At 40.6% G+C, this 144,179-nt stretch overlaps 1 protein-coding gene and 2 long non-coding RNA genes across 9 annotated transcripts; 1 reads left to right on the forward strand and 2 right to left on the reverse strand.

Moving 5' to 3' along the window:
* The first annotated feature begins 2,236 nt into the window (after nt 1-2,236).
* LOC119530870 lies at nt 2,237-48,017 on the forward strand. Its single transcript, XR_005216154.1, has 5 exons — nt 2,237-2,457; nt 3,072-3,198; nt 31,910-31,981; nt 45,395-45,534; nt 47,803-48,017. It is a non-coding gene; the product is annotated as an uncharacterized LOC119530870 (long non-coding RNA).
* Nucleotides 20,745-21,611, reverse strand: LOC119530877. Its single transcript, XR_005216155.1, has 3 exons — nt 21,530-21,611; nt 21,257-21,354; nt 20,745-20,762 (listed from the first exon to the last, which is right to left on the reverse strand). It is a non-coding gene; the product is annotated as an uncharacterized LOC119530877 (long non-coding RNA).
* Nucleotides 34,530-87,432, reverse strand: KCNJ15 (potassium inwardly rectifying channel subfamily J member 15). Of its 7 annotated transcripts, none has more exons than XM_037831571.1 (5): nt 87,376-87,432; nt 81,641-81,837; nt 40,285-40,389; nt 39,007-39,049; nt 34,530-38,086 (listed from the first exon to the last, which is right to left on the reverse strand). In XM_037831571.1, the coding sequence occupies exon 5, from the start codon at nt 38,064-38,066 to the stop codon at nt 36,939-36,941; it is 1,128 nt and encodes a 375-aa protein (XP_037687499.1). In that variant the 5' UTR covers nt 38,067-38,086; nt 39,007-39,049; nt 40,285-40,389; nt 81,641-81,837; nt 87,376-87,432; the 3' UTR covers nt 34,530-36,938. The 7 variants fall into 7 exon arrangements, with proteins under 7 accessions (XP_037687499.1, XP_037687503.1, XP_037687502.1 ...); XM_037831575.1 differs by lacking the exon at nt 87,376-87,432 and adding an exon at nt 82,000-82,018 and having other exon boundaries at nt 81,641-81,784; XM_037831574.1 differs by lacking the exon at nt 87,376-87,432 and adding an exon at nt 81,996-82,013 and having other exon boundaries at nt 81,641-81,784.
* Nucleotides 87,433-144,179: the final 56,747 nt, after the last annotated feature.

Raw genomic sequence — 144,179 nt, forward strand, 5'->3', positions numbered from 1 at the left:
GCTTTTATAAAACGGGGATTTATTTCGCTACACAGTTACAGTCTTAAGGCCACAAAGCGTCCAAGGCAACACATCAGCAATCGGGTACCCTCACCGGAGGATGGCCAATGGCCTCCGGAAAACCTCTGTTAGCTAGGAAGGCAGCTGGCATCTGCTCCAAAGCTCCGGCCTCAAAACGGCTTTCTCCCAGGACGTTCCTCTCTAGCAAGCTTGCTTCTCTTCAAAACATCACTCCCAGCTGCACTCTCTTTTCTCTCTTTGAGTCAGCTCATTTATATAGCTCCACCAATCAAGGCCCACCCCGAATGGGTGGGGCCACACCTCCATGGGAACATCTCATCAAAATTATCTCCCACAGCTGGGTGGGGCACACTCCAAGCAAATCCAACCAGCACCAAAACTTCTGCCCCACACAAGACTACAAAGATAATGGCATTTGGGGGACACAATACACTCAAACCGGCACAGGGAGTTTGGGGGCTAAATGTCCTGTGCTGGCCAAAATGGCCCAAATTTCTGGGCCTTTATATACCCTCCTCCATTCAACATTGGTTGTGGGCTTCCTTGGTCAGGAATCTCTGCAACTGAGGCCACCCCAGAGGGGCTGATAGCACTCTCAGCAGCTGGGGCAATGAGTCTTTCATTGAAGGGGAACCTGGGCACCGTTGTGTCCACCACACTAGTCCTGGCTTCTTGCTTTCTCTGCCTGATTTCTGATTCTTTCCATTCTCCCACCCTCTCCCCTGACCATCAGTGATCAGTCTGGACACAGTTTCTGGAAAAAGTCTCTAGGGTCAAGTGGTCTGATGGTCCAGGGATGGGTTGTGTGTCTCGGTGTGCAGGATTCTTGATATAGGGTAATTGCCATTACTTAAGGACCTAAGTAATTAAAAACAAATAAAGAGCAAAGGTAAAAGGACCTTGCTTGTCCTTTTCCATTAGAGTTTTATTTTGCAACCTCCTGTTCCTATGCCTATACGAAGTCTACAAAACTGAAAGAGTGTATATAATGCATAGCCTTACAAAGTGCCCAACAGTGACAGGACCAAGATCCCATGCACCTTGTCTCTGTTCAGCACCTTGTTCTTCTCAAAGGGCTTCCACATATGCTTGATTTCTCACAACAGCCGATATCCCCACCCCCTTGAGTGGGTGGAGAGGACATGGAGTGGTCAGTATCACGTTTCAGGCCATGGTGCCAACACATGACACAGCCAGGAACAAAACATGTGTCTGTCTATGCTGAGGTCTTTCTACTCTTCTGGTCTGTAGAGAGAGGGAAGTCAATCTGTGTGAGAATACTCTTCCACTTGATGGTTTAAATTTTGTGCAAATATGTTCAGCTATTTTAATGGAAAATTCAATTATTCAGGCTGGGAAACTTGAGACAATTTGCTTTCCTTTTGGAGTCGAAGGGCAAGGAGTCCAGTTTTTGCCACATTGCTCCAGCGAACCTCAAGAAAGTCAGAAAGTGAGGCACCATAAGATGTGAGCAAACAGTTCAGTGGATGTTTATTTAACTTATCATAATCATCATCATAATTACTATTCAACTTTTTGCCTCTCTAGAAAGATGGGCTGTAGTTTCAGTTGAGTGAACACTGAAGTTGGTTCTTCTATCGAACCTACTTTCTCCTCTCCTGCAAGCCCAAACTCAAAGGATGTCTATAAATCCCCACCACAGCCTAAGGTTTTCAGATAGTCTGAAAATTATTTCAATGGGATCAGAGATTGATATTAATTTTCCACGTGTAGAAACAAACTCACATCAGCTCAGCAACCTGGCAACTCCCTTGACTTGGGGCTGCTCTTTTTTGTCCCTTTCTTTTATTTCCTGTTAGCAGGCTCTTAGTCTCTCTTGGCATTAAGAGTTAGTCACTTTGCTGTGGGACCTGCTCCACTGGATACCACTCAACCAAAGTGACCCCATGACGGGTTCAGCATAAACATGTTCCCTTGTGAGTCAAGCATCTGCGATAAGTGAACAAACACTGTACTGAAACACATGGAACTTGGTATTAAGAACTATCACCAGCTCCTTGGCTTCCCCGTAGCCCAGGGCGGGCTGTGTTGTGTAGTGCATGCCTGGTCCAACATTTTATCAACACTCAACAACCAAGTAAACACTTGACTCATTTACTTTTTCCTGGCTTCGATCTACTTGATAACAGAGGAAATGTTCTAGGGGGAGAGGGCGATGGCAGTGTCAGCAGAAATCACTGTCTGGAATCAGCAGTGACTGAACTCATGCTCACCAGAGCTCACTTTCACTGCTGGGCCATTTTCATGGATGGGAAAGGGCATTTCTCACCCAGTTCAACTGTGGCCTACTTCACCATGTAAAGTTGCAGCATCTGACTTTGCTGAAGAGGAGGAGGAAACTTTTGGATTATTGATAATGTGAGAAAGCCTGAGCAGAAGGATTGCTTTTCAGTCCAAGTTACTGAGACTGTGAAGGTAAAGGGAATGATTCTTTAGTCTGCATGCAGTATCTGCCAATTTTTGAATGCCTTCCTTCCTCTAGTCTAGGATAATGCTTTGGAGGCATTTATGAGATCAACATAAATTTCTTAAAGAAATGCAAGGCCAGAACTCTTTAGTTATTATATGATTATAAATGTTTGATGATTATTAAAGTTTGGCAACAGTGAGTCCCATGAGTATTAGAGTAGGCAGCCTGGTGCTTTGGAGACTTATAAACCCTAAACTGTGCTCCTATTTTAGGATCATCTTTGGGAAGCAGGAGGGTTGAGGTGGGAAAAATGAGAGAGAGTTAGAGAAAATGGTCGTGGAGGGAATTTCCCCTCCCTATCATGTCAGGAACTCCTGAGCTGAGCCTTTTCATATATTCCTTATTCCACTTAGGGATCAACTGGGGAAGTAAGATAATAGAGGATATCCAACCCATATCATATGGGCAGGTATGACAGAGTGAAGTGGTTAATGAGTAACATCTTTGGAGACAGGGTAAATGATCTGATATTGTCTGCTCTTAGGGATATTATGAATCTGGGGAGTAAATCAGGGAGACAAACTTGGATTGAATATAATTTTATCCTTTTATGAACTAGTAGAAACAGATTTACCTGCCAGAATGTGGAATTTTGCAATCCTTCTGTCTACTTGAGAATGACTAAAGAGGGCCGTCGATTAGAAGCATTGAAGAGTATGGAATGCATGGAATCAAAGGGACAACAGGTAAGTGGATGATGCCAATCTTCATGTCTTGTTTGGGTGGTTCTGAAGTCCTGCAAGGAAATCTTCCCAAGCACTGGGAAGTTGAAGTGAAAGCTGTTATAATCAAGGGATTCCTGTGTTTAGTGTAGTGGAAAGTCTGATAAATGCCTTTTCAAATCAGATTGACCATCTTTCCGTAAGTATTTGTTTAGCACTTAACTGTGTGCCTGGAATGATCTGGGTATTCGGATAAAACAATGATTAAGAGAGGGATAGTCCCTGCTCTTATTGAGCTAAAGCATTGCTCCATGGACAGCAGTTTGTTGAAGACATGTCTATCACGACAAAGATGTGCATTTTTATGGAAACTTACCATGCTTCAAACATTTTGGTGAAGAACACATGAGAGCTGAGAGTACTTAACTATTTTTGCATGTCCTCAAGGGTCAAGATACAGGGGCAAAGACTCCAGCATCAGAAGTGTCCTCTGAGGCATTCTGTCCTCCCTCAGGTGGAAACTCTCAACTTTACCATCTCAGGAGAATGGGACATCCTGGTGCAGCAGGGCCTGTTGGTGACCTCACCGCTCTGCCTAGCCTGGAGTTTGCTGTCTTTGGCACTTGATCCTCTCGCTGAAGTTTTGATGATCACGAGGCACTTTTCCTCAGAGGCTGAAACAGCGTTGTTGGTCAGTGAGCAGTGGGCTGGTGGCCCATTGGCAAGAACACTGACTGTGACTCAAAGTTACCGAACGTGGACAGGGGAAACCCTCCTTTATGAAAACCGATGAGGGTCCTTGGGGAAAATGACTGGGGACTTGTGGTGGGGAATCTGCAATTCTGGGCAAAAATAAACCTGGAAGGGAAGCAAAGGAGTAACTGCCAGGAACTAGGTCTGCTGGGAACTTCTGGGGAAAGGGCCAGCAGAGCACCTGGTCAGGAAGCCAAGGACACTGCAGCCTCCGTGCCTTGAGGGTTCTGTAGCCTGGGCAAGAAGGTGTGTAATTACATACCACCCCTCCCCCTCCAAACTAAGACAAGTTATCTGACATCCCTACTTATTCTTATGAAGACAACAGATCAGCATATTAGAATTTAGGATCTACCCAGAATATCATGACTTTAGGGCTGTCATGATGAGGGGATTCCTTGCCAACCCTCATGTTTCTGTCCATTAGATGTTATGGTCTCCTATTTGCCTTACTTGTTTTTCCTAGTTCTAAATTGTTTGAAAGCATGGGCAAGTTTGAGAGATATTATTTTTCCCATTGATTTTGACACTTCACTGCTCACATACACCTTATGAGAATGATGAAAAAATCTCTTCATCCCTTTGTATGTTTGTGAGTTAGTATTTAAACTCTTTCATCATAAGATTTAAGAAGTTTATTTCTTGGTAACAAATAAGAAAAATGTACAATATTCTATAAGAAGAAATAAGATGGAGATGGACTACAATTAGAATAAATGTTACATGATTTGATAAAATAGGTTTTAGCTATGGTATTGAATAAAAACAGAAACACTAAAAGGAATCTCATCAAAGTTTTATCAATTCATTTTATAAAATGTATTTTGAAAATTTGGGTATTCCCCCAAAACTTCCATTTACATTGATGAGAACTAATAATGCTAACTTAAAGTGGTTTGCCATTTATACATTCCGAGTATCACAATAAACATCCAAATATGCTGCTTTTGACACAAGCTTCACCATTAACAGATATATCTATCAGATAGGGAAAGACAGTAAGCCCTATGAGTTAATGGGCATTGATTAATCATACATTGTCTTCTTAAACCAATGTTTTACTCTATCCTTTTGGTACCATTGATGTATTTCAACTGAGGGCAATGAGGGGTACTACTCTTATAAAGTGAAGAAAGGACTATTTTTGATGCCGACTCACCTTCAGACAGATGAATTTTAGGAAAAACTACTGACTTAATACAGGTACTTTGAAAACAGACTCTCTGAGAACTGAATGAAGAAGTTTATTGGGGTGGGCTCTTCAGAGATGCATCTGTAAGGAGGAGGGCAGAATTGGGAGAGGGAAAAACTGGTCCATAATGTCATGCAACTGAGGCCTCAGTTGATTCCACAGGAACTCCATAGCTGGGGTGATCCTTCAGCATTGTCCCAAATTAAAGAAAAAGGGCCAAATATATATACCATTGGTGACAGTCATTGCCTGGGAGGGTGCATAGCCTTGGGTGAGGCTGTTCTCTGTGACGGCACTTCCCAATGATCAGTGCAGCTGTGAGCTGTCAGCAGTCAACACTCCCCTCAGCCTGGAGATGGGCACATCTGCTCCAAGAGGAATCTAGTTGGAGCTCATTCATATCATTACAGTCCACCTTTGCACTGTGCAGATTCACTTGCTTCTTATGGTATGTTTGCTATGCCTGCAAAGAACTTCTCCAGGATTCCTTTTAGTCTTGTTCACAGGGGAAAATTATAAGGAGCTTGTTTTGATTTGGTAAAGATGACAAATGCAATATACCAGATATGGACTACCTTTTAACTATGGGGATTTATTAGCTTACAGCTTACAATTCTAATGCCTTGAAAACGTTCACATTAAGGCATCAACAGGATGATACCTTCTCTGAAGACTGGTTACCGGTGAGCTTGGTCTCCTCTCATATAGCAAGGCACATGGTGATGTCTGCTGGTCCTACTCTCCCAGGGTTCATTGCTTCTAGCTTCTGGATTCAGTGGTTTCCTTTCAGCATCTCTGTAGCTTTTTCTGTGAACTTCTCTTAATTTAATCTTGTAGCTTCTGCATGTGCTTTTTTCCTCTTTAAATGACTCCAGTAAAAGGATTAAGACCCACCTTGAATAAGGTGTGTCACATCTCGATTGAAACAACCTAACCAAAAGGTCCCACCCACAATAGGTCTGCACCCACAGATTAAAAGACTAAAAGAACATGACCTTTTCTGGGGTACATACAACCTCCAAACTACCACAGAACTTTAATAGAAGAACTACCACTGCTGCAGTTGATCTTGAAGATGTAACTGATACTTGTCACCCCCCCCCCCCTTTCATCTTCTGGTCTAGATTCCCTTACCCTCAGTTAGCATCTTTTCTGGGGTAGGCAGCTGGCCTGGTGGGAAGATCCAGACCCTCGCCTCTAAGGTGTCTAATCCCCCATCTACCACCCACTTCTTGGGCCATAGCAGCTGTACTTCTACAATTATCACTGGAACTGGGTTCAGGGGCACCAAGAGATGCCCCAGTGTGTCACCCAAGTGCCAAAAATATTCCTTTGTATACCCATCGTGTAGCTGCAGCACTACCAGCTCCTGAAGACCAGGTCCCTTCCCCCGACCAGTAGGTTGACCCCTCCCTTGCCTGCTGGGATCTTAGTACAAGGAGCTTGATGTAACCACAGGGCAGCATTAGCTTAGATTTCAGTAAGACTCTTGATGTGTCCCTGTGGAAGTGTTTCCACTCCAGGATCTCTAAACCCCCAAACCCTAAGTTTGCAGAGGCATGAAACACAAATTCCCTAATGGGTCACTAGGAGTGATGGTGACAAGGGTCACGTCTACTTTTAACTCTTTGTTCCCAGACCTATGTATTGTACCTATTGGGGATACATCGTCATATGGTTTAGAGTATACCATATTCTGCATATTTCCGTCTTTGCAGCATATTATCTGTAATCTAGTGCCTCAGCTGCATCCCTAAGAGATCATTCCATTACTTGTCAGGCAAGTGATTTCTGGGTGAGTGACAAATATGATAGGGCCAGTGGTTCTCATTGCCACCCTTTTAGGACCAGTGGACCCCACTGCCTTGGTTTGAAGTCCTCTGTTGGTAGATCAAACATTCCGTAAGTCCTTTGATAGTGGTACTGGCTGAGGCCAAGTGATCGGGAAAGGCAAACCCATTCGTAGAATATATGTCTATGTATATCTTCTAGGAGGGAAAGGATCCAAAGTAGTCAACTACCACCAAATGACTGGTTGGTCATTTCAAGGAATGGTCCATGTTGGGGAGTCACTGTTGGTTTCTGTTACTGACAGATTGGATGTGCAGTAGCAGCAGTAGTTAGATCAGCCTTGGCAAGTACAAACCCGTGCTGCCGGGCCCATGTGTAGCCCTTCCTTCCCTGCCACCATGGCTACTCTCTCAGAAGTTATGTGACTGATGATCAATTAGCTGAGTCATTCCATGCTCATGGCTTAGGTCCTTTTCCATGGTGGTTGCTTTCTGGTGGGCATCAACATGCCTTACAGATATCTTCACATTCTGTGCCCACTCCCACATGTATATCCACATGCCTCATTCCCAGGCCTCCTTATCTCTCAGTCTTCCAGTTGTTTCTCTTCTTGCCCATGACTGGCTAACTAGACCATTCCTCACTGCCCCGTTCAGTCCTCATTGCATATACTTCTTTGTACTTTCCTTTTGTTTTATAATCCTATAAAAGTGTTACAATATTTTTAACTCACAGAGACTACAAAAATAGCCTGTGGGCCAGATTTGGCCCCATAATTTGCCAACCACTGGTTTAGATGGTCAAGATCCTTGAGGGTTGCATTATGACAGAGGGCAGAGAGTCAATATTGGCCCAGGGGAAGATTGCAAATGCATCATTTGTCAGCCCCACATGAATTTGAACTACTCCTGATCTTCCTCATTGATCAGGATGGAAAAGAACATGCTCTCCAGATCATACCGTGTTCTGAATGCTACTGCAATCTCTCTAGCAAAGATGCTACATCTGGCAAAGTTGCTACAATGAGGCTATCACTTGCTTAAGTTTGTGGTAATCCATTATCATCACCATGGTCTGTATGGTTTTTGTAGGGAACAGACTGATGAATTAAATGGGGATATGACAGTGATATACTGCTCCTGATTTCTGTAAATTTTTGATGGTGGCACAAAGCTCTGCCATGTCCTTGAGAATGCATTTTTTTTTTTTTTTTCAGTTTACTAGTTTAGCCAGGGTGAGAGGTGGGGAAAAATATCAGAGGCTTCTATTTGGCTTTCTCCACTAACTCCTGCCCTACATGTCAGGGAACCAATGTAAGAATTCCATAACTATCACATATGTCATGACTATTATACATTCAGGGATTATGGAAATGACCTTTAAGTGGTTCGTGGACCCAGTGAATCCACCACAAGCAAGCCAACCTGGGCCAAGACTCCATTTATTACCTGGCCCATGTATGTTCCCAGGTATTGTGCCAGTTTGGATATATTATGTCCCTCAAAATGCCATGTTCTTTAACGAAATCTTGTGAGGGCAGGCATATTAGTGTTGATCAGGTTGGAATCTTTGGATAAGGTTGTTTCCATGGAGATGTGACCCACCCAACTGTGGGTAATACCTTTGATTACATTATTTCCATGGAGGTGTGGCCCTACCCATTCAGCGTGGGTCTTGATTAGTTTACTGGAGCCCTATAAGTGCTCAGATGGAAGGAACTTAGTGCTGCAGCTGAGAGAGACATTTTGAAGATGGCCATTGAAAGTAGACTTTTGCTACTCAAGAGTTTGCCTTGGAGAAACTAAGAGAATACTTCCAGATGCCTAGAGAGAAATGACCTGGGAGAAAGCCATTTTGAAACATAACCTGGGAGCAAAGGAAGAAGACACCAGCCATGTGCCTTCTGAGCTAAAGAGGTGTTCCAGACACCACTGGCCATCCTTCAGTGAAAGTACCCTATTGCTGATGGACATTTTATGGCCTTAAGACTATAACTTTGTAACCAAATAAATGCCCTTAAAAAAGCCAGTCCACTTTCGGTGTTTTGCATAATGGCAGCATTAGCAAACCGTAACAGGTATCAATGTCAATTTGGACCCTGTGTCTGTCCAACAATCCTCCAAAGGTCTGGGTGTTCCCCTATTCCTAATGCCTAGTTACTGAAGTTAACGGCTGTCAGTCCCAGAGTCCCCAGAGGGACTGAACCCAATTGCCCATGGCAGTCACACACTCACTAATGCACCTCTGTTGGCTTCCTCTCATTCCCTGTCTGACTTCCCTACTCACTTCCTGGATCATCTTCCAATCAACTACATGTGCAGGAATGCCTGTCTCAAGATCTGCTTTTGAGTGGAACCCAAATACATGCTAATTCCTCTAAAAAGTTGGAAGCGTTTAATAGAGGCAATGCCAGCATTGGCTAATACAGCCTGTGTTAAAGCATTTGCTGTAGAATAAGCGTCCCTTACTGTCCTGATGTACTGCCGCTGCTGGGTACTTGTTTTCCCCAAGGAGAGTTTCCGCTCTTCTGCAGGAAGGAAATTAAGGTAGGGTGTGTCCGTGTCTCTCCAACCCTGTACTCTCTCCTGCCTGGGGAACGTGGAAGTACTTATCTAAATTGAGGAGTTTGGGGAAAGGGGTTGAGGGTAGCAGAGATTCTTATTTATCCACCCCCCCCCCAAAAAAAAAAATTCATTGCCTATTTTCTGGATGTCTCTTAGGTGCTGTTTAACCAGCTAGTGGGAGAAGAAGTTAGCTCACTTCCAATGGGAGCCCTTTATGTGGCATGTGGGGTGAGGGGTGAGTGTGAGGGCACTGATACCCACACCAGGTAAAAATCCTAAAAGGCTCACATAGGCATAGGGGCGACTACTTACTCTCACAGCCACCAGAGATGTTTTTTTCTGTCTTTGGAAAAGTAAACCAATCCACACCTCCACTCTAGCAGCTCTGGGAAGGAGGCATAACCCAGATGAGTGTGACGAGAGTGAGTGTGTGAGTGTGCAGGAAAGCTTGGAGAATTGGGCTTGGGAACTCCTTTGGGCTATCCTGGCTTCAAGGAGCAGGTGAGTATGCATAACGGGTAAGGGCAGGTCACATCCCTTTGTCTTCCTGCAGGTGTCCTGAGCATCTAGAAGGAACCCAATTCCCATGCATCCTGTAAAAGAGCAAGAGCCTTAGGATCTGCTCCGGGCCCACTTGGCAAAGCAGTGGGCCTCCTGGGAGGGGCTCAGTCTCACCTGGAGACATCTCTTCTCCAAAAACCACTAACACGCCCTGCCCAGGACCTGTACCTTCCTGTCGGGATTAGGGGTGTTTGTGGAGGCCTGTAGCCATGAATCAGTCCATCTACCCAGGTGCAGACCAATGCAAATCATTTATCTTTTCTTTTTCTTTTAATAGCTCTATGAGCTGTAATTCACATACCTTGCAAATCACTCACTTAAATGCAATGGCTATTATATTCAGAGTTGTGCATCCATCACCAAAAGCAATTTTAGAACAATGTTCATTACCCCCAAAAGAAACCCCAATCCCTTTAGCCATTACCCCCTTATTTCTTAATCCACACACCCCTAGCCCTAGGCAAACACTAGTCTATTTTTTTCTCTATATAGATTTGCCTGTTCTATACATTTCATATAAACGGGATACATTTATATGAATAAATATTTATTTTTCCTTCACTAAAAATTGTATTTCAAGACCCCATTCCACCAACAGCCTCCATCTTTCCTGAAAGGTCTATTCCTCACCCTCTGGCTCTCTCAAGGTTCTGGGGATTCAAGGGGGTCATAGAACTGCAGGGTGGGGTGCGGTGGGGGTTGACTCTTTGGTCACCATCCATCCACACAGGTTACAGTCCCTTATTTTGGGCACTGGGGCCTTCAGATCTGAGGTTCTCAGCTGCTTCTCAGGCCCACTTGGGGTGCAGATATTGTTCTGAGGTCCCTAAAAGGACCAGGCAGCCTCTGTCCCTCTGGGTCCTGCTGACCCATCTCCCCCATCTCCCCACAGACCAAGGGGATGTCTCCCTGACCTGGGAGAAAATCCTTGATACTTCTGCTTTGTGTCCAAGACATTTTGTTTATAGCCTAAGCCCTTCTCTTCTACCCACCCTTCAAATCCTCTAAAATCTCCCAGGGACCTGGGCTTCTGTAATACCAAAGCCTGATGATTTCTGCCCTCCATTCCCCTATATCCCACCTGGAGGCCGTTAGATGGAGCTCACTGCCTCTTTCATAAGGAAAGGGAAAGGGCGGTCAAAAGGGGAGCAGACATCTCTAGCATCCTGACACGTGGCTTCTCAAACTCCCCATGACTGGAGGATGCCTTTCCTCCTCCCCCTCGAGCTCTAGGGTGAGACCATCCATGGGAACCACACACAGGAAGTGCTGTGGGAGTCTGGCTGCCCACTCCACCTGTTGGTCAGAAAGCAGGAGACATGAGCACACACACTGGTTTGGATTTGGGAGAGATCAAATGGGGACCAAGTCTACCAGCCTCCCTGAGCTCCTGGGAGTGGCTGGGATTTATGACCCCTCATGAGTATAGATTGAAAGCTGAGCATCTGCCCAGACCCCAGCAGCTGGGCTACACATGGGGGTCACAGGTCTTTTTTTTTTTCCACTGGCTCAACCCTTACCCACTATTACAGGATGTCCTCCAGGCACCTGCATCCCTCCCAGCTCTTCCTTGATGTCCTCGGTTTGGGCTCTGTGCCCATTTATAAGAGCTGTCCTCATTGTAGGTTGCTGAGTGCTCCTTCTTTCTTTGCTCCCTGCTCTGGGCTCACCCAGGGCACTTCCTGCCCCGGACACTGGCACAGCCACCACCACAGCTGGCCCGTTAGAGGAACTGCTGCTGCTGGTGGTATCTGCCGACCACGGAGAAGGGGCCACCATCCTGGCCGAGGGTGCTGGCGTCCAGGGGTGGGGGCTCTGCCTCCCATGGCCACAGCAGGCTCTGACCCTCCATTTGCCTCGGGGCACCGTTCCCAGTGCAGTGGGGAGAATCGTCTCCTCCCCGGGGCTTTGTGCTCCACTGGGCCCGCTGCTCCCTTGCCTTCCTGAATCCGCAGACCCTTCTAAATTCCTTACAGCCGCCCCCTCCAGGCAAAGGAGCCGGCTCTGGGAGAAGGAGGACGGTGTGCGGAGGAGACTATGGACAGGGTGGGACTCTAGGTGGCCGTTTCCTGTGCTCACATCATATTTCTATCAGGAGTCACCAGGGCAGGCGCCCCAGGGCCAGGCGGGTTCTGTGAGGTGGGGATGTGGACCCAATGCGGCTGAGGTGAGGCGGAAGGGAAGCCCCCCCTGCAGGCGGCTGTTGATCCCCACCCCTGTTTCCAGGCCCAAGGCTACCAGGGCTTCCACCGTCCAGACTTTCATGGGCGCTGACTCCATTTTTAAATGTTGCCTCAAAACATTTTAGAAAATATACGTATGCTCCCATCTGCCTTAGGACAGACAGATGGCTTCAATGGGGATATCTGTATTCTTAGGCACCCACAGATGGCTTTAGGGTTTCCATAAATCTCTAAAGGACACATGCACCAGAGAAATGGAATATTTTCTGGGGAGGGTCTCTATAGGCTACATCAGCGTTCTGAGAGCACCAAAATGCATCTTATGAGATGCTTCTCATAAGAGTCACCCATGCAAACCTCCAAACAACTCTATGAAAAAGCATTATTACAGCGAAGTCTTCCTTCCTTCCTTCCTCCCTTCCTTCCTCCCTTCCTCCATCTCTTCCTTCCTTCCTTCCCTCCTTCTTCTTTCCCTTCCTTCCTTCCTTTCTCTCTCTCTCTCTCCCGCCCCCACCCCCACCCCCCTTTCTTTCTTTTTCTTTTTTTCTAGAAGGTTTCTTGGGCCTGTGTGCAAAAGCTCCTGCAAACCTTGCCTTCCCATTGGGTCTTACCTCATGTGCTTGTAGTTTAAGTCCAGGCTCCTGGCTGCCTGGGGTGTTCCTAATGTGAGCAGGGAGGGCCCTGGAGTGACCAGTGCAGTCTACACCTTCCATCTGTGCTTCTTACACTCAGCCATTTACACCCCCAGGCACACGGCTGACCACCGAGGCCACCTGAAAAAGGGGACCATAGGCACAGCTTCCTGGGACATCAATTTTTCGTGAAGTTCTGGGCAATCATTATTTTCATATTTAATATAAAATACACATGGGATACTAGGAAGTGGAATGGGAAATTCTCCTGAGTTATTAAGATAAACAAAAGACTTCAAAGACACTCCATGCTACTTTGGGAGTTGCTTCAGGCTCTCCCCCAGATCCCAGGCTGTCTGTTCACCCTCCTCTGCAGCTAGAGGTACTTCAGTAGAAAGTTCTACAAAGCACCGCCACACATAGCACCAAGGGCCTTGCAAAATATCACTTCCTCCCTGTGGTTGACCTAGTCATAGGGAGCTGGACTTACAACGAGACAGGTGTCTGGAGACAATGCGGGGCGATATGAGGTTTAGTTCAATGTGGGTGCAGGGGTTCATGCACTCTAGGCCTCTTAGCAGGATATTGGTCTCCAGAATGATCTGTGTTACGTGGCAGCCAAGGCCAAGTGGACCCTGGTAAGGACTTGCCCACTGAGGCTGAGCTGGAAAGCTGGTCTTCTCGGTGGCCTTTGGCCTATGGGCCCCCAAACCTTTGTACTTGCCAATTTCTCCGCCTTGTTGCTATCCTAACCAAGTCCTGAGCCAAAGTATGTTCAATGCTAAACACATCATCTAAAACACATTCTCAATTCTATATGGAAAACACCGTCCTAGAAGAGCACGCTGCCCACGATTTGCATATGGAGATATCTCTAAGTATAGGAAACTCTATAACTGGGGGTTGCCTGCCAAGTGTATTTAAAATCAGAGAACCGAAGATGGCTGACATCAGCTCATAGATCGTGCAGCACAGACCCACAGGTTCATGGGGTGGCAGGGAACAAGGTCAGAGATTAAAGTAATACACTGTCTTTTAACCAGGAGCCCTACTTTTCAGAGCAACCTGCCTGCCAGCCAAGAATCAGGCTTGGGCTGATATTTCTCTGAGACCCTTTTCTAGAAGTCAAAACAGGCTGGCCTCTGGTTCCACTGCTTCCTGGCTGTGTGGGCGAAGGGAATAATTCTATTACCTTCTCTAAGCCTCACTTCCTGCATCTGTCAAATGGGATCATATAAATAAGAATAGCAGTAACACTATTAATACTGTGAGAATTAATTAAACAGATGCATGTAAATCACTTACTCCACTTCCTAGTATACCCAGCATGTTAAAAGTGACCTTGATGGTAAGGTTGATGGAGGCAAAGAAGTAAGGAAGGAAAAGTATGCAGCACGGGTGACCCCCTCTGTTCTGTCACCTCTGGGGTCACACTAGTGCCTGCGTGAGGTATGTGTGAATGGGGTAGAGCCAAGGAGAGGCTTCAGTTGGGGAAAGGATTAAAAAAATAAATAGTGGTTCTTGCCCTCAGGGAACTCGGTTATTGAAGGGGAAGAAACGTGTTTTGAACAAGGAGTGACAATGGCATTGGGCATATTCTAAAATAGATTGCAGAAGGCACAAAGGGAGGCTGGAAGAGGAAACTGACTACACAGCTTGAATCTAAAAAGGTGAAATTTAGAAGGACAAAGAGTGCAAGGCCAGGGCTGGGGAGCAAAGGTGAGTGGGGAGCCAGGCGGAGGGAGGGCAGTGAGAAGGGTGCGAGAGGTGCCGTGACGTGCCAGGCTGGCATTTGAGTGGACCGAGCTCATGGCAGGTTCTGGGCTTCTTCACAGGTGGCAGGGATGCGAATGGGCCGCTGGGCACGGGCTGTTGGCGGAGGTGCCGGCAGGGTGGCGGACTGGGCAGGGCAGGCTGTGAGTGGGTGGGAGGGCCTGGATGCAGTGCTGGGGCAAAGGGACTGATTGCTTCTGGTACCAGGGGCCGACAAAGCACAGATCAGCCTGGGGACCACGGTCTTGCCAGGAACGAACCCCTGCGCCCCACTTGGAACTGAGCCCCCATATTATCCCACATTGCCTCCAAATATCTGCTCATTATTAGTCCAGCTCCCTGTAATATAACAAAACCAGGGGCTGTTGAGAGTGACCTCATGATTGACAGTGGCTGTCCTCAGACCTAGAGACACTGGATGCGAGCTGTGGGGTCAGAGCAGTATTAGGGTTTGATGGCAACGCTGCTGGGGTGTGAGGATGGCCCCACTCCAGGAACGACAGCCCACAAGTCTAGTGAGACGGTCTTCTAGCCCCAGCCCAGCCTTCGGACAACTGCAGCCCCAGCCAACACCGTGATTGCACTTCAGGAGAAACTCTGAGTCGGAACTACCTACCTAACTCATTCCCAGATTCCTGACCCTAAAATCTGAGAGAATGAATGCTTGCTCTTTTAAAATCTACTCATGATGGGTATTTGTTATGCAGCAATAGATAATTAATACAAGGCCCTATTATATTTCAAAAATTTCTAAGAACCTTGCCTAAAAGTATCAGTTTTAATTCTGTCTGGCCATCTAATGATAGGTGAAGTCAACAGCTTAGGTTAGTTACTTAGACTAGCTGCTGTGATAGACACCCTCTCCCCCTTCCCCAAATCTGTGTCTTAGCAAAATAAAGGTTCTCCTTGTGAGATGTCCAGTGCATCTCAGCCATCGGATCAGAGTGTCCTCCACGGGCACTGAGGGAATGGAAGGGAAGGAATGGAGGGAGCATCTACCTGGGGTGGAAAGTGGTACAACATCACTTTTGCTCCCATCCTTTCGGCCAGAAACCATCAAATCTCCCAAATGTAGCTACAAAGGAGGCTGAGAAATGAAGAGGAGTCCAAGGATATTTGATGATGCCACTGTCACAGCCATGCAGCCATGTTTGGGCTGTTTCTAATCTTAAAGCGAGAACGCACATGGTTTTATAGAGATATGCAATCTGTGTCTGCTCTTCCTGCACCAGCCTGGAGATTAAAATGAGGATATATTAACCATAATATTTCTTCTGTCTCTGGATTTTGTCCATAACTGTTACTATAAGATACATAGCTCTCTGTGGAAAGTGCCCACCACAAATTGTTGCTCTGGGAATTCCCAAGGGAGGTCTCCCAGGCACCTGAGACAAACTTTATAGATAGCGCACGGAGTCTTCTGTTTCCTTCTTTTCTCCTGTTGGGCAGCACCTATCACTCCACTCTCGGCCAATGCCTTTATGACCAGAAGGCAGCCTGTCAGGGCCTCCACAAATAACGTGTTTCCAGCCCAGTGCAAACACACTGTCTTGCGTGAAATGGGGAAGACCTTTCTCTCCCCTTTGTATCTTTCTTGGTCCCCTGGAACCTAGGGCTGAGCTTTTTAAGACTCACACTTGAGTCTGTGCTCTGAGCCTTCCATTCTCTGAAACAAAGGCAACATTGGGTGCTCCTCTCACTCTCCTCCCAGCCCCCAGCCACCTTCTGTGGCACATTTCTTCCACCTCCTCATTTTCTTGCCTTTGGTCATGCATCCCCTCCTAGCATTCTGTAAGCATCTCCTTTATCCCATATCTTATCAGGAGAAGAGATACATGGAGAATGGTTGTTGGATGGTGCAAGGATGCTATAGTTCTGCTATACTCTATGGATACCACTCTGTTTAGGAATGCACTGACTAATAATTAGAGGTGAGAAAACATGAAGCTGTTTAAAGACATTTTGTATTTTTCCAGCCTTTCCCAAGCCTATCCTTATTGAACTTATCCACCTTTTTCCCTCAATTTTTGAGCGATTTTCAAATACATTCATTTAGCACATTGTGGCTGTGTACCAAAGATACGTGGATTCTAGGGCACAGAACTCCCCTAGAGCGTGAACTTTCACCTGAACCCACATTCTGATGTACACATTTTCCAAACTTGCACATTGTTTCCTTTTCCTAAGTAAAAAGTTTGAAAGAAGTTATGAGATCTTCTCATTATTCCAGGATTAAACCTTTTGATAAGGGAAGTGTAAAGAAGTTGAAATATGCAGATCAAATTTCCTTGAAAACAAATGAAGCCTCATATAAATGAGGGAAAACATGCTTTGCAAAACCACGGTTTTGGTTTTTCTGAATCAAAAGCACTTGAAAAAAATAGTTTGAGACATTCAGCAATTTCAAACTGTGGCTGGGCTCACCATCCCTAATTTCAAGGGAAATTAAATCCATCTGTTTCTCATTCATTTACACTCTACTCACCAAAATGTTATTCTGTAAGAGCAATGGGACGTCCAGGAAGCTGTACAGGCTGTTTTTTTAAGCCATATTGTTCTCAACTGAGAAGTAGGTTTGGTCACTGTGTTCAACCCGCAAAGTCCTAATGGATTCTCAACTCACTGGGTTAGTCTCATAGGTAAGTGAGGGCTTTGAGAGGTCAACGTGTCCAGTCTTCTGCCTCAGGGAAGAATCATATTTAGATTCCTTGTTACTACAATTTATTTCTATCTTCATTGCTTCTCTCTTCTTAAGATCAACAACCCACTCCTTCAGGAAATTCCTCCTCATTGCTCCCCAAAAAGGCTCAAGTACTGTACTAGACACTGTTAACACATCTTCCAGATCTATTGGGATCCATTTTACCAGACCTTAGTGCCCATCCCCCCAATTCTGCAAGTTTTTCTGCTAGTGGCTTACCCTTGGGCCCTGGAGCTGTCTTATTTCAGCCTGGGAGAGGAATCAGACGTCCTTCTGAAGGGTGGATGATGAACTCAGGGTATCAGCTCTCTCTGTGGAGACCAACTGGATGGAAATGTTTGACAGGTCTGCAGGAGGGAATGTCAGAGGGAACTTCTTATCTTACTTAGAACCATGTGCCTTAGTTTAAATGAGTTTCCTCAAGTTGCAAGGATATTTGAACCATGCTTCTTTCCCCTGATAGTGAGATCAGAAGAGCAATCCAAGTTCCAAGAAGTCCACAGCATGGCTCCTTCATAGCCATGAGTTCTCTGATAAGAGGAGACACTAGGGGAAAGCTTGGGGCTGGTTCTGCTCAAACATGTCTCCACTAGTGGAAGAAGGGAGGGGAATGGAAAGACAGTTAACATCCTTGGAAAACAGCCCAAAGAGCCAGGACTGCTGATCCTGGGTCAATTGGCAAAGGGTGCCATGTTTCCAGGGGAGCATGCAAATAGCCAGCCATTGTCTCCTAGATAAAGCCTGGCACATGGCAAGTGTTCAATAAATATTTGATGTTGAAGCAATAAAACTGCCATAAAGTGTGGCAAAGAGCAAGATCTTTGGATGAGCATCAGTAGATCTAAGTTTTGTGCCTGGACCTGTCACACTCAGTTGTTAATAATTCCTCTGAGCAGAGCCATAGAGCATAGTGGTTAAGAGTGTGGGATGCTTAAATTTGAATCCATCCTTTCTGATTGTCAGCTGGGAGACCTTGAGCAAGTCCTTTGAACATTTTGTGAAAACTTTAAAAAATTTGTTCTTAAAAAGAAACTATTAAGAAAATGAAAAGGCATACCACTGAATTGGAGAAAAAAAATATTTATCTGACAAAAAACTTGCATCCAGAATATATAAAGAACTCCTACACCTCAATAATAAGACAAAAACCCAATTAAAATGTGGGCAGAAGATCGAAACAGAGCTTTCTCAAAAGAAGATATGTGAAAGGCAAACAAACATATGAAGAAATGATCAACTCCATTATTCATTGGAGAAATGGAAAATTAAAGCCACAATAAAATACCACTACAAACCCATTAAAGTGACTAAAATTAATTATTAGTGAGTATGTGGAGAAAATAGAACTCTCATGTGCCACTAGAGGAAATATAACAAGATACAATCACCGTGTGAAACTATTTGTCAGTTTCTTAAAAAGTTAATCATGTACCTACCATGGAACCTAGCCATTCTTTCTTAAACATGTCCGCAACATTCAAAGACTTGCACATCATTGCTCATAGAAGATTTATTCATAATAGTAAAAAAATCTGGAAACAGCTTAAATGTTCATCAAGAGGTGAAGAGATAAACAAACCATGGTCTATGCGTACAATGGAGTAACACTTGGCAATTAATTTTCTGCTGATGAAACTTTTTCAATTGTCACACTATCTTTATTACCGTACGTTTATAGTAAGTACTGAAATCAGGTGGTGTGATTCTCCAAGTTTGTTCCTTTAAAAAAGAGTTGGCTATTCTGGATGTTTCGTATTTCCACATCAGTTTTAGAGTCTATTTGAAAATCTATTTCTCCTAGATAATCTGCTGGAATTTTGACTGAGATTGTAAAATCTATCATTGATTTGGGAAAATTGACATCTTAACCATATTGAGTGTTCCACGCTATGAACATGGTGAAACTCTACAAAGATTTAGATCTTTAATATCTCTTTGAAATATTTTGTAGTTTTCCACTATAGGTCTTACACATATTTTGTTAAATGTATTTGCCAGTAGTTTTGAAGCTATTGTAAATAGTATTTTATTTTTTGAAGTTATTGTGGATAAAATATTTAGCTATTATTTTCCAAATTTTGCTGCTGGTCCTTAGAAATACAATTAATTTTGTTTATTTATCTTATATAATATGACCTTATTAACTCATTAGTTCTAGTAGTTTGTTCTGGGAATTTCATATCCATCCTTAACTTTTCACAATCTACTTAGAGTTAATATTGTGCCAATTCACATAAAATGTGAACATCTTGCAAATGTGTAGGTCCATTTATTACTCCACCATCCTTTATGGTATAATGTGTGTGTATATAGTATCCACATACATTATAACCCTCACTAGACACTGTTATAGTTATAAATATAGTCATATGTGTTTAAGACATTGTTCCACTGTTTCCTGGACTCCATGGCTTCTGAGCAGAAGTCTGTGGTCATTAGAATTATTGCTCACTGTATGTAACATATTGTTTTTATCTGGCTCTTTTCAAAGTTTTCTCTTTAATTTTGCTTTTTAGCAGTTTGACTTGGATATTTCTAAGCATGGTTTTCTTCATACACGTCATGTTTGCAGCTCTCTGAGCTTTTGGAATCTGTAAATTTATGTCTTTCACCAAATGAGAGAAGTTTTCTGACATTTTTTCTACATTTTTTAGACCCCATTTTTCTTTCTCTGTCTCCTCTATTTCTGGGACTCCATTTGCCTATAATTTGACAATAACCCACAGGTCCCTAGACTTTGTTAATTTTTTTCAATCTTTCTTCTCTGTCTTCTTCAATTTGGAAAATTCTGCTGATTTATATTCAAGTTCACTTGCCCTTTCCTTCTCCTCCATTCTGCCATTCAATCCACCCAGTAAAATTTTTATTCAGATATTTTATTTTTCAGTTCTAAAATATAAATTTGGTTCCCTTTAATATATTCTCTTTGGTAACATGTCTTATTTTTCATTCATTACTGTTGTGTTTTCTTTACCTTACTGAGCAGAGTTTTAATAGCTGCTTTAAAATCTTTGTCTAATAGTTTCAACATCTAGGTCATCCAAGGGTTGGCTTGGTTGATGGTCTTTGCCCTTTAGGTTGTGTCACATTTTTCTGGTTCTCATATGTCATTTAATTTTGGATTATATCCTAGACATTGTCAAAGATATGCTGTAGAGACTTTAAGTTCTTTATCTTCTTAAGAGTGTGCTGATGTGTTTCTTTTAGCAGGCAGTTAACCTGGTTAGATGCTAATGTCAAACTTTTTCACAACTGTTGCAACATTTGTGGTGTCAGTTTGGATTCCTGCCATCTGCCCCATGTTTTTGTGGTTCTGGGTTCACCCATAGAATTGTCCAGAATTTGTGCACAGAATTTGAGATTCCTCTTCAGTCTCTCTCCTTTTTGCTATTTCTCCCACTCTCCAATAGCTCTGGTTGCCTTCGATGCCATCCCTTTCTTCCTTGGCCAGAAAAACAAAGGCTTTAATTGAGGTTTAGTTGACCAATGATACACCACGACCTGCTTAGTATTTTTTTTCCAGTATTTATAATTGTTATCCACAGAAGGGTCAGTTTATTACCAGAAGTGGAATTATTATTTGTGTACTTTCTATTTCATTGATTTCTGTCTTACTTTTAATATTTCCTCCCTTCCATTTATTTTGGGTTCAATTTATTCTTCTTTTTCTAACTTCGTAAGGAGGGAGGTTAGATCATTGATTTTAGAACTTTCTTCTCCAGAATAAATATCTAAGACTATACATTTCCCTTTAAGCAACTGTTACTGATCTTATCTTTATTTAAAACATTGATAGATTGCCTGTCATGGATTTTTTTTAAATTAATTTTTATTTTTAAAAATATTTCATTAAAATATTATCTTAATGACTGAGTTTTTTGGTCTCCCCTTACGTTTAACACTTAGGCAAATATCTCGCTGTCTCACCTCACCTTAGTCTTCTCATAAGAGTCCAGGTGTGTAGAAGGGTCACTTCCCAAATCTGGGGTTCATCACTCAGCACAGCCAGTAGACATCACACCAAACCAGGCTGAGGAGGAAAAGAGGGTTTATTTACAAGGGTGGGAGGACAAGGGAACATTTCCCAAATCAGCCTCCCCCAAGTGATTTTTTAATTGGCTTTTATACCCATCAGAGACAAAGAGAGATAATCATCTTAGTTAACAGGTAACAGAGGTCTGGAGAACTTCAGTAGTTTATCTTACCTCCTTCAGGATTTACATCTTGTGACACCTGGGAAGGTGCCTCCCAACCTAGGGAGACAGATGAAAGGCTTGTTAATGTCTGGGAGGTTTGGGGCAATAGACTAAAGCTTATTCAGGTCTGGCTGAATACTTTACATTTACATATTGCTCCTTTGTGAGACAAAGAGCTTCCATTATAGCCTGCTTCCAGCTTTGAAGGTTACATTTCAAGGTTACTTTACAATTTCCAGCTTGCTTACAGTTTTAAGATTATATTGAAAAAGTCACTGTTACAGGTGCACTTGACAAGGTGGGCCAGAGTCTGGGGAGCAGCCCAGTTGCAGGGCCTGGCTCCAGAAATGCAGCTGGGCCATGGTGGCATGTCATCCAGAGGCACAGTGAGCTGAGTCCTGAGGAGCAGCTGCTGTCAGGGCAGTCTCCCCAGAGATGGGCGCTGTGCATCAAGGGGTGTCAACAGAATGATCAGTATCCTGCCATACAGGAGAAAATAGACTTAGTCAAAAGATCTGCTCGTACAAAGCAGGCAGCAAACCAAGCAGGGGTTGGCCAGGCATGGGGTGAGGGCATCCCAGACAAAGAGAGAAACATAAACAAGGCCCAGAGGCTGGAGAGAAGTGGGGACCTTCATAGAATTGCAAATAGTTCAGGATGTTTGAAGATAAAGTGTGAGGGAAAGAGGATGACAAGAGAAAAAGTCAAGGAGAGTCCTTAATCCAGTGTTAAGACACTTGGCCTTTCTCTGAAAGTGTCAGGTTTTGAGTGAGGGAATGATATGAGCAGATTTCCATTTTAGAAAGACCACTTGGGGTGCATGTAGAGAATGGACTGGTTGGATTGGAGGAGAGAAAGACTAGGAGTGAGGGTGCTGGTTTAAAAGCCACCAGTGTAATAGCTTTTCCAGTGACCCAGGTGAGAAATAAGTCTGGTTTGAGCTAAAGAAAGGGAAATTGGAATGGAAGAGGAGAAATTAGACCTGAGAGCAACTTTAGAAATAACCTGGATAGGGATTAGTGGTTGATCAGAAACCAGGGTGAGGGGTAGGAGAAGACAAGTGTGGCTGTCAGGTTTTCAGATGGGAAGGGATGCCTTCAAGGGTGAGATGGTTTGGGGAGTAACAAAAGGTGTAAGAGCATTGTCCTCAGGAACAATGAGGTACCACTTGATTCAGCAAAAATGATGAAAGTGCAAGATACCATCCTTGTACTTGTGAAGTGGTGATGAAGACAGGCTCCTCCTGGGTGAAGCAAACTTCAGTTACTGGCATGCCAAAGGAAGGACTTTATCCTAAGATTTATAAGGAGACACAAAATGCCCCAAATATGGCAGAATTAAGGACTACATTTACACCTAGAAGTAAGTATATCCAAGTCTCTCAATGCTATTGGGAAATCAGCAAGGTCTTTGCAACAGCAGTTGGGAGAGGAAGCCTAGTATATGTTTACCTCGTAGAGACTACAACTAGCCTCTGATAATTTTAAAGTTGTGTTTTAAAAGTCTTCCAATGTAAGAAACAGTGGAGAGAATGCTCAAGGAAAGAATTCTTTGTTCTCTATACTGGGAATCAGAAGCCATCATGAAAAGAGTGTCTAAGCATCTTTGTACACTGATTTCTTTGCATCCTCAACCATCCACGATGGAACATCTGATAGCAGCCTGCTTTGTCTGTCCATCCTGCAGTTAGAGTAACTGAGGGGAAGACTTCGTATCATCCAATGTGAAGAATCTTCTGCTGGTTTCTTCCTATGAGGATACTTAGGGAGAAAGTTAAGAATAGACAAGCTGGCAATCAAGTAGATAAGAAAGAAGACTATGGCTCTTTCAGGAGTCTGCTTTTACCTTCTTAGTAAAATGCATGTGTCAGATCAATATTCTTGTGAACTTGTCTTGGTAATCAGGTGACTGTTAAAGTATCTTGTTTGCCTGGGTAAATATTAAGGTAAGAGGCTACCTGCTTTACTGGACAATGGAGGACTACATGCCTATGACTGTAATTAAGTGCTTGCCTCCTGGCCTACAATCTTTGTACTGGGGAAATGAAGATGCTATGGGTCATTGGCTTCACACCAAGTTCACCTTGTCCCAGGTTCTCCTCACCAGGTTCCCCTTGCCCCAGGTCCTGCTCACCTTAAACCCTTCTTTCCAATGCTACACCAGGATTTCACCCAGCTTCATTCTTTTTTTGGCTAGCTGCTTTGTACCTGAGTTCAGCTTTACATTTTTGCCCTAGCCATAGGGTTTTTGCCTTGCTTCTCATCTTTGCTGATTCCTCCAAGGGACAGGATTTGGACTTACCAAGTCTGGGTCCCTGCTCCTGAGGCTTCACCCCATTGATCTCCATCTGTTGTTTGTTGTAAGCTCACCCACCAACTCATTCCCATTTTCCCCTCTCTTTATACATCTGTCAGTGAAATAGAGAGATATGAAAATGAGTCTTCCCTAATGCAAGGACCTATTCATTGAATCTCTCTCTGAGATTGGTTTCTAAGAACTCCTTTAACTCTCTTGCTCCATTTTTCTGGCTTTTTTGGTATCTGGTACTGTTCATTCTTGCTCTAGCCCTGGTCATTTCAACACTAGAGACTGCTGTGCTGGGGCTACTCACTTGCCCCACCTGGTCTCCTAACAGCTGTATTGGATTCCAGCTAGCTCCACTGATTATGATTATGTAGTAATTGCTTTTCCTCACAAAGCCCTCTTTGTCTCTCAGCTCAATCAGCCAAGACCTTAAAATGATGACCTATCATAGAGTTTCTCTGAAGAGCCTGGTATAATTCCTTACAAATCACTTAGAGCTCAGCAATCAATTTGAAGCTTACCTGCTCTATCAATGGTTAGCAGCCCTCTAGCAAAACCCTTTATTATTTGCATTGCTGCTCTTTATTATGAATTCAGCATGCACAGGTCAGGTCTGTGGTGACACAGCAACTCAACCATGATTTTGTTTTTACTTGATAAGAATAGTTGAATGCCAAGCAAATGCTGATTTGTTCCAAGAAGATCAACCACAAAATCCCTTAGGCTTCTTTGGCTGTACACTGTAATGGCTCATCTCGGGGCAGGAAAGAATGCTGGGGAAGAAGTTGGGATTTGGCTATGTAGCTTGGGACAAGTTACTTAACTTCTCCATGCCACAGTAATATCATCTGTAAAATAGAGATCCTAACAATGCTTACCAGTTTATGGAGACATGACATGAGGCTATTTGAATGAAACTAGGTACACATGCTTGCTCACCGTGACCTTCCCCTGGGATTTATTGATTCTGGTCACCTGTGTGTCTAGGCTTTGGCCAACAGTTGGTCCCTTCTTAGATAGGCAGCCAGGTTGTAGATTCTGTTTCCTTCTTGGTGAAGTCCTTTCTGGACTGATCACTTCATTTTTTCTCGACCTGGATACATATGCCATATGCTCAGACCCTGAATAACAGATTCCTTGCGACATGTTAGGACTTCATGAAATTCATACAGATTCCCAGCCTCATGCTTTCCCCGATGATCCATTCTACCACCACTTTAACCCTGATTTTGATCCATTTCACACAAAATCTGCTCCACAACAATATCCTCATGTTATAACTTAGGGAAGAGAATATTAGACCAGAAGAGAAAGACCTGATGCTGTAGCCAGCTTGTTAGGTCACACTGGAGAAGCACTAGACCACAATGAACTATAGTGTCTTTTGTGAAGCGAACATAAATAGAAGTCCTACCTTCTTCGCTGGGGATAAAATAAGCTATTAAGTATTTCAATTTGTTTGAAGGATTCAGAACTCTACAAATGTTGGTGTCATTATGATCTTTGCAAATCCAAGGTGTGACCAGATGTTTGGAGACTGGTGTCCGTGGGTGTGCATGATGCATATGCACATGGTTGTGCATATGTGTGCCCATGTGTGTGTGCAGGTGTGGCTTGTGTGAGCAGAAGAGGCATGCTGGAAATAGAACATGCTGCAAAGCATTTCAACATGTAGCAGGTCAGTCACCCCTGCATGCTGGGGGTGGGAGTAAAGAGATGAGCATTGCTTTGTATTGGTGTAAAACTGTGACTCTGCTGTTTGTAGCATAGAGTGAGTACTGCAACATAAGGAAAAAAAGAAAAAAGAAAAAAGGAAAAAAACCAGAACCTTTAATCACAATTTGGGCATGTTAAACACAGTTTGCATGGAGGTGAACTGTCAAGAGCAAGAGATTTTGGCATATTCAATAGAGGCCAGTGAGAACCTGAGATGGTGGCTAGGTGAGAAATGGTGAAAAAACACCTCCATGAAAAATACTAGATAAAAGCCAGAAAGTGATCCAGAACATCAGTTCCAACAATGCACCAGCCGGAGAAGCTCTACTAAATTCACAGGGACTGTGCATTTGGTGAAACTGGGAGTCTGCATTCTGAAACGAGTGAGTGAGCTGGTTGAAAGTCTGGCGTCCATGCTGGGGTGTGGCGAAACCATGGGTTGGCGTTTGGAGACGGACTAGTTCTTTTTTTAAAAAAAAAAACAAACCTGGGAGTAGCTGCAGATTTGGTGGCGAGAACTGCCCAATGAAGCACGGCAGGAGCGGGCCTTGCAAACGCCTCAATATCTGGCGTGGAAGATAGCCCATACCACACCCACTGCTAATTGTCTCAGAGCCAGGAGGGCAGAGGGGAGCCAAAAGGAGAAACAAACCATGCCCCTTGCAGCCATCTTCCCAGCGGGCTGGAGACGATCCTGCCCAGGCTGGAGCTATAGCCTAGAGCCAGGCCAAGGGTCCCAGTGTGACAGGGAGTGTTTCCCGCAACATACGCACATGCCATAATATCAGCCATGGACAGTGGCTTTTAGTGCACCCACAGCTAATTGTCTTGGACGTGGGAAGGCAGAGATGTGCAAAAAGGGGGAAATTAACATGCCCCATTCAGCCATCTTTACAGCTGGCTGGGAATGCCTCTGCATGGCCCGGTGGCCCAGGGCTTCCCTGGAGGGCTGGCGTGCACCTGTGACATGGCACAACCTTCCCTCAGCAGAGGTCCTGGAAGAGCATGGCTGAGAAGGGGGACCCACTTGGAAATCCCAGAGACCCTATGCCAATACCAAGGACTAGTGGGTCAGTGGCCAAGGCAATCTGTGGTGAGACTGAAATGAAGGTTTAGACTCTTGCAACAGCCTTAAATCTCCAGGAACACCTGGGAGGTTTGATTATTAAAGCTGCCCTTCCTCCCTAACCACTCAGACACACGCCCCACATTCAGGGCAGACAGCACCAACAACACACCCAAACTTGGTGCACCAATTGAACCCCACAAGAATCAAACCCCCACACACCACAAAGACAAAGTTGGGGAGAACTGACTTGAGGGGAATCGGTGACTCGAGGATGCCATCTGCTGGTTAGTTAGAGAAAGTGTATGCCACCAAGCTGTAGATCTGACAAATTAGAGAGCAGGATTTTTCATATCCTGAAAGAGCCCTATCAAGTAAAGCAAATGCCAAGAGTCCAAAAACAACAGAAAATTTTAAAGCATATGATAAAACCAGATGATGTGGAGAACCCAAACCCAAACACCGAAATCAAAAGATCAGAGGAGACACAGTACTTGGAGCAATTAATCAAAGAACTAAAGACAAACAACAAAAGCATGGCACAGGATATAAAGGACATGAAGAAGACCCTAGAAGAGCATAAAGAAGAACTTGCAAGAATAAATAAAAAAATAGATGATCTTATGGAAATAAAAGAAACTGTTGACCAAATTGAAAAGATTCTGGATACTCATAATACAAGATTAGAGGAAGTTGAACAATGACTCAGCCTCCTCAAGGACCACAGAATGGAAAATGAAAGAACAAAAGAAAGAATGGGGAAAGAAATAAAAAAAATCAAAATGGATCTCAGGAATATGATAGATACAATAAAATGTCCAAATTTAAGACTCATTCATGTCCCAGAAGGGGAAGAGAAGGGTAAAGGTCTAGAAAGAGTATTCAAAGAAATTGTCGGGGAAAACTTCCCCAACCTTCTACACAATATAAATACACAAAGCATAAATGCCCAGCGAACTCCAAATAGACTAAATCCAAATAAACCCACTCCAAGACATATTCTGATCAGACTGTCAAATACTGAAGAGAAGGAGCAAGTTCTGAAAGCAGCAAGAGAAAAGCAATTCACCACATACAAAGGAAACAACAAAAGACTAAGTAGTGACTACTCAGCGGCCACCATGGAGGTGAGAAGGCAGTGGCATGACATATTTAAAATTCTGAGAGAGAAAAATTTCCAACCAAGAATACTTTATCCAGCAAAACTCTCCTTCAAATTTGAGGGAGAACTTAAATTTTTCACAGACAAACAAATGCTGAGAGATTTTGCTAATAAAAGATCTGCCCTACTTCAGATACTAAAGGGAGCCCTACCAACAGAGAAACAAAGAAAGGAGAGAGAGATATAGAGAAATTTAACAGACATATATAGAACATTACATCCCAAATCACCAGGACACACATTCTTCTCTAGTGATCATGGATCTTTCTCCAGAATAGACCATAGGCTGGGACATAAAACAAGCCTCAATAAATTTAAAAAAATTGAATTTATTCAAAACACATTCTCTGACCACAATGTAATACAAATAGAAGTCAATAGCCATCAGAGACTTAGAAAATTCACAAATACCTGGAGGTTAAAAATGAGGGGGAGATGGAAACATTCCTGGATAATCAAAAGGTGAGGGACTTCATTACCAGTAGATCAGTCCTATAAGAAATGCTAAAGGGAATTGTGCAGGCTGAAAGGAAGGGACACTAAACAATTGACTGAAACCACATGAAGAAATAAAGATTTCCGGTGAAGATCACATGGTAAATATAAATACCAATACTACTGTATTTTTGATTTGTGAACTCCACTATTTACTTCCCACAGGATCTAAAATACATGAACTGTAATGATAAATCAGTGGTTTTCGACTCAATGTAAAATACGTAAGTTTTGATAAGAGCTACATAAAGGTGTAGGAATGGAAGAGTATAGGAAAGTTTATGTGTCCTATTGAAGTTAAGTTGGTATCAAAGAAAAACAGGATTGTCATAGATTAAAGATGTTAAATTTAAGCCTCACAGTAAACACAAAGAAAGTATCAGAGAATATGACCATAAAGATAAAAAGTAGAGTATGTGTTACGAGCAGTGGGGGAAGGGGCAATGGGGAGTTAAGAAATGAGTATAGGGCTCCTGTTTGGGGTGACAGGAAATTTCTAGTAATGGACGGTGGGAAGATGATGGCATTGCAACATTCTGAATGTGATTAATCCCACTAATGGAATGCTAGGGATGGTTTAGAAGGGGAAGATTTAGGCTGTATATATGCTTCCCCAATAGAAAAAAAAAAAAAAGACAGTCTAAATAGATAATGACAATTAAATGCCAAGGATGAACCTGGATGGGATCTGAGGATGGAGGAGAGGAGGCTCAAAGGGACACAGTTGGGACATAAGGAAAAAAAAGGAAATATAGAATGTAAGCTTTGTATCAATGTTAAATTTCTTGATCTTTGTAGCTGTGCTTAATGTGATTGCATAAATGAATGTTCTTGTTCATGGGAAGTGTATATGTGAATTACATTGTTTGTTCAAGGATGTGTGCAGCTTGCTCTCATATGTTCAGAAGACAGAGCAATAGATGATGGATGATAGATAGGGAGGGAGGGAGGGAGGGAAAGAAATGGTGGTGTGACAGGACGTTAAAGTTGGTGGATCGGGGTATTGGGGGAGGGGGGTCGGGGTATGCTGGAGTTCTATATATGGGGTTTGTATTGTTTTTGCAACTGCTCCTGTAAGTTTGAATTTATTTCAAAATAAAATAAAACAAAAAACATAGGGGCCAACCAAAAAAATACGGAAAGGAGTCTGTGGTACTGGCAAACACATATTGGGTCATTTAAATACTTAAATGTACTACAAGCTAAGAATTATCATGGACAGGTTGAATTCAAGCAAAGGTATAGACTGATTTGGAAACAAAATAACTTGACCAAGGTAAGAGTTTCTGGAGAAAACATGGACTTTTGCATAAACATTTTTGTCTAATGTTTTCAAGGGCAGGTGAAAAAAAATTAAGGATTTTGGAGGAAATTTGGCTTCCAGGATTCTGTGTTTCTAACCCAGAACCAAAGCTTCAGAGCTGCAGTGGCACGTTCCGGTACTCCCAGCCCCAAGGACATGGAGCAAGGAAGGCCACTCTGTCTTATGCCTCGGGCTTGGGTAGCTCTGTTCCCAACCAAGGCCACCCCAAAGGGCAAGCAGACCCTTCAGATACTGGGGTAAAAATAATACTGAGAAAATCTATGCAAATCAAAATGAATACAATGTGCCCCACTGACTAGATCATTTCTATGTTCCAGATTTCTGTGCACTTTCTACAAAACACACCTTTCGATTTTTACCCAAACACAGCATCCTCAAATTTGACCTCCTGCTATGTGACTTGTTAAATTCCAACTGTCACATTCTCACTCAGAGAACCAAGCCACGCCACTGCAGAGGAGGTTGAAGCGAATGGACCAAGACCCAAAGAGAAGTTTCTGAAAGGGTCAACCGGGGAATGTTTTGAGCCATGGCACCACCTTGTTATATGTGGTTTCCCTAGGAAACTGCTTTGAAGACGTCAGCTTTCCCTTGGATGCCTGGGTTTTAAATAGGTGTGTTGCTTTACAGTCACACCCATACCCAAGTCTCTGTCACTTATATAACAAGGTGTTTTCTTCCTTTTAATCCATCAAACTGAAAAAGCAATAGAATGCAAGAAGCCTTTAATAAGGCTTGAGGTGATGGAAGGATGTTGTTAAATAGTTAATCTTTGACCATGGACTAAGATGAAATGATGACTCTGTAGCAGGAGAGCCACAAGGCAAAAGAAAGGGATGAAGTGATTAGAAAGGGAGCAAAATACATTGCCTTCAGGTACTAATATAAAATAATATCTTAAGAGGTTTTTAGGAACTAGTCATCCCCAATTTTTGTGGTTACCTTCATTGGAAAAGGTTATTTAAAATGACTTTATCTCCAAGCTCTGTAAGGAAATATTAAACCCCTCTCCATCAGTGTGCTGCTGTAAGCTATAACACAATTACATTGCCAATGAAATGAAAAGGAACTCAGGATCATAAAATTAGCTTTTAGTGTTTCACAGGTTACAGCGATTCCATATATACAAAGAGAAAGGATATGGAGATACACGTGACCAGAAGAAACGGTTTGACAAATAGAGGTAGGAATTCGTATAACTTTAAAGTAAAGATTTAAAACTGATTGTTCATAGTGTGATTAGGCTCAGTGGCAACAGAGGGTAACCACATCTGTTAATCAGTTAGTGTGAGATGTCTAACATGCAATAAATAACAGTTCAACTTGAGAGACTCAGACACTATTCTGTGAAGCGGAGTCCAAGCGGAAGACTAGTTTAAAAATCAGTGGAAAGAAAGGATACTTATCTCGCAGCACAGTTAAGAGGGTAGTGCTATATATAGTAACACTGCAGTATGATCAAGATTTTGGTAGGTGCACACTGCCAGGATTGACAAATAGTGGGGCCGTGTGCTGGTGAAATCTGCATGTCATTTGGGATTTCAATCTCCATGATATTTCCATGAATTTCATGAAGTGGTATTTTGGAATGGGTCCTTCTGGAATGGATGTGACTGTTTACCAAAGCATTCTTTTTGTAACTTTCAATTCCATGACACCCCACAGAAATAATTCCTCAAAAACATCCAAGTTGGCTGTTATCCTGCCTCTCTCTCCTGACTGCTATTTAATGCTCCTTGTCAGCACACAAACACAGCTTCCTCTTGTGATCTGGAAGTTTGTTTTTGTAAAAAGTCCCTCATACAGTCATACTTCCTGTAATGATTTGATTTAATGCAACATCCTTCATCTTAAGACTTGATTGCAGATGAAAGAATATAGCTGAACTGCAGTGAATGAAAAAAATCTTCCTTTTGAACTCCCCTCCAATCACCTTCTTGGAATCACTTTACTTTTTCCACCGTTTAAGTCCATTTGCAATACAACTAACAATAACAGTAATAATAATATCGTAAGAGGTCACATTTCTTAGCTCAGAGTCAACAACTTCTGATGATTATTTTTTTGGGGAATGGGTGTTGAGTAATTATAGCAGACTTAATTTTGAGTGGGTTCTGTCTTTTATTTTTACTTAAATATTTTTGAGAGGTGAAATTGGATATTTTAAGGGGGTGGAAAAGCATGGATATTAGATAAGATTTGGCCTTGAATAAAGGTAAAATTTAGTTAAGTATCAGATCCTGTGGTGGGAGTTGCTAAACAAAGAAACCTTGGTCATAGACTTTTAGGATGGCCCTTTCATCTTTGGTTTTGCATCTCCAGGTGAAGAATACAACAAAGGAACTTCTTCATGAAGTGGGGTCGGAGGACAGGCTGCTCCGTTCTGCACAGAGGGTATCAAAGACTGGGACCCCAGGTTCTGCCCAAATTTGCTTTTGCTACTGGGAAAGCCAAAGAAATATCGTATTGGAATAGTCCTTTTCTCTACTACTCATTATGTGAATACAGTCACTTCCAAATGAAAGGACATCTGTTTGTTTTTCCTCTAGAGACAGCAATAATTTCTTTGAGATTATGTGAATACACTCTTGTAGGGTTGCCAGATATCGCAGGTTTAGGACACCCAGTTAAATTTTAATTATTTCTAATTGCCTATGCAATTTTTTAACTTACTGGAAAAAGCAGAACACAGGACTTTTAGAGTAGCTGAACAAAGTCCACACAGGACAAAGGACAAAATCAAATACAGGACATGTCCTGCATACCTGCTATGCCTGGCAACCTTAAACTCGCTGGTATTCAGAGTTATGTGGCTCCTACCTACATATGCGACATCTTGGGCTTTGGGAATCATATAATTATGTCATTTGACTTCCACATCTATTTCAGAATTTTATCAAAAATTGACTATCAACTGTCTTCTCTTATTCTTCTTTGCTTTGTTTTACACACCACCAAAATGCCAGTTGAAAAATGAAAATTCCTGTCATCAGTTTTTGGGAATGTTCATAAATTACTCATTTGGGTGGACTAATTCTCAAACCACCAAATTATTTGACTCAATAAAATGGTTAGCAAATAGGAAGACACAGGCAGCCAAGCACATAGTAAGTAGACAGGAAACTGAGCACAACAGAAGAACTGATCAAGGATGAAGATGAAGCAAAATGGCTGAAGCTTTGTTTCTGCCTTATATTTCTTTTTTATTTGAGTATTTAGTGGGAAAACTTTGGAAAAAAAAGTTGATGTTAACCTATCAATCTTTCTTAAAATGCTAGGAGAATTGTTTCTTCTAGGAAAACCGAGGAATACAATCCCACAGTCTGTTGCAGTATAAGACTGAATAACTAATTTTTCCACTACAAAGTTCTTTTCCGCTGGTAGAAATCCTTTTACACAAGAATCTTGTAGATTAAATATTAGCTTGACTTGTTAAAAAAAGCCTTCTCACTACCTTCCTTCCTCTGGAAGACGAGGATTTGTTTCAGATTCCTTTCTAAAAATATGCACAAAACAATGACAATGACAACAAAAAACAACAACGAGAGTTTACTGACAAACTACTAATGCCTCGAGAAGTTAAGCAACTCCGTAACTTCTTTATTCTTTAAAATACCAGCTTAGTTCTAATCATACAATTTCATTGCAAATCCTAACTCTGGAGACTCTAACAGTGCTCAGAAGCTCACTCCCTCTGAGAGTGGAAAACCACTCAATACTCCACACGTTGAGAGACTGGTTGGCAGGTCATTCTGATTAAAGATAAACCGAAGTGCTCGAAGGGTGAAATATATGTAGTTAATCCATCAGAAATGAAATGTTAAGCTTTAGACCCTCAAATGTAAGTCTCCCCAGGGGAAGAAAGTTAAGTACCTCTTGGACCTGTCCAGAATCAACTAATCAAATGCCGGATGTCGAATGTACACCACAGAACTTGGAAATGAAGACTTGAAATGCTAATATCTTTCATCAAAAATGAAAACTATTTTCAAATGTTTAACAGGCAAAGGAAAGTCTTGAAAGAATGAAAGCTGAGATTGAGGGACTGGGTGTCTTCATCACTCCACATAATGGTCAAATGTGTGGCCCTTTGACTGTAATGATGAGTATGGGTCCAAGCCCTGGGACGGCTGTCTATTGAGCCACCAATGGCAGGGTCTAGTGCTTCCTTTTCTCCTCCCTCCAGATGCTACCTACGACCTAAGGATCCAAGCAAGTGGGAAAGAATAACAGACGTGTCACTTTTTTGCATATCTTCATTTATATTTCCTTGATATCAAAATCACCATCAATTAAAATTGAAAATTTAATTCGAAGAAAAATCAAATAAAATAGTGTTTTAAAATTCATTTAATAACTGATCCACTAATGCATGGCATTTGTAAAAATTTTTATTTTTAATTTTAACCAGTTATTTTAGATTTCTGGAGACTCGACTCGATGCCGTAATTTCCCCATGATTGAAAAAGGATCCTATGCGTACCCCCCCACCCCCATCTCAAAGGTGGGTCCCTGTGAGGCTTAAGGAGTAGATCTTAGTAGTGCTCTCTGGGGCCATTGGCAACAAGGAACCAGGTAAGTACAGGATATTTATTCCCGAAATAGGACGGGGCTTTCAGATTACACTGGTTTGCTTCTGTTTACTTTGTGGTTTATCAAATGGAACACAGCTTTTTTGAATGGTCTCACTGAAAAGGCCTAATGCATTGGCAATGTTTCAAAATGCAAAATTCCTTTTAGGTCAAAATACTGCGTTAACTTCACTACTTCTTGGTTGGTTGTGGACCTGGGTGTTGATCAGGAATCTCTTTAAATAAGAAGATTGGACAAACATAATAAGTTTGCTACCTGAATCCTTTGTTAACATATCAACAAGAGAGTATTTGGTGTAAAGTAATAATAATTAAGCCTGCCTGGAAAATATTAAGATTCAAACCAGACACAACTTTAGAGCTATTTATTGAATATTACTTTATAATACAATTTGTTGAACTGTACACATATTGGTTTTTAAGACACTCTGCACATTTGGTTTTTGTGTAGTACAAAAGATCAGATGATCAAGTCTTCCAAACTTGGCTGAAACTTTAATATGCTAACTGAACATATAAAAAGATTTATGAATCTTATGGAACTACATTGTACCATATACAATGTAAGTAAGCAAGATTCGTAATCTTGATCACATTCAAATTAGCATCAATGTAAAGCTGTGAAAAGAATTTAGTAGTGCAACACAAAAGCTGTAAACCTGCCTAGGGCATTATTTTCCTTTTGATTATACCACAATAAAAATGTATAAAATAAGAAAAATAACTAAAAGGGGTAGTAACTAACTACACAAACATGTAATATTTTTAAAAATGAAGATCTAAAGCAAACTGTTATTAAACTATCAACAGAAAAAGGAAAAAGAAAAAAAACTCCTGAAAAATTAAAGACAAAATCCTACCTTTCATGAATTGAGATGATTCTTTAAACCTTTATAAATTTTACCCACCATTATTCTTACACCTGTATTCTATTAGTTAGTTCCAGGCTAGAGATTTTAGCCACATTTTCTGTTCAATAGATGGACATTTGGAAATCTGGTAATGTTTATAGCAAATATGGCCAGACTGGCTGCAATATATTTCATCTTTTCGCTGATAATCTGAATTCAGTTTACTTTCCCTATTATCTGAAGCCCAAAGTTCAAATTCTTATAGAACCAAACATACATGAGCATATTTTTCAAGGACTTGCTCCTTTAATTGCAAATGTCTTTCATCAACAATCCCCACAATTATGCTTGAAAAGGCTGTGTGTATGTGTGGCCTCATGTGCATGTTTGCATGTACGCACCACCTGCACAATCTCAGACACACACTCCTTGAGTGAACATGCAGATCATCCTGGTGTGAATGAAATGAGAATTCACATTTTGCATATTCAGCCAATACCAGCACATTTATTCTCAGCCCCAAAGAAATACAGCTCTCAAACCCCCACATTCATCCAGATGCAAAATGTTACCTCTGTAACACTGAAATGCATAAGGCTTATTTAAATGCTGATGTCCTCTCAGATGATCAAATTTTGATCTTGCTTCAAGGAGTCATCTTGGTAATGTACTGCATTCCTTCCCTTCATCTCCTCTTCTTCCTCACTGGTCCACCCCAACCTTATATACTTTATCATCTGAGCAAATTTCCTTTATGGTTACACAGCTTAATTTTGTTAGTTTATTTATGAATCGTCCGTGCTAATTATAATTAATGAGCCATTTATTTATCACACCTGAGATGTCCATTACTCTCAAGAGCTTTCGTTTACTCTTGGGATGTCAGTGAATAATTCCAAGAAGTTCCTTTGTGGACATGGCATTATAATAGACTGGGAATGATACGGCTGAATGGAATATTGGCCCATAATAATGATCTGAAGAGAAAAGGACAGCTGGAGGGCAGGTGGACATGGGATCTGCAGAGTCAGGCTTCACATGGCCTCAGAAAGTACCTTGGAAACCACTGTCCACAGCAGAGCTTCTCAAAGTTTAACGTGCATAGGAATCACTGAGGATCTTGTTAAAATACAGACTCTGATTCAGTCGGTCTAGGTAGGGCCAGAGCTTCTGCATTTCTAGTAAGCCCCCAGGTGCAGCTGGTACTAGTGGTCTGGGAACCACATTTTGTATAGAAAAGGGCAAGAAGGTCCCAAAGAAAAAAATAGTGTGAAGAGTAGCATTGGTTTCATTGATATATGTTTCCACATCTGTCAATTCCTAATTTAATCAACTGTACTCCGTACAATTCAGTCCAGTGAAGAATTATTTTCTTTGTGAACATAGAGTGACATGGAATTATTAGTTTTTGTGAGAATAGAGTTTCCCTGCCCCTTTTTAGGCATAACCAGGTAGCCATCATTATGTATAACATTTTCTCTGCTTGAAAAAAAGAGTCTAATTTCAGGTAATGATGTAAGTGAATACTGAATCACATTTCAACCCTTGGTCATAATGTCTTTAATTCTTGGATGAAATAAAAACCTTATGTTATAGATGATCATTTTGTACGGAAATGCATTTCCTTTTGATATCAGCTGTGTTAAATGTCTTCCATCCCATGCGACACAGTTCTTCTAAATGTACCCCCATTTTAGAAAAATCGAATTTTGGGAGCTTACTTCGGACGAAGCATTTTAAAGGAACCCCCTCAAACACAGAAATGCTTGTTAAGCCACTAGGTCAAAAGAAAAGATTGATTTCATAGGTCTTTGTGTTGGAATGAAACCACACATCATCTGCACAGCAGCCCTTGTGTTTGAGAGAGCTCCGGTGCAGGAACAGCCCACAGAGTCATCACCACCGTGATCAGACATTGCTCTGCTGTAACAAGAGTGTCCTCAGCTCTCTTTCTCTCTGATCCTCCTGCCTGTACTTCTCCTCAAGTTTCTGCTTTTCGGAATCTGCACAGTAAAAGGTGCAGTCCGGACTCTTCCGGATCTGCTCAAACTGACTGAAATCAGCCACGTACTTTCCATTTTTGGAGAGAGAAACCACAGGCACAAACTCAAAACCCCAGTAGATCTCCTCTGGGATATAAGATGTCCGGCTCTGGCACACAGCACTGGTGGACTCAACGGTGGCGTTGAGGAGAACCACCAGCTCAAACTCCTTTTCCTTCAGGTTCTGGGGCGTGAGATCACTCAGGGGGCTCGTCTCATCCAGCACGTGGTAGAAGGTCATGGGCAGAATGAGGAAGGGGCTCTCGGAAGAGGAGTCCACGTGGAACTTGACGGTGGCTTGGTTGAGGAGGATCTGCTCCCCCTCCTTGGTGACGTGGGTCTGCAGGAGCTTGCCGGAGAGCTGGCACTGAATCAGCAGACTCTTTCGCATGTTAGCCACCTGGATCACCAAGCACAGCTTCCCGTTCTGCTTGGTGATGACAGCACAGTGGCTGAACTTGATGGTCTCAGCTCGCTTTTTGGGTCTTGCAATTTTGGCCAGAAAGGTGCCCGTGATGAAGATTTCAATCAAGGTTGTGATAACCAGCTGAGCAACCAACAGGAAAATGGCGTGGGGGCACTCTTCAGTGATGGAGCGGACTCCATAGCCAATGGTTGTCTGGGACTCCAGGGAAAAGAGAAAGGCCCCCGTTAGAGAGTCCACTTTCATGATGCAGGGAGTGTGGTTTGAAGTGTGCCCTCTGGGTTCTAAATCCCCATGGATAAACGCGATGGCATAGTAGACCACTCCAAAAAGGAACCAGGTCATCACGAAGGTGGCAGCAAACAGGGTGAGCTTGTATCTCCACTTCATGTCGATGACTGTCGTCCACAAGTCTTGAAGATAGAGCAGGTAGATGCCGTCCACTTTGTCGATTCTCACGTTGCTGTGTCCGCTTTTGGACATGACACGGGGTCTGTTGGTCTTGAGCTCGGATCCGGGACTGTGTTTCACCAGAGGCGCCCCGGACATGTTGATGTGGATGGCGTCCATCGCCGTGCTCCGGAGGGCACCTAAGGAACCAGAAAGAAAGATGCTTCATTATGGCTGTGTGTTGGTGAAGCATCCAGAAAATAGTCATGGAATGTTCTGGGTGAAAAAAGAGGCAGGAGTGAAAGAACTCTGAAAGCGTGATTAATTCACTTGTACTTGAGGAAGGCAGTGGGATAGGGTTCAAATGCTGACTGCAAATTATTAGCTGGGTGATGTTGGGTAACTGACCTCAGCTCCCTAATCTGTAAGATGGGAATACAGTTGGCTTCTCAGGATTTTTTGACAATTAAATGAGATAATGGATATAAAGTGTCAAAATAAGCTCCATACTCCAAAAAAACAAAAACAATACTATGCTCCTCTTTGTGATAACATGCTGTCCTGCACATATTCTACATCGTGTTATTATGAATAATTACTCATATTCAAATACCTATCATGGATTTCCAATTCAACTGAGTGTGGGACCAGTACTGATATAACTAAAATCTACCATCCATAAGATAATTCTTGATATGATAATGGAAAATATTAATACAAACTATTGAAACTCAGGTAATATTAGTAAAAATTTTTAAAGAAGGATTTTTATATAGTATTCTCTATAATAGTAATGCATCTCCACCCTCTCCCACTCCAATGAATAGTTTAGAATCCATGACTTCTCACTCTTCATGACGTAGGAAATAAAACTAAGCTATCAAACAAACAAAAAATAAATTTATAGGGAGTAATTAAGTTTACTAACGGCTTTATAGTTATGCTAATTTTTCTTAGAAAAATGCTAGTAATATATCATTTTTGATGTAGCATTTCATGCACAAAAATTCTGTCTTACTTCTTTAGAACTAAAGATAACTATCAGGAGGAAATCTATTTGAACAAACACATGAAAAAGTATATATGTGCAAACATAGATTTTGTAGAAGCAAAGACTTACCTAGGAGACGTGCTGGGTTCCCACGCTCGGCCTCAGGAATGCTCTGTAACATTAACAGACGGGAACAAGCTGGCTACACAGCATGTTATAGTACCTGCCTGGTGACTTAGATAAATTGCCCCTACATTCCTTGAAAAAGATAATGTGAGTGATTACAGGGTAACCGTGGTTGGCATTTTTTCCCCACCTCTTTGGTATTTTAAGGATAGAAAAAATTCCTCCTTTTAAAAAGAAACAGGTATACAGTGGCCTATGATTCATGTAATAATCTTTACTGTCAGAAGTTTTAAAAGTAATCCCCATGGACAAATCTTTTCAAGATACAAAGGAAACTGAAAGTTTATCCATTGGAGGAGAACACCTGTTCAGGAGACAGTGAGCTGTTGGGTATTTTAACTTTCCTGTTACATTATTAAGATCCCGTCATTTACCAAATGCTCCATTGAAATAATGTTTTTTTCTTGGAAAGGAAAGTCATTTTTTTCATTTTTATTGCAAAGAGGGCCATATGTTACTGAGAATTCCTTTTACTCAGAGAAACCTAATTCCGCTTACATTGGGATCAATTTAGAAGAAAAATACAGGCTATAATTGGTGAACATGGGTCTTTACATATCCTCAGCAGCGCTCCTCAGTAACCAAGAGGAAAGTCACCGCCAAATGGGAGTCTGGAAACAAAACGCCCTGCTGGCACGCCCCAGTGCAGCAGCAGGCTCAGGGCACTGACACTGCCAGGGGCAGTTGCAGCCCAGGTACAAGTAACTGCATGCAATTCTTTAAAAAAAAAAAAAAGGGAAACTTCTAGGGGAAAGTGCATGCCATTCAATCAACTGAAATACAAACAGAGGCTGAAGTTCTCAAGTGTGAGTGAAACACAAGGGCCCTCGGCACAAGCGGAGCCCTAAACTCAACCCCCACCCCACCCCACCCCCACCTCCCCGCCAGATTCTGGAAACTTGGCTCTGTTTATAGGAAGGCAGTGCCATGAAACTTGTGCTTTAACCTCTCCTGCCAAGGGGCCACAGGCAGGGCAGGGGACAAGCTGGCCCTTTGGCTCTCTCTGCTGTGCTCTTGGGCTGCATTTCTGCGTGTCTGGGTTGTTCACACCAATGGTGCATTCTTTTAGGGACTGGTGCTCATAAATGGGGTAACAAGACCTGGGGCCTCTGGGGTCTGAGTTCAGCGCTCTCTGTGGTGGACAAGGCGCAAAGGGCACTGTTACCCTGCTCTGTCCTTCTCCCTCCCTCTCAGTGCCCTGCACCCTGAGCCCATGGCTACCTGGTCAGCACTCAGGAGGTCCAAGAGTTGTCTGTCTTCCTCAAGGCAGGTGCAACGTCCTTGCTCCCCTTCGCCCACCTGGCTACTATGGGTGTCAGCTACGGCCTGAAAGAGAGAGGGACACGGGGTGTTCACAGGTGTACAACCAGAGCCCCTCAGTGACACTGGCCCTTAGTGAGCCCCCAGGGCTGGGGCGTGGCATTCATCTTCCCATCCTTGATAATCTGGCTGGTGCACAGAATAGGGCAAAGGCCCAAGGAAAGTTTTCAGAATCAAACTGAACCCTCACCGCAGTCCTCACTACAGAATCACCACCCCTGGAGGGAGCACAACAGCAAACACCCTGGGAAGTGTAGGATACCCCACCCCCATGGAGGTCGCTGTGAATGGAGCCTCAAACCTGGGGGCAGGAAGGGGAAGTGCAGAGGAAGTAAACAGCGGGAACTGGAAGGGGACAGTTTGGAGTATTTTTACCGCCTGTGGAAATGCCTTCTTACTGTTGAGTCATAGAATGTTAGAGTGGAAGGGACTGTCAGAGCCGTCTCGTGGGACACCCGTTTAACCAAGGAGGAGACCTGATTGTTCAGAGAGCGTTGTCTTGGTCACACAGCTGGTTCACGGCAGAAAGCACCAGGTCCAAAGACTTTGAAAGCTAGACTAGTGTTCTTGTCAGTTCATCACAAGATCCCCCTTAGACCTCCAAAGTCTAATGAAACCTGCTTCAAATTCAAGAGGTTCTTATGCTTCTCACTTTTCTGAAATACTTCTCCCTAAGTTGTGAGTACATACACACATCTGTTTGTCTCTCTCTTACACATGCACACACTTCACACTTCTTTTCTGATCCACCAGTTATTTATAATAATCGCTTTTGTTGTCAATCTGCACAGTGTCTTCTAGACTGGATTCTCCCAGGGTGTTCATAGCACATTTGGCCAATTACCTCTTCGACACTGCTCTATTAAACCAGCTCTCCTGCTTTGCACCCATCAATCTTACCCGTTTATGCGTTACTATTTATGCTTCACTACATGTTCTAAAATCATCGTATTTTATTCTTCAACAGGCTTCATTCATGAAATTTACTTCATTGTTGGTTCACACACTTATTTCATATAATTTTATGTTACCACCTGGGATTTTTTTTCCTTAGTGATTCTACAATCCACTTGGCTTAACTTCTAAATTGACAATGGACTTTAATGATATCCCAATAGCTGAGGATGGAAAGAATGATAAAAGGATATTCTCTTCTGATACCCTCTTTCCCAACTCACAAATAAGCAAGATTCCATACAGACCTTTGGTAGTTGTCTTTACTCTCTAGATAGAACATTTGTTTCTCCAGTGTCATTACATTGTTTTAATCTGTGGGTTGGAATTGTAATCCTTAGAATGGAGACACCTCTATTGAAGTGAAGTCCTTGCAATTACTGAACAGAGGGGCCCATCTTACTCTCTACTACTTCGAGCTAATAACAGAGACATAGCGTGAAGTCACCTGGAGTTAGTGCTGCATGGCATTTGTTTTCTGGAGATAAAGGAAAGAAACACAATTTTGAAACAGAACTAAACTAGGCACATTTTAAAAGGAACTGAGCTATGTGAACAACTATACCTCCCAGTATCGGGGTCAAAACAGTGGGAATGGGGGAAATGGAAAGGAAGTTCCTGACACCACCCTTGGAGAGGAAGGAATTCTATCAAAGAAAATGGCTCTTCTGAGAGTGGGCGATCAAAGAAACCAAGCACGGTAAGCTGGAACACGCTGTTCTGGCAGGGAGAAAACTACCATAAGAGGCCAGAAAGCCAGTGACCTGTTGGAAGAAATATGTGTGCAAACAATAAGAAAGAATAGAGCCAGAAGGGTCCAAAGTGGGAAAAATTTGGATAAATGACAACTATAATTAAAAACAGATAACACTTATATAACACCATGTGCCAGGCACCATTTGAAGGGCTTTCCATACATGAACTCAGTTAACCCTCATATCAACTCCATGGAGTAAATACCATCCTTATCTCCATGATGAGGAAACTGAGGCACAGAGAGGTTAAGTGACTTGCCCAAGTTCCCAACAGCTGATAAGTAGCAGGAGCACACCTACAGAGCAAGGTCCTGAACCGCGAAGACAGAGGTGCTCAAACATTAGCTGCATCAAAAATGACCTAGAAGGCTCAGTATCTCTGATTGAGTACATCTGGCGTGGAGCCCAAAATTTGTATTTTTAACAAGTTGACAGGTGATGATGGTCCAGGAACACACTTTGTGAACCACTATGCTTTGACGTATAGCTGAATTGTATCAAAAGCTTTTCCCTTGGCAGAAGATCCTTATCCCCTCAATTCTAAATAACACTATTGCACACACACATTGAGAACATCCATTCATTAATTTTCAGGAATTTCCTATTTATACCATTCTTGTCAATAAATACCCAGCTACCCAAAGGCCCAAGCCTAAGTATCAATCTCTCTGAAGCAGCAATAGGATGAACTAATCAAAACTTAAATAAATCTAGTGACAAATATTAGCCAAAATTTAGTACAGAGAAATCTTTAATTCCCACAATGGACTTCCACCTATCACTTTTGCTACTAACCTCTGTTTACGTGGTGCCTTTTTCTAAGTCTCAAAAGTGGGTCCTTCAGGTAGCTTCAAGTAGATGCTTTGTTAGGGGAAAAAATAAATCAGGTCAAGAATGAGTCTCCCCCAGTCCCCCCATCCCCCAGTTAGTACAAAACTGAGCACTTCTAAAAACTTAGAGCTCTATTGAGTCAAACTTTGAAAGTTCTCAATTGGCCCATCCTGGGAGAACTTCAGTCTATGTCCACGGTGGGCTAAAATAGTAGATGCACCTGCTAAAAAATAGCTCACAGGAAAAATGAGAGGGCAGCAGATTCCCAAACTTGGAGTTTCTCATCCAGGCTTCAGGTGACCTCATTTCATGTAAACTTCAAAGGGGGTGGTAAGGTGAGGACAGTGATATCTGAATCAAATTGTAACTTTGGATTTCCAGACTAAAATTAGAATTTGGGGGAGGGTGTCCTGACTTTTAATCTCTGACAAAACATGACTTCCTGTTTGTAAGAAAAGTTGTTTTAAAAGGTTTCTTGGGTGTCAAACATTTCTAACAGTTTTTCAATGATCTCTTTGGCTATGCATCAGAAATACCTGGATTAAATTTCAGTTTAAGCATACCCAGGTTTAAATATTAAGTAGAAAAAAATGCCTGACAAGAATGTACTTGAGGTTCACTGAACTCAAATGGTTTAAAAATAATTGAAAATAAAACCAGTCAGGCTTAGCGATCCTTTCTTAGGATCCACACAAACACTTGCACTGGGACCTTGACTTTGGCTTTGGGCCATAGTCCTTTTTGCTCTTCGAAGCAGTCTAGGATTCATTTCATTGCTGGTCTGACTGATCTGACTCAATCTCTTGGCTTCATCAGTGCTAGATGGGGACACAGATAGCTTTGCCCAGGCGGCCTCAGAAATGGACATGTTCATTGAAAAAGAATGAGGTGGCCAACGTTGGCTGTCAGCAGATTCCAAAGGGCACTTCTTTGGTTTTTATCTGCTGGGTAATTTTTTCTTTCCTTCTGATATGCACCCCCAACCCTTTTTTTTAACCTCTTAAGCCATTGAGGACTGAGGATGGCTGGAAGGAATGATAGCTTCTTGGAGCTATGGAAGCAGTCATTTGCTCTCTATGAGAATCATAAGCATCTCAGGGAAATATATGTTGGGAATTGTTCCAGTTTGCTAAAGCTGCCGTTTTGCAAAATACCAGTAATGGATTGGCTTTTATAAAGGGGATTTACTTGGTCACAAATTTATAATTCTAAGGCTGTAAGTCTCCAAACTAAGGCCGTAAGTCTCCAAACTAAGGCATCGATAAGAGGATATCATCACTGAAGGAAGGCCGATGGCGTCCAGAACACCTCTGTTAGCTGGGAAGGCACATGGCTGGCATCTGCTGGTCCTTTGCTCCCGGGTTGCATTTCAAAATGACTTTCTCCAAAGTTTCTCTGGGCTTCTGTCTCTCTTAGCTTCTCTCAGCTCTCTGCTTGGTTTTCCTGGGGAGTTTTCTCTAAGCTTCTAGGGGGTCCTCTCTTAGCAACTCCAGGGTAAACTCTGGGCTTCTTCTCTTAGCTTAGCATCTCCAAACATCCTTCTGTTTGCATCTCCCAGCATCTCCAAGAGTCTGAGTCTGTGTTGGTCTTAGCTTCTCCCCAGGGTCAAACTCTGGATTACATATTTAGCTTCTCTCTGCAATGTCTCTCTCGGCTTCTCTGAGCTCCTTCTCTTCTTGAGCTCCCTTAAAGGACCCCAGTAATCTAATTACGACCCACCCAGAATGGATGGGATCACACCTCCATGGAAATGATCTAATCAAAAGTTCTCACCTACAGTTGGGTGGGGCACATCTCCATGGAAACAACCTAATCAAAATGTCCCACCCTAATCAAAAGATGAATAAGTCTGTCTCCACAAGATTGCATTAAAGAACACAGCTTTTGTGGGGGACATAATACAATCAAACCAGCCCAGGAATATTGCAGATTTGCAGCCTGATTTCCTCCCTCTAAAAGGTCTGTTTTGAAGACATGAACTTGGAGCCTTTTGGTAGACCTGTGGTAAATTTTGGTCTTTGTGATAGATTGTATGTTGCTCCCAGTTATTCACTGCACCCCTCTGCTGGGGTCACCCCTAAAGGACCCTGCCTCGGGCCATCCCTGTACTTCCTACGCCTTTGTAGCAGATGGGATCATGTGACCTACCCTGGCCAATGGAGTGTGAGTATCAGCAACTCACAGGACACCTGGCCAGAAGCCGGAGCCTCATTATTGCTTGGTTCTGCCCCTGCTCTTGGGCACATCTCAAGTCGGGGCCACTCCTTCTGGGGCATGGGGGAAGGAGACACTTGGAGCTGAGCTACAGTGCCACCACAGCCGACTTGCAACTGTTGTGCAAACCACTGAATTCTTGCAGTTGTTTTTTACTGAGGAAAAACCTACTAAAAGCCTGATGACAGGGTGGTCCTTACTACAGGTTTTTGTATTTTAGGATTATATGCCTGACCTAAAAGTTACTGTATTTACAGGAAAGACCATGAAAAGTCCTGAAATATCCAAATGTAAACTCCAAATGTTGGTCTGTGACTACTTGCTGACTAGGAACGGAAACCCAAATCAAACAAGATTCTAGAAAGATTTTCCAATCCTTAAGGACAATAGAGAAAAAGTGAGTAATTCCTCCCATTAAATTACTTCAAAACCAAAATTTAAATTTATCATGTAGAGACCAGTTCTCAGAGCAGGTTAGAAGGGCACCATATCCTATCACTCTCCTCCGTAGAGCAAGAAATCCCAGTTTCAGGACCCGGTAGCCTCACATTCTGCCAAGCTCTAGGCATACGAGCTGGCCCAGGGGTCATTACCGTAATATCGCTTGTAGCTTTCACCCGGAAGGGGATACTTAAAAGGGAACAGGCACTTTCCAAAGCAATTACAAACCCTATTTTATTTAATCATTCTCTTCACCTTGCGAAGAATATATTATTCTCTCCATTTTTCTAAATGAGGAAACTAAGCTTAGAGAGATTAAATAGTTTACACATGTTCATAAAGTTAATAAATGTAGGACCTGAATAGCAAGCCAGATCTGCCTGTCTCCACAGCTGTGCTCCTATCTAACCACTGTGCTACTCTATCACCAAAATTAACTTATGAAGGGCCTCTCTCTTGTGTGTGGTGCTGCGCAGCCTAAAAGAAGCTTCTGCTCAGTAAGCAGTTGGCATTCATTAGAATTGGTAGGCATTCACAGAATTAATAGCTACATTTGATTTATTGCTTGCCCTATGCCAGTCCTTATATAAGATGCTATATATTAATTTAATTCTCAAATAGATTCTGAAATAGGTACTACTACTGTTCCCATATTCCAGATGAGGAAATTGATACAAAAGCAAGGACTGTTTGATTTTCTAGTCCAATCATCTAATTTCTATAACAGTAGCTCTTTAACTTCAGAGAGTATCAGAATCTTGTGAGGGCTTGATAAAACACAAATGGCTGGGTCTACCCCAGAGTTTTCGATTCTGTAGGTCTGTGGTGGGGCCCAAGAATCTGCATTTCTAGCAAGCTCCCAGATGATGCTGGTGCCACCAGGGACCACGCTATGAGAACCACTGGTCTACAACATTTACCACTTAATGAATCATAGGAAATTAGCAAGTACATATATGCAGTGGCTTAAAAAAATCAACCTCATTATTTCAAACAAAGGAGTGGGCTCTATGGCAGGAGAAGGAAGAGAAAGTCAATAAATAGAGTTAAATGTACAAATATGGTAGCTGCCAGATGGAATTTTCAGTTAGCCGGGAAAAGTTTTCTAGGGAGTAGATGTTTAGGTTTAGGTGTATTCTTTGGGGAAAAAGATGAGAATTTCTGGAGGAGGAAATAAACTGAATGAAAATTGCTTGGCACTTTCTTCCTTGGATGTTGGGAATCATTATAGGATAGCTTTCAATGTGCTGACCGTAAATAACAGAGGACGGTGGTGACAGCCTAGATGATAGGGACAGAGGGCTAAAGCTGGGAAGATCTTGGCAATTCTCTCACTCAGCCTTCCCAAAGCATGTGGTACAGGTGATCAGGGGGATTTGTGGCCTAACAGTTTTGGAAAGCTTTGCCTACTGAACACCCAGACATCCCCATTGTCCCCACCTTTTGGAGATCCACTTTGCACTTGTGCACATTACAGCTTCTGAGAAGTTCTAAAGTAAAGGACTTTGCTTTGGCATTTATCTGACATTTGGGGACAACTTGAGGAATACTGATCCATTCTGAACTCCTCACTTTAAATCTAGGAGAAAAGAGGATTACAAAGGTTGAGCGATTTGTTCAGGGTCCCCAAGCCAGTGACAGAGTTAGGGCTGGGAGCAAGCTTTTGTGACTTTTAGCCCATTTTATGGGCATGTATCTCTCTTTGTTGCCATGAAATATGTTGAGATGAGCCAACCATCTCACTGTACCAGAGACGGCACAGCATCTCTGGGTGCAAATTCTAGGGTTCTACATGTGAGATACCGAATCAGAATCCCTGTGGACGCTGCCCAAGGGTCTGTGTTTTTAAAAGCTCTTTAAAAGATTCACTAAAATTTGAGAACTATTGAGAACTCAATTTCCCAAAGGATTATGTGGCTAGAGCTTATTAGTGTTGGCTTGGTGAGTTGGAGAGGTCTTCCTTTTGTCCTTTTAATACACTGGAATGCAACAAGTACTCCTTTAAAGACAAATCCCTCATTTTGCATTGTGTGTGAACATCCAAAGAGCCAATTTGCCTCTATGGTCAAATATTTAGCCTTTTTCCTATGTTTCCAGTCCATTATTATTGTTTTGAATTCTGTTAAGTACTAAAAAAAAATTCTTTTTCCATCTCTAAATGTGGTTTGCATAGTTATACCCTTTGCTCCTCAATGCAGTTTTTTTTTTTTTTTTCATTCCATAGAACATCAACCTTTCTCTACTCAGCAAAGACAAGTTTAAACAGATCTTGGGTTCAACAGGAGATTCATTTTCCATGGCAAAGAATCCAAGCACTGGAATAAGTCAGAGGTATCATTTGCTGAATATTTTTGTAAAGACAGTTCAATTTCAGGCCCTTTATTTGCAAGAGCGCTGGCTAACCCAAATAAAACATTATACATCTGTCTGTTGTTACGAGTGACCAACTTCAGCTGAACATTATTCCTTAATAACAGCTAACTTTCCTATAGAGTAAGAATGTGCAACAGCTAAGAGCAAATGGAAATTTCCTTTGGTTTACCACCCGTGGTCTCTTTCCCTGCTCCGACATGTGAAGAACTTGGTTAATAAGCATATTCTCCCCTCTAATCACAGCATGGCTTGGACATGCATTGTTGTGAGATGACTGGAAAAACAGGAAAATTTATGTCTGGCAGGGCAAATCACATTGCATTAGACTCCCTAATGCACTGCCCAAAATTCTCTCTTTAGGGAAGATATTTCTGCAACTAGCTCATGGAATCTTGCGTACTATTCTTGTCTGGATTAGTTCAGATGTAACACAGAGGAGAAGATGGTTCAAAACAATACCATTTAGTTAAGGAGCAGAAAAAATAGAGCATTTGGGTTTGTCTGACTGTACCTGGGTGTCAGAAGGAAAGGCATCTGTATTTGCAGGCAGTACTTGTTTCTCTCATAATTCATTTAATTAAACTTCAAACTGGGCATAGTTGGTGCATTCGGCACATTAAAAGAGGAAAAAAACAGAAGCAAGCAAGGGTGTGCATCTTCTCTAAACTCTTATCACTGTATGACTTGAAAAATTGCTTGACACAGGATCGTTGCATTTTTTACACTGTATCATTGTATAATTTTGCAACATGCCAAACTGATTTTCCCTGAAAGAAATCAGTTTTTATTAAGACATTGAGTCTGCCACCTTTAACCACTCTTAACTGACTTTCTTTGCCTCACATTTATAATATTTTTGCTATGCTGAGGCATACAAATATAATAAAGTGTGTTTTGTACTGATTTAAGACTGGCTTGTTTATCTGGCATCATGCTGATTAATTTTTATTTGCTTAAAATAAATTTGGAATTGTCTATACACATTGATATTTGATGGATTTTGATGTGAGTCACCTGGATACTAGGGCAGAATTATTTTCTTTGTTGATTTCCATGCTCATTTTTATCATGATTGAAATCACATCCCAGACAAAAGGAAATTATTACTTTTGTTCTATTTGGAACCAAGTTATTTAATAATGGGATAAATGTCAAACGGTTTTGAAAGTTAGTCTCTCTGTCATGCTAATCTTTGACCACATTTCACTGTAAAAGAACAGGATCTCACAAGATCTCAGGGGAACACGCTTGATACCAAAATTTTTGGATTGTGGTCAATTTACTTGGTTGTATTTCTGATTTGCCTGCTTGTCCCAAAGTTGAAAACATCAATGCTTGTAATGTTTGAGTGATAATAAGAAAATTTCAAGCCTCAAAATGCCTTCACATTCAATCAAAGTCCAAGACCCCTCAACAATTCACTAATCTCCATTGGTTAACAGTATGAGAAAATACAGTCTAACCATCTGTAGTTAATTAACTAGAGGACTATTGGCCCGATTTTGGTGTTTTAGGGGTACCAGGTAAAATACAAGATGTGTAGTTAAATTTGAATTTCAGATGAACAATGGATAATGTTTTAGTATAAGTATGTCCCATACAATATTAATAATTAAAACATTATTGTTTTTTAAAATTATTATCATAAAAACTATTTGTGGTTTATCTGAAATTCAGATTTAACTGGGCATCCAATATTTATATGTGCTAAATCTGGCAACCCTAGGGAAGATTTGGCCATTCAGATGGCCAAAGACCTTAAAGTCAAGCTTTAACATACAGATAAGATTCTTAAGAAGAACAGAAGCCCAGATTTTCCTAGTACTATCAACCCTGAAAACAAGTCTAGCCATTATGGAGTAGGGGTGCACCAAAATCAGGATCATCTATGGAACCCTTTTTGATCTATCTCCCCAAAGACACCTTCTAATTTTAAACTCTTAGTCTTATCAAATACTGTTTCTTTTATAAAAATGGCCTGGATAGTTAACAATTAGCATCACAGTTAACTCCCTTTCCAATAGGACATTACCGTATATACTGATGCTGTACAGAACATTAAGTTTGTGCTCATGTAATTGGAACAACAATTTCAATGGGGAGACATTCCAACATCCTCGACTCTAGAAGTAATAGCATTATTTCTTCCTATTTTGAAACAAAAGAGGAAATGGTAGAAAACAGCCGAGATAGATACGTAAACTTAATCTTCATAGCCTTACACGCAGCATTTCTCAGAATTAGGTAAACTAGATTTCTCCAGTGAATATACTATTCAGTTACATGCAATGTTCCATTACCATGATTTCATCATAACTCTTACCAGGAGAAAAAGAAAGCTTACTCCTCCAGAGAGTACTAATTCAGACAATATTTCCCTTCAGTGGCTTCCACTGTGATGGGATAAATCCTGACCGCCTTTGCAAACAAAAAGAGAATCTTCCAAGCACCGGCTCCTGCTCCCCTCTTCAGTTGTGTGCCCTTCAGTATATTGCTTGGGTCCCTGCTTGCCCTTTCCTACACAGCCCAACGCCCTCATCACTCCACATCTGCACGCAACTCCCACTTGTCCTTCAAGAGCCAGGTTGAACATTACCTCCTCTGTACTTAAAAATAAAGCCAAACACTTCTTCAGAGGAAGCGTTGCGAGAGGTTGAGAGCACTGGATCCTGCTTTTGTGGTGTACAAGCTGTGTGACTTTGGACAGGTTTCTTAACCCCTCTGAGCTTCAGTTTCCTCATCTACATCATGGCAATAATGACAATTCCTATACCTCAGAGGATTGTATGAGATGAAAATATATGAAACCATAAAACTGCCTGCGCATAGGAATCTTGATATAAGTGTTAGCTGTTGTCATTGTATGCTTACAAATAAGCAAAACACACAACATAGGACTTACTAAAAGGAAATTACATTTACACATATGAAGAGCAGAAGGTTAATATCCTTATTATATGAAGGCTTAGTAAATCAGTAAGAACATCCCCTCGACCCCAAACAGGCAAAGGTTATAAATATACAATTCAAAACGATGTACAAAGCGAGTACACAAGAAGGCCCTCAACCACATTTATTCATTCATCTGAACACCAAAGTTCACCGAGCACCTGCCGTGTGCTGAGTGCCCTGCAGGGTGCTGCAGTTCCAGTGGGTAAGAAGATTGGTTCTTGCTCTCATGTAGTTTACAGTGGAGCCGAGAAGACAGGCATCAAATCAGTCATGAGACAAGTTAGTTAAAGACACGTGTGGGAAGGACCAAGGAGAAAGAGTCAGGGTTGGTTGCGAGTATAGGACGTGGGACACCGACCACATCCCCGTCTAGGGCTGCGGGAAGGCCTCCCAGAGGAGGTGGTGCAGACGGAGGCACGAAGAATGGAAAGCATTTGGGTAGGAAAGGAGCCAGGTGAAAAGGCAGGCAAGGAAATAGGTGAGGAGAGAGGGGAGGGTTCTGGCAGAGAGACACAATAGCATTTGCAAAGGCCCTTGGTGACCTGGTGCTTGGTGACCTGCAGGAGAGGGTGTTGAGTCAGGGGAGAGGGGAACAAGTTCGGGCAGGAGCAGAGGGCAGAGACACGCCGTCCAGGGCCTTCTCCCCAGGAGCACAGGGAGCAAGTCAGGGTTTCAGTCAAGGAAGAGACAGGATCGGACTTGCCTTTTAAAATCATGTTTAACACAACATGGAGAATAGATTGGAGAGAGGCAAGCGTAGAGGCTGAGAGTCCAATTAAGAGGCCCTTGCAGTAATCCAAGCTAAAAATACTGATGCTGAGATAAATGGCAGTGGGTTGGCTGAAGCAAGGAGCTCTGAGTTACACCATCCAGATAGAGTCAACAGGAACCTCTTGGGGGACCATGGTGGGGGTGGGGGTGAGGAAGACGAGGTGCCAGAGATGACTCTTGGATTCCTGGTGTGAAATTCAGGTAGATGGGGGATCCTTTACTGATTCAGAGGACACTGGATCCTCTTCCATAATTTAAAAATCATTCATATCTTATTGGATATCTGGGTGGTTCGCTCAATTTGATACTGTGTTAGCACGGAGCTCACTCTTGTACATGATCCTGATGCAGAAGGTTCCAGGCTGGGGCTTTGAGGATGTGAGGTTGAATTTACCTGGGAGCTACCCAAACAGAGATATGTTCCAGGGACAGTGCTTATGCACCTGACATTCATTCAAAAGAGGGGCTGGCAGGAGGGACATCTTTGGCATTTAGGTCTACAAACAGAATATAAACCATGTCAGTGGAATCCTCCAGAGACAACAGAGTACGGGAGAAGCAACGCCAGGCTAAGCCCTGGGCAGCCTCAGAGCAGGCTGAGGAGGTGGCACGAGCAAAGGAGACTGAGGGGAGCCCCCAGCCCCAGCAACACAGAAACACAAGAGACCTGATTTTCACTTATCAAATTACCAAAAATTATAAATATATGTCAACATTCCACGATGACAAGTATGAGAGATGGACAGCTTCGTACATGAATTTTGATAAATTAATTTGGTATGGATTTTTTAATATAGTTTTTAACTACTTATTCAGACCTCTGACCAAGTAAATCTGCTTCTAAGAATGAATAAGAAATGTGCATCAGGATTAAGTACAAGAATGTTTGCTATATTCATTCGAATGGTAAAACATTCAAAACAATCTGAATATACAACAATACATAACTGATTTTAAACTTATAAAATATTTATAAGCTGAAATAGTGTGTAGTTTTAAAAAAATCATGACAAATGTTGATGGTATGTTGAATAACAAATAGCAATCAGTAAAGTTGAATAAACAGTGAAATCACTCTTTTCTTCTCTCGAGGTAAGATTAAAATAAAATTCCCCTAAAATGTTAACAGCAGCTATCTCTTCAAAGGAAAATAAAATCAGAAAGATCTTTTAAGCAGATTTTCCATTTTTATGCAGTTAATCTGAAAATTCAATTTCCTTAGCACAGACCTTTCCCAAGCATTCCAGATTTTACTGTAAATGAGCAGTACTTACTGTGCTCCACTGAGAAACTTTCCACCTTCTGTCGTGGCCAAACCTTATGAAATAATTTACTCTCAGAGACTTTTCGATTGTAAAAATCTGAGAACCTAGTGTTCTGTTAGTAGTCAGGGTTATCATTTCATGTCAAGTTAATGCTTCAATTAATTGACTGAACTAGAGGAGTTCACACTTTACCAAAGGGAGTGTGATAAAGCATGTTTCCTACCCTACAGTTTTACCCAGGCAAGACCCTTTACTACAAATTCCTTCTCTGCTGCATGCCTGGAAAACTCCTACTTATCCCTCAAGACCCAGTTCAAATGTCACCACTTCTGTTTCCAGGCAGAGTGTAGTAGTTTGAAACTGTATGTACCCCAGAAAAGATCATGGTCTTTTAATCCATTCCTGTGGGTGTAGACCTGTAGTGGGTGGGACCTTTTGATTAGGTTGTTTCAATTGAGATGTGACCTGCTTCATTCAGGGTGGGTCTTAATCCTCTTACCAGTGTCTTTTATAAGAAGATAAAATACAGAAAAAAGCCCCAGAGAAGCTCAGAGAGAAAAAGTCAGAGAAAAAGAAAGACAGAAGTTAAGCTAAGAAAGAAAGCCACAGACAGAACAGCCAGAAGCTGAAAGCTGAAAGACACCTCCTTCCCATGTAACAGAGGAGTCCCAGACCATCAGCAGCCTTTCTTTAGGAAGAAGGTATGGTCCTGTTGGTGGCTTAATTTGGAAATTTTTCATGGCCTCAGAACTGTAAACTTGTAAGTTAATAAATCCCCACTGTAGAAGCCAACCCATTTCTGGTACACTGCATTTCGTCAGCTTTAGCCAAACAAAACATCTTGCTTCTCTCTTCTGCTTTTTGCATGTTGGCCACACCTCGTGAGAACAATATCTTGCTGTAACTATCTATTTTGGAACTTGTCTTTCCCTCTAGACAAAGCCCTATGGGGTGGGTGTTTAGTTCAGCCTTTTATCCCTGGTACCAAACACAGTGCACATGTCACAAGGTAGGGGCTTAATGTTTGAGGGAGGAACAATGTGTTCACGTAGACTCAGAGTTATTCAGACTCAGTAACCAATCTAGGTCATTTAAAGATGATGTACACGACATTCTAAGTCAGAAAGCAAGCCACTCTGAAGCTCGGTGCTTGGAGGGGAGAGCAAATACTTAACAGAATTGAAAGATGGAGGTAGTAAAAAAGACTTAGACTTCCAATTTTGATTCCTGGCAGAAAGACTGTTCTACAGTTCTACCTTGAAGAAATTTATGAAAACAATAAACACCATGGGTATGAATATATTCAATTTAGTTCCCCAAATTACTTGCTATTTGTGTTTTGTGTTCTACAAGGCCTTCAGTACACTGTACATTAGATATAAAATATTGTAAGATTCCCTTCAGATCTATTTTTGCCTCCTTAGATCGAGGTTGCCAGCATAGGGTATACCAATAATCCATCTGGGTACAGCAAGAAGATAATAGAACTATTCATATATAGCTTTAACTTCTTATAGGTGTGTGATGGGGGCTGGGTGGAGTGATTATAAAGTTTTGAATCTATTTCTTATACCAGGGATTCTTAAACTTAAATGTGCATATGGATCTCCTGGGGATCCTGTTAAGATTCGGATTCTGATTCTTTAGGTCTGGGGTGGGGTGGGGTGGGGTGGCCTGAGAATCTGCATTTCTAACAAGTTCCCAGGTGATACTGAGGCTGGGGACCCAAAGACCACACTTGGGGTAACAGTCAGCTTTCAACAAACGTTAAAATCCAAGCCTCGGAACCAGAGCACAGAAACTGGTGTGAGGGACTTTTTTCTCATTTCTCCCATGTATGGCCATAGCTGGCACCATCCTAGATGGATAGAAGAGAAGGTAATCCATTCCATAAAACAGAGCCCATGTCATTGAAGCTGACTTCTTCCACAGAACAATGTTCAGAAAGAGCTTCCAAGGAACTTGCTGGGCACATGGCTTCACCTATGGGAGAAAGCTCCAAGTCACCAGCTGAGCCCTTAATAAAAAAAGGCCTGTTTACAAATCACCATAGAGCATTACAAAATAGTCCTGCAGTCTGTAGTCAGGAATTCTTTCCCAGTATTTAGCTTATAGCTGGAAGTATAAACTAAAATTTATACTTTTTATGCATCCTTTATGGGAAGCAGAGCTGGAAACCAAGGTCTTGATCACTCCTGTTCATCAGAGATCTCATGTTGCTAACAGTAAATTGAAGAGTGTTAAATCAGGAGCCTCTTCCATTCTGATAAACAACAGCTAATTCCACAAACCCCTTACACTGATGGGACCCTTGTGCTGGGAGTGAGTGGGCTACAAATGCTCTCTGTCCAAAGGAAGAGGGAAAAAAAATCACACATCTGCACACATGCACATACAGTCCTCAATAAATTTTTGAGTACACACATACAGTATCGACTGAATACAGTGATTCCCTTAATTCACTAGGTCTACCAGCAGTGTGTGTTTGTGTGTTCTGCTACAACTTTCAAAAGACTACTATGGTCAAATTTGAACTATGTACCTTAGTTTAATTTCTGAGTCAGTTTGCACTATGTAATAGTGGTTGCACTATGCAATAAGTGCTTTCAATTGAGTTTTCAAATGTCTGCATCTTGTATCCCATGTAGCTGGTGTCAATGGAATGATGCATAGTTCAATTATCAATATGCTTATTCTTAAATTATGTCCACAGCCCGCAGAAACAAAGTGCAGCATGACAGTCAGCCCTCTAACTCACATGGATATCTAAGAGAATATGTGCAAGACTGATTAGACAAAATGGGAGAATGGGAGAGGAAATTCCAATGGGTCATTAAGTTGGCCATTAGAAGTGAGATGGCCCCTGAATTAAACTTTGTTGGCCAAATCTACAGTGAGACTCTGGCTGAAAGACCTTGGTAAGTTCTTCATGTGTGATGAGTGCCTTTGCCTGTCTCCCTCCTGTAGGTCATTGGTAATAAGATCCACGGAATGAAAAAGGCCAGAATACTTGACTTAGTGTTGTGCAGAGTAACCAGGAATTTAGCTAAGGAGAATGCCCTGTATCACAGAGCCAAGTTTTGAGGAGCAGAACAAAAGGATGTGTAGAAGAGCTTTAAAGAGGAAAGAAGTAGCACTTTGTCTCTGTTTTCCTCAAGGGCCAGGTTATCACTCTTCTACCCCTGGCAATAAGTCCTCTGCCTGCTACACCTTTTGGCCAGAATCACTGACAACTCAGCTGATGGATACATGTATTTCTTGTCTTACTTGACATCTTCCATAACACTTCAGAATGTTGCTACAGTCTTCTCCCGATGGCCCCCCTACTTTTCTGGAGCCTTCTCCATTCCATTTGTAGGCTCTTCCTTCTTCTGCCTATCTTTTAAATGGCATTTTCCTGAATGCTCCATACACCAAACTATTTTCTTCTTACTCAAGACACCCCGACATCCACTTGCACGGTTTCAGATGCTACCTTTATCATTCACAAAGCCGGGGCCCAGTTTCTCCATCCCAGCTCTGTCTCATCATTGCCAAACCAGCAGTCAATCAACTTCCCATGGTTTCTTCATGTAATTGCCAATGGACAACCCAAATTAAACCCAGCCTACCTTCATTATCCACATGCCCAGGTCAGCTCCCCCTCCCCCTCTGGATCCTCAGGCAGTGATATATATTGAATACCCCTGGATCCCCAATAAGAAGCCTTCCTTTCTGCTCCCATAATCAACTAGTAGATTCTGTGGATTTTTTACCTCAATATCCCTTCAGATTATCTCCATGTCACTTCCCACTGACACTGCCTGGGTTCAGATTCACATACTCTCTTTCTTTGGTGACTACACCAACCTCATAACTAGAGTCCCTGTCTCAAACAGGCTTCCCTCTAAAGCATTCTCCATAGAGCAGCCTCAGGGACCCCCTAAGACACTCCCCAGCTGGTCAACTCACTGGCTGTCACTACCTGAAGGGGGCACCTGAGACCCTTTAAGAGCTGGCCCTGCCTACTGTCCAGATTCATCAGTTGTTGCTCCTCATGCTAAAACCTGCTCAAGCTGTGCTGAATGTACAACACATTGTACAAATGTGTTGGCCCTCTGCTGATGGACCTGATGCCTTTAAACGCACCATGCCACCTGTTGGAAAGCTCTCTCCTTTTCTTCACCTGCTGTCTCCATCCAACTTTTGAGACATGGCCTATTCTAGGTCTTCCGTACCTTTTCCCCCGGGTTAGAGGTTTTCCCTACATGTTTCTCTGTGCTTCTATCTCCCAGAATATTTTTCTCAGTTTAGTGGAATTGTGTGTGTACTTTTGTATATCTAATTATAATAATTATAAAATTAATAACTGCCATATACATGGTGACCAGCACTATGTTGGCAGTTCATATATTTTAACTCCAAACTCCAGAGGGACTCTGGTAAAACTCTGGTAAAAATAAGCAAGCAGAGGTTCAGATAAATTAAAGAGCTCACTTAAGGTCCTGCAACTAGTCAGTGGTGGCAACAGTATTTAGATCCTTTTCTGTCTGACTCAAAATCCACTACTTAATCCATCACACCCCATTGCTTCTCACTGAAACATAAGCTACCATATTGTATCTTGTATGTACCAATGCCTAGGTCCTAGCAGGGGCTTAATGTTTGTTGAATGAATGAATGAATGGAAGCAAACAGAGCTTGAAGTCTTCTAGTTCTGGAAAAGCAGCCTTGGGCCTTAACAAGAATGTCCCTACATACCAGTTGATTTATGAACTTATCAATGGAAGTGTTTTGTCTCAGCCCCTAAACATATGTACATAACTCTTACTGAAGAACGTCAGAGATGGTGTCCTGTCCATCAGTCACTGCAAAGGTTATGTCTCCAACTCTCTCCCTAAACCCTCTCCTATTTCCGTATTGCTTAATTCTGTGAGTGGCCGCCACAGTTTACTCAAGGAAGACACTAATTTCTGCTGTCATTTCCTTTTCCTCTGTGACTCACAGCCACATCGTCATCAGTCCATCTCCTGAATAATTCTAGTTTCCATATCCTTTCATGGCTTCCCTGGCTCAGAGCCTCACCATTTCCTTATCCAGAACTTTGAGCACCATGCTCTCTGCCCCCAGCCTCTTAAACCCATTTCAATCTGTCTTCCTTTTCAAGCCAATCTCTCAAAAATGCAAATGTCACCTTTCAAAAATGAGAATTTCTTTTTCATGACCGCCCCCTGTGTCAGCCCTAAAATGGCTCCTCATCTCTTACAGGATGAAGTCCAAACCATTTATTTGATATCTGAGGTCTCCCAAGCTCCAAGCCCTATCATTTTGCCCATATCTCTGCACGTCAACAATGATGAGCTCCTTTCTCTTCCTTATAAAGCCCGTGTGGCCTCACACTTTTCCACCTGCCTTTGCTCCCCGTCCCTTCTGCTGGCAGCCCATCCTAGTCCTGGACCCCTCCACCCTCCACATGGCTAACTCCTCCCCACCACAGGTTCATTTAGGTGCCCTTCTCCTTCTTTACCACTGTCACATTCAGTGCTTGTCACTACACTTAGCTCCGAGTATCATGACTCTCTTGACGTATCTGTCTCAGCATCTAGATGGTGAATTCTTCATGGGCAGGGTGCCAGCTATATTCATCCTTGCACCCACAGTCACACGTACCTGGCACAGAGCACATGCTCAAAAAACCTTTTAATGACTCTATAAATCGGCCAGTGAATGAATCCATAAACGAATTAATAATTAATCCATAAATTAAAGAATGAATAAATGTCAAAGACATGAATCCTATCCTGTGAGTGATTTTTATGTATTTACCATTAGGTATGAATTTTCCAAATTGCTTTTGTGAAGTGATTTATATTTACACATTATTCTGCCTCTGTGGGAAATGAGTTTCCATCACGTTGAAATCCTCTGGGCTTACAAGCACTTCCTTTTATCTGTCCTGAGTCAGAGACTCTTGGAAGCTGGGCTAACACTTCGAGCCCACATAGCTGACTGGTGTGTGATTCACTAATGTTCTCGAAGAGCACGTGAAAGTTCAGATGTGTCTTTTCTCCCCATAGCAGTTTACATCTTGGAGCGGGATCAATCATACCTGTAGTTACTTGAAGGATTAGAGGTTTTGTCTCAAGAAATGCAATTACTTTCACATGTACATCGGTTCATCATTCATCTAATCCCCTCCCCCCACACACACACATCAAATTAGCATGGAAATATTTCATTTTTGCAGCTGTCCTCAACATCTTCAAGGAGCCTAAGGGCTTAACTTGAGGATCATGGCCAAGCCATAGAGGAAGGAGAGAAGGCTCATGGATTGGTTGGGTGGGCAGGTGTTTCTTCTAACCCGCTCCCCATTCCTTCCCACTGGCCTGCAATAGTGAAAGAGGACACCATCACATTTGATCTCCAGAATTTACTTATTAAAATGTAAATAGGCTGAGTGTATTTTGGACATACCATTACCACATTCTCAGTCATGAAAAATGAGCCTAGTTTCTAAAATGCTATTCCTATTACCATTTTAAATTCACACATCACTTAGGATTGAAAATGATGACATGGGTCCTTAAAATCCAATGGGAAAAGAAAGCAGGTGTAGCAATATTAATCTCAGATAAAATAGACTTTAAATGCAAGGATGTTATGAGAGACAAAGAAAGCCACTACATACTAATAAAAGGGGCAATTCAACAAGAAGAAATAACAATCATAAATGTTTATGCACCCAATCAAGGTGCCACAAAATACATGAGACAAACACTGGCAAAACTAAAGGAAGCAATTGATGTTTCCACAATAATTGTGGGAGACTTCAGCACATCACTCTGTCCTATAGATAGATCAACCAGACAGAAGACCAATAAGGAAACTGAAAACCTAAACAATCTGATAAATGAATTGGATTTAACGGACGTATATATAACATTACATCCCAAATCACCAGGATACACATTCTTTTCTAGTGCTCATGGAACTTTCTCCAGAATAGATCATACGCTGGGACATAAAACAAGGTTCAATAAATTTAAAAAGATTGAAATTATTCAAAGCACATTTTCTGACCACAGTGGAATACAATTAGAAGTCAATAACCATCAGAGACTTAGAAAATTCACAAATACCTGGAGGTTAAACAACACGCTCCTGAACAACCAGTGGGTTACAGAAGAAATAAAAAGAGAAATTGCTAAATATATAGAGATGAATGAAAATGAAAACACAACATACCAAAACCTATGGGATGCAGCAAAAGCGGTACTGAGGGGGAAATTTATAGCACTAAATGCATATATTTAAAAGGAAGAAAGAGCCAAAGTCAAAGAACTAATGGATCAACTGAAGAAGCTAGAAAATGAACAGCAAACCAATCCTTAACCAAGTAGAAGAAAAGAAATAACAAGGATTAAAGCAGAAATAAATGAGATAGAGAACAAAAAAAACAATAGAGAGGATAAATATCACCAAAAGTTGGTTCTTTGAGAAGATCAACAAGATTGACAAGCCCCTAGTTAGACTGACAAAATCAAAAAGAGAGAAGAGTCATATAAACAAAATAATGAATGAGAAAGGTGACATTACTGCCGATCCTGAAGAAATTAAAAAAAACTGTAAGAGGATACTATGAACAACTGTATGCCAACAAACTGGATGATGTAGAGGAAATGGACAATTTCCTGGAAACATACAAACAACCTAGACTGACCAGAGAAGAAACAGAAGACCTCAACCAACCAATCACAAGCAAAGACATCCAATCAGTCATCAAAAAGCTTCCCACAAATAAATGCCCAGGGCCAGAGGTCTTCGCAAGGGAATTCTACCAAACTTTCCAAAAAGAACTGACACAAATCTTACTTAAACTCTTTCAAAACATCGAAGAAAATGGAACACTACCTAACTCATTTTATGAAGCTAACATCAATCTAATACCAAAACCAGGCAAAGATGCTACAAAAAAGGAAAACTACCGGCCCATCTCCCTAATGAATATAGATGCAAAAATCTTCAACAAAATACTTGCAAATTGAATCCAAAGACACATTAAAAATATCACACACCATGACCAAGTGGGGTTCATTCCAGGCATGCAAGGATGGTTCAACATAAGAAAATCAATCAATGTATTACAACACATTAACAAATCAAAAGGGAAAAATCAAATGATCATCTCAATAGATGCTGAAAAAGCATTTGACAAAATCCAACATCCCTTTTTGGTAAAAACACTTCAAAAGGTAGGAATTGAAGGAAACTTCCTCAATATGATAAAGAGCATATATGAAAAACCCACAGCCAGCATAGTACCCAATGGTGAGAGATTGAAAGCCTTCCCTCTAAGATCAGGAACAAGACTAAAAGAAACTCTACTAAAAGAAATAGAAGGGGACCTTAAAAGATGGAAAAATATTCCATGTTCATGGATAGGAAGGCTAAATGTCATTAAGACGTCAATTCTACCCAAACTCATCTACAGATTCAATGCAATCCCAATCAAAATTCCAACAACCTACTTTGCAGACTTGGAAAATTTAGTAGTCAAATTTATTTGGAAAGGGAAGATGCCTCGAATTGCTAAAGACACTCTAAAAAAGAAAAACGAAGTGGGAGGACTTACACTCCCTGACTTTGAAGCTTATTATAAAGCCACAGTTGTCAAAATAGCATGGTACTGGCACAAAGATAGACATATTGATCAACGGAATCGAATTGAGAATTCGGAGCTAGACTCCCAGATCTATGGCCGACTGATCTTTGATAAGGCCTGCAAAGTCACTGAACTGGGTCATAATGGTCTTTTCAACAAATGGGGCTGGGAGAGTTGGATATCCGTATCCAAAGGAATGAAAGAGGACCCCTACCTCATACCCTACACAAAAATTAACTCAAAATGGATCAAAGATCTCAATATAAAAGAAAGTACCGTAAAACTCCTAGAAGATGATGTAGGGAAACATCTTCAAGACCTTGTATTAGGCGGCCATTTCCTAGACTTTACACCCAAAGGACAAGCAACAAAAGAAAAAATAGATAAATGGGAACTCCTCAAGCTTAGAAGTTTCTGTACCTCAAAGGAATTTGTCAAAAAGGTAAAGAGGCTGCCAACTCAATGGGAAAAGATTTTTGGAAACCATGTATCTGACAAAAGACTGATATCTTGCATACAGAAAGAAATCCTGCAACTCAATGACACTACAGACAGCCCAATTATAAAATGGGCAAAAGATATGAAAAAAACAGTTCTATGAAGAGGAAATACAAATGACCAAGAAACACATGAAAAAGTATTCAGCTTCACTAGCTATTAGAGAGATGCAAATTAAGACCACAATGAGATACCATCTCACACCAATTAGAATGGCTGCCATTAAACAAAGAGGAAACTACAAGTGCTGGAGGGGATGTGAAGAAATTGGAACTCTTATTCATTGTTGGTGGGACCGTATAATGGTTCAGCCACTCTGGAAGTCAGTCTGGCAGTTCCGTAGAAAACTAGATATAGAGTTACCCTTCGATCCAGTGATCGCACTTCTCGGTATATACCCGGAAGATCGGAAAGCAGTGATATGAACAGATATCTGTATGCCAATGTTCATAGCAGCATTATTCACAGTTGCCAAGAGATGGAAACAACCCAAATGTTCCTCAACAGATGAGTGGATAAATAAAATGTGGTATATACACACGATGGAGTACTACACAGCAGTAAGAAGGAACGATGTCATGAAACATATGACAACATGGATGAATCTTGAAGACATAATGCTGAGCAAAATAAGCCAGGCACAAAAAGAGAAATATTATATGCTACCACTAATGTGAAGTTTGAAAAATGTAAAACAAATGGTTTATAATGTAAAATGTGGGGGAACTAGCGATAGAGAGCAATTAATGAAGGGGGAACGATAATCCAATAAGAACAGATAAGCTATCGGGGGTAAATTTAACGTTCTGGGAATGCCCAGGAATGACTATGGTCTGTTAATTTCTGATGGGTATAGTAGGAACAAGTTCACAGAAATGTTGCTATATTAGGTTACTTTCTTGGGGTAGAGTAGGAACGTGTTGCAAGTAAAGTAGTTATCTTAGGTTAGTTGTCTTTTTCTTACTTCCTTGTTATGGTCTCTTTGAAATTTTCTTTCATTGTATGTTTTTTCTTAATTTTTAAATTTTTTTTTTATTTTTTACACAGTTGATTTAAAAAAAAAAGTTTAAAAAAACAAGGAAAAAAATATGCAGAGCCCCATTGAGGAGCTGGTGGAGAATGCAGGGGTATTGGGCTGCCCCACCTCGATGATTGCTAATGTGCTCACAGACAGACATAAGGGACTGGTGGTTTGATGGGCTGAGCCCTCTACTACAGGACTTGCCCTTGGGAAGACGGTTGCTGCAAAGGAGAGGCTAGCCCTGCCTATAATTGTGCCTAAGAGCCTCCTCCCGAATGCCTCTTTGTTGCTCAGATGTGGCCCTCTCTCTCTAGCTAAGCCAACTTGAAAGGTGAAATCACTGCCCTCCCCTCTATGTGGGATCAGACACCCAAGGGAGTGAATCTCCCTGGCAACGTGGAATATGACTCCCGGGGAGGAATGTAGACCCGGCATCGTGGGATGGAGAGCATCTTCTTGACCAAAAGGGGGAAATGAAAGGAAATGAAATAAGCTTCAGTGGCAGAGAGATTCCAAAAGGAGCCGAGAGGTCACTCTGGTGGGCACTCTTACGCACAGTATAGACAACCCTTTTGAGGTTCTAATGAATTGGGGTAGCTGGCGGTAGATACCTGAAACTATAAACTACAACCCAGAACCCATGAATCTTGAAGACGATTGTATAAAAATTAGCTTATGAGGGGTGACAATGGGATTGGGAAAGCCATAAAGACCACACTCCCCTTTGTCTAGTTTATGGATGGATGAATAGAAAAATGGGGGAAGGAAACATACAAACAAACAGACAAAGGTACCCAGTGTTCTTTTTTACTTTAAATGCTCTTTTTCACTTTAATTATTATTCTTGTTATTTTTGTGTGTGTGGTAATGAAGGTGTCAGGGATTGATTTTGGTGATGAATGTACAACTATGTAATGGTACTGTGAACAATCGAATGTACGATTTGTTTTTTATGACTGCTTGGTATGTGAATATATCTCAATAAAATGAATATAAAAAAAAAAAACCAGTGGGACATCATAAGTGCTGAACTATGTGCTATTTCCTTTCAACTTTGGGGCTGCTGTTATTCCCCAATGACTCCTAACCACCAACATGTCATTCACTCATTCACTCATTTATTCAGAAAAAATCTAGCACTGTTACAAGTAAGATATGGTCTTTAAATACTTAGAGATGAATGATGCATGATCCACACTCTCAGAAGAAAGCCATCTCATGGAGGAGATGACATATACGTAAATAGTCATTATACCATGCAGAATGGAATCCTTCACACCCAACCAGTAACCCATGGATTCTTCTTTCACAGTTTAAAATGTCCATTTGTTTATGCATTTCTCTCCACAAAGTAAGCTACTTAAAGACAGGGACCTTGTCATATTACTCCCTAAGTTGTCCGTGTCTAATGCAGCACTGATTCCTTCCAACTGGGAGAATCACAGCAGTCTTCATGCATTTCCAGTAGGAAGAGGAAATACAAGAAACGGGATTTATGGCAAAGGGAATTTACCTGGCATAATATGAGGTGGTAAAGTGCGTTTGCTGAGTACTCTCATTTGATGGGCTGCATCAATGATTCTCAGCCATGGTGCACACTGGAATCACGTGGGGAGCTTTTAAAACACACCAAGGCATCTCAAAGTGTACTGATAGCTTGGCCCCACCCAGGCCAATTAAATCAGAATCTCCTTGGTGAGGCAGCAAAAGGGGCTGTGAACTTTGATACTTTCAAAAAATCCTCTCCTTTGTTTCTAATGTGTATCGATGGTTGAGAATCATTGGGTACATCAATAGAGTTCCCACGAGGTCTGATTGGGAAGCTAGACTGGCAATACATTTTAAAAGACCATGGAGGTAAAACTGTCAAGTTTGATCTTGTTTCACAGGCAAAAAGAAGCCAGTCTCATCTAGCAAGATAGATTGAGAGGGTGACGGTAGCAGTGGAGACATCATTTAGGAGCTATTGAATTGATCTGAACAATGCATGAGCTGGAGTGGATCCCAACATTGGTTTACCATTAGGTGAAAGTCACACACCTGTTAGATGTGAACTGATGCTGGCAGAACAGAGCTGAAGAGGACTTTGGGGTTTGGTGCCTGGGGGAAGAGGAAACTGGCCACAACCACGTATGAGTCGACGGTATCGTCAAGCAGGAAAGAATACCAAGAGAGGGCAGCTGATGGCAGAATCTTGGGGGCTGCCTATATTTAAGAGTAGAAGCATAGGGGATTTTCCAGCAAAGGAGCTTAAGAAAGAACGTCAGGTATGTAAATTCAGCAGAGTGGACAACTAGGGAGGCAAGATTTCAAGCAAGGGGACATTATCCAGGGACCACATTTGGAGAGTGGTCAAAGAAGCACTGATGATCTCAGCGGGAGAATAAGTCATAGAAGGTAGGGGGCTTCCCTAAGACAGGAAGGAAAGAAGAAGGATACTTTCATTCTAAAAGTATTTATTGAGCATCTACTATCTTCCAGACTGTTCTGGGCAGTGGGAATACAGTAGTGAGCAGTACAGACAAGGTGTTTGTTCTCTTGAAGTTTATGCTCTCGCTGTGGGGAAGGGGACAAAAGACAAGTAAAGCGATAGGAAAATTTTGAGCAGTAAAGGATGAAAATTCAAGGGGTACGATCTTAGTGTGGGGAATGATAGTATGATCCTTTGGGTGCATGAGGAAGAGGGTTGAAGAATGTGGAGCAAACCTGGACTAGCTCCTGAGTAACATGTAGGAGGAGCAACACGAGATGAACACAGGATTTCAGCCAGCAGGGAGGGCTGGGTGAGGTCTTAAATTACACTTAACAGGCTCTGGCGTTGCTGCGCAGCTGGGGAGCCCTGGCTGCGTATGGAAGAGGTGGGCTGCACAGAGTAGGGGGTTGGTAAATTCTTCTCAGTAAAAGGTCACCAGGGCTTGGGATTACAAACATCACATTAGAAACATAAACAGCTGAAAACCACAGAATGTAAACGCTCAGAGTCACAGCACACTCATCAGCTCATGGAATCCATACAGTAACTGAGCACATTAAGAACCCTACTAACTCTGCTATCTAGTTTCAGAAGAGCTATAATTTAGTATTGCTAGCTATCAATTAGTCCTGTTTTCTTTATCTGTAAAATGAGAGGGTTGAACTAACTGATCCCAAAGTTCTCCTCCAGCTCTGTCAATGATGAATGTTAGAGCACACGTGAAATTCCGAATGTTAATTTGCTTCTTTAACACTTGCATTCAATGTTTAACTATTGCTGTTCAAAAATGCAGCCTCAGAGCTACTGCGATTTGAGAAAGTCTTTGCACACAGTCTTTAGTTTTAGGGTCCATCTTGGTTTTCAAATTGTGAAAATAAACAAACCTAAACTGTGGTGGGAGAAATCTCAATTGTCATGGGTAATTGAAGAGGGTAAGTAATAGCAGGGCTGCTAGAAAAGTATCTAGAGATGAATAGGTTCCAATATTTCCAAGCTTGGAAAATTGCTTTCTGAATATTAGGAGAAAAGGAGCTTCAACTATTTGGCTGATAGTCGCTACAGGCACTAGGTTATGAAAATGTGGCTCATCTCCCAGAGCTAGGATTAAATCAGGTGAATAAATGTGGGACCTCTAATATCCCTGAGTAAGAGTTAACCAGGCCTTGGCTAGATCCAGAAAACCTAAGTTAAAATGTTATCAACTGGATAATCAGTCAGGATAATTAAAGACATGGAGTACAAGCTAGCTATTCTATTTAATATTTTAAAATTCTTATAATTTTTTCATATGTAATATGACTTTTGAATAAAACTATATACATAATCTTGAAATAAATGATGCTAAATGTGCCTGCTGTTTCGAAGAGCTACATTTGTTACACATCCCATAATTGAAATCAAGTTCTTAACTGCTCAAGGAAAATTCAGCACTAATTCTCCAAGTTACTTATTTGAAAATTTAGCTATTAATAAATAATGGCTCTTTTAAAAAGCATATTTGATGCATTATTAGGGAAAGGAGTCTTTTGCATAACTAACCACACTTTAGTTTTATAGCCAAAGCCTTTATTTATGCAGATACATTGAGGTTTCAGTCTTTACAATAAGGTAACAAATATTAACCAGCTGTTTTCCTGACAAAGTTAATGTTGTTTTTATTTGCAATCTCCTAAAGTATTGCTTAAGCATTTTTAAGTACTGGGAGATTCAGAGGTGGGAGTTTTCTTCAAATCAGTAGGATATATACTAGTTGACATTTAGAAGGAAAAGTGAATAGTGGGAAAAAAGCATGCCTGAGGTCAAGATGAATCACTTTGGTTGCATCGTCCAGAAATTCCCTGGTCATTTGAGGTTTGGGTGTTTTTTCCTGCTCCCTTCTGCACCACCCTGGATGAGCACTTGGAAGCACCCTGGAGGCCTTACCTTGGGTGCCAGTGCTGGGCCTGAGCTCAGCTGGAAATCCCAGAGACTTGGGGAAGCAATTAAGGGGCCTGGCCCTGCAGCGAGGACGTCTTGACTGCTGGGAGTGCCGGTGTGCAACCCAGACCTGCAGGCCACACTCAGGTGAAGGCTGGGCAGGGAGAGAGAGCATGCCCTCCACCCACGGGAGGAGGGAGCTGGCCATTCTAGCAGGGGCCTCCAGACCCACCACCAAGCAGCCTGCACCCTGTGCTCCTAGGAGGCCACCTGGGTTTCCCACACAGGACTTCAGCTTCTGTGGGTGAAAGACGGCCCCCTTCCATCATAAGGCATTTGTACATGATGTAGCTCTGGATCCTTCTTTAAATTACTGACAGCAAAAATCTTCCAGTCAGAAAGATCTTGAAGGCCTAGAAAGCAGCCCAAGAGGTTTTCTTATTTTTTAGAGGTGCTAGGAGAAGCTAGAAATTCTTTCTGTGTCTTAATTTCTCTCCACAGTGTGCTGGAATCTTGGAAAGTTATCTGGTCAACCTTTGTATATTAGTATCTCCCAAAACTGTCATGGGCTTCACACTTTCTGACATGGGCCCAATTGTGAGTCTAGGTCACAGGTTTTGCAGTTTGTTTACACAGCATCAGGCTAATAAGCAGCCACTTGTTGTAGACAATTATTATAAACAATCAGGAACATATTAGCAGCTCACAGTCCTATTGGATTGATCTCATGTGCCTTCATTTTAGATTACCTCTGCATGCCTTTCTGCAGATGGTTTCTTCCCCATGCAATCTGTTCTCGTAATGAACTTCTGGATAGGATATGGAATATCTGCATGGAATAATGATGACCAAACCTAGCAACAAAGACTTGGCTGACTGTATGCTGGAAGCTGTATAGCACACAGGATCACAGCTTTCCAATTCGAAAAATACTAATATGCCATTCAGCTCAGCCTCCAGGAATTTTCCATATAGGGCCACCTTTAGGAATGAGAGTGTTCAAGGAAGGAGCTATCAAAGAATTTCAACAGTTTAGGAAAAGTAGGAATTATATACCTTTGTAAAACTTGCAAATATTTAACCCATTTTCTCTTCATTTCCCCTCACTCTTCTTATCTCTGCTTCAAATTATAAGACAGTTTACATATTTTGCTTCTGCCTGAGTTTGGGTTTATCTTTTCAGTTTTAGGTTCCACTTGGGATAGGAGGAGGCAGGGTGAGGAATCTCAAGCATTGTTGGAAGACCCACCTTCTGGTGCCTGCCCTTCTGTGAGCTACAAAACCTTGGGCAAGTCACATGTCCCCTCTGGGCCTCAGTTTCTTCATCTGTAATAGGGGTGTGTGTATTGACTAACTTCTCTGAAGCTCCATTAAGCTTTAATTTTATATGAAGTGCAATTAAAGAAAAAGCACAGAGACATTATACTCCAAATCTGAGCTTATTTAAGCAGGTACAGAAATTTATGAGGACACCTTTCTTTGAAGGTGCTGGGCCAGGTTTTGCTACTGAGAGGATTTGAAAAGGTGAGCGTTCATTCAAGTATGAGCCCTGCTCCTTTGGGAGTTTTCTGGGGCCCAGATAGACTTGGCAACGTGGGATCAGAGCTCTGCTGCCACTCAGCTTTGATGTCTCCGGCTGTATACTTTGGAGAAATGGGGCAAATAAACATAGCCGTACATTTAAATTTCCTTTATGGTATAGGTTGCATATGAGGGTTTATTTTTTTGCCGAGGAGATAAGTTGCACACTCCCTTAAATATTAACATGCTTGCCTATAAATTTTTTTAGCTTGTTGCTATAAAGCAAAGAATGAGGTATAGTTTTGTCTTGGTCCTGCCATAAATACTGGAGGAGAACACTGCTCTGGTAGTCAGTTTGCAGATTTTTAATCTTCCTTTGCTTTTGACAAAAAGGGATGAATCATCACATATTCATTTAACATTATTCCATGCTGGGAATTCTGGTAATAAGAAAGCAGGGTGATATAGTGAGAAAGGATGGGGTTGGAGCCAGCTAGCCAGACTTGGGTTCAAATCTCAGGTCTTCTAGTTACAACCTCAAGGGGCAAGTTACTTAAAGTCCAGAAGCTGTGCCTGCATCTGTAAAATGGGGATAACAAGACCTACCTTCCTTATGGGGTTGTTCATAGGTGCCCTGTGAAAGGTAACCGGGCCAATTGACTTTGGATCAGTGGCTTCATCTCCCTAATTTTCAGCCTCCTCATTTTGCAAAAGTGAGATATTGAACCTCACCTTGCGTTGGGCTAGGATTAAAAACAGTGAGCCGAATGCTTCCAGCCCAGGGTGCAAAGCAGGACTCAGCAAAGAGTAGTTGGTTTAGCTCAGCCCAGTGCAACGTGCTTTTGGCCTTCTGGAGCTTGTAATCTGATGGGGGAAGTAGGAAGCACCCAGACCAAACAAATGCTCATATCGGAACGCAGTGTATGATTAGGTTCCGAGTGGTGGAGACAAATTATAGGGTTTGTTCAGGTTAGAGAAGAGGAAAATCAGGAGGTGCAGAAGTAGTCAGTTTCCACGAGTAAGGGAAAGCTGAGCTCAATAGGACCTGATGGGCTTTTAAGGATGGAGAAGGAGATTCTGAGAGGAAAGGGAAAGAAGTTACTCTTCCCAGGAAAGGAGACTCACAAAGGCAAAGAGGCAGGAAATGGGCATGGGTACAGCAGCTGAACTGAGCAGAGGGGATGGGGAGGGAGAGCTGGGGGAGGAGTCTGGGTAAATTGGAGGTCATGATGATGAGCAGGTCAACCCAGAGCGAGTGCCAGGACACAATGATAAATGCTTCATGACGGTCAGGATCCTTAGACCCAGTTAAGACTGCTAGTAATCATAACCATCCCCAACTCCCAGTAAAATCTGGTGCTCCCTGAGTGCAGAACTTACTCTCTGCCCATCTCAACTGATTTCTGAGAGCACTGCGGTTTCTCTCCATACCAGCTCGTGCAGCATGTAGTCAATTTATAGTTTACAGGGATTTCTCACACACCCATATATGTTTTCCACTGAGGTCTGTACTTTTTCCTAGGCCCACCCAAATTCCAGAGCATGGTTCACTTGTGAGCCAAGTTCATATTCTTTCTCTTTGTTGCTCTCTCTCTTTCTAAAGCCTAGGAGAAAGCTACCTTTTGACTGCTTTCATTTATTTTTAACAGAAAAGAAAGAAGGACTTCAAGAAATAAAAACTAATTGCAATGGTCACTTCTGATTCAATTTATAGTCAGAGCAATAGTGTTTCTAGAAGCAACTCCAGCGTACTTCTGTCACATCAGAAGCCTTGATCAGATTTTGAGAGGCTATAGGGTTATAGCCCTTTAAACTCCTGTAAAGGTTTACAGAAACTTATGTGAGAGGGTTGGCCTAGATTCTGGAATCAGGGTTTCTTCAAAAATCAGAAGTGTATCCAAAGGGAGTCAGGTCCTCAGGCAGCAAAATAGGAATCGTTTTTGGTCGTTTTGAGAATTCTTGGTCCCTACTAACTTATAAGATAGAAAGCAGAAGTGATTTTCCTAACACATTCATAAAAATCATCTCATTTTTCTCTCCTAGCCTCTCTCAAAGTGGAGAGAGCAGGAACCAGCAACTCTTCACGCTTCCCATGAGCCCAGCAGTGTGCTGTGCTGAGCGGAGGTTCAAATGTGAGTATAACACACCCCAAGGGCGCTGGCAGGTTGTACACCTGGCATTCTCATCCAGGTAGGTCGGATTCCAAAGCCCATGCTCTTCGTGTCGGAATGCTTCTCTGTCAGTCCTGTTCTAGATCAACCTGCCAGGGACTTTTTCTCACTCTCCTCCCCTCTTTTGTCTAGAGGGTTTGAGGTATTTTTATCAGATATTTTTATTCTCCCATCCAGAAGTTCATGTGTTACTTAATTGACTTTTGCTAAGAAAATTAAGACTGTAATTTTTTAAATCCACCTACATATTTTTCTAAACTACTATAATGCAGCACTTTATAATTCTCCAAAGTTTTGCTTAGTCTCAGTTCAGCTCTGAAAAACCAGAAGGTAGTCCCAGTTAAACAAAGTTTAAACTATATGTAGGTTCAAAGCCAGCAACTAATTGTTCTGAAGGGAACTGGCATGGTTTACTTACTTTCTCTCCATCATTATTGCTATCTTTTTTGGATCCTGTTTGTGTTCAAAAGGTTGCTGATCTTATGAAAGAATAAACTTGAAAAGTCTTGCTTTAATCATTGCAGTAATTAGCAAATTTGGACAGTGTATTATCTTTCTCTTTTTATTGGAAACACATTCAAGAATGGGCTTGTAGTTTATTCAGCGTTTCTCAGGAAACTGAAGCACTTAACTCGCAAAAGCCAGGTGCTCAGCCAGTTCTGAAGGGGCCTGAGTTGCTCGAATCTTCCTGTCTGCAGCGGTTATCATATAAATGATCAGACTACAAGAGAACATGAAACCACGCTTCCAAGCCAAGGATGCATTTTTAAAATCATTCTAGACGTTAATTTTTTGAATAACTTGATTGACTTTAAGGAAGAAAGGGAATGGGTTAACCACACTTCCAACAGTAAATGGAGGACAAGAAATTTTCACTACCAACAGGCTTAGAAGCAGCCATCTTCCATGTGTCTGAAGATTCTGGGTTGCCAGTCGAGATTAATCTGTCAATTTCTCTGACTTTTTGCCAAGGTGTGTGTTGAGCGGGGAGACTGCCAAGCCCTTCTCCACCCTCTTTTCTGCTTGGCACCTTCTGACTCTCTACTGCTTCTTTCCTTCGACCACCAAACATGCTTAAGACTCCCCTCCTTCTCTGCTTCTCTGTTACATGGGTGAAGGGTGACACTATCAACCATTTCTTCTTCACAAAATCCCTACTTCTGTTGCTACTGCTTCACCAATAATTCATTCTCTTTCAGCTTCATGGGCTTTCTTATTCTCCTACCCCTTTATTAGGTTTCCCAAAGTCTTCACTCATCTACTTTTTTTATTTTCTCTTTACACTATCTCTTGGCAATCTCCACCTTATCCAATTGAACAACCACTCCCCTGAGATACCACCTGTATTTACAACATCTTCTGGGACATCTCTCCTAGAAAAACTGCTCAGGTCTCAGAATTGGTCTGTCCAAAGTTGAACTATTATTCTCCCTCAATCCAGTTACAGCTCCTGATTTTTGTTTCCTATGAATGGGGCCCTCCCCATCCCCTGCCATCTTTATATTCCTTTACTCTTTGCATCCAGTCCAGGGTGAGCCCATAGATCCTATCTTCTTAATACATCTTGCACATGTGCCTTCCTTTCCCGTTTCCATTCCACTGTCCTGGCCTAGGTCTTCATGACTTCTTACCCAGACTCTCAAAATACCTTTCTGACTAGTCACTTGGCCATCCCTCTCTCCCCACACTGCTTCCTGACTGTTATTTGTACAGTGAAGCTCAGAATCCATTAGCTTGCTGGCTAAACAAAGACAAAGACAAAAACAAAAACAAAAGCAAAACCTTCTGTGACTCCCCATTGTCTACCAATCTGAGCCCCAAAGCAATTCGTTGCATCCAGGTTTCCCTTGAGCCCCATCTCCCACAGCAGAGCAGGTGAGCCTTCGGGACTTACCACCTTGCTTCAAAGCCCAGCTTGAAGCCAGCAAGAGAGTCACTTGACCTCTGAGCCAAGGTGACCTCATCTCTACAACAAGGCTAATAATAAAGCCTATGTCATAGGCTGCTGTGAGGATTAAGGAAGATTTAAAACTGTGTCTGGCCCCGAGACAGCACAGAGGTATCATCCATAATCATCACGGTTATCACGATCAGTCTCTCATTCTTTCCCTGGATTAACTTAACCCCTTTCCACACTGTGGGTTGCACCAATGCCCAAGTTGTCCTCCTGGCCTCTGATGGCTTCACCTCTCCATTCTTGTTCTCAAAATCCTATTTGTCCTTCAAGGCTCACCCCTGATGCCCCTAAGCTGTTTCCCACTGACTCCAAAAGATACGGCCCTTTCCTCTTGGACTTCCCACAGCCCTTTGTTAGGGCTCCTCAAGTAACTTTCACCACGTCTGCCTTGCATCATAGCTGTTCTGGTGCTTTGTGTATTTTTTTAAATATTTCTCCCCCTCCATCTCCATCCAAGCCTCCTCCTAGCTGCGTGTTGTAGGTTCCTTGAGATCAAGACCAAGTCTTCTCCATTTACATCCTTTGAAGCAACGACCGCCCAGAGCAAGCCATAGACCATTGGTTAGTAAGCCCTAGACCATTTCTTCATATATCGAAAACTAAATGAAGTGCTGTATAGAAAGCATAGTTCAGGGAACATTCCCAGGATATTGGAGTAGACAAGTTAATATCCATAATTATAGAATTTATGTTTAAACATCCATCATATCATCGTGCAGTCTTAGACTCTGAAACACCGTATAATGCCATATGCTGCTCCCAGCTGGAATGAAATGCATTTGATTGTAATCAATGAAAAGTGGCTTTTGTAAGTTTGAGTCCTATAATATTTCGTCTTTAAAATGGGCAAACTTAGAAAATTCTCTTCAATTTAAAATTTAAAACACATTGAGGGCCAAATACCTTTACTGCCACAGGTATGCTAACCCAGATCATATCTAAATGTAGCATTTGAGAGCGACTGCAAGGATGCTAATTTTGTTGTCTCCTGGATTTGCTTTGCCATGGATCAAATGACCCTTTTCCACCACCCCTTTCCTTGCTTGCCTTGCCAGTGTTCAGACTTCCAGCCCACGTTCCCACGGTGAACCCTGCAGGCTCTTTACTTTTCTGTTTTATTTCTATTTTCTTCATTTTTTTTTCTCCAAAATACTCAACATGTTCCCTATTTTTTTTCCCCATTGGGTTTACACAACTGTGATATGCAACTATGTGGTTCCCCGTTTCTTCTCACTAGCAAAATTGGTTTCCTTCCTTAATAACTATTTAAACAATCCTAGCAGCCGAGCTATCACTTTGTAGTGTCCTCCAAGAGGGAAAGCACACCGGTTAATAGTTTTCAGATATATGTGTTTTCAAAACACTACAGATAAAACATTTTGTTTTGTGTGTTTGCAGGATGGGTTGGATGTAGGTTCACAGTGCACCTGAAGATGTAGTTATAGCAAAAATTATGCCTTCATGTCAATGCACAGTGATTCAACAAATATTGCCTGAGGAATTATTTGCATCCAACACTGGCCGGATGGAAGAAGAATCAGGTAAAACCTCCATTGTCAAGGACTTGCATTCCAGGAGGGGAGACAAGTAAAGTGAACAGGCCTTTATAAAGTAGGACCCAGTGGGAGGAACTGGCTCTGCCCAGAAAGTTGGGGGAATTCAAAGGGAGCACCTGACCCAGGTGTTGTGGGCTAAGATGGTTCTCTGACTCAGCGCAAGTTGATGGAGAAAGTTTATGGAAAATTAAATTATGGACCTAGTGCTGTTTAAAAAAAAGAATGAAAAAGGATCCTGAGAAGCAGAAACATATTGGACAGTCTATCAAAAGAATTATAAAACACATTTCATATAAAACTACATTAAACTAGTGTCTATGTGATTCCCAGGTTCTAATATGAAGCTTATTTAAAATCTGTGTTTAATTTGAAGTCACAAACAATATTCTGCCACTATATATCTGTGTACATTTACTTATGTTTTTTTAGATAAAAATTACGTAAGTAAATGATTTAATCAGACTCCCTCTTTGAGGCTTACCCTTATTTTTCTTTTCTATCTTCTTTTAATTCATGTTATATCTGTGTGAGGGTGTGTGAGATTGCCTCTGCAAGTTTACTGTAATCCTTTGGGGAATAAAGAAATAAAAGGCTAAAATTGTCAATAAATTATTTGGAGCTGCCCATAGGCTGCCACTTTGCAATCTCAAAGGTGAGCCAGTCACTTGCATGGGTGGGCAGCTCAGCTCCCAGAGGTCCAACTTACTGCTAAGTGGCAGCACAAACATTGCAAAACATGTTGTTTCTTGGAACACGTGACATCCTGCCTCCCTCACCAGTTATGGTCTTCAAAAGTGTCCGTAGTGGGGTCGCATGAAACATAAGTCAGAGGAGTGAGAAACATTTGAAGGGGGTGAGGGGAGTTCAGAAAGAGTTTTGAGGTCTAAAATGATGGTACAACTTGAGATTCAAAGTTAAAGAATGCCTTTGCTGCAGGACTTCTTAATATGTTAATATGTTAATTAGGGTTTTTAATATGTTAATGATCACTGTGAAGTTCCAAGAGGGAATTATAAAAGAGAAAGGATTTCCCAAATCTCTCTGGGTGTAGATCTTCATATTTCTTGCAGGGCAAGCATTACATAGAACCCTTTTCAGGACAGCTGCTCATCAGCAGAACCTCCCAGGGTAGAAGATGCTCTGTGGTCAAATTTGATTTTGCCCTGGGACACTCCCTCCTGCCCTCCGGCTAGCGGAGTTGCTGCTTCCCCCAGACAGGAAACATGTGGTCAACCCCCAACTCCCAGGAAACAAGTCAAGATCGCATGGAGTGCAGCCTTCCCTCCCCTCCCTTCCCCAAGGCATCCTGGGCCCCTGGGACTAGCCAGCCCGTCTTCTGTTCTACCACTCCCACCCACCGGTCTGACCACCCCAAGCCCATGGTGGCAGGTGGGTTGTCGTGACAGGAGCTGGAGGCCTCAGTGTCTCTTGATTGGATTATAACAGTTTCCTGTTGACAAGACTAGTGTCAGGTGATGGAACAGCCAACTCCTTTGTTAAGGGGTGATGGCCACTGTCACTGTGGCAACACTTTTTTTAATACTGTTTAGAGGGCAATTTTTTCTCTTTTGGATACTTGATCTTTAATCTGTATCTTAAGTAGAAATTATGGATTTGGAATTTATGAAACAAGACAAGGTGTTTGAAATAAAGTACCATTGTGTTTTAACCTTGTTGACATTGAAATATTCTCTGTGCTTATTTATTCAGTTTCATTGTTAATGTTGTTGGTAAATACACACCTACACAGTCTTTGTAACTTTGTAATTTATGTGTGTGTGTGTGTGTGTGTGTGTGTGTGTGTGTGTGTGAGATGTAGCTCACTATCTTATAAATTCTTTTCATGGACTTGTGAAGATACAAAGAAGACAGGGTGTGGTTCTCATTCTTTAGTATTTAGAGAATGCTCCACACAGCTGCCAGGACTTCAGTGCTGATATATTTTCTTTAACTCCTAAGAAGTATGTGGTTGAGGAAGAGCACAAATGCTGCCAAATTTCACAATGTTTCAAAGCAGATGGTAAACTTTTCAAATTTGTTCTTGAGAGATAGGAATAGACACAAAGGATAATTAGGAAGCAAGAAAGCAAAGTTGACCTTGCATTCTTTGGCAAAGAGGACTAAGGTGGAGCAAGATAGCGATCTGAAAATATTTGAAAATGTGAACATCCTTGAGTGAGAGCATTGTTTGGCCTGCAGGAATTTGTTTAGCAAACATTCAGACTGAGAAACGACACTGTAAATTGCTATTGGAAACTGGAAACAGTTTTAATGGAAGCAGAGGAAGAAGAGGCAATCCCTCATCAGACACACAGATATTTCATCAGGGCAAACCCTCAAGTTCTTTAGAGGAGAAGGATATTCTTGATGCATTCAGCGTGATCCTAGGTTCTAGGTTCATGACTAGCATGGTGTTCTTTAGGTTTGTTTTAAGTTGGGGGCTTTTTAAGTGGAAAAAAAGTCACCATTAATTCAGCATACACAGTATCCACATACTCTCTCTGTCTATAAGAAAAAACAGAGCTTTGATCACATCTGACCCTTGGACTTAGATATAACCCAAAAGTTTAACCATAGTGCACAGCTCTGCACTGCAGGGCAACATACCAATGAAATGAGAGACGTTCTATATATCATCCAGATGCATTTTCCATATATCACTGATCATTAGATATGCATATGAATGACTACTTTATAATTTTGCTTATCATTTCTCAGATTTACTTAGAGGATTTACATAAAATTAAATTTACATAAATTAACTCAACCATTCATTCAAGAAACAACTATCGGCCTTTGTATGCACACACATAGTGGATTGATCACGCAGTTAATGAAATTCAAGCTTCAGGGCTCTTCACTTTCACTGGCCCTTTCCAAAGCCTTGTACCTAATTTTATGTTCATAATTTTGTATTTGTTTTCTTCAAAACAGGGTCCTCAAACTAGATAATCTTCGGGGTCCATAAAACCTTGATCAGCCTTTGATGCCAGCACTGGAGAAAACAGTCAAGAATTTCATAGTCAACAGCCCGACATCAGGACAAGTCCGACTGAAATAGGATGTGGATTAGAAACCTAAACCCAGGCCACCTGCATCCTCAGAATACCTGGGAATCTGATTTCCTGCTGCAGTTCTCCTCCTCTGCATTGCCTACTTTGTTCTCAAACGGCTCAGCAGGGACTCTGGGGTTTAAGGTGATCGGTAACCCCAGTTCATGGCCAGACTCAGAATTTCTTTTACCCCAAACCCATCACCAAGGATATGGGTAGCCAGTGAAGCCACAGTGGACACAGCCCAGTCCACTGCTGAAGGAAGTGCTTGCTTTGCTTAGTGTGGGTCATTAAATGTCTAGATTGCTCTGAATTTGAGCTGCAGGATCATGGAAAACCAAACCAAACAAAACAAAACTTTGCTTATCTAGTGCTATTTTTTTTTTTTCCAAATGTTTCAGGCCCAAGGTAGCATAGACATGCTTCCACTTAATTGCCTCCTATGGAAAATGAATCGGATTGTTGGCACATGTGTGTTGCTGTATCCAAAATCAAAACCTTGTCTTCCTTCTTGTATATCTTCTGATGTCGTGTGCATCATCAGGCAACCCAATCCATCTTCATATAATGACTAAAATATCTATTTTTACATTAGAGAATTTCAGATCTAGAAACACAAAGCATATTCTAGAACTAAGGCACATGTGAACTTCTGGAGTCAAATGGGACCGTGCTTCCTATGGCTCACTGATCTGTTCACTGTTAAGGCACGATGTCCATTGACAGGAGCGTAGGTTCATACCTGATGGAGTTTTGCCCTTTTCTTTGTGGATGGAGCAGAAATGCTATTGGCTAAAAAGCTCTGGAAATGTGGTAGAATTGGTAATATGAATTCCAATGACATTACATTAAGTGGAGATCCCCGCACCATTGTCTGAATTGAACCATACAGCATTTTGCAGAAGCAGCAACATTTGTCGGATTAAACTTTCTTGCCTTGTCTGTTATGAAGAATGCCTATTTTCTGATTTTTTTTCTTCCCTCTCAGTGAAGTAAAACTTATCAAATAGAACTTTCACAGCACACTTATTTTTAGATTGTAATTTTTTTTCTCTCCCTTTATGCCTCCAACACTCCCTTTAAAGTTGGGGAAGCGGGCTCACCTTTGTTCCTATGGTGTAGAGTGTAGTTGGGTGGAAGATTTGGCATTTCTGGGGCCACTTACCTCCGAAGGTACTACCTGGCCATGCGGTTTCTTTTCCTGTCTATGAAACTGGCACCAGGAAGCTGCCTGGGTGGCACTGAAGAGCCAGGAATGTCAGGTCAGATGTGCCCCCTTCAGGGACACAGAGCAAGATCCATCCTTGCTCGCTCTGCTCCACTGCTCTCCAGGTCCCCAATCCTTCTCCAGCCATCCCCTACCCTCCAACACCACCAAAAGCTCCACTCCCAAGATGACTCCCATGAGATTAAGCGTGAGAGAAGGATGGAAAATAACCTGTGCCTGTGTTTCCTCTTGCATCTGCACATTAACAAGCAACAAACTCTTCTTTACAAATATAAAAACTGTTTTTAACTCTTGCAAGACTTTTCTATTTGTGGAGTAGAGTTATTTTTATTTGAAAGAAGAATTCAGACAACACATTTGGAGATACCTGATTTACTCCAGTGTGATGTGCTTGAATTGCTCCAGTGGAAAAGACAGTAGCTGGGTCACTTATATATTAAAAGACGGCTGGAAATGATTAGTGAAGTTTATATGTCTTAAGCAAACCTTCTCAGAGGCTTGTCATTTGTAGCTCTACCATGCTTACAGCTCCTTCTCTGGTTGCATCTGCCATACAAATACACTACAAACAAGGCTGGACTCTGAAGCAATGCACGCAAGGAAGTCAGTGACTGCTCTGGGTTTCTGACACATGGGGGGCACGGTTTAGCAGGAAAGGATCGTTCAAGTACTTGACATTGATTAAGTCCAAAAAAGTTTGACTATCAATTCGGTGTCCCAAGTTTGTTATTGTCGTTCAGGTATATAACTACACACACAACCAAAACAAGAAAGTACAGCCCTTTCAAGATTTCCTCAATGCAAAAGCAGAACGAGGGTGTGCTCAGCCTTGTGTGAAGGGGCCAACAAACCTGCTTTTCTTGGCTCTCCAGTGCTGCTGGTGTGTGAAGTGTGGGGGCTTTCTCTCTCTCCGCTCCCGCCAAATATGGGCTGCCTCTATCGGTTATAAGTGTGAGGAGAGGAAATTGGGGAAATAGCACTTTCTGTAAAATGACCACAACTGTTGGTAGGAGGAAGGAGTGGTGGGAGGGAGGTCTTTTTAAAAATGTGTTTTCCTTAAGCAACCAGAATCACAAAATTCAACTAAATCCTTTTCTGTAAAAACCCCAACTACTTGTGCATATATTTAATTCAGCTTAGAAATGCCGTCTCCGTTATTTGAGGAGCATTTCTGAGATGCGACAATTGGCGATTTGGTTAAACTCTTCCAAACTTTTATGAGCCATTGGGAAGACTTGTCCTCTGACCTCTGGGTCACTCCCGGGATGGTCATTTATTATATCAGCTAGGAAAGGAGGAAACTGCTAAAAAACAAAACTTGGGGAAAGCATGGAAAGTGTCACCCTGGGGAAACTGCCCGTGAGGTAAGTGATTAGTTCTTCAGCTGGAAGTTGCCCTGACATTAAGTTTTCAAAAAATGATGGTATTTTAAAGTGCCATGTAGTTCTATTCTACTCTTTTGTTTTGATTCTTGGGAAAATTTTAAATTGGACAAAATTGATCACCTAAGGCATGTAAATACTGATTGTTACATAACTGTTTAGACATTTATGAAAGAGGACAGAATTGGGATAGGATGATGAGATAACAGTTGATGGTGTGTGTGTGTGTGTGTGTGTGTGTGTGTGTGTGTGTGAGCATATGGTTTTGGGTTTTAAAAAAAACTATAAGAATCACTTGTAATTAAAAAAAAAATCCTTCTTGTAGGTCAAAGAAAAAAAACAGATTAAGGTATTTTCAGATAAAAAGATTAAGATATTTTCAGATAAATCTAAAAATTTGGATTTAGTGGGAAAATGATCAGTCTTTAATTTACCAAAGTTCCATTGTGCCTTTGTTGTAAGTTTCATAACCAGTGACTTAAAGAAACTGTGAGGTCAATAAACAAGTTGTGAGGTGACCAACAAATTCTTGTTTTCTTCAGGCAGCTGACGCGGAAGTGCAGAGAGGAGTTAAAACTAGCTTTGCAGGAGCAATGTGGAGGTTTCACCCAGCGTGACATTTATTTGCTGAGAATAGTCTGAACTCACATAAAATTACACGCAAATTATCAAAGGCATTATCCAAGGGTCGTGATAAAGTTCATAATGCTTTCAAAGTCAGAATTGTTTACATTCCTCATACCTACGACAGAAAACTTACATAACTTTTTTTTTCTCATAAGGATAGGTAACACATTTTAAAATATCCCCATGAGGTTTCGCCTTACAGCAACCTAAACTGATTTCTCCACCAACAAAGGAAAATAACTGACAGAGAATTACACGAAGAACTATATGATGGCTGAAAATCAGTAACAAACTCGCTCTGACAGAGACTATGAGAGAAAAACACTTGCAAAGTGAAGTGGGAGCAATTCTTCTCCCACAATCTAGATCACTTGCACCCACAGCAAACAAGACAACATCTGGATATTGTTTCTCGGGCAAGAATAAAGCACTTTTTTTTTTTTTTTTTTTACCCCATCATTAAGTAAAAACCCTTTTTCCACACGCAAACAGCACTTGTAAGTTCCCCCAGATAAGCTTAGACGTCTTGAATGATTTAAGTAAGTTTTAAAAGGATCACAACTCTTTCATTACCTTTAGAATTATAAAGTTTTTTTTAAAAAAATCTCTCTAACATGCTGCATGCTCCAGTGTTGCAATAAGAGCGTACCTCTTACCTGCAAAGACCGGTGAATGGAGAATCCAGGCAAGATGTGAAGTTATTACAAGTCACAAAAATAATAATCCATCAATGCAGGTTGCCTTGGAGAGATAGGTATTGAGGCTTTCTCCAAATGAAGACAACTCTTTCCTGCCCTTCACTGTCAGTCAAAAACAAGTTGGTACAAGTTTGAGTAGGAATTACCTGAAGGAACTGAAGAGAGAAAGAAAGAGATTGGGAGGGATTGGGCGGAGGGAGGGAGGGAAAAGGAAGAAGGGAGGGAGGAAAGGAGGGAAAGTAAGAGAGAGAGAAAAAAAAGGAATCTGAGAAAGGAGTTCGTGATGTCAGCACTGCGTCTTAAGGAAACCTACAGACCAGCAAAGGATTCTAGCAGCTATCCAGTCCTGCACTCTGCAATCACCTGTGAAAAAGGAAACTGATGTTCTTTCAAAGAATACCAGTTAATCTTTGAAGAAATTTTGGCCACTCTTCTCAAGAGACTTTTTAAGATCCCTTTGCCTAAATAAACTATAAATAAATAACCAGATTATCTTTTCTAACAGGCTCTCCTTTACCCTGTGTTTTCTTCTCCTCTTGCCTCTCCCCATTCCAAATGAATAGTAACAAAAATCCCTGCCTCCTGGGATAATCAGGATGAATTGATACCATATACATATATACGACCATAATGAAACATCAAGAGGGAAACTGAAGTGCTTTTAGCTCAATCCCCTTATGGTCATGTTGAAATTTCCTACAGCATCTGTTTTCCCTGATCAAAAAATGTATAGAAGTTGGTTAGATGTGGGTAAAAATGGGTTCTTCTGGATCGGGGAAATTGGGATTGGGGCATCTGTTGGAATCTGGTTTCTAACATTCTTGCAAAGAGTCTGGCACTTTTATGAGGACTGGTCAGAATTCCATCCTTGAAGCAGAAATCAAAGTGGAGATCTTTTGGTCTCCGGAAACGGAAGCAGCAAGTTTCTTTCTGGAATGCAGGCATGTGTCGTCCCCAGGCCTGAGCTGTTTCCTCCAGCCATCATGTGTAGAATAGTCCAAGGCTCGTGGGGTTGACTGGGCTTCCCACAGCCAGCGTATGAGGCGACCCTGGTGAATCCTAAGAGATGGGATGAGCTTCCCACAGGAGCTTTGGCTAAGGAGCCACCCCCGCCCCAACACCAACACACACGGGTACAAAGACAATACCAAAGGAAGCAACATCCCACTTTGTTACAAAGGAGAGGATGACAGACTCGCACATCCTCAGCCAGACACCCTGGCAGGGCCAGGGACTGTATCTGGTTTGAATTGGAGGGGACAGGGTGAGGACTGACTTGTTTTTGTTGGAAACAATTGATACTTCCTCTGCCCTAAATCCTGTGCTCCACACTCCTGGGCATCCACTTTGCCTTGTGAGCAGCAGCTGTTGTCTGGGGGCTTGAACTGAGAGGATAAGGAAGGGGTGGGGGTTGTTGCGCTCCTTTGGGGAGGGCCTGAAACCTCCTATTTTCTCCTCTCTCCCCCTCCCCTTACTCAAAGCCCTGACATAAATCATTCCACTGTGATATTTCCCCAACGGAATGGTGCACTATGTTCTCATTTCCTTTTGTCCATTTCTTTCCCTTGAAACAAGGGGTTCCTCTTCAACCTGAAGTGTTGGTGGTGACCTCACTTGGGCCTTTAAGGATGTGGGACTGGGGAGAATGAAACAACCACACCAAGTCTGGACTTCTTAAAGCTGTTCAAACTCTAGGATGGGATAGCTTCCCAGGAGGGTGCTGTGAAAGACCAGTATAAAATGGGTAAACTCAGAGGTGAAGAAAAACAAAAATCCCAGGGTTAAAGATCTGACCATATATATTCCAGCCCAGATGTTTTCCTGTGCCCCATATGTTCTCCCTCGGAGCTTCATTCATCTGCCCAACTCCTCGTCTGTTCACGTCTTAGCCCAAAGGGCTCCACCCCAGCTCTGGACCTCAGTCCCCCCTTTTATTCTGCCACTCATCGTTGTCTGAAATTTTCCTATGTCTTTATCTCCTCATCCTTTAGAGGTGGACCTTGCCTCTTCACGGAGTACCCCTGGAGCAATACTGGGTACGTTGTAGTCTTTCAAAAAATTGTCAAGTAGATTAATGAAAGATTATAAATGGAGGATATGATTTGTTACCATTGAACTTGAATTCAGGTCCTCTTATTTTTGAATGAATATTTTCAGCCTCAGCTTTAATTATTAAACTAACGTTTGAACCCGATTTCTCAATTTATAAAGCTCTCTCAGAAACGTTATAATTTGATGCATACAATAGGCATGGTTATTTGTATTTTAAGGAAAAGGAAACAGAAGCCAGAGACGTGATGTGATTTGGTTGAAGTCACAGAGCTACGAAGTGGTGGATTGAGGCTCAAAGTGATTCTTCTCCCTGTCAGTCCATGCATTTTTCATTTTGCTGAATTTTTTCTCAAGTTAGTCTGTTGTGGACATACACATGCATGCATAGATTCCTTTGAGTATCAAGTAATACAATACACTATGTGAATTATAATCATAGTTTAATACTCTGGCAAGTTCTTGCAGGAATATACAGAGACAAGCTCATAACACATTCATAACATTCACTCATAACACAGTCTTAAATATGATCGAGGAGGAAAATGGGTCAAAATAGTATGAATATATCGAAGGTTTAAATATTAAGACCATATTCTTCATTTTGGTGGTATTTATCTGTTTTTATTCTTTTTCATTTTTGATATATCAACAATCAAATCTTGAGACTGAAGATCAGACAGAATTCACCGAAGGAGGTAAGACATTATAAATGAATGGTTCGAATCTTCAGAAGCGAGTGGAGATCTCTAGATTACTACACATCTAAGAGATTTCTGTCACGGGGGTCAGACTTTGTCTCACATTTTAATAACCGAATGATATGTTTAAATATTTCTGGGAACTTCTGAGGGTAAATGAGATAAATAAGAAAAACTATGCTGACAAAAACATTTTGTGTCATCTACCATCTAGTGAGTGAAACCTGAGTCTAAGGGGCAGGGTTTGAAATATACTGCATAAAATTAATGAAATAACACAGCTAATCATTTTTTAGTTGAAGTTGGTCAGCTATTAATCTTTTAGCAAAAGATTAATCTTCTTGGTAAAAAAAATCAAACATAGATGACTATTAAGTAAATCGTGTTTTTTCTTTAAATTTCCTCTCCGCTAATTGAAAGCAAGACTCTTGCATATGTCATATTTGAAAAGAATATACTCCTGAAGTCTGGATTTTTATTCAAAGTTCTGAAAAGATGTCTGAAGAGCTAGGCAGAAAAGTTCATAAGAACCAGTTTTTTCAAGAGAGCCATTTCCCAGGAATAATTTCCAAAAAAGAAACAACAGCAACCAACAACAAAAAATGCTATAGTGCTTCCAATTCTCATATTGGCTTGAACTGAGACATACAAAACCTTACATGTGATGAAAGGGAAAAAAATGAATTTGTACTTTTGAATAGATTCTATTTAAATTGGGTTAGGTATGGAACTATTTATGGAGGGTTACGTCAGTACTTAAAATTTCATCTGAGCTGCCCATGATCCTACTCGGTTAAAGAGACCTCCACAGGTGGGGCATGATTTGGCCAGTTACCCACAGTGTGCTCCCACAATCTCTATCCCTGAGGCATTCAAAAATTCCACTTGAAATGTACGTGAGTCATAGAGAATGAAGTATGCTCATTGCAGTCCTTCCAAGACTTTGCAGGCCAAATGTGGAGACCTGTGTGCCTGTGGCCATCCTAATAGGGAGTTTGTCTCAGGAAGCCACAGAGTTGAAATCGTCTCTTAAGGTGGGTTCTCCAGAAGCAGACCTTGAGTCAAGGTTGCATATGCAATGTATTAAGGAAGTGCTTCTGGGAGATTCCTGTAGGAAAAATCAGGGGAAGGAGAAGTCAAGCAAAGATGCAACTCCAGGCCAAGTCCCGGCCCCTGCCTGGTCCTGCGGGGAGCTCTGGAGTGAAAAAAATCTACTTAAGAAGGGAGCTGGGCTTCCATGCTTCTGCTCTCATCAGATGTTGGTAAGCATAGAGGGGTGGTGGGGGCGTGTGATCTTCTCAACACTCTCTCTGTGTCTGCAACAGAAGTGGCTCCCATTGACCAAAGGCCAGCGCATGAAGATTGTCGCATTTGCTGCTGGTCATTAGAATTAATACACACAGCAGCACAGGAATGGGAATCCAGGGGGACCTGACAGACCACCAAAATCATTAGCTATAATCGGTAATCCTGTGATTTTCTGGGATGATCTTCCTTCCAAGAGCACTGTTCCGGTTTGCTAATGCTGCCATTATGCAAAATACCAGAAAAGGATTGGCTTTTATAAAGGAGATTTATTTGGTTAAAAAGTCACAGTCTTAGGGCCATAAAGTGTCCAAGGTAAGGCATCAGCAATAGGGTACCTTCACTGGAGAAAGGCCATCGGCGTCCGGAGAACCTCTGTTAGCTGGGAAGGCACGTGGCTGGCATCTGCTTGCTCCCAGGTTGCATTTCAAAATGGCATTCTCCAAAATGTCAGCATCATATTTCAACAGCCATCTTCAAAATGTATCTCTAAGCTGCAGCAGCGAGCCCCTTCTGTCTGAGTCTTATATAGGACTCCAGTGATTAAATCAAGACCCATGCTGAATGGAAATAATCTAATCAAGCGTATTACCCACAGTTGGGTGGGTCACATCTCCATAGAAACACTCAATCAATAGGTTTCAACCTAATCAACACTAATACATCTGCCGCCACAAGATTGCATCAAAGAACATGGCATTTTGGGGGACATAATACATCCCACACTGGCACAAGTACAAACCCTTATTGTGGCCCCTTCATTTCCTCAGCATCTCCCCCCTCCTCCACTCCATCAATTTCCTAGCCAAAATGAAACTGGGAATTCCAGCACTAAAATCTGGAATTCAATTTAACATGCAGATGGTTTTATTGTGCACAAGGTCAGTTATTCCATATGCCAGGAGGATCCCAACAGAGCCTTCTATTGCTAACAGAATCCTTTGTTATTGATATCACAACAATTTAATTAGATCAGTAACTAAATTAGGTGCCTTCTATTTGCTGGGTTACCAAGAACCCACAGTCCCTGCATTCTAGGAAATTACAGCTTCACAGAAGGATGGACGCATTGCTAATCATAATATAATATGATACATGCCATACGGTCAAAATGTTCTAGAAGCCCACAGGAAGGACAATTCACTCTGCTTGGGACTTTGAGGAAAGTTTTCCAGAAGAGGAGACCATTTTGAGTTCAACCTGCAAGATTTTCATAATTAAAGACAAGGAAGGGTTGTAGACATTCCAGGAAAAAGGAACTGAGCAAACAGTGATAAAGACGAAAAGGACCAAGCAATCTGACTTCTGGGGCAGCTTAACGATGTAGTCCTAACCTTAGCCTCTTAGCAAGAATCACAAGAGAAATGGCTTTGGTCATAGAATCACTGAGTGGGTTACATTAAGTTTGAAAGAGTATAGGCCAGTGTGCCTTTGTAGGACCTCATGAGACAGAAAGTTATGTGTCTCTTCAGCAGCAGGAGAAGCATAAAGCACACTTTATTAATGTTATTAACTTTTTAGATTAAGAAATCAGAGCTCAAGTTAGTTCTCTACCATTTTAAGCTTCCATTCAGACTTTTAAATCACCAAGCAGAAATGAGCTCATCCCGCAACTCCCATTTTACCAAGGCAACCCACCAGCTCCCACGCCATCCTCACGCAAGTTAAATGCATCTTGTCTCCCACTCCCTAGTCCACTTCTTGCCACTCGCACCGAACAGCTTTCTTCCATTCTGTGTCTCTCTGAGGGAGAGGGAAACTTCCACTAATGGTTATTTTCCAGAAAAGAAGAAAAAAGGGTGCTTACATAGGCTGAGTCAGAGCTTGAAGGAACCTAGAGACCATCCAGTACAGTTGCTTAATTTTGCCGGATATTAAGACACCAAAGTCCAGAAGGTGACTTTCGCAAAGTCTACAGTGTATGGGGTCCATGATCTACGACAACCCCTCATTGAGTGTTCTGTGCACACTACCGTGCTGTGGTGGTCCCAGCATTTATATGTGTGCACACCTGTATATTTTGCTCAAGTAGCAAAGACCTTAGTAAAACTTTGTGTTGGTATCAGAAGGACCATGGAGATCAGTTGGGGCTGTCAGGATTTGGCAACAAGCAGCTTGATGAATTCTTTCCCAGTCTTGGTTGATAGTCTTGGAGTCTCAAGCCGATGAAGTTTTTTTTTTTTTAAATTCATTTTTATTGAGATATATTCATATACTGTACAATCATCCAAAGTGTACAATCAGTTGTTCACAGTAACATCATATAGTTGTGCAATCATCATCCTAATCTATTTTTTGAACATCTTCCTTGTACCAGAAAAAGTGAAAAAAAAGAATAAAAAATAAAAGTTAAAAAAGAACACCAAATCATCCTCCCCATCCCACTCTATTTTTCATTTAATTTTTTGGCCCCATTTTTCTACTCATCTATCCATACACTGGATAAAAGGACTGCGATCTACAAGGCTTTCACAGTCACACTGTCACCCCTTATAAGCTACATTGCTATACAATCATCTTCAAGAGTCAAGGCTACTGGGCTGCAGTTTGATAGTTTCAGGTATTTACTTCTAGCTATTTCACTGCACTAAAACCTAAAATGGTTTATCTATATAATGTGTAAGAATGCCCAACAGAGTGACCTCTCGACTCCATTTGGAATCTCTCAGCCAGTGAAACTTTGTTTCGTTTCATTTCACATCCCACTTTTGGTCAAGAAGATGTTCTCCATCCCACGATGCCAGGTCTAGATTCCTCCCTGGGAGTCATATTCGGCATTGCCAGGGAGATTCACTCCCCTGGGAGTCAGGTCCCATGTAGGGGGGAGGGCAGTGAGTTCACCTGCCAAGTTGGCTTAGCTAGAGAGAGAGGCCACATCTGAGCAATAAAGAGGTGCTCAGGGGGAGCACCTCTTTTTTTTCTCTGCCCAAATTACTTTGGGATGTGTCGCTATTTCACACTAACCTATGCAAACCTACCAGGTCTCACTTCCTATTAAAAGTTCCATGTAATTATGGTATTTGAACAAACTTTATGTGTTAAATTGTTTAGGAGATATAGCTCTTGGGTCAACTAGCCATCTCTTCCTTTGGTCTCACATGGAGTTTGAGGTTTTAAAACATAGTCAGGGGGGCAAGATGGCAGACTGGTGAGCTGTATGTTTTAGTTACTCCTCCAGGAAAGTAGGTAAAAAGCCAGGAACTGCGTGGACTGGACACCACAGAGCAATCTGTCTTTGGACATACTTCATACAACACTCATGAAAACGTGGAACTGCTGAGATCAGCGAAATCTGTAAGTTTTTGCGGCCAGGGGACCCGCGCCCCTCCCTGCCAGGCTCAGTCCCGGGGGAGGAGGGGCTGTCAGCTCCAGGAAGGAGAAGGGAGAATTGCAGTGGCTGCTCTTACCGGAAACTCATTCTACTGATTCAAACTCCAACCATAGATAGACTGAGGCCAGACACCAGAGACTCTGAGAGCAGCCAGCCCAGCAGAGAGGAGACAGGCATAGAAAAAAAACAACACGAAAAACTCCAAAATAAAAGCAGAGGATTTTTGGAGTTCTGGTGAACACAGAAAGGGGAAGGGCGGAGATCAGGCCTTGAGGCGCATATGCAAATCCCGAAGCAAGGCTGATCTCTCTGCCCTGGGCACTTTTCCTTAATGGCCCTGGTTGCTTTGTCTATTAGCATTTCAATAACCCATTAGATCTCTGAGGAGGGCCGTTTTTTTTTTTTTTTTTTTTTTTTTTCTTAAATCCTTTTTGCTTTTTCTAAAACAATTACTCTAAGAAGCTCAATACAGAAAGCTTCAAAGAATTGAAATTTGGGCACATCAAGTCAAGAGCAGAACTAAGAGAGCTCTGAGACAAAAGGCAATAATCCAGTGGCTGAGAAAATTCACTAAACAACACAACATCCCAAGAAAAGGGGGGTGTCCGCTCACAGCCACCATCCTGGTGGACAGGAAACACTCCTGCCCATCGCCAGCCCCATAGCCCAGAGCTGCCCCAGACAACCCAGTGTGACGGAAGTGCTTCAAATAACAGGCACACACCACAAAACTGGGCGTGGACATTAGCCTTCCCTGCAACCTCAGCTGAATGTCCCAGAGCTGGGAAGGGGGAGCAGTGTGAATTAACAGAGCCCCATTCAGCCATCATTTGAGCAGACTGGGAGCCTCCCAACACAGCCCAGCAGCCCAGAACTGCCCTGGGGGGACGGCACTCACCTGCGACATAGCACAGTCATCCATCAACAGAGGACCCAGGGTGCACAGCCTGGAAGAGGGGCCCACTTGCAAGTCTCAGGAGCCATACGCCAATACCAAAGACTTGTGGGTCAGTGGCAGAGACAAACTGTGGCAGGACTGAACTGAAGGATTAGACTATTGCAGTAGCTTTAAAACTCTAGGATCATCAGGGAGATTTGATTGTTAGGGCCACGCCCCCTCCCCGACTGCCCAGAAACACGCCCCACATACAGGGCAGGCAACACCAACTACACACGCAAGCTTGGGACACCAATTGGGCCCCACAAGACTCACTCCCCCACTCACCAAAAAGGCTAAGCAGGGGAGATCTGGCTTGTGGAGAACAGGTGGCTCGTGGACGCCACCTGCTGGTTAGTTAGAGAAAGTGTACTCCACGAAGCTGTAGATCTGATAAATTAGAGATAAGGACTTCAACTGGTCTACAAACCCTAAAAGAACCCTATCAAGGTCAGCAAATGCCACGAGGCCAAAAACAACAGAAAATTATAAAGCATATGAAAAAACCAGACGATATGGATAACCCAAGCCCAAGCACCCAAATCAAAAGACCAGAAGAGACACACCTAGAGCAGCTACTCAAAGAACTAAAGATGAACAATGAGACCCTAGTACGGGATATGAAGGAAATCAAGAAGACCCTAGAAGAGCATAAAGAAGACATTGCAAGACTAAATAAAAAAATGGATGATCTTATGGAAATTAAAGAAACTGTTGACCAAATTAAAAAGATTCTGGACACTCATAGTACAAGACTAGAGGAAGTTGAACAACGAATCAGTGACCTGGGAGATGACAGAATGGAAAATGAAAACATAAAAGAAAGAATGGGGAAAAAAATTGAAAAACTCGAAATGGACCTCAGGGATATGATAGATAATATGAAACGTCCGAATATAAGACTCATTGGTGTCCCAGAAGGGGAAGAAAAGGGTAAAGGTCTAGGAAGAGTATTCAAAGAAATTGTTGGGGAAAACTTCCCAAATCTTCTAAACAACATAAATACACAAATCATAAATGCTCAGCGAACTCCAAATAGAATAAATCCAAAAAAACCCACTCCGAGACATATACTGATCACACTGTCAAACATAGAAGAGAAGGAGCAAGTTCTGAAAGCAGCAAGAGAAAAGCAATTCACCACATACAAAGGAAACAGCATAAGACTAAGTAGTGACTACTCAGCAGCCACCATGGAGGCGAGAAGGCAGTGGCACGATATATTTAAAATTCTGAGTGAGAGGAATTTCCAGCCAAGAATACTTTATCCAGCAAAGCTCTCCTTCAAATTTGAGGGAGAGCTTAAATTTTTCACAGACAAAGAAATGCTGAGAGAATTTGCTAACAAGAGACCTGCCCTACTGGAGATACTAAAGGGAGCCCTACAGACAGAGAAACAAAGACAGGACAGAGAGACTTGGAGAAAGGTTCAGTACTAAAGAGATTCGGTATGGGTACAATAAAGGATATTAATAGAGAGAGGGAAAAATATGGCAAACATAATCCAAAGGATAAGATGGCCGATTCAAGAAATGCCTTCACGGTTTTAACGTTGAATGTAAATGGATTAAACTCCCCAATTAAAAGATATAGATTCGCAGAATGGATCAAAAAAAATGAACCATCAATATGTTGCATACAAGAGACTCATCTTAGACACAGGGACACAAAGAAACTGAAAGTGAAAGGATGGAAAAAAATATTTCATGCAAGCTACAGCCAAAAGAAAGCAGGTGTAGCAATATTAATCTCAGATAAAATAGACTTCAAATGCAGGGATGTTTTGAGAGACAAAGAAGGCCACTACATACTAATAAAAGGGGCAATTCAGCAAGAAGAAATAACAATCGTAAATGTCTATGCACCCAATCAAGGTGCCACAAAATACATGAGAGAAACATTGGCAAAACTAAAGGAAGCAATTGATGTTTCCACAATAATTGTGGGAGACTTCAACACATCACTCTCTCCTATAGATAGATCAACCAGACAGAAGACCAATAAGGAAATTGAAAACCTAAACAATCTGATAAATGAATTAGATTTAACAGACATCTACAGGACATTACATCCCAAATCACCAGGATACACATACTTTTCTAGTGCTCACGGAACTTTCTCCAGAATAGATCATATGCTGGGACATAAAACAAGCCTCAATAAATTTAAAAAGATTGAAATTATTCAAAGCACATTCTCTGACCACAATGGAATACAATTAGAAGTCAATAACCATCAGAGACTTAGAAAATTCACAAATACCTGGAGGTTAAACAACACACTCCTAAACAATCAGTGGGTTAAAGAAGAAATAGCAAGACAAATTGCTAAATATATAGAGACGAATGAAAATGAGAACACAACATACCAAAACCTATGGGATGCAGCAAAAGCAGTGCTAAGGGGGAAATTTATAGCACTAAACGCATATATTAAAAAGGAAGAAAGAGCCAAAATCAAAGAACTAATGGATCAACTGAAGAAGCTAGAAAATGAACAGCAAACCAATCCTAAACCAAGTACAAGAAAAGAAATAACAAGTATTAAAGCAGAAATAAATGAAATAGAGAACAAAAAAACAATAGAAAGGATAAATATCACCAAAAGTTGGTTCTTTGAGAAGATCAACAAGATTGACAAGCCCCTAGCTAGACTGACAAAATCAAAAAGAGAGAAGACCCATATAAACAAAATAATGAATGAAAAAGGTGACATAACTGCAGATCCTGAAGAAATTAAAAAAATTATAAGAGGATATTATGAACAACTGTATGGCAACAAACTGGATAATGTAGAAGAAATGGACAATTTCCTGGAAACATATGAACAACCTAGACTGACCAGAGAAGAAATAGAAGACCTCAACCAACCCATCACAAGCAAAGAGATCCAATCAGTCATCAAAAATCTTCCCACAAATAAATGCCCAGGGCCAGATGGCTTCACAGGGGAATTCTACCAAACTTTCCAGAAAGAAACTGACACCAATCTTACTCAAACTCTTTCAAAACATTGAAAAAAATGGAACACTACCTAATTCATTTTATGAAGCTAACATCAATCTAATACCAAAACCAGGCAAAGATGCTACAAAAAAGGAAAACTACCGGCCAATCTCCCTAATGAATATAGATGCAAAAATCCTCAACAAAATACTTGCAAATCGAATCCAAAGACACATTAAAAAAATCATACACCATGACCAAGTGGGGTTCATTCCAGGCATGCAAGGATGGTTCAACATAAGAAAAACAATCAATGTATTACAACACATTAAAAACTCGAAAGGGAAAAATCAATTGATCATCTCAATAGATGCTGAAAAAGCATTTGACAAAATCCAACATCCGTTTTTGATAAAAACACTTCAAAAGGTAGGAATTGAAGGAAACTTCCTCAACATGATAAAGAGCATATATGAAAAACCCACAGCCAGCATAGTACTCAATGGTGAGAGACTGAAAGCCTTCCCTCTAAGATCAGGAACAAGACAAGGATGCCCGCTGTCACCACTGTTATTCAACATTGTGCTGGAAGTGCTAGCCAGGGCAATCCGGCAAGACAAAGAAATAAAAGGCATCCAAATTGGAAAAGAAGAAGTAAAACTGTCATTGTTTGCAGATGATATGATCTTATATCTAGAAAACCCTGAGAAATCAACGATACACCTACTAGAGCTAATAAACAAATTTAGCAAAGTAGCGGGATACAAGATTAATGCACATAAGTCAGTAATGTTTCTATATGCTAGAAATGAACAAACTGAAGAGACACTCAAGAAAAAGATACCATTTTCAATAGCAACTAAAAAAATCAAGTACCTAGGAATAAACTTAACCAAAGATGTAAAAGACCTATACAAAGAAAACTACATAACTCTACTAAAAGAAATAGAAGGGGACCTTAAAAGATGGAAAAATATTCCATGTTCATGGATAGGAAGGCTAAATGTCATTAAGATGTCAATTCTACCCAAACTCATCTACAGATTCAATGCAATCCCAATCAAAATTCCAACAACCTACTTTGCAGACTTGGAAAAGCTAGTTATCAAATTTATTTGGAAAGGGAAGATGCCTCGAATTGCTAAAGACACTTTAAAAAAGAAAAACGAAGTGGGAGGACTTACACTCCCTGACTTTGAAGCTTATTATAAAGCCACAGTTGCCAAAACAGCATGGTACTGGCACAAAGATAGACATATAGATCAATGGAATCGAATTGAGAATTCAGAGATAGACCCTCAGATCTATGGCCGACTGATCTTTGATAAGGCCCCCAAAGTCACCGAACTGAGCCATAATGGTCTTTTCAACAAATGGGGCTGGGAGAGTTGGATGTCCATATCCAAGAGAATGAAAGAGGACCCCTACCTCACCCCCTACACAAAAATTAACTCAAAATGGACCAAAGATCTCAATATAAAAGAAAGTACCATTAAACTCCTAGAAGATAATGTAGGAAAACATCTTCAAGACCTTGTATTGGGAGGCCACTTCCTAGACTTTACACCCAAAGCACAAGCAACAAAGAGAAAATAGATAAATGGGAACTCCTCAAGCTTAGAAGTTTCTGCACCTCAAAGGAATTTCTCAAAAAGGTAAAGAGGCAGCCAACTCAATGGGAAAAAATTTTTGGAAACCATGTATCTGACAAAAGACTGATATCTTGCATATACAAAGAAATCCTACAACTCAATGACAATAGCACAGACAGCCCAATTATAAAATGGGCAAAAGATATGAAAAGACAGTTCTCTGAAGAGGAAATACAAATGGCCAAGAAACACATGAAAAAATGTTCAGCTTCACTAGCTATTAGAGAGATGCAAATTAAGACCACAATGAGATACCATCTAACACCGGTTAGAATGGCTGCCATTAAACAAACAGGAAACTACAAATGCTGGAGGGGATGTGGAGAAATTGGAACTCTTATTCATTGTTGGTGGGACTGCGTAATGGTTCAGCCACTCTGGAAGTCAGTCTGGCAGTTCCTTAGAAAACTAGATATAGAGCTACCATTCGATCCAGCGATTGCACTTCTCGGGATATACCCGGAAGATCGGAAAGCAGTGACACGAACAGATATCTGCACGCCAATGTTCATAGCAGCATTATTCACAATTGCCAAGAGATGGAAACAACCCAAATGTCCATCAACAGATGAGTGGATAAATAAAATGTGGTATATACACACGATGGAATACTATGCGGCAGTAAGAAGGAACGATCTGGTGAAACATATGACAACATGGATGAACCTTGAAGACATAATGCTGAGCGAAATAAGCCAGGCACAAAAAGAGAAATATTATATGCTACCACTAATGTGAACTTTGAAAAATGTAAAACAAATGGTTTATAATGTAGAATGTAGGGGAACTAGCAGTAGAGAGCAATTAAGGAAGGGGGAACAATAATCCAAGAAGAACAGATAAGCTATTTAACGTTCTGGGGATGCCCAGAGATGACTATGGTCTGTTAATTTCTGATGGATGTAGTAGGAACAAGTTCACTGAAATGTTGCTATAGTATGTAACTTTCTTGGGGTAAAGTAGGAACATGTTGGAAGTTAAGCAGTTATCTTAGGTTAGTTGTCTTTTTCTTACTCCCTTGCTATGGTCTCTTTGAAATGTTCTTTTATTGTATGTTTGTTTTCTTTTTAACTTTTTTTTTCATACAGTTGATTTGAAAAAAGAAGGGAAAGTTAAAAAAAAAAAAAAGAAAAAAGACAAACAAGGATAAAAAAAAAAACAAAAAAAAAAACGATGTAGTGCCCCCTTGAGGAGCCTGTGGAGAATGCAGGGGTATTCGCCTACCCCACCTCCATGGTTGCTAACATGACCACAGACATAGGGGACTGGTGGTTTGATGGGTTGAGCCCTCTACCATAAGTTTTACCCTTGGGAAGACGGTTGCTGCAAAGGAGAGGCTAGGCCTCCCTGTATTTGTGCCTAAGAGTCTCCTCCTGAATGCCTCTTTGTTGCTCAGATGTGGCCCTCTCTCTCTGGCTAAGCCAACTTGAAAGGTGAAATCACTGCCCTCCCCCCTACGTGGGATCAGACACCCAGGGAAGTGAATCTCCCTGGCAACGTGGAATATGACTCCCGGGGAGGAATGTAGACCCGGCATCGTGGGATGGAGAACATCTTCTTGACCAAAAGGGGGATGTGAAAGGAAATGAAATAAGCTTCAGTGGCAGAGAGATTCCAAAACGAGCTGAGAGATCACTCTGGTGGGCACTCTTACGCACACTTTAGACAACCTTTTTTAGGTTCTAAAGAATTGGGGTAGCTGGTGGTGGATACCTGAAACTATTAAACTACAACCCAGAACCCATGAATCTCGAAGACAGTTGTATAAAAATGTAGCTTATGAGGGGTGACAGTGGGATTGGGAATGCCATAAGGACCAAACTCCACTTTGTCTAGTTTATGGATCGATGTGTAGAAAAGTAGGGGAAGCAAACAAACAGACAAAGGTACCTAGTGTTCTTTTTTACTTCAATTGCTCTTTTTCACTCTAATTATTATTCTTGTTATTTTTGTGTGTGTGCTAATGAAGGTGTCAGGGATTGATTTAGGTGATGAATGTACAACTATGTAATGGTACTGTAAACAATCGAAAGTACAATTTGTTTTGTATGACTGCGTGGTATGTGAATATATCTCAATAAAATGATGATTAAAAAAAAAAAAAAAAAAACATAGTCAGTATCGTCCTTTACCCTTTGGCCTGATTGCCTTAGTCCTAGCCACATCTGCTTCATTCATATCTCTAGCTGAGGTCTGGACTCTTTTTCAGCTTTTTTAACAGTTGCTATATGTGCTAATACTGACATTCACATCTGCTGAGTTCTAGCTCTGAGTTTTAGGTGTCACACGGATACCTAATGTTCCAGAGACCAATCAGGTCATACACAAAGGGATCAGCATCTCAGAGTTTGGAGAGAGCCATTACAATTCAGGAATAGATTTGACTGCTGTAAGATTAAGCTGATAAAGTTTTATTAGAAGGAGAAGAAGAATTACTCCATAGATGCAGGCATGAGAAGCTTTTCTAGAGGATACTACACCAGGTTAGGCTAGAAACAGAAGAGTTCACTCAAAGTAGAGGCAGAAGCTTTTTGCTCTTGGTGACATGGCCAATCACTGAGGATACTTGGGGCATCTCTGAAGACAAGGGCTCACTTCCAGAATGGTTTCCTTTTGCATTCCAGGGGGTGGTGGCAAGTTCTAGCATTTCTCTCTTTACTCCTCTTCCCATAGCCTGCCATATGGCCAAAACAAAGATCCGTGTGACATCATGTTGCATTAATTCCTTCTTACTTTCAGTTTCCTTCAACCCAGAACTCATAAACCACTTAATTTTTGTTTTTCCTAAATGAAGGTTCAGACAGGCAAGTAGATAAATGAGTGGCCCTCTTCTCTAGAATATAGAATGACCATCCACCCCATGTTTCAGGGTATTATTTTGGTGAGGAGCACAGTTACTTTGTATTCCATGAAAGACCTGAGAGATTTTGAAATTATCAATAAATAAAAATTCTGAAAAGGAGCTTGAGAAGTTAACTTCTCAAAGCATAGGGGCTAACACACAACAAGTAAAACCAAAGCCATTTTGACAGGCCAAGGAAAGGTCTTTCCAGGAACCTAATAGAAAGGTTGGTCTTGAGGAAAAGTTGGCTTTGAACACCTGTCCTACTCCTTGTGGCAAAGGCAGTTACTCCTATTTGATTGAAAGTAGACGTCTACAAAGAAAAGGTGAAAGGCCTTTACTGAGTTACTTGAATTCATATGTTCTTGGAGCTGTTTTCACACAGTGGTTTTTAAACCACTTCCCATAGGCCAACCGCCAGCTAGCTGCTCCTCCTGCCCCGTAGACTCCTCTAGCACATCTGCAGATGGACTTGGGGTTATGCCTGCCCATCCCCGTCCCATGGATTCCAAGGGGAGATTCCAAGGAGACTCATAGCAGCCTTCACTCTCCCTTCGGAGCCTTCTCCGTCTTTCCACCAGTATCCCCAACAAAAGGATTTCCTCCTCAGGAAAACATGGAAGCTATTTTAGGGCCCGATCACATTCTTCTTTTATCTGAAGGCACAAAAGTTATCTAAAAATGCAAAAGGCATTTAATAGAAACATTGACTCTGAGTTATTCCTCTGTAGATTGACTGTCTCTGTTTTCCCACAACCGACCTGTTTCAGTAACCAAGTCCCGTGTCTTGGGAAATCCCTCAGTCCAGGGAAAACTAAGATTCTGTCTCAACCTATTCTCCTGTGTGTCCTCAGCTGTTCTGTATCCAGCCAAGACATTTAAAACAATATATATGTAATTTGCAAATAAAAGTATAAATTTGGTTATTATATCCTAATTTACTAGTGCTTCATGGACGATTGCCAAGGTATACATCAAATCTAATTTTGTCAAATGGGAGAATGTGTTCTTAAAAAAAATAAGTGCAAGACATGCTGGTAACTCAGTGTAGATGCTGACCACCTCCCCTGTAAGCCTCCTTGGAGGTGGCTGGTGATTCTGGGTCCCCACCTGCAACGTGGCTTTGAAGTCAGTGAGCTCCAAAGCCTGGAGGACATTAACCAAATGAAGATTGGGTTTCCACTTGTCTTACTCAAATTGTCTCTATTGCTTTCCACCCTCATTGGTGCAACCTTAGACTACATGTCAGCTGCACAGTGTTCTTGGTGGGTTGTATCCAGATCCACTTTTACAATCGTGAACTGTTCTGTGGCCATTGCTCTCTGTGAAGGTACCGGATAACGACTGTTTCTCTTTGTTGACGGCAAGAGCTGCTAAACAGAACAGCCCCGTCCACAGGGGAAAACTGTGTCCAGGCAAGCAGAGATCCCAGCTTCCTTTGAAAACGTAACCCCGTTGCTCATCTGGCAATGTGTTACCCATGCTGGCTTGCATTAACTCACCTCTTCTAATGCCGTCTTATTGTTTAACTCAGAGCCAACTAGATAGTCTCCTAGGCCAGACTGTGAGACTTCTGAGAGTACAGACCCAATCTACACCAGCTTGACAAACACAGTATTTTCCCCAAAGTGGATTGATTGATTCTGAGTCCAAATTTCAAGAGCCATGTATAGAATACTTGAAATGGGACAAGATAGAAACTAAAGAATTTCAATGATCCATTGGGGAAGACAAAATTTGCAAATCATTTTACATTCCTCCCCCGTTTTTGTATGTTGGCAATTGGTCCTTGACTGGTGATAAATCTCATATTTCATCTTTAAAAAAATCATAGAGTCGAAGGGGTGTCTCTCTTCCTGGGTTGGTGATATCAATGGACAGGAAACATGTTTGGTTCTATGGGCTGGATGGGGACACTAGCCCTTATAACCAATTTCCAGCAAACTGTCCAAGTATCTCTGCAGGCTTTGTGGGCTCTGAGACTTTTTGCCTGACATTTTAATTCCTACCCATAGATGGGACCTCTTTCCCACTTTTCCCAAGTTTAATTCCTGGCTCTGCCACAGCCCATCACATGCTCATTGGAGCTTTTCTGGCCCTTTATTTGATTTAACATTTGGTGATATTACCGTGCTGCAGCTCCCTCAAATGGGGCCTCCTGAATCTTCCCACGAATCCACATAGTTTTTACTTCTGCACATCACACAGAAGAATGTCATTTAAAGTCTGATTCTGCATCAATACCCCTATTTCAGCATGGTGCTCACGCAGGTGCCTGCGAGAAGCCTCAGGACTCATTATGGGTATGTATTATTAGCAGCATATCTGGGTTAAAAGTACTAGGTTTTTACTTTGGGTGCTTTCCCATTGCAAAACTGTACCATTTGCCAATTATTCTAGTTATTGGGGAAAACTGAGCAATGCAAATTGGCTAAATTCTTTAAAGTGCAAGCTGGCAGTGAAGGACTACACAGTGAAGGAAATAGTAGGAAAATAGAAACAAACAGGGTGCTGGGCACGCTGAAGTCCTCAAATATAAACCCACCCACACCTTATCCACCTTAGCAAAGGGTGGGTACTAATTACGCAAACGTGGCCTTGGGAAGTCACAGCATTGCCGAAAACCAGAGCAACTTTATTAAACAAAAATGAAATTCAAGAGGAAAGCTGTCTACAATCAGTTTTGTTTTATCAGGGCACTTCACCTTATCAAGAACACTTGTAGAGACCATTGAGTCACCAGCAGAACAAAGCCATAATAAAGAATGCCTGATAAAAAGAGTATTTTTTTTTATTGTCCTTCTATGTGATGGTGCAACCTGAAGAACAGAAACTGAAGAATTGTGACCCAAGGCCAGATTCCTGAAACCAAAGACATACAGCCCTTGAACTTCTTGATATTTGACACCCAGATAGACTGGAAATGGAGTGTTTTTCCTTTTTTTTTTTTCCCCCAGTTACCGGATTTTCTTTACTTCCCCATTAAGAAATATTCCTGGGGTTATTTCCCCTTCATGTGCTTATTCATTTTTTTTTTTTTATTAAATTCAGTTTTATTGAAATACATTCACACACCATACAATCATCCATGATATACAATCCACTGTCCACAGTATGATAACATAGTTATGCGTTCATCACCACAATCTATCTCTGAACATTTTCCTTACATCAGAAAGAACCAGAACAAGAATAAAAAATAAAAGTGACAAAAGAACACCCAAATCATCCCCCCCTCGCACCCCATTTGTCCTTTAGTTTTTATCCCCATTCCTCCACTCATCCATACACTAGATAAAGGGGGTGTGATCCACAAGGACTTCACAATCACACTGTCACCCCTTGTAATCTACATTATTATATAATTGTCTTCAGGAGTCCAGACTGCTGGGTTGGAGTTTGGTAGTTTCAGGTATTTACTTCTAGTTACTCCAATACATTAAAGCCTAAGAGGTGTTATCTATATATTGCATAAGACTGTCCACCAGAGTGACCTCTCGACTCCATTTGGAATCTCTCAGCCACTGAAACTACTTTGTCTCATTTTGCATCCCCCTTTTGGTCAAGAAGATACTCTCAGTCCCACGATGCCGGGTCCGCATTCATCCCCGGGAGTCATACTCTGCGTTGCCAGGGAGATTTACATCCCTGGGAGTTGGGTCCCACGTAGGGGGGAGGGCAGCAAGTTCACCTGTCGAGATGGCTCAGTTAGAGAGAGAGAGGGCCACAGCTGAGCAACAAAGAGGTACTCAGGGGGACACTCTTAGGCACCATTACATACAACTTTAGACTCTCCTTTGTGGTAATGAGCTTCATAAGGGCAAGTCCCATGCTCGAGGGCACAGCCATGTGCTTATTCTTGAGCCCATCCTGGATAAGTGTTTCCTGTCTCTGGCCTTCTTTCTGTTCCACTAGCTTTGGTTTGCCAATGCGCTCATCTGAACCCAAAATGAGACTGAGTTATGACTTGCTCATCATCAAACTCACTTCCATTGGACAACTTCTACTAATCACTCAAAATTTGTCCCAGATCACTTCTCTTCTAAAATTTGTGTTTATTTCATAGGCAGCAGTGGCTCCAAAGGCACAGCCTTACGGTTTATCAGTGAAAAATACATAGTCCCCAGGAAAGTATGCACACCAACAAGAGTAATGGGATTTCCACTTTAGACTCATTGCAATCTCTTGGGAAAGCATCATTATTTTTTCTTTTGTTCTTCAAATTGTTTAATAGCATATTTTACCATACTAGTCAATTCTCATTTTTTTTATAGCATGGAGACCAAAAAAGAAATTAGACCAAAACATCATCTCTTCCTCAGGGCACTTAATTGTTAAATTATTTCTTTCTGGCGAGGAGTGCAGTGTAATAGGGAGGGGGGCAGTGGATATGTTTGGTCTCAGCTGTGGATGCAAATTCTAGAACTGCTTTTTGCAAGCTGTGTGACCTAGGGCAAGTTCACTGATTTCTCTGAGCTGGGCTTTGTATAAGTGAATGAAGAAAACAAACTTACTGCCCAGGGTTCTTAGGTGAGTGAAATGAGCGAGTTGGAGACTGTGGGAAGTGCCCGATGGGGCACAGGTTCTAACAGAGGACAGTACAGAGCTGAATCCGTGACAAAAGTGACCAACATCAAGATGCTCTTTGTCCCTGTGCTGTTTGGCTCCTGTAACAGGGAGGTCACCTGGTTCTGCCTGAACTCACAGGTGGAGATGACCACACGCAAATCCCCGTTCTATTACTGGACTTCTGGTCCTTCCACTGTTTTTGAATTTGGGGTCAGATAAGCTGGGTGTCGCCCCCTCCCCTCCCTTCTAGATCTGCTGTGTTTTTACCAGCCTTATGCAGAGACTCCAAACCAACTTAAAATACCTTAAATGATTTGCATTCCCTAGAAGCTCTGCTGCCCTCCCAAAGAGAGCAGTTTGGGCTGCCTGGTTCTCTGAGTCATACTCCATTTCTTTTATCGTCAAACCACTTGAGTAGTCAAATAGTTTAGAGTATGTGAAGAAATAGAACTTAATTAGCTGGTTCCTCAGGAACTGAGTTTTATCATGCCAATTTTCCAGGAGTGCCTTGCATTCTGGTGATAAGCTATAAGGTTTATGCCACTTTGCTAAGCATTGTTTCTTGACTTTTACAGGACATTTGTATTTCCAGCAATGAAGCCTGAGTCCATCTCCAATCCTGTTTATAGAATCTAAAATAACATTTGACATTGCTCACACATACTTCTTTTGTTGTTGAAGTGCTCACACCACCCAACAGTTAATCAAGTACCAGATATAACTAATTTGCTGATATGTGCAAGTGTGGAGGTGTGAAGATAGAGGGCAGGGGGCATCTGTATAGTGCTTGGTGTTTATGGTGTGATATGCTCTTACCAGCAGTAAGTGTCAGGTGAAAACTTCCACCTGGATTTTAGAAATTTACTTACACAGAGTCGACACAAGTTGGATTTGGAAGCAATGACACTTATCAGTTCACTGAGTCCTAGAGATGGAATTTTAGTTAAGAGGGCAGTCTGCGTCAGCAGGGCACCTTTTAGTGTTTGTTAGGTGTTGGGTTTCTTCCTCAGTGTGCAGTGAACGAGGTGGGGGTGGGGGCAGGGGGCAGGGGGCAGGGTCATGGAAAGCTGCTTTCCCTGGCTGTACATGCTGTACCATCTGGTATTTATGTGAAGCATGGGAGAACATGGGACCTAGGTACATGATGCAAATGTAACAACCACCCTAAGACCACTCCTCAGTGAGAAGGCTGATAGTGCAAAAAAAGCCATGAAGAACTGATAGGTACATAGAGTAACAGAGGCCTCTTTTAACTTCAGTGTTTATTAAATCCATCCATCTCTCTGTCTCCATCCATCCATCTTTCATTTTCTAGATTTATTATATGACTTTGTCTTTTGCCTTTTTTAAAAAACTTAAGCTTAGAATGACTTCCAACTTTAAATCTTCTGTTGGAAGGACTAAGTTCAGGTAAATTTGCAGAGTGGGACTGGTATTACCAATCTGACAGATAAGTAGATAAATAGATGCCTCCTTAACACAAATGTGCTTGCACACACACACATGCATGTACACACACCTCACACCACACACCTACACACACATACAAATACATTATACTGGCCAGAGTTAGCAAGTATTGTGGTTACAATTATAATTGTAGGGCAACATAAAGTTAGCTATAGTTTACCTTCTAAAAATTATATCGAAGATTCTGTTTGCTTTGTAGTATAATTCCTCTGCATTTTTTTTACAGAAATGAAACACTGGAGAAATTCATACTGTATGATTAAGGCTGATTTTAACTAGGCTTTTAAAAACGCGCCATCCAGTTCACTGTAACTCATCTCCTGACACCTAGCAGATAAAAGGGAATATGGAACTATCTTCCTTCCTCACATGAGCTCCAAGGGAAATCAAAATCAGCCTGAAATCTTTCTCCCCTTGCATTTGCAGAAAGATCTCTCCAAAAGTTTGTCTTCAGCATATGCCAACAGGTACCCATACCCCTGATCTGATTGAACTTGTGCTGAGAACACAAGAAAACCCTGATGAGCTCACAGCTTCAAGAAAAACACAAGACTTTATTAGTGGACTTGATTCTTATTTTTTATCCATAAACCAGAACCTGGGCCCAGATACTCAATTCATTTTAGTTCCAATAGTAATAACTACCATTTGTTGAATGTTAACCATGTGTCAGGAATTTGACTTAAGTCTTTTATGTCCACCACCTTATTTATTGCTAATTATTAATTTCATTTAACAGTATATTTACTATCTGATTAATAAATCAGAATCTGTGATGTAGGTATTATTATTCCCACTTTATGGAAGAGAAAACTTTCATCTTAGTTTAAGTCACTTGCCTAGGCTCAAAAAGATAGTGATTCAAAGAGCAGATATTCCAACCTTGATCTCACTTCAAAGTCCAGGCACTGAATCACTACAATATAAGTCACCCCATGTTTCAACCCAGCTCTTGGAGGGCTTGGGTCAGTGCAGCCCTAAGACAGGAGAACACACCAGGCACAGTGACACGGGTTTATTAGGACTTATGAACAGGAGAGGGTTCTTTCCAGTGGCAGCTGGCCGGAAAATGGAATTAGCACTCCACGAGGGTTGGGGTATGAAGGGACAGCTTATAAGGCTTTAGAACAAAGACATTCCATAGGGTATGGAAACAGAGTTTAGCAGGGTCTCATGACATAGGGGTATGGAGGTTTATCAACAGTGATCAGGGGAGGGAAGTTTCAATGCTTTGTTTACGATACCATCTGTATATACTTTCTTCCCTGAAAAAGTCTGATACCTTCAACTTCTATCCCAGTTACGTAGGCTGCTATGTGCTGTGGGGCCTCCTTCACCATTAGGGAGGGGGAGCCCAGGCCCTGGGTCCCCACACTTCATGAGTTCACCAATCCTTGTGGATCTTCTCAGAGTTAACTGAGCTGTAGTAATAGCTCAGACCATGAGGAAGGCGAAAATGGCCAAACTTGGGAACACAGGTCAGGCCAGAGACCTTCTCGATGTCCAGCTATCTCTCTTTTTAAGTATAAATGGAATCACCTATAAGGTGATCTCACAACCTGGGGCCACTTACACTCTCATGAGAGGGTTCCAAGGTGTGGCAATTGGGGCAGCAGGTAACCTACCTTATCTCCTTCCAGTAGTATTTTTGGCATTATGATGATAATGAAGTAGAGCATTAGAATGGAAGGCCATTAGAATAGACCATTAGAATCACCTGGAGGGATTTTTTTTAAATCATGACCAAGAGCTTCTGATTTAATTAGTCTGGATTGGGGTCTGGGAATCAATATCATTTTTAAGATTCTCTTATGATTCGAATGTAGGCAGGGTTGAAAATCAGGGAGGTAGACACACAGAGAGGGAGTTGGGAATAGAACCAGGGTTGGGGTCCAGGACTCCAGCCCCTCATCTCTTGTCACTGAGCCTTTCTTCCTAACTCCAAAAGCCCCTGTGATGAAGGTGCCCATGGAGCCCTCCGGTGGCCTTGGAGGTGGTTGTGCCTTTTCCTGAGCATCAGGGATGAGTCACCAACCCAGTAAAGAGCATCTTAGACTGACAGTGCCAATGTAGTCATTTACGACACCTCAGGATGGGTCCAGTTCCTTTACCTGCCCCTCAGGTCTGTTCCCCAGTCCTGATTTGGTTATTCTGATTACCTCCTATTAATAAGAAAAGAGGGTGTTTTTAGTTGAGAATACCTACTGGTACCCATTAGTTCCATGAAATAAATACCTTAATGGTTACTCAAGACTAATTACAACTGTCTCATTAGCCACTGTTATTGGTTGAATTATACCCCCAAAAACATATGCCAAAATCCTAATCCCTGGTCCTGTCAATGTGACCTTATTTGGAAAAAGGATATTTAATGATGTTAAGATGACTGTTTAAGATGAAGTCAAACTGTAGTAGGGTGGGCCCTAATCCAGTGTAACTGACGTTCTTGTTAGAAGAGGAAATCCAGACACAGAGACAGACAGACACAGGGAAGATGGCCATGGGCAGACGGAGCAGTAACTGGAGTGATGAGTTCACAGGCCAAGGAATGCCACGGATTGCTGACAAACCACCAGAAGCTGGGGAGAGACAAAGAAGGATTCTCCCCTACAGTTTTCAGAGACAGCACAGTGCTGCCTGCCAGCCCTGGATTTCTGACTTCCAGCCTCCAGAACTGAGACAGTCCATTTCTGTTGTTTTAAGCGACTTCATTTGTGGTCCTTTGATCCTGCAGCCACCAGCGTAGCTGCCTCCAGGGCCCACAATGAGACAGTTTCCCAGCGGTCAAAGGAAGATGCTTGCCTTTCCCCTTTCATCTGAGTGATTTTCAACTCTGGGATGTGTAGAGAATGGGGTGAAGCCAGAGATAAAACTCTTTCTGGAGTGTCTGGGATTTACTCGGTTCTGCCTAGAATGGGGAGTTGGAGAGCAGAGGACTCTGGATGTCTCTCCCTGCAGGGTGAGTCAAGAGTTGTCCTAGAGACAATCTCCCAACCCGCTTCAGTGTGTGGGTGAAATATAAGGCACACCTACGCAGAAGTTGGTTTGGGAGCAGCCAGATGTGGAAAGACAATATATTCAGGTCTTAAAGTCCAGTTCAGGTTGGTTTCTGTGCCAGACTGAGCCTGAACTGTGGGCTCATCTCTGCTCCCCTGATATTTTTAGAACCTAAACTAAGGAAACAAAGTCTAACCCTTTGTCCTACCTTGTATAAAAGGATTACCTGTTACAAGGTCTGGGGGAATGAAGGCGGTACAATCTGGTTTGCATTACATACTGATCCCTTCTCAAAACACATCTAATCCGGTACATTTCTTTCCTTCCTTCTTCCAGAATCTATTGAGTGAAAAACCAGTTTAACCACAAAGAGCTTAATGCATCAGCGTTAGAACTTTGGTCTCAGGTTTAGTTTGCATAAACAAAATAGTCACAAAGATGGGATTTTAAAAAAAGAAGAAAATTTTTAAAAAGCAAATGCCTCAGGACATTTCTTAATTGGGTCGAGCTTTAGCTAGACTAGAAATGAAATAAATACCTTCAGAACTTATACTTGAGAGTCACTTAACAAGACTGTGTTCAAGTAACAAATGACCTTCAAAAGAAATGTAGCTAAAATTATCTTACATAGCCTATGTCTAATTCAGAAACACTCACTAAAACCAAGCAGCTCATACTTAGGAAATGATTTCTTTTTGGAGATAATAGTCAAGCACAGGGGTCAGTAAGCTATGGCCTATGGGCCAAATAAAGCCCACTACCTGTTTATGAATAAAGTTTTATTGGCATACAGCCACACCCATTTGTTTACAAATGGTCTGTGGCTGCTTTTGTGCTATAACAAGAGAATTGCAGACTTGAATAGTTGTGACAGAGAAGTATGGCCTGAAAAGCTGAAAATATTTACTATCTGGTCTTTTTCAGAAAAAATTTGCCTACTCTTAAACCAGCAGATCAAGACAATATAAATATAGACTGTACCATTTGATCCAGCCTTCCTAATCAGAGCAGAGAGGGCTCCAGAAAAGACAGAAGTAATTTCCAACAAGTGATTAGTGAGCACCTACTAAATGCTACGTTTGTGTTGGGAATTTCAAGGAATAAAAACATGTGCATTTTATAGACCTGCCCTTAAGAAAAGTATAGTCCAGTAGAAATTATCAGAAAGGAAGATAAGCCATTATAAGTGTTTTCACTTGAAAAACCATTCATAAATTAAACTTTCTAAGTATTTAACCCAAATCTCAACAATTGTACGATAGATCCTCATGGTTGATGTTTCACAGCCACGTAGAAGCATGGTGACTTGCATCCTTGTCTTATGTCTCCTCTTTGCACACTGCACCATTTGGCTTCAACATGCAACAAGCTTTTATTAAGCATCTGCTGGGAGCCAGGTTCTCCTCTAGATGCTGTGGAGATGGCAGTAAACACCCAGTAGACTTTAGTTTCTCTTTGCTCGGAGCTTACAAACAAGCATATACATACAAGCATGTCTGATGGGGATGAGTGTGATGGACCAAGAAAAGCAGGTGAGGGTGGTAGGAAGTGAGGGGGGGCGGACAGGGAGGCAGGGAGTGTGTCGCTGATAAGGTTTCCTCTGAACAGAGAGCTGCAGGGATGGAAGAGTTAACCAAGCAGATGTACACAGGACAGAAAGAACTTTTGAGGGGAAGGCTTTTGAGCAGGAAAGTGGAGAGTGGCATGTGTGCTTGGAGAAGAACAAAGAAGCCGGTGTGGTTGGTAAGAAGTGGGGGGTGAAAGCAGTGGGAAAAGATCTCATAGGACTTCACAGGCCATCAGGAGAATTTGAAATGTAGCTCTTTGGGGCATTTAAAATGATTCAAATGTGGGGTGGATGGTACCTGCTTAATAATGACAGAATTTGAGTTGACTTGGGAAGCACGGGGCCATTGTATTGCCGTTTCCCAGATTACATTTGGAAATCCAAGTTTTGCTTGCCCAAAACAAAATGGCCAGTGAGCACAGAGTGAACTAGAGGCGGCTGCAGTTTTCAGGTCCTCATCAGCTTGTTGAGAATAACCCACTCCCTGGACAGAGGGAAGATTGGGTCTATATGGGAAAAGGGAAATAAGAAAGCAAGTCATTCTTGAAACAATTGCAACTAAAAAGTGATGTAATCCTTGGAGGTTGGAATTCCATGTCACAATAAGACTATGGTTTGACCCAATTTATTTCTGTATTTGCATCAACTTTTCACACTGGAACAAGTTTGCTGTTTGTAACTGAGGACCTGAATCTGGGAAAGCAAGTTCAGTTATACAAGATGAAACTTCCACCGCACTACTGCAACTGCCCCGTCCTCCAAGAGACAGCGAGGTGTCCAGCAGGCCACATGGCCACGGCTGTGGGCTTGCCCTGCCCGCTTGTGTTCTGAACTCCAGTCTCTCTGACATCGATGAAGGAGCTGGAACAAAAGCAATATCCCACTGCATAGGAAGGTGATCTTTGCTGCTTTGCACTTGGGGAAATTGCAAACCTGAAAGCTCTCAGCAAGAAAAACATCTTACCCAAGCGCAAACCAGACACTTGGCACCCGCCCACCGTGACGCAGAGCTCCCGACTGGCAGGAAAACCACAGTAAAGAACTGATTATGCTGTTAGAACACATTCCACGGGCTGTCCAAGGCTATTTTTATTTTACAATAAGGTACAATATTTTCCATGATGTTCTCTACTCTGGACTTCATAAAAAAATATTTTTATTGTATTTGTGTACCCATTAGTCCCGGTAAATCACAAAGGATCTGTCAATAATTTGAACAAATTAACCAGATTTGAGTGTGCTTGCTAACTTCAACAGCAATAACAATATATTTGTGAGTTTCTCTTATAAGCAGAGTTCCAGTTGCCAGTATCACCTGTTGACTATGGGAACCCTTCCCAGGAAATGTGCATTTCAAGAAATGGAGCCACAGGGAAACAGAATCTTACAAATTGAACTCCAAATTATGACACTCCCTAGCAAAAAAACCTACATTTTCAAAATCTTTTTAAAGAGAAGTCAATTTTGAAAGCAACAGTTGGTCAACTGTTATTTGGTCGAGAAATGTATTAAATCCACACAGTAGAGTATTCTGGGATTTTACCCATAAGAAAATAAATGTTCCTGTTTTAACTTAGACTCCATAAAAATTAAAATTGTTTTGGAAGACAGAATGGCTTCCCTGTAACACAATGGCTATCAACTGCTCAGATGCATTTTAAGAACAACTTTCCATCCACCTCTAAACAGAAAACAGACAAGTGGTGTAACATTACTCCTAAAATCCAGACCATATATTAGTACGCTCAAGAAAAACTTCCTTGCTAATGCTTAACTTGTTATCATAACCACTTTTGCTTTTTCAGAACTTCCTAGATACTTTTTAACCATTTTCAATCAGGAAAATTGGACAGAGGACACTGGTCCAATCATTTGGCCCTCAAAGGGAGGGTCTAAACTTGATGAACTTGGCGAAAAATCTAGAGGTCAAGAGAAGGTCATCCAGTCAGAACACTATGGTGGCATTTCACATTTCTTGACGTCCATTTGAAAAAAAAAATCAAAACGCAGCAATCCTTGTAATGAAGTGTGCTAGCACTTGGAGAAATAAAAGGTAGGGGGAGGTAGAAATGATCAATAAATTTAAGTGAAAAATCCAACTATTAATAAGAAGGAGAAAGAATGGGGAATACACCCCAAAGCTAGATGTTGCTTTACGGGACTGCAGTAAAGATTATGTACATGGATGTAAATTTACACCTCATAAGAAAACATAAATAAACCCTGATTCTTTTTCCAGTTTTTTAGCATCAACTTTGCTGACAAGATCAGGAAACTTGAGCCAAACATCTGCATCAAATGATAAATCCACAGCAAAAAAAATGTCCTTTTTCCACTCTAGGGCAGTCACAGTAAAGCAGACACACAAGAAATGTTTTCTGCTTTCATTTAAAGCTGTGATGAGAATTCAAGCAGAGTTCCCAATGCTGGGAGCAGTAGCACTTGCATTTCCTTTGTAACCCAAATTTGTGTCTTAAGATAAGGTTGGAGATGCTGACCTCTGTCATATTTTTGGTCTGCTCAGGCTTCTGCAAAGATCTTGCACATGTACATCAGGTCTCATTCATTGTTTAACCAGTATTTTTATTTCATTTTTATAGAGTACCAAAAATGTGCTTGAAGTTAGGGACCTTCTCTGCCTTTCCAGCTCACAATAGAAATTATTGTTTTTGAAGTTCTTCAAAAGAAAGTGGGATAAAGGGGGAAAAAAAATAAAAATAAACCAGGACCCCCAAATTGGCTTTTTAGAACTCATGTGTTCAGGTTGTCTGCCAATGGAGTCCTCTGGCTGCTGGTGGGTGCTCCCGGGGGGCAGGACACCCTAGCCAGGTGCCCTAACTGGCCCTTCTACTGTTATATGTACTTTCTGGCTTTTCTGTCTGACCTTGGACTGGTCAGGGAGTCACCTTGTGGGAAATGAGAAACAGCTATAAACATGGAAGTTGTAAAGCAAATGTCAAACCAAAGTGGTTGAATTTTTGGTAAGTGTGAACCTGCCTCCAGCATCTAGCTGGCTGAAATATTAGAAAACAAAACTAAAGCAGAAACAACTGATTCAGAATTCTTCTCCATCATCTCTGTGTAGGTAAGTCTTTTCTTCCTCCTGTAACATGAAGGCAATAACACAACTAGGTTTCCTTGGAAAACAGCTGATTTCTGCAAGTTGACTTTCACCTACAAATACCCAGAAACATCCACTGTCACATTTCACACTTGCAAACCTACTCCTAGGACTTTAACTTGTACAACTTCCAAAATGACTTCTCTCCCAATTCTAGGATTATTTTTAATCAGGAGCAACATCTGAGTAAAAAAAAAAAAAAAAAAATGTTTCTGAGAGAAGGAAAGGTAAAGAGACACAGAACTAAAAAGGAGGAACGTTTTTTCCTATACTCTTGTTTTTCCACAACAAGCCCCAGACAACAGTATGTTGGAAAACACTATAATAATTCTATTTCCCTTCTCTTTTCCTGCCACTGGGGAAAATGTCTTCCTCTTAGGAATAATCTTTCAGAAGACTTCCCTTCTGGGATTTAAACATTGTAGCTTCCAGCCTGAAAGTCAGAATTAGGCTGTGTGTGTGTGTGTGTGTGTGTGTGTGTGTGTGTGTGTGTTTAGTAGACTTTATTTTTGAGAGCAGTTTTAGATTTACAGAAACATTGCACAGAAAGTACAGAAACCCCCTATTTATCCCCTCTTCCCCACTTAGTTTCCCCTATTATTAATGTCTTGCATTAGTATGGTACATTTGTTACAATTGATGAGCCAATACTGATACATTATTATTAAAGTTCATGGTTAATATTAGAGTTCATTCCTTGTGCATACAGTTCTGTGTTTTGACAAATGCGTGATGCCTCGAATCCACCAGTACAGTATCACACAGAAGGGCTTCATTGCCTTAAAAATGTCCCTTGCTCCAACAATTCCTCCTTCTTCCCCTTCCACTTAGTAACCACTGATCTTTTTTACTCTCTCTAGTTTTGCCTTTTCCAGAATGTCATATTGTTGGAATCATACAGTAGAAAAAAAGAAGATTTTTCAGACTGTTCTCTTTCACTTAGCAATGTGCAGTGTTCCTCCAGGTCTTTTCATGGCTGGAGAGCTCATTCTTTGCTATTGCCGAATAATTCCTTTGTATGGTAGGCTGGTTTTTAAAAATGTGTGTGGTAGTTTTGTCTTTGCAGTTGCAAATAAGATGCATCACTGTGATGGAGCTTTAGGATGCCCATATTTCTGTGCCTGTGTTTATAACTGAACATACTCTGGATGCTGCTATGGCCCACAGGTGGCTCTTGGCAACCGTCTCACAGTTTCCCAGCTGCTCCTCTGTGCTTTGGAAAAGGTCACATTACTGTAGTCCACAGGACTTAATCGTCCACCAAAAATGAGCAACACACTTGTTATGACTGATCCTGAAAAGCAGCCAGGGTTGCCTTTCATCTCCAGATGAGGACAAGAGAGCAGAAGGGTCTTGGTGGCAAGAGTGGCAGAAACTGATGCCATTCTTCAGTGAAGGTACTGGATTGTTGATGCCTTTGTTTGGACACTTTTATGGCCTTAGGACTATAACTATGTAATTAAATAAACTCCCTTTTATGGAAGCCAATCCATTTCTGGTATTTGGCAAAACAGAGGCATTAGCAAACCGGAACAGATTTTGGTACCAGAGAAGTGGGGTGCTGCTGAGTTTGCAAATGCCAAACAAGTTGCAAAGGCTTTTTAGATGGATAAGGGGAGTATTGTGGAAGAATTGTGAGAAGCTTGATAGAAAAGGCCTAAACTGCTTTGAAGAGACTGTTTGTGGAAATATGGACTCTAAAGATACCTCTGATGAAGGCTAGAGCAGAAATGTTGAATGTGTCATTGCAAACTGGAAGGAAGGTGATCCTTGATTTAAAGTGACGGAGGATTTGGCTAAATTGTGTCCTGGTGTCAGATGGAAGGCAGAATTTGAAAGCAACGAGCTGGGATACTTAGCTGAGGAGATCTCCAGACTACGTGTGGAGGATGTAGCCTGGCTTCTCCTTGTAGCATATAGTAAAATGTGACTGGACAGAGATTAGCTGAGAAATGAACTCTTGGAGACAAAGAAATCAGGAACTGATAGTTTGGAAAATTCTGGGCTTCCAGAAAGTGAGACCCCAGAGGCTATAGCTCCACGTGAGGATTTAACTAAATGTGGAACCCAACCGCCATTTCAGTACAAGTCAGGATTGGAGATGGAGTTATCCAGAAAGGATTTGTGGAAAGTCCCATTGTCTGACGGTTTTGACCTCTGTGTGCTTCACACGAAGCCAAGAGATGTTTTGCGAGATCTGTACAGACGGAACCACTGCCAGACTGCACTGGAGGAGACAGAGAAAGGACAAATTGAAAGAAAAATTCTTCAAAGACAGAACCAAGGAGGTTGAGGTCTGGAGTCAAGAGGTCTTGGGCTGGGAGAGTGGAGTGGCCCAAGCATGTGGAAAGGGTGAGTTTGCCCTGGAGGCAGAGTGCGGGCCTTCCGCCTCGATGCTCAGGAAGAGTGCTGCCAACCTAGGCCTCAGAGAGGGTGGAGCACATTCCCTGGGGATTGGGGAGAGCCTAGTCACCACCCCACTGTTCTGAAGGGGTTGAGCATGTGCCCCAGAGATGGAAGAGAGTCTGGGTGCTGCTCCCATGTTTGAGGAGGGTGGGGCCGAGAAGGTGATCTCCCCAGTGCATGACTATGTTGGAGCACTTACCCCAGTGTTTGGAGAGAAAAGGGCTGCCGAGTAAGCCCTTGGAAAGGGTTGGACTCCTGCATTCTCAGGCCCCAAGGATGAAACTTCATTTGATAAATGACTCTCAGACTTTGAAATCTAATGAAGTATGCCCTGCGGGTTTTAGGTACTCTTTTGGTCCTGTTAACCCTGTTTTCAGTTTCTACGGCAATGGGAATGTTTATCCTATGACTGTCCATCTTTCGTATACTGGCAGCAGATAACTTGTTCTAAGTTTCCAGGTCCACAGCTAAAGGGGGATTTTGCCTTAGGATAGACCACACCTATAACTGATTTTGATAGGATCTCATACTTGCCTATTGTTACTGAAATGATTTAAGTTTTTTTGATATTGTGATGGGATGAATGTATTTTGTATATGGAAAGATCATGTCATTTTGGGGTCCAGGGGATGGAATATGCCAATTTGGATGTATTATGTTCTCCAAAATGCCATGTTCTTTAATGAAATCTTGTGGGGGCAGATGTATTAGTGTTGATTAGGTTGGAATCTTTGGATTAGGCTGTTTTCATGGAGATGTGACCCACCCAACTGTGGGTAATACCTTTGATTAGATTATTTCCATGGAGGGGTGACCCTGCTCATTCAGCGTGGGTCTTGATTAGCTTACTAGAGCCCTATAAAAGCTCAGAAACAGAAGGACCTTAGAACAGCTGCAGCTTAGAGAGACATTTTGAAGTCGGCTGTTGAAAGCTGATGCAGACATTTTGGAGAACACCATTTTGAAATGCAACCTGGGAGCAAACAGACGCCAGCCACGTGCCTTCCCAGTTAACAGAGGTTTTCGGATGCCATTGGCCATCCTCCAGTGAAGGTACCCGATTGTTGATGCCTTACCTTGGACACTTTATGGCCTTAAGACTGTAACTTTGTAACCAAATAAACCCCCTTTATAAAAACCAATCCATTTCTGGTATTTTGCATTATGGCATCATTAGCAAACTGGAACAAACCTCCATTCTCAACTCTTTTCACACCAACAATCCTCCATTTCTGCAGCTCAGACACTACATTTTCTCAGCATACCTTGCTTCCATGGATACAGCCAGAAGATTAATGAGAGAGTGTAATGAAGAGTCTACTCCATTTTTCATGTCTGACTGCTGACACCTTTTTAACCCCACCACCCCATCTTCCCCTTCTGCCCAACATCTGGGTGAGGTGATAAGAAAGCCTGGGTGCTCTCTTTTCTGGTGCCAGCAGGAAGTTCAAACTCTGTAAGACTCTGCCATTGTGCAGGAACCCTCATCCCAGCCCCATCCCCTAAACACACTGAAGGCCATGCCAGTCTCCTCTCCCAGATCTCTCAAGCTGTTCTCAGACCTGCTTGGGAGGCTGTTCTGCTCTCTCTAGAAAGTGAGTAATAAGCCTCTTCATACCCTCTTGGTGGGTACATGTGTGGTGTCATCAGTCTCAGTGTCTGAACCAAATTTTGGGTAACCCCTCCCACCTCTGGAAAATCACATTAAAATGGTTTACTTATTTGGACATACCACTTTTGCCCATTGCCCTTCTCCATTCTTCTTGCTGGTGGTGGAGCAGCCAGGCCTTATGCAACATTGACCAACAAGTCTGTGCAGAGGATAGATGAGTAGAAAAGAGACTTTCTGTCTCTGCAGATTTGCCATTTCTGATCATTTCTTATAAGTGACATCACACAACATTTGCCCTTACATGTCTTACTTATTTCACTGAGAATAATATTTTCAAGGTTCTTCCATGATAGAACATGCCTCATAACTTCATTCTTTTTTATGACTGAATAATATTCATTCCATTTTGTGTGTTTTGCTTATCCATCCATTCATTTGTTGATGGACAATTGAGTTGTTTCCATCTTTTGGCTGTCAGGAATAATGCTACTATAAATATTGGTGGACAAGTGTCTATGTAAGACCCTGCTTTCACTTTCTCTGAGTATATACCTAGAAGTGGCATTGTCAGGTCATATGATAATTCTGTATTTAAATTTCCAAGAAACCACAATATTGCTTTCTACAGAAATTGCACCATTTTACATTCCCACCAATAATGTTCTAGGGTTCCAAATTCTCCACAGTCTCTCCAACATCTGTTATTTTCCATTTTTATAATAATAGCCATCCCACATTGTGGGTGGGAAGTAATATCTCATTTTGGTTTTGATTTGCATTTCTCTAATGGCTAATGATGTTTAAAATATTTTCATATGTTTATGGCCATTTGTATATCTTCTCTGGAAAAATATCTATTCAAGTCCTTTGCCTATTTTTTAATTTGGTTGTTTGTCTTTTTGTTGTTGCACTGCAAAAGTTCTTTATCTCTTCTGGATATTAAGCCATTATCCAGCATATGGTTTGAAACTATTTTCTCCCATCCTGTCATTTGTCTTTACACTTTCATAATAATCCCCTTTGATGTACAAGTTTTTAATTTTTATAATGTCTAATTTATATACCGATTCTTTTGTTACTCATGCTTTTGGTGTCATATTTAAGAAACCATTATTGAATCCTAGGCTGTGAAAACATGCCCCATGCTGTTTTCTAAGAGTTTTATTGTTTTGGCAGTTATATTTAGGCCCTTGGTTTATTTTGAGTTAGTTTTTGTTTATGGTGTGAGGGAGGGGTATAACTTCATTCTTTTGCATGTGGATATACAGTTTCACCAACACCATTTGTTGAAGAGATTATTCTTTTCCTATTATATACACCTAACACCCTTGTTGAAAATCATTTTACCATGGATCTGTTGTGGGTCTATTTCTGGACTTTCAATTCTGTTCCATTGGTCTATATCTCTATATTTATACCACTACTACAGTGTTTTGATTATTGTAGCTTTGTAGCACAGTTTGAAATCAGAAGTGGGAGTCCTCCAACTTTGTTCTTTTTCAAAATTGTTTTGGCTATTCAGGGCCCTTTACAGTTCCATATAAATTTGAGGATCAGCTTTTCCATATCTTCAAAAAAGTCTGCTGGAATTTTGATAAGAATTGCATTGAAGTTTTAGACCACTTTAGGTAATATTGACATCTTAACAATATTAAGTTTTCCAATCCATGAACATTGGATACCTTGCCATTTATTTAGGTCTTCTTTAATTTCTTTCAGCAGTGTTTTATAATTTTCAGTCTACAAGACTTTTACACCCTTGGTTAAGTTTACTCCTAGATATTTTATTCTTTTTGATGCTATTGTAAAAGGAATTGCTTCCTTAATTTCCTCTTCCAGTTTTTCTCTGCTAGTGTATAGAAACACAATTGATTTTTGTGTGTTGATCTTGTACTCTACCACTTTGCTGAACTTGTTTATTAGCTATAGTAGTTTTCTTACGGATTCCTTTGGATTTTCTATATGTGAGATCATGCATCTAAAATAGAAATAGTTTTACTTCTTCCTTTCCAATTTGGGTAACTTTTACTTCTTTTTCTTAACTAATTGTTCTGGCCAGAACATTTAGTACAATAAATAATGAATATCAGTGGTGCAAGTGGGTATTGTTGTCTTGTTCCTGATCTTAAGGGGAAGACTTTAAGTCCTCATCCACTGAATATGATGTTAGCTTTGGGGTTTTCATGAATGACCTTTATCATGTTAAGAAAGTTCCCTTCTATACCTAGTTTTCTGAGTGGTTTTATTAGGAAAGTTTGCTGGAGTTTGTCAAATGCCTTGTCTGCTTTTCTGCATCTATTGATGTAATGAAGTGTTTTTTTTCCCCATTGTTTTATTTATGTGGTGTATTAAATTGATTGATTTTATATGTTGAACCCCCCTCCACTGCCCCACTGGGGGTAAATCCTACTTGGTCATAGCGAATAATCTTTTAAATATGCTATTGGATTTGATTTGTTGTATTTTGTTAAGGCTTTTTTTTTTTCATCTATATCCATAAGGAAAATCAGTTTGTAATGCTCTTTTCTTGTTATGTCTTTATTAGGCCTTACTGTCAGGGCAATGCTTGCCTCACAGAATGAATTAGCAAGTGCTCAAAAAGCCCATTTTTATAGCTAGAAACATGATCTGAAAATAGGTTTACAGTTCCTTAAAGGAGTGAGTAGAAATTGGAAATAGATTCAAAACCAAGCATCTTTTGCTTGGGAACCTATCCATATACCCATCTCATGTGGTCAATAGGCTTAAGAGAGCCAAATGTTGGGTAGAAAAGGGCCTATTTATTGAGCACCAATTCTGCTATTTAAAATCTACTAAATAGGCAAAGAGGATGTATCCTTCCTTTCCCTAATCCCTGGTGGAAGGTGTCAGTCATAAGGAGAATGACAAGAATTTTCTCCTATGTATTTAGAAGATTGTAATATGATTAGCATTTAATTTGTGTAAAAATTTTGATGAATCTATATTTTTATAAATGGACACCAGCATAAATAATGATGAAGAAAATAATGTGAGCAAATAGTGGAAACTAACCACAGCTAGACCCACTGTCATTGTCCACAACAAGCTAAGCATTATATCCCATTCTAACCTGGTAGGCAAGGCAGAAAGGAAAGAAAGATGGGAGCAGCGCCTCCTGAAGGAATAGACTTTTCCATGTGAGCATTGTGATGAAAGCAACTAAATATTTATTTTTTGAAGAAATGAATGAATAAAAATCTATGGGCAAATGCAAATGACAATACAGTTGTGGGGTGAGAATATTAACACAGTCTTAATCATCTGTATTTAGAAAAATGACATACATATTCTAGAGAAAATCATCTTTGGAGATCATCAAAAATCCAAATATTTTATCTTCATATTTCACTGATTTGTCAATACTAGTTAGCCAATGTCTTCCAGAGAGCTTTATGGACTAATAGACAATTATGTATTTAAGCAGTATTATATAATTAGTTTTAAGTACTCAATAGTTTAATATTTTTGGTAGTCCACATGATTTCAAAGATAAAATGTTAAATATTTATATTATTGATAGAGTAAACATACAATCAAAGAAAACAATAAAGATGAATTCCCTTCACACAGTGCTCCTTGGGATAGCAATGGGAGTGGCTGCAACTACATCTTCTTTTCCAAGAGTTACAAATAAATTAATTTCCAGCTTGAAATTTTGGTCAAAAGAAGAGAGTTTACTCAAGAGCCAAAACACTTTGTTGAAATATTTTCTAAACAAAGGCAAAAAAAAAAAAAGGAGGACACTTCCTATACTACTACAAGAAAGTCCCCCAAACAAAGTGGAATGGTTCTGTGTCCAGTAAATTATTAAGTCTACTGAAACTGTTCATCAACTATAATTGATTTTTTTTGACAAAGTTTCAGCTGAATTTCCAGCATTTCTTAATTTTACCAGGAAACTACCTTATGTGGGGGTCTGGACATCACATTGTGCTTGACCATGGGGAAAGTGACCCAGTAACTACACCTAACCTGCCTGACAGGTATCACCTCTACCTGATTGGTTTGTTCAGGTGTCAGAAAACACCTCTGTTGCCAGCTTTGCATTTGATTTCCTTCTAAGACTTGTCTAACTCTGGATGCTGAACAAATTTTAGAATTCAGAAATGCAAAACACTTTTAAAAGCATTTGCTCTTTATTCAGCTTCTCAAAATTTCAGATATCTTCATGTATAAATTCGTATTTATTGAAAAGTTTATATGGGCAAAAAGGAATTGCATAATAATGCTAATATTGAAACAGCTGTCAAAGTTTCAGTGCATGGTTGGTCTTTTCCAAAGGGTTTCCAGTAGTGAAGCTCTCTTTAATGACTTGGAGAGGAACAGTCTGAACAACCTGTAGCAGTTAATTAGAACCAATCGGGTAGTCCTTTGAACAGATCATAATGTCATGAAGTCACTTAAATACCATTGTAGTATCTAGCTAGAAAGTAGTTGTTACATATGAGTGCTTGTCTTTGGTCTACCAAGAATTCAGGGCTGCAATAACTGATCACTTTACTATATTGTATACAACTTGTATTCAAAATCTAAGCAAGGGCTTAAAACATACAGAAATGTAACATATTAGACCATTATAGCACAAAGGAGGCAAGAGGGAGCAAAGAAGGAACAAGAGGGAGATGATATCAGATGGTACTTGAAACCACAGAAACAAATTCAGAGAACCAGTAAAAGTAAATAAGATTAACATCATAAACTCTATGAATCTGTACATTCTCTCCTTTCTTTTCTGAGTTTCCTTATAAGACATACAATTATATAAAGTAATAATTATAACAATGTATTGTTGGGTTTATGATATATATAGATGTAATATGTAAAACAATAATAGAATAAGAAAGAGAGAAGAGGGAATATAGTTACATAGGAGTAACATTTCTATATGTCATTGGAAATAAATTAGTATAAATCTGAAATAGATACTGCTAAATTAAGACGCATATTCTAAGCCCTAGAGCAACTCCTAAGAATATGATTTTTTAAATGTAGTGAAAAAATCATTAAATGAATTAAAATGTTACACTGAAACATTCATTTAAGGCAAATAAAAATGGTAGAAGAAGAGGAGGGGCACAGAATGTCATATGAGACATTCAGAAAGCACAAAATAAAATGGCAGACATAAATGCAATCTATCAATAATAACATTGAATTTGAATAGATTAAGCAATAAAATCAAAGGGCATAAATCGACAGATTGAATACAAAATAAGATCCAACTATACGCTGTCCACAGGAAACAAACTTTAAATTCAAAGATACAGAAAGTTGAAAGTTAAAAGATGAAAAAAGACAAACTATAAGATATCTGGAGGGGCTATTCTAATATCAGACAAAATAGACTTTAAAACAACAAAAAAAAGTCACTAGAAAGAAGGATGGACATTTTATAATGTTAAAAGTGTCAATGCATCAGGAAGATATAAAAATCGCAAACATATATGCACCTAACAACAAGGTCCCAAAATACATGAAGCAAAAACTGACAGAATTAAAGGAAGAGATAGCTCTATAATAATAGTCAGGGACTTCAATACAACTGGGCAGAAGATCAAAAAGGATATAAAAGAGTTGAATACTATAAACTAGCTAGAACCAACGGATACCTATAGATCAAACAATATAACAACAGCAGAACACACATTCATCTCAACTGTGCATGGAATATTCTCCAGTTACAGTCAATTTAAAATGTTTAAAATCATGCAAAGTAGTTTTCTGAACACAGTGGAATGAGATTTGTAAAGTTCACAGATACGTAGAAATGAAACAACACATTTCTAAATAACCAATGGGTCAAAGAAGAAAACCAAAAGGGAAATTAGAAAATAATTTGAGATTAATGAAAACAAAACCACAACACACCAAAACTTATGGGATACTGCTAAAGCAGTGCTTCAGGGGAAATTTATAGCTATAATCACCCACATGAAAAAAGAAAAAAAATCTTAATTCAATAACTTAAACTTCTATGTTGAGTTACTAGAGAAAGAAGAGAAAACTAAACCCAGAGTAAGCATAAGGAAGGAAATAATAAAGATTAAAGCAGTAATTAATGAAATAGAGATTGAAAACAATAGAGAAAATAAACCGAAAATTGGTTCTTAAAAAAAACCTAAAACTACCAAACTTCAAAAGACTGGCCAAAAAAAAAAAAGAGGGGAGAGAGAGAAGACTCAAATCTCAAATCTCAAATTAATTAAATCAAGAATGACTGAGGAATATCACAACCTATTTTACAGGAATAAAAAAGGAAGACTTTGAATACCTGTATGCCAAATGTTAGGTTTTCTGATAGGGAAAAGAAGACACTAAAACTCCATCTAAGGGGTTTTATTGTCCAGCCAAGCACAGGTGGGCTGAAGCTTAAGACGGCGACTGCCCTGAGCTACGGCTTATTGTAAAGGATGGTTGGTGGGAAGTCCTTTGTCCAGGGACAGAGAGCGGAGAGGCTGCCAGGTCTAGGTTGTCAGTTTCTCAGTGACTACTTTAGGGAAAGGGGGTAGCTGGCAAGTTTCTATTGGCTGGTTTGACCACAGGAACTTGGGGATCGAGGACTGGGAGTGGGAACTTGGGAGTTTAAAAGTTTAAAATTTAAAATGTTTATCACAAACGTGCAGAGTTCCTGGGGCAGGGATGTTGGCTTATTGCAGACGTGCAGAATTTCTAAGGGAGCAGGTTGGGGTACTGGCTAACACCATGGACGTAGATGAAATGGAAAAATTCTAGAAAGACACAAACTACCAAATTGACTCAAGAAGAAATAGAAAATAAATAAAAAGACTGAATTAGTAATTTAAAAACTTACCACAAAGAAAAGTCAGGCCCAGGTGGCTTCACCAGTGCACTCTATCCAATATTTAAAGAAGAATTAATAGCAATTATTGACAAATTCTTCAAAAAAAAATAGAAGGGTGGGACGACAATTTCCAATTCATTCTAAGAGGTGACTATGCCCCGGACACCAAAATCAGTCTAGTCAAGACAACACAAGAAAACTACAGACCAATATCTTCCATGAATACGGACATAATAATCCTCAACAAAATACCAGCAAACTGAATCCAGAACATATAAAAAGAATTATAAACTGTGACTAAGTGGAATTTATCCCAATAATGCAAAGTTGGTTTAACTGTCCCAAATCAATTAATGTAGTACATCATATCAACATAACAAAGGACAAAACCCACATAATCATCCCAATATTTCAGAAAAAGCATTTGACAAAATTTTATGATACAAACTCTTTCATGATACAAACACTCAAGAAACTTGGAATAGAAGGAAGCATTCTAAATTTGATAAACTGTGTCTACAAAAAACCTTCCATATTTAATGGTGAAAGACTGAATGCTTTCCCCCTAAGATCAGAAACAATACAAATGTATCAACTCTTGCTGCTTCTATATACAAAAGGTTCTAACCAGGAAAATTAGGCAAGCAAAAGAATTTAAAAAAACATACAGATTGGAAAAGACATAAAAATATCTCTATTTACCTATGATATGATCATGTATAAAGAAAATCCTAAAGAATCCACTAAAAAATATTAGAATAAATGAGTTCAGCAAGTTTACAGGATACAAGATCAATCTGCAAAAATCAACTGCATTGCTATACACTACCAGTGAATATTCCAAAAATGAAATTAAGAAATCAATTCCATTTATAACAGCATCTTAAAAGAATAAAATATTTAGGAATAAATTTAACAAAGGAAGTGCAAAACTTGTACATTGACAGTTACAAAACAGTCATTGAAAGAAATTAAAGATCTAAATGAATGGAAAGATACTTCATGCTAGTGAATCAGATGGAGTAACATTAAGACAACAATACTTCTCAAATTGATCTGCAGATTCAAAGCAATCACTATCAAAATCCCAAAGGGCTGTTTTGCAGAAATTGACAAGGTTAATTAATTTATATGGAAATTAAAAGAATAGCCAAAACAATCTTTAAACGGAAGAACAAAATTGGAGAAATCTCACTTCCTGATTTCAAAACTTTCTACAAATAACAGTAAACAAGACAGTGTAGTACTGGTGTAAGGCTAGCAAATAGATCAATAGAACAGAATTGAGAACACAAAACAAAGCCTTACACTTAGAGTCAATTAATTTCAACAAAGCTACCAAGACAATTCAATGGGACAGAATAGTCTTTTCAATAAATGTTGCTCAAACAACTGGCTGTTCACATGCAAAAGAATGCAGCTGGACCCCTTCTTTAGAGCATACACAAAAGTTAACACAAAATGGATCACAGACCTAAACCTAAGTTAAAACTGTAAAACTGTTTAGAAGAAACCTAGGAGTAAATCTTGTGACTTTGGATTAGGCAAATTCTTAGATTCTACTCCAAAAACCACAAGTGATAAAAGAAAAACTAGATAAACTGGACTTCATCAAAATTAAAAACTTCTGTGTTGCAAATGATATCATCAAGAAAGTGAAAAGATAAATGCACAGAATGGGAGAAAATATTTGCATAGTATATTACCTGATAAAATATTTGTATCTGGAATACATGAAGATGTTTGAATAACTCAATAATAAAAATATAAATAACCTAATTTTAAAAATGGGAAATAGATCTGAATAGACATTTCTCCAAAGAAGATAACACTGGTCAATAAACACATGAAGAGATGCTCATTAACCATTAGGGAAATGCAAATCAAAACCACAATGAAATCCTCTTCACACCCTCCAGGGTGGCTGTAATATGGTACAAATGGTAACAGGTATTGGTGAGGATGGGGAGAATTTGGAATCTTCCTGCATATTTGGTGGGAATGTAAAATGATGTAGCTAATTTGAAAAACAGTTTGGCTGCTCCTTGAGCTGTTAAGCTGGAGTTAGCACATAACTCAACAATTCCACTCCTAGGTATGTACCCAAGAGAAATGAAAATGTACATCCACACAAACACTTGTGCATGAAGGTTCACAGCAACCTTATTCATGTCAGTTCCAAAGTGAAAACAACCCAAACGTCCATCAACAGTTGAACATAGAAATATGTGGTATATGTACATACCTCATTATTCATCAATAAAAAGGGATGAAGTAGTGATATATACTCCAAGATGGATGAACTGTGAAAACATTACATTAAGTGAAAGAAACCAGACATAAAATGCCATGTACTATATGATTCCTTTTATATACGGAATTTCATTTTATATGAAATGTCCAGAATAGGTAAATCTATATAGACAGAAAGTAGATTAGTGGCTGCTGTGAGCTGTTTATCAGGGTAAGAAGATGGCTAAAGAGTATGGTGTTTCTTTTTGGGCTAATGAAAATGTTCAAAAACTGATTGTGATCCTGGTTGCACAACTCCAAAATAAACTAAAAGCCACTGAATTGCATGCTTTAAATGACTAAATTGTATCATGTGAATTATATCTTAAAGTTGTTAAAAATCTATTCCATATAAATTAGGCATGTAGTAGTTTTGCTCTTGATACTTTTATAAAAATCATTTAATGTTGCAATATTTATCAATGTAGTCACTATTAATATTTTGGACCGAATCACTCTTAGTTGCAGCCGCTGTCCTGAGCCTTGTAGGATATTTAAGTGCACCCTTGGCCTCTACCTGTTAGATTCCATTCACATCCCCTTCTACAGATGTGACAACCAAAACAATCTCTAGACATTTGCCAAATGTCCCTTGGGGGGCAAAAGCAAGCTTGGTTGAGAACCACTGTATACGGTGTCTAATAGCACTAATCAGGCTAAATACGAAGGCTTCAGCTTTTATCAAAACTTTATACTTCTAGAAGCTTAAATATTTGCCCATTATTTCTCATAATAAAGCTAAAGAATAGATAATCACTGTTGTTTCCATCTCATATCCTGGAGTTTTATGGGAATCCTGTCAGGACAATAGGCTACATGCAAATATAACTTTCCACAGATTAGGGCTTGCATTATGTCTCCAATCATCTATCATACTCATTGTTACACCTTTAGCAAGTGTTCAAAAAACGCTGAATTTGTTTTGCCACACATTTAGCACTCTGTATTTAGAAAAGTAAAAATATGTTTGTCTCTTACCAATGTTGGATCCCCATAATAGAATATATATTATTAACATCAACACAAAGTTAAGAAAGAAATGAGCAGAATCCCATGCAAATTGAAATGAAAATGTTTCACCTGTATTTAGTTGTTTTGGGTATCTTCTCTATATGTATTCAAGAAGTGTTCAACAAGACCTCCATTGATTGAAAAATGCAAAAGTTAATTTCCAAGACATATGATTTATTCTAACACAACTTAACAAAAGGGTGAAAAGGCAATGAATGAAAAAGTTAAAGTGGCTGAAACCCTAAACCTGAATCAGGAATAGAAGAGGGTATTGAATCAATTATTGAGAAAAAAGAGAAAGTATCATTTTTCTTTTTTTTTTTTTTTTGCAGAGTTGCAGCAATAGGAAAAAAAATAGGGACTACTATGATCCAGTGTAATGGAAAAACATTTCAGTTATACACACATATACTCACAAGCACACATTACTCATCACTGAGATGCAATACCCAATGTCATATTCTCCTTTCATATTATGGACATTGGATGCCTCCCATCAGCTACAGTTTCCCTCGGTAACAAAATAATGTAGTCTTCCCATTCACTTGGGATGACATGTTAATAAAATATCCCATTGCATCCCCAGAGACATCCACACAGGACGTTAGATGGAGGGTGGGAGTAGTTTCGGGTTTTGCCATTCTGTGTTTCCAGGCTGAGATCAGCCTGCACTACAGCCCACATTTCTTAGATCTTTTGGTTTAATAGTGCTTTCTCGCCTCCACCATGCTTCTTTTTCTTTCCTAGCATATCCACTTCAAAGAGAAGGACACTGTCAAAACCATCTTCCTATCCTATTTCACACTTTCACCCTGATCTGAACATTTTATATCAGTTCATTTTATCCCGCACTCCTCTCTCTCTCTCTCTGGACTTTTTTCATCTTGGAGTTCTGCCCTATCCCACATTGCAGAGCCTCCCGTGCCAAGAGCCCTTAGGAATTGACAATGAGTGAGAGAGAACAGGGAGGTTCCTAGTCACCCAGCTGTCTGTTGTGCAAAACCCTTCTTGAAACTTCTTTGCTTTAGCACTTACCACTCAGACTGGGATCGTGTTTCATTCCTCTGGGAAATCCTGAGACTCCAGTGACTGGGAAGGGCAGGATGCGTGCAGCCCCTCACCCAGTCTGTGTGGGCGCCTGCACATGTGTGAGGTCACACAACTGCCTGTGTTTCTCTGTCGCTACTGGTAGGGTGTGAGGCGGAATGAGAACCTCAGTTCTTCTAAATTAAGGCACCAGGAATGTGGATTTCAAAGACTGCTCTTCTCCCCAGACTCTCTTGTCTCACAAGGAATCTCTTCCACCTCCTTGGAGTTGACAGAAATTGTGCCAGCCTTTGTCTCACCACAACCCAGCAGACTGGGCAATTTAAGGGTGGGGCTTTCACTCCCTCAAAGTTGGGGTTGCCAGTTCAAAGGGACTGGAGTGCCTTTTCCGACGAGGAAAGCCCCTGGGAACCCCATAGTGCGGCAAAGGTGGCTGAGCACAGGATTTTTTGTTTGTGTATTTTTGTTTTTTTGTTTGTTTTTTCTGGCAGGGGCCATTTTTAGTCAAAATGGTTAAACAAATGAAATGTTGCTTGATCATCACAGAGAGCATCACCTGGTGAAAACATTCCATACAAAGGAACACTCTTTTTTCCCCTCTGGGCATTTTCCCCTTTCTGCTATTGGGAGAACCACTTCTTTTTTCCTTTGGAGGAAATTGAAGAAAATTAAATAGAGTTGGGTTGGCAGAAGGTATTTTCTGTGTTGTTTGGGACAGATTAAAATACGTCAGCTTCCCTGACTGCTTCAAACTTCACACAACTCCAGCTTTCCATCAAAACTTCCCTTTTAATGCTCGATGACCCCTCTTGTCTGGTCTCACTCCCTTTCTGGAGTGCTGAGGCCCTTGGTGGAGTCTGAGTAGATGTGCGCCACCTCCTGGGCACTTGTGGAACTGCACTAGCCCCTGTAAACCATGCCCCACTGCTCTGTGCCTGAGCCTTCCGAGAAAATAGAGACCTCAACTTGAGGCAGATGAATTGAAGACACACAAATGTATAATTCATAGTTTAGATCACAGAGGTAACCACATAATATGCTAATTTCAGATTTGAGAAGTAGTTTTAGAAGGATAGGTGTTCAGTACTTTAATCTCTCAGCTCTCCTTTATGCCGAATCTAAGGAAACATCTGAGATCAGCCTCAATAATAACTTAGGTCAGGTTCAAACATTGTTCTTGAAATGGCAAAGCACGTGATCAGCATTGTAGCAGTGCTGGTAACCAGAAAAACCTCATGATGCTAATATTCAGAAATGCTGTACTGCATTAGAAAAAAAAAATGCACTGCTGAGTTTTAAATAAGGATGTCACTAGGGAATTTGGGAGGGGAGTGGAGTTTGGTTTTGGATTTGTAGGAGCCTGAGTTTTCAATGCCCATACAGAGGCAGGGGTTGACATCTTGGAGCCACACAAGGCAGAAGTGGAAACTGAGATTCCCCCCCACTGGACCAGACTCTGAAAGTTGGACCAGAAAATTATCTGTCTGTGAGCACAGGGTTTCTGCCTGGATCCAAGGGGGTCTTGGGGAGAATTTCTCCAGGATTTCATTAGCACATCCCTTTTCCCAATACAGAGTTAGGGTTCAAATTTGCACTCCCCAATTTGCCCAGGAATTTCCAAGCTAAGAAATTAGCTTACAAATTGTTACAGACCAGGGTGCCCCTATGAAATCTTAGCATAGCAAAGACCAAACCTCTCTTGAAAAGCACTCTGTGCTGGTTTGAATCTATTATGTATCCCAGGAAAGACTGTGTTCTTTTAAACCAATCTGATGGGGGCAAACCTATTGCTGGTGGGACATTTTGATTAGATTATTTCTATGAAGATGTGACCCTGCCCATTCAAGGTGGGTCTTAATTAGTTCACTGGAGTCCTTAATAGAACCGATACAGACCCAAACGTTTAGAGATGCTAAGCTAAGAGATGAAGCCCAGAGTTTACCCCAGAGAAGCTAAGTGAGAACTCACAGATGCTTAAGGAGAAAGCCACTGGCATAGGAAGCTGAAAGCAATGCAACCCAGGAGCAAAGGACCAGCAGACGCCAGCCACGTGCCTTCCCAGCTGACAAAGGTGTTCCGGACACCATTGGCCTTTCTTCAGTGAAGGTATCCTCTTGTTGATGCCTTAGTTTGGATACTTTTATAGCCTTAGAATTGTAAATTTATGAACTAATAACCTCCCATTATAAAAGCCAATCCATTTCTGGTATATTGTATTTCCAGTAGCTTCAGCAAACCAGAACATACTCCTATAACACAGATCATGTGGAAAAATGGCATATCCATTAAAGGTTACTTCTTGATTAAAAAACTAAAATATTCAAGACAACAATGCACTCCACTTGAGTGTCAACAGACACAAAATAAATGGCAGAATTAGAACCCCAGGAACCTGGGATAATAGGAAGACAATCTGAAAAAGAATATTAAATTAGACAGTTTAAAGTAATTAAATATTTGGATATAGAAAGAGATACTAGAAAAAAAAGTATAAACAGATTTGGAAAAGAACAAGCTAGATCTTTGAGAAGTAAAATGTAGTCATTAAAATAAAAAACTCAAACAACAGATTAAGTGACAGGAGAGATATGATCACAGAAAATATTTGTGAACTGGAAGAAAGATATGAGGAAATTTTAAGAATGCATAATAGAGGGCTAAAGAAATGGAAAAAATGAGAGGATGAATAATTTTAATGTGTTTCATAGGTGTTTCAGAAAGAAAATAGAAAGTTCAGGAAAAGGTAAAATGTATGAGACAATGGCTAAGTATTTTCCAGTACTGTTCAAATTCATGAAGCATACTGACATTTGAGCAGGAAGATATAAACTTAAATCCACACCTGGATATATTGATGTGAACCCACAAAATATCTTAAAAGAGCAAAACATGAATGACTGTCAGAGAGAAAAGCTCGTAAACTACAAAGGAACACAGTTACTCTAAATCAGAATTCTCAAAAGAAATAATAGAGATCAGAAGATAATGAAATAACATAAAGTGCTGTGGGAAACAATCAATTTTGAATTTTATGTACAACTAAGTTGTCATTCAAGATAGAGGATGAAACAATACCATTTTTTATTCATACATAAACTAATTAAGAACCACAAAGTTTTTAAAGATGGACTTCAGGAAAAATATTAAACCTAGAGGGAAAAATATATCAAAGAAAGAATAGTAAGTAAATAACTAACAAACACCTGGGCAAATCTAACAAGAACTGACTATACAAAATAATTACTATTGATTTAGGGAAATAGAAATAACGGTGCAACTAAATATATAAACATAAAACAAGGTTCAACTAAACTATTAGATAACTATAGCAGAGAATATGGAGGGACTTAAAGTATCCTCACATGCTTGTACAGTTCAGGAGTATGTTTGAGCTATTCATCAACATTAGAATCAAGTTACGTATGCATGCTAATTATTTAAGTGCTATCTGTAAAAGACAAGAAATGCAATACATAATCTCAAAAAAAAAAAAAAAAAAAAAAATCAGGAGAGGAAAAGAAAAGCAGCAAAAGAAAAATTATGTTATTTAGAAAACTCAGAAATAAACAGTTTTAACAACCAATTGCAATGGGCTTAATTCATTAATTCAAAGACATGGGTTTTCAAACTGGATTAAGAAATCCAGCTATAAGCTATTTAACATAAAGAAAAAAAAGAAAGCAAAGATATAGTAAAAAAATAACCAGAAGAAAACTGACACAGCTATTATTAACATTAGACAAAATAGGCTTTAATTTTTCAAAAAATAAAACACTATTTGGAATAATTCAAGAAAAACATATACCAATTCTGAAATTGACTGTATCTAACGGTGTAGGCCAAAAGTATATGCAGCAAAAGTTGAGAGAATTACCAGTTGAAATTGACAGATTTACAATAAGATTTGGAAATGTTTAAACACCTGTTGGGGATTGAATCATGTCCCCTACAAAGTCCCAATCCCTGGTCCTGCGAGTACAAATCCATCTGTAAACGAGACTCTGAAGATGTTGCTAGCTAAGGTGTATCCACACTGAATGAGGAGACGTCATCCCATATAGCTGAAGTCCTTATAAACCAAGGGGATTGGACACAGGAGAGAAGCCACGGGGAGCAGCTGGAAGCTGGACCTCAAAGGAACCCGGAAGAGGAAAGCAAAGACACTGCCATGCACATTGTCATGTGACAGAAAAGCCCAAGGCCAAAGATCATCTGCAGCCTGCCCCGGAATGCCACAGTCTTCAGGATAATGTCTCCATTTGGGACTTTTTCTGGCTTCAAAACTGTGAGCCAATAAATCCCAGCTGTTGAGCCAACCCATTGTAGGGTATTTGTTTTTAGCAACCAAAACATCTGTCTCAGAAATTAATAGATCAGGTAGAAAAAACTATGTATATAGAAATTTTAAATAAAACATTAAAATATTTGATCTAATTCAGTTTCATCTAATTAGCAGTTATGGAAACCTTATCTTATACTTAGAGGATATATATTGTTTTTATGAATCTGTGGAACACTTACAACAATTGACCTCTTAATAACTCACAAAGCAAATGTTTGAAATGTCAAAGAAATTGTATCCTGGGACTATATTCTTTTGGTACAATACTAAAAAAAAAAAGGAATATTATAATTTTAAGTTAATTAAAAAAACACATATATGTTTAAAGGCATGTGGAAATTTAAAAACACAGCTCTAAATAAGCATGGATCACAAGGAGGTCATAATGGAAAACTCTTAGAAATGAATGAAAATCAAAATACCATAATTTGAAATGTGGTTTTTAGTTAAAAAAGGATTTAAAAGAAATAAATAGACTCAGATATAGTAGGAAAAATGCAATAGGAAAAAAAGAAAGCCTTAAAATTAATGAGCTAAATGATCAATTCAAGATGTTAGGAAAAGAACAACAGAATAAACAGAAAGATAGTCAAACAGGAAAAGATAAAGGCACCAAATAAATGAAATAGTAAGTGAAGAAACAATAACCAATATCAACTAAATCAAAATAATATTTTAAATACCAAAGCAATAGAGAGGATATTATATAAGAATAAAAGATAATCACTTCAGTTGAATAAATATATCTTTATGAAAAACAGCTTATTTTTCCTATTTTTCACATTTTGTACTTGACCTTTGAAAATTTCTTTCTAGACTGGCATCACTTATTGAGTTGTTTTTTTGGAAATTATTACATTACATCTTGCAGTCTCCTGCTTTGGGTTGAATATCATCAATAGGCTTCTGAGAACTAAGAGGATTTTTAAATAAAATTACATTTTTCTAGCATGCACATAAATGCGTTAGAAGTTTTATATTACTTTCCCTTGAAATACCCATGAGTTTAAAAATTAATGGGAAAAACTGGCTCAACACAACGAGTGTTAGGAAAGAACTTTGATATGTGTTCAGTGACTCCTGACATGGGGCATGTCTAGAGTTTAGACTCTTCTCTGACAGGGATTTGAACTGGGCTCTATGCTGCATGCCAAAGAAACTCTTATTCTAGGATTTTCCTTTCCCAATTGTTAAATGACACAATAGCTAAGTGATACCTTATACTTTCAACCTTTTCTCTTGCTACTTATTCCACGTTCCCTCCACAATATTATCAATAGTTTCATCATTTGAAAATAAACTCAGAAAATCTAGTATGGTAGAAAAGTGTTTACAATACCACATGTTCTTAATTAGTAAATTAAAGCCATGTACAAAATCAAAGGAACCCAGAAGCAGAAAGAGAAGATATGGCCAAATGCATTTCATTGTGTGGCTTTACCACAATTTATTTATGCATTCTATTGTAGATAGGTGTGCTGATTTGAATATATACCCAAGTGGATTTTCCAAGACTACATTTTTCAGTCTTACCTCCTCATTCTCTGAGGAATCTTCTAGCCCCATTGGTTGGTTGAAAGAGGTGCCTGACAGACCTGTGTTCATATACCAGCTCTATTTCTTATAGCTAATGAGTTGCTCTACACATCAGCTTCCTCATCTGTAAAAATGAAAGAATAATGATACTTTTCCCAGAGGATGGCTCTGAGTGAACTCATGGACATAAATTCTTGGCCTAGTGTTGATGCTCATTATGTTTTAGTTACATTTCCTTCTATGGATCCTATAATTTGATTTCATGGACTGATAGCAGCAGCAGCAGCAGTAGTAGTAAAAAAAGAACCAAATAATAACTATTTTTATTATTATATTTATGGAATATTAGATATCAGATATTACTCTAAGCCATTCTCATGTATTAACTAATTCATTAACTCATGCTCCAAACAACGATTTTGAGTAGATTCCATAGTTATCATCCATTTTATGTAGGAAGAAACTGAGGGATAAAGAGGTTAAATTGGAAATTGGCAAACTGCAGCCCATTTGCTTGCTTATATATTGTCTGTGGCTGCTGGCAAGCTACAAAGGCAGAGCCGAGAAGTTGCAACAGAGACGAATATGTCCCAAAAGGTAGAAACTATTTATTATCTGGTTGAACTTTTACAGAAAAAGTTTGTGGAGCCCTGGGTTAGGTAACTGCCCAAGTTGATGCTGCTAAGACGTCACTGTTTAGAGCTACCCACTATCCTGAGATTGAGGGTATCTTCCCAGGCTGTGTTTTTAATCCTTTAGCTACAAAATTAATATACAGTATTTTTCATGGTTTTTGAATCTTTTATATTTGGTATCTACTTTTAGTTAGGTAATGCTAGCCTGTATAACAAATAAGTCTAAGAATCTCACAAATCACCAAAATAGAAGTTTATTTTTCAGAAAGTCCTGTCAGTAAGGGTGTAGTTGGGCTGGGGATGAGTAGGGGAAGAACTTGGCTTCTTTACATTCAGAGACCGTACCAGATAAAGACTCAAGCTTCCCTTAAAGAGAGAGTGCAGGGCTGTGTAGGAGGTTTCTAGGGGCCAGGTCACCCGCATTACCTTGGCCAAAGCTCGGAAGCAGCAGGGAAATGCAGCCTCTGAGCATGGGAAATGGGTTTACTGTGTAATTGGCTAGTCTCTGCTAAAGTAAAACTCTGCAACTTGCTTTTTTCCCCTTCAATATCACCCATTTCAAGTTTTACACATGCTGATATACATAGATCAAGTTTATTCATTCCACCATTATGTAGTATTCCATTGAATGGCTTTACCACAATTTTTTAATGCATTCTATTGTTGATATGTGTTCGGATTTGAATCTATTATGCACCTCAGAAAAGCCTATGTTCTTTTAATCCAATCTTGTGGGAACAAGACCTATTGTGGGTGGGACATTTTCATTAGGTCGTTTCCATGGAGATATGACCCCACCCACTCAAGGTGGGTCTTAATCCCCTTGCTGGGGTCCTCTGTGAGAGGATAAAAGGACATTTTGAAGAAAGCTCAGAGACATTTAGAAAGAAAACAACCCAGGAAAGCAAGAAGGACCCACAGGAGCTGACAGAGAAGCCCATAGACATTTTGGAGAAAGCCAGTGAAACCAGAAGCTAAACCCAGGAGCGAAGGTTCAGCAGAGTCAGCCATGTGCCTTCCCATGTGACAGAGAAACCCTGGATGCCGCTGGCCTTTTCTCAGAGAAGGTATCTACCTCTTGTTGCCTTAACTGGGATATTTTCATGGCCTTAGAGCTGTAAATTTGCAACCTAATAAATCTCCATTGAAAAAGCCAATCCATTTCTGGTATATCGCATTCTGGCAGCTTTAGCAAACTGGAACAATAGGGCAACTGGATTATTTCTGATTTGGGGCTATTGAAAACAATCCTACAGTGAACAGGGTTGAAAAGGTGTCCTCACACATGTGGAAACTTTCTATATTCCAAATACCAAGAAGGAGAATTGCTGGGACCATTGACCTGCAACTTTACCAGATATCTGCAAATTGCTCTCCAATGTATGTGCAGCATTTTATATACACAGCCAAATGGTTTAGGAATAAACATTTTCCTACACCCTTCCCACATGTTTTAAATTTTGCCCATTTTAGAAGTGTAAAGAAATATCATATTATTATATCAATTGTTTCACTCAATTATCTGGAAAGGTTGGCTTGTATCCTTACAACTCAACAATAAAGGGATTAAAAAAACTAATAAAAATATGTACAACACAAGTAGTGAACCTTAATGTAAACCGTGTACTATAGTTATTAGTACAATTATAATAATATTATTTCATCAATTGTAACAAATGTATCACACTAATGCAAGACGTTAATAATGGGGGGTGGGGTGAACTCTGCATTTTCTGCATAATTTTTTTCTATAAACTGAAAACTTTTCTAATAAAAAAATGGGCAAAAGAGTTGTATAGATATTCTCAAAGAAGATATACAAATGACGAATAAACACATGAAAAGGTGTGCAACATCACTAGCTATTAGGTAAATGCAAATCAAAGGCACAATGAGATACCACTTCACATCTATTAGGATGACTATAAACAAAAGGAAGACAATAACAAGTGTTGATATGAAGAAATTGGAAGCTCCTACACAACTGGTGGGAATGGAAAATGGTATAGCTACTTGGGGAAACAGTCTGGCAGTTCCTCAAAATGTTAAACATGAGTCACAATTGACCCAGCACTTTCATTCCTCAGTATGTGTTCCAGAGAAATGAAAACAAACATCCACTCTGAAACTTGTACACGAATGTTCATAGCAGTATCATTCATAATCACCAAAAAGTGGAAACAACTGAAATATCCACCAATTCATGAATGGATAAAAAAATGTAATATCTCCATGTATGGTGGTTTGAAGCTGCACGTACCCCAGAAAAATGTGTTCTTAAAGTTCAGCTGTTCCTGTGGGTGTGAATCCATTGTAATTAGGACTTTGATAAGTTTATTTCAGTTAAGGTGTGTCCCACCTCAACCAGGAAGGTCTTCATCCTATGACTGGGGACCTTTATAATTGGTGTCAAGCTGACTTGTGACAAACTAAGGATCGAAGATGGTCTACGGCCCGCCCCAGAACACCTCGGTCTTCAGGAAGAAAGTACCACCTTGATTATGCCTTGATTTGAACTTTTTCCCAGCCTCAAAACTGTGAGTGAATGAATTCCCATTGTTTAATCAAACCCATTTCATGGTATTTTTGCTTAAGCAACCTAGGAAATTAAAACACCGTATAACGGAATATTATTATGCCCTAAAAAGGAATTAAGGGATTCATTATGCTAAGGGAAAGAAATCGGTAACAAAAGACCACATATATTATATTGTATGATTCCATTTACGTAAGAAGTCTGGAACAGGAAAATCCATAGAAACAGAAAACAGATTAGTGATTCCCAGGGGCTGGGAGGAAGAGGGAATGGGGAGACACTGCTAATGGGTGTGGAGTTTCTTTATGAAGTGATGAAAATATCCCAAAATTAGATAGTGGTGCTGGTTGCCCAACTTTGTGAATATAATAGACCACAGAGTAGTACACTTTAAAAGGATGAATTTTGTGGTATGGGAATTATGTCTCAATAAAATTATTAAAAATTATGTAAAGATTGATAATATTTTCCTATGTTTTCTAGCTTTCCATCTGTAATTTACCTGTAACTATATTTTGCAGTGTTTTTTCAGTTGTTTGTCCTTTTTAAATTTACTGTAGGGGTTCTTTATATAATGGGGTATCAATTCTTTTTTATATTATGTGTTGCAAATATCTCCTGTCTGTTAGTGGCTTGTTCTTTGAATTTATTTTGTGGTCTTTTATCCATTCATTGTTTTTTCACTTTTATGTAAAGTCATCCTTATTTCCCTTTATAAATTCTACTTTTTGTGTCTTCTTTTAGAAGTGCATTCCTGCCCTAATATATATAAAGTCTTGTGTGCTTACTTCTAGTAGATTTAAATGTGCTTTTGTACATTTAAATCATTAATCCATCTGGAATTTACTTTTGTATATGGTGTATAGCAAGGATTACATTTTATTTTATTTTCCCATGTGGAAAACTAAATGTTTTAATACTGTTTCTTGAATAGTTAACCCTTTTTCACTGATTTAAAATTCTACCTTTGTCGTTTACCAAGTTCCTAAATATACATAGAATTCATTTGGGTTTCTTGATTCTATCTCCCTTAGTTAATTTAAGTAGTTCTCTGAAAATATTACACTTTTTAAAATTGCTGTAACTTTACACTAAGTCTTAGGATTTGGTAGAGGGACTATTATCCCCTCCTTCACCTTTTTTGTTTTTTAACTTCTTATCTTTCTTCCTTTTCAAAAGTGTCTTGATGATGCCTGAATTCTTTAATAATGTAAAGATTATTTTCTTGATTTCCACAAAAAAGTCCTGGAATTAGATTAAATTCATTGGAATTACATTAAATTTGTTGATTACTATGGAGAGTATTCCCTTCTTTAAGAAATCAAGCCTTCTCATCCCTGAACATGACATCTCACACTATTTATCAAGGGATTCTTGGGTACGTCTTTTGGCAAAGGGTTTTTTCTTTTTTTAAACTTCTCCCATAAACATTTCCACACTTCCACATCTTTTAATATCTATAAGGAATATATAAATACATAATAATAGGTATGTGAACAAAAATATATAATAAAATATGCATAATAAAGTAAATATATGAATATAATAGTGATAAAATATAATAAAACATACATATGTATGTCTCAGAATCTTAGAGTTTTGTAAAAGGAATCTTTTGATAAATTACTTTAAATGTAATCTTTCAAAAATGATTTCTAGTAATGTGTGTTTTTTCTGTCTAGAGGAATGCAACTGACTTTTTGTGGAGCTCTTCTGGCAGCCGTGCTGAAACGTGATTGTTTTTTTCTAGTTTCTCCAGTGTAATATTTTTTTTTTCTTATTTAACCCTTTATTGCTTGGTTTATCACTGTTTGTTAGTGTCATTTTTAATGCAATTTTATTGAGATATATTTGCATACTATACAATCATCCAAAGTGTACTATCAGTTGTTCACAGTGTCATCATATAGTTGTGCTTTCATCACTGCAATCAATTTTTGAGCATTTTCATTACTCCAAAAAATAAAAATATGGATAAAAATAAAATAAAAGAGAACACCCAAAACATCCCATACTCCCCCGCCCCCATTATTCATTTACGTTTTGTCTCCATTTTTTTACTCATCTGTCCATATATCCAGGGTAATACTGAATAAGGAGGGTTAGAATCCTTCCTGGTTTTATAGGGAATGCTGCTAAAGTCCCTTATTAAATGTTATATTTGTTTATGATCAGTATCAGATTTCTGTTAGATGCATTTTATTATTTCAACTTTATTGACAGTTTTATTTCTTGAATGTGTGCTAGGTTTTTTTGTTGAATTGATTGTGTACATAAATTAAGCTGATTATATGTTTCTGTCTCAATTCTGCTACCGTGAAGAATCATACATTTGATTTTAAAATCTTAAACCATTACTGTATCTCTATGATCACTCCTATTTCATTATGATGCATTTGCATATAAGCTCTATTTGGGTGCCTTTTTTTTTTTATTAAGGATTTTTCATCTATGATCAATTGTTTCTTGTAGTGATATTGGCCTCATAATTTCTGTTCCAATTTACTGTTTTTGTCTGGTTTTATTATCAAGGTTGTTCTAGCTTCATAGAGTGCCACGCTTTCTCTCACCATCACTTTTCCTAGGAAAGTGGTATAAAATGGAGAAATCTATTTCTTGAACTTGCTAAAACTTTAGGTAGGACAATCTATGTGCCTTTCTCACATAGAGATAATCCTACTACTATTTGAATTTCCTTCATTGTTCTAGATCTATTTTTGTTTCCTTTTTCTGTTTGAGTCAATTTGGCAATTTTATGTTCTTCTAAAAAATTTCCATTGGTCTAACTTCTCAAAATAATTGATATAAATTGCTCATAGTGCTCTTATAATTTTTAAAAATCCCTACCCTCTCTGTAACTTTGTTTACCTTTCTATGCTTAATTTTTTTTCTTCTATATTTATTTATCTCAATAAATCTTGATGGAAGTTTGCCAATTTTATTAATATTTTCAAAGGTTGAGTTTTATTTTTGTTGACTCTATTGTTCTTTATTTCCCATATATTAATTTGCATTCTTTATTATTGTTTTTCTTTTCCATCTACCTGTTTGGGCTTATTCTGCTGAGCTGGACACTTTGTTCAATAATTTTCTGTCTTTTATTTTCTAATGTTTATATTAAAAATAATTGTGCTTATTATTTAGCTACATCTTGCATGTCTTATTATATGATGTTTTTCTTTTTCATCAGTTTTATATATTTTTTAAATTTCCTAATAATTTTTTCTGTGATCATAAATTATTTTTGTATTTCCAAATGTTTGCTTTTTTGGTCACTCACTTGTTATTGATTTTTAATTTTAATGTAATTTTTTTTTTTACTCAATTTTAAAATTTGCTTTGCAACCTTGTATGTAGTCAGTTTTTATAAATGTTCCTGGAATTTTGGAAAAGAATATGCTTTCCCTAATTATGGATGCAAGGCTCTGTACATATCTACTAGATTGAATTGTTAATTGTCATTCAAATCTCTTTAATCATGGTTATTTATTCATAATCATTTTTTCTGTTGTAGGAGTCTGCATGGAAGCCAACATCCACTTTCCTCTCTCGAACAGAAAAAGATTGGCTCCTCATCCTTCCTTGCACTTAGGGTGCTGTGACTTAACCATGGCTCAGCCAATCAGAAGCAGCATTCTGGGATTTGTATATGGCGCTTGTCAGTAGCTCAGGGAAGCAAGACGGAGGGAGTCTTTGCCGTAGTGGCCCAGGGGAGCAGCACCCAGGTGCCATGCCGAGCAGCAGCAGCAGCAGGGGACAAGGCGGCTTCTGCATCCAGCCTCTGCTTCTGACGTTTAGTCCTCTCTGCAGGATGCGCGGTGCAATTTTAGCTGTGGTGCTAGCTTTGCACTCTCTTTCTTTCTACCTGTTTCCCATATCTGGTGAGACATGGAAGAGAAACCTCAGTTCAGATTCCTCCTCGCCTCTTCCTCAGTGGTCATTAAAACCCAATTTCCCTCTTGACCAAAATGGGGAAGAGAGATGAAACAAAATAAGGTTCCAGTGGCTGAGAGATTAAATGGATTTGAGAGGTCACTCTGGAGGCTATTCTTATGAGCTATATGGATATCACTTTTTAGTTTTTAGTGTGTTGGAATAGTTAGAGGGAAATACCTGAAACTGCCAAACTGCAACCCAGTGACCTTGATTCTTGAAGATGACTGTATAACTATGTAGCTTGCACAGTGTGACTGTGTGACTGTGAAAACCTTGTGGCTCACACTCCCTTTATTCAGTGTAAGAAACAGATGAGTGGAAAAATGGGGACAAAAATTAGATGAAGAATAGGATAGGTTGGAGGGGATGGAAGATTTGGGTGCTCTTTTTTGCTTTTATTTTTATTTTGGAGTAAGGAAAAGCTTCAAAAATTGATTCTGGTGATGAATGCACAACTGTATGATGGTGCGGTGAATAATTGATTGTACACTGTGGATGACTGTAGGGTGTGTGAATATATCTCAATTAAACTGTATTTTTAAAAAGTAACTGAACAATGGGGGGAGTAGGGGAATGGGGTGTTTGGGATATTATTTTTTATTTTAATTTTTACTTTATTTTTTGGAGTAATGAAAATGTTCAAAGTGGGTTGTGGTGATGAAAGCTCAACTATATGATGACACTGTGAACAACTGACTGTACACTTTAAATGATTGTATGTTATGTGATTATATCTCAATAAAATTGCTTTTAAAAAAAACAAAACAAAACCAAGTTCCCAGTCTCAAGGTCTATGTCCAGTTGCTTGTCCTCCATGGGCCCTGCTGCTTCAAGTGTGGTTTGGACTCCTGGCCTGAGACTCTTTCTTAGTTCTGACACTGAGAGAATTCCCTTCATTGTTTCCTTTTCTGCTATGTACTTTTAAAATTTTGAATTTATTCAGGCTTTATACACTGAGAATAGAAAGTCATCCCTTTGGATCAGAAGTTTAAGCAGCTTATTTACCTTACACTGTTTAATGACAGCCACTTAAAATATTTTAAAGAACCAAGTGTAAGAAAATGAAACCCATAGTAGAACCCAAAGAAAAATAGGTAGAATATTTTTAAAAATTCTATGAAGTAGAATTGTTAGCTTGTCTAGGTAATAGTGTCCAGTTGGCTGGTCAAGCAATCACTGGCCTAACTGTTACTGCAAGGACATTTTGTGGACTTAAATCATTAGCCAGTTGATTACATCTATGGTTGATTACATCTACAGTTGATTACATCTACAACTAAGGAGAGTATCTTTAGCAGTAAAAGATGTTTAATGGGATAATCTAATCAGTTGACGGCCATAAAAGGAGACGTAATGACTTCAGCAGTCAGAAGAAAGAACTCTACTTCAGCCAGCCAGCTTCTCCTGGGGAATTCACTGAGGATTCATCAAAGTTGCCAGCTTGCAACCTGCCCTGTGGAACTTGGACTCTTGCATCGCCAAGGTTGCATGAGGAACTTTTATAAAATCTTACAGTATTTAAGCTATCTCGTATTGGTTCTGTTTCCTTAGAGAACCCTGACTAATGCAGCTTTGGTATAAAAGTGTAAAAGCAAGGAAAAAAAAGAAGAATCGATATACTTAATTCCATAAAAATGCAAAAAATAATGCAAAAAAAGGCATGTAAGGCAAACACTCCACTGTGGGAGCCTGCCTCCACATAGCACCCAATGACCCCTGCCTGCTGGTATTCATGAGGTTGGGTGCTCGCTCCCACGTTGACTAAGGCAATCCCATGCACCAGTAGGATGCTGCAGAAATGACAGTGTGACTTTCGAGGATAGGTCATAAAAGACATTGCAGCGTTCACCTCACTCAGAGTTGGATCACTTGCTCTGGGAGAAGCCACCTGCCATGTCATGAGGACGCTCCAGCAGCCTATGAAGAGGTTCAGGTGGTGAAGAACTGAGGCTCTGCCAATGACCGTGTGAGGGAGCCATCGTGGAAATAGTCTCCAGGCTCCGTCAGGCCTTCAGATGCCTGTGAGCCCAGGCAGTGCCCTGACTGTGGTCTTAGGAGAGACCCCGAGACAGAACAACCCACTTGAGCTGCTCCAGAATTTCTGACCCACAGAAATTATGAAATAAAACATGTTATTTGTTTTAGTTTGCTTTGTTTTGGGATAATTTGTTGTGCAGCCATAGGTAACATACAATCACAACAAAGTTTTAAAATAAACCATAGAAAATATCTATATCATATATGACAAGCAAAATTGATAATATCATAAGAGCTTATGCAAAGCACTAAGAAAACACAAAATTTGGACAGAAAAATAAGAATAGTACACAAATGAGCAATTCACATAAAAGGAAGTGCCAGTAGCCAAAATACACAAATATTCAGCTTTTCAAAAACTCAATGAAATGGAAATAAGAAAAATTATATCATAATCATTACCCATCAAATTAGCAAAAATTTAAATAACTTGCTTAATGTTAGGAAAAGATGATAAAATTGAGCATTCCCTCATTGTTAATAGGGCTATATATTGGCACAATATTTCTGAAAAGAAGATGGTGATATAGCTTAAAAACTAAAAGCCACAGTTAATAACATCACTTGAAGGATATCCCCCTTAGGAAATTACAAAACAAGCAAACAAATAAATAAAACACTTACAAAAGACACATGAGTTATGTTAACAAAAAATTGGACATTAGTGATTTATGGTATACTTGGGTGATGGAATATGATGTACCCATTAAAACAATGCACTTAGGGTCATATGGAAAATGCTCATAATGCAATTTTGAAGGGAAAATAGCAATACAAAAGTTGCATATATCATCATGCCAGTTTTGTAAAATGATTAATAAATATAAAATATAAAACATATTGAAAGGACATACATTTCAAAATAAATGGCACTTTCCTGAAATGGATGATTTGGGTAATGTTCTTTAGTAGTTCTTGTATTTTCTCGGTTATTCCATAATATTATTTTTATAAACAGAAAAATAAACAGCAACAAGTATAGATTTTCAGCAAGAAAATTGTCCATACGCAAGCATGAAATGTGACCTTGTTGGGATGTCAAGGACTCACAGAAGCTTTCGAGACATGCCCAAAGAAATGGTGACACTGTCTGTGGATTTCTAAAGGTCCGTCCTTCCAGACCACCTTGAAGCTCAACAAATATAACTGAGCTTGCTCAAGGAAAAATGAATTACTTTGTGGAGAGCCGTCTCCCGGGACGGGCATAGCGCATGCGCTGTAAACCTGCTCCAAAGTCCCCCCGCCCATCGAGTGGTGCCAAGATGGCGCCCACATCCTGCTTCCGGCTTCTGATGTATGTAACCACCCTCTGTATTCACCAATCATGCTTGTGTGCGTGGCGTTAGCCCATTGGATACACGCAAGGTTTATAAGAAAGTTCCCGGGCAGAGCTCGGGGAGACAGCCCACAAGGAGCCGTACCTGACGGCCGCATCGAGGTTGTTCTCCCCCGAGGCGTCTTGCCCCGGGCGGAACCTGTAAAGAGGATGATTGCCTAGTTCCAATAAAAGTTTATCTGCTTCACTGCTGCGAGTCCAGAGTGATCACGAGTGCGTCGGGTAAGACATTGTCCGCACCCTCTCTCCCCTTATCTCTCTGGTCCCCATCGCCGGCCGACCGGGGACTCGAGGCGGGGCGGAGAGAGCGCCGGACAAGTGGTGGCCCGTACGGGGAACGCTCCTCCTCCTGCCTCGCTCTCGACGGTCCCTCTGTGAGGAGAGCAGCGCTGCGCATCGAGCTTACGGCGGACTTCCTGCGCCTGATCAACGCGAGAAGGTGAGTGCGTCTTATTACATGATAGTTAGGGCCCGTGGGTTTTCAGGTGACCCCGGGGGACTCGGAAGAGCTCTCCGAGTGACTGAAGTATAGTGCCGACTGCAATCATGGGGCAGTCCGGAAGTTCACCTCTCTTAGCTCCCTTAAAGAACCTTTTGAAACAGCGGGGTATCTCAGTCAGGAAAAGCTCCCTTCAGCGTTTTCTTGATGATGCTGATACTTTTGCCCCTTGGTTTGCCTGCACCGGCAGCCTTAGCCTACCCTCTTGGATGAAGCTCGGTCGCGACATAGACCGAGCGCACCAGACGGGCGTGTGTATGGACCCGATTCTAGTACCCATATGGGAGACCGTCCGTGCGGTCCTTGAACTAGAATCGGCTGCCGGCCTAAGCCCGTCCTCTGCCTTGCAAGAAGCACGGTGCGCGCTCCAAGAAACCCAGTCAGTTTCGTCAGCGGACGGCTCCTATAAGGGCAAACCGCCGGAGTCCAGTGACTCTGACTCAGAGTCAGATAGCGATACTGACGAGGAGGCGGAAGCATCCCCGCTACTTGAGTGGGAGGAGCCTCCCGCCACACCCGTGCGGCCTTCCGCCCCGCCAATGTCTACCGCTGCACCCCCAGGGACACCCCAGCTCCCAACTGACGCCTTGGGCGGTCCCACCAAAGGACCTCGCCGAGAGCTCCCTCTAGTGGCCATGCCCAGTAAATGTAATTATCCTTTGCTGCCAGACCCGGAAACCCCGATGGGCCGGTCAGGGGAGGGGCAACCTTTGCCGTACCCCCCGCCCGAGTACACAGGCCCTCAGGACCCTTTGCCATTAGGTAGTGGTGGGAGACATTTCTGGAGATGGAACCCTTTCACAACATTTAGACCTTTTGGCATGCTGGGTGGCTACCAGCCACTTGAGCCGCAGCCAGTCTCAGAAATGTACCCGGTTATTATCAATCCCCAAGGTGGCAATCAGCACGAATCATATGATTACAAACTATTGAGGGAATTGAGGCAGGCCGTCCATCAGTATG

The sequence above is a fragment of the Choloepus didactylus genome, chromosome 1 (assembly GCF_015220235.1).
Source record: "Choloepus didactylus isolate mChoDid1 chromosome 1, mChoDid1.pri, whole genome shotgun sequence".
Lineage (NCBI taxonomy): Eukaryota > Metazoa > Chordata > Mammalia > Pilosa > Megalonychidae > Choloepus > Choloepus didactylus.

Bases quoted from the DNA above. Each gene is read 5' to 3' on its own strand.
- KCNJ15 (XM_037831571.1), bottom strand. From the start codon at position 38,066: ATGGACGCCATCCACATCAACATGTCCGGGGCGCCTCTGGTGAAACAC.